Here is a 144,179-nt window from a genome sequence, read left to right as displayed (position 1 = left end):
TTTTCAGTTGGGAGATACTAAGCTTTCATTGAGACCCTAATTTCAGAAAACGGATTTTTCCTGTTTGACACGTGTTTTTCAAGGACAGATTCTAGACAACTGGAGAAGTGTTTTAGAAAACCAAGAGAGGTTTTTGTTCTAGACGGCATGGAATATAAAAAAATCCTTCTGTTTTGTAAAATATGTCATGAGTGAGAAGATAAGGCCTCTGTCCCACATGCTAGTTTCAAGGATCCTAAGCCTAAAAACAGGGAAACATTTTCCCTAATTTCTAGGGTTTGTCATCAGTAGTCAGGTGACAACGTGGGAGGCTTCATCAAATTCGACTTCATGAGGTTGCAGTTGTCAAAGAATGCATTTAATGTTTAGTTGAGGTGGTTTAGTCATAATAAGGAGTTACACTCCTAGTTGTATTAGGTCTCTAGGACTGCTAGTTAGCTGTCAAATGCATTTAAAGGTTTGTTTTATGGTTAGAATAGGTGTCACTGATGGAAAATTCGAATTCCCCTCATGATGGAGGAAGGAATCCAAGCTTTTAATGAACTCTATATATGACAAGAGATGTAATGCACTTCAGGTTGGCAATTTTCAAAGAAACAAGCACATTGTGCTATTGTATATGACTGTATGTTTTCAGGTTAATACAAAGAGCTGCTTTCACTACTTAGGATTCAAAAAGGGTTTCAATGTTTGATTTTCCTCATTGCTTCCTTCATATACTTACTTGCAGTGGTATAGACACATGTTACTTAGAATTCATTGATGATGCTCTAACTTCCTTCATGTGTTTGTAGGCTGTGTTCTCTATATTATATCTCTATTTTTCTTTTATGTTAAAACCCTCTATGCCCTGACTTCCATGTGAAATTGATCTTGCTATTGTAATGAAACACACTTTGACCCCATAGCCTAATGTATGTTTACTGATCATATTCAACCATTCATGTTTTTCTCTTGTTTCATACAGTTAGCCATCTAATCTTTATCAAAATCTTTAACCTAGTGAGAGAGCCCTCTTAGGCTGAGGAGGCTAAGCTTCAGCCAAAATTTGGTTTGAAAGAGTTACACAAGGTCTACCTGATCAGCAGCCTATCAGGGGTGGGTTTTGTGATAACATTTTGGTGTGTCTGCCAAGAGCCTGAAGTCTATTCATTCTCGAAATCAAGAAGCTGAAATTCTGAAGGTAGCAGGAGCTCAGACATCTTTTTGAGGCTGCAAAACTACCTTAGCGACTCCACACATCAAATAAAAAATTGGAAGGTGACTCCACTGCTAGAAAGATCAGTAGCTTGATGAAGTTTCAAGATGAGTTCCATTGCAAGAATGAATACCAGGTATGCTCCTATGAATCGGTCTCATATCCCTGGTTTTCCAAATCCTATGCCAAAGGTTGATTGGTTAGATGATCTTCCAATATTCAAAGATGAAAAGAAAAACAATGCTGCTCTTCATTTGGTTAGGTTCCATATGCATGTACGCAGTCTTAAGGTTCAATTCCCTGAATATTGTCTCATGAGGATGTTTATGACCACTTTAGAAGGAAAAGCATGGTATTGGTATAAAAGCTTGGAAAATGGTTCATTATATTCTCTTGTTGATTTCCTGATGTATTCTATGACATGTATAAAGAGTGTCATCCCTCCTTATTGTTGGTCAAAGATTGTTGTAAACATTCTACGAGTTTTATTTAATATTTGGAGGATTGTTATGATGATGATGAGTTTATGGATGAAGAAATTTTAGAGGCTCTTCATAACAATACATTTCAACACCAAGAAGAAAGTATAACATCCCATGAAATGCAACATGAAAATCAACAGGGGTTTACTTATGGAAGTCTTATTACATCCTCCGAGATTGATGTAGAGATGCAACAAACTTTCCAGTCTTTTGATCATAAAGAGTATGAAAATGATTACAAAGACCAAGAAGAAATGTTGGAAGAAATTTTTTATAACCCTCGGGCATAGGAAAAGGTTGTTCATTTTTGTAATTCCTTGCAGTAGCTTACATCAAAGAATAATCATAATTATGAGGAAAATTACATTGTTTGTGGGAATCATTCAGAAAAGCAGTTGGATAGCATATCAAATAAATGTTGTGTGACTGAGGATCAGTTGTTTGAAGATATAGAATGTTATGATGATCATCAAACTAATCATGTCTTTTTTGACCCTATAGTTGATTACATGGAAAAGATTTACTATTCAGGCTTTCAGTTATATTTTCATCTTGAAGAATAGTTACACCTCATGCTGCCTTGGTTATTTTAGTATCTATTTTATTTTTTCTTCAAACACTGTCAAGAGATTCAAGTGTCAGATCAGATCGATGACTGGCTTCATTGGAAATTTCATGTTCCTTGAGCTACAAGTGGAGATTGCAGCTGATAGGGTAGGTAGGAATGTGCAAATGAGCTCAAGGTAGGTTGATTGAGCATCTGTTTCTGTAGGTGCAGTTTCAATTCTTCTTTCATAAATCATTAAAGGCTTGAGGAGCAAACTGGGCAGAAGTTCAGAGTTTTATTCTAGAGGATGGATAGTGGCACTGGAGCTACAAGTTCTTAGTATACCACAAGGGCACACTATCCCTAGTGGAGCCATTGTTATCACCCTAAAATTTTTGTTTCTAAGCTTTGGAAAGTTTGCCTTGTTTCTAGTCATAGTCTTATAGGTTTTGAGTCATCTCATCTCAATAAGTGTCATTCTCTTTTCCAAAAAAAAAAAAAAAAGTTTCACAGCCTCATTCCATGTCCTAGAAGCCTCACCATGTGTTTTGACATCAGTTTGATTCCAAAGGATTGATGTTAGTCTTGGTCTAATCTTTCCATGGTTGCTTTAGTGTCTAAGATCTAGAAAAGAGTCTTGTTGGTATGGTCAAATAGGGTCAACACTCCGTTCTTGCCCATCATTGGCCCCACATCACACCTAAAATTCCATGTGTCAAACTTGTGTCAAGGTTTTCATGCACTACAAGCTGCCTAGGAGTTTTCGTAGTGCAAAACATAGAATTTTCACTGGCCACACTACGAAATCGTGGATTCTGAACTAGGAGTTTTCGTAGCGTGCTACGAAACCGCTGAAAAAGCCTATTTCAACATAAAAAAACTCTGTTTTCTGCTTTTACTAGTCAACTTCAAGAAGGGTTTCTGAGCAGCTGAGAACTCAATTTTGAAAAATGAAAGAGGCTTTTCTTCCTAACATATTGAACTAGAAAAAATTCTTTCAATTTCTTCAAATTCATTCTGAGGTGGGAGGAATTTATGGTTAAACTTGTGCTACGAAACTGCTGAAAGTCAAGCTTTGTCTTCTAGTTTTAGCAGTCTTTTTTAAGATCAGTTTCTGGTTATAGGAAAAGGTATTTTGGAATTCTGAGGGAGTTTTCTCTTCACAAGGTCTCTAGCTACAATAACCTATCTCACTTTCTTCATAAGTGTTTTCAGTTGGGAGATACTAAACTTTCATTGAGACCCTAATTTCAGAAAACAAATTTTTCTTGTTTGACACGCGTTTTTCAAGGACAAATTCTGGACAGATGGAGAAGTGTTTTAAAAAACCAACAGAATTTTTTGTTCTAGATGGCATGGACTACAAAAACCTCCTTCAGTTTCATAAAATATGTCATGAGTGAGAAGATAAGGGCTCTGTCCCACGTGCCAGTTTCAAGGATCCTAAGCCTAAAAAGAGGGAAACATGTTCCCTAATTTCTAGGGTTTGTCATCAGCAGTCAGGTGACAACGTGGGAGGCTTCATAAAATTCGACTTCATGAGGTTGCAGTTGTCAAAGAATGCATTTAATGTTTAGTTTAGGTGGTTTAGTCATAATAAGGAGTTACACTCCTAGTTGTATTAGGTCTCTAAGATTGCTAGTTAGTTGTCAAATGCATTTAAAGGTTTGTTTTATGGTTAGAATAGGTGTCATTGATGGCAAATTCGAATTCCCCTCATGATGGAGGATGGAATCCAAGCTTGTAATGAACTCTATATATGACAAGAGATGGAATGCACTTCAGGTTGGCAATTTTCAAAGAAACAAGCACATTGTGCTATTGTATATGATTGTATGTTTTCAGGTTAATACAAAGAGCTGCTTTCACTACTCAGGATTCACAAAGGGTTTCAATGTTTGATTTTCCTCATGGCTTGCTTCATATACTTACTTGCAGTGGTATAGACACATGTTACTTAGAATTCATTGATGATGCTCTAACTTCCTTCATGTGTTTGTAGGCTGTGTTCTCTATATTATATCTCTGTTTTGATTTTATGTTAAAACCCTCTATGCCCTGACTTCCATGTGAAATTGATCTTGCTATTGTACTGAAACACACTTTGACCCCATAGCCCAATGGATGTTTACTGATCATGTTCAAGCATTCATGTTTTTCTCTTGTTTCATAGAGTTAGCCATCTAATCTTTATCAAAATCTTTAACCTAGTGAGAGAGCCCTCTCAGGTTGAGGAGGCTAAGCCTCAGCCAAAAGTTGGTTTGAAATAGTTACTCAAAGTCTTCCTGATCAGCAGCCTATCAAGGGTATGATTTTGTGATAACAACTGTGTCCATCCTTTTTGGTATTATCATGCCTTGAATGAGAATGTTTGTTCGAAAATGGGTTCTTTGCTGTTCAGAAAAGGTTTGGGTCACTGATAGCCAGGGTTACCTATTGCTTGTGCCCACTCTGGACCTTACAGTGAATAAGCCTATCTTGAATTTGGTTTGCAGTATTTATATTGTGGCTCTTAATATTTTATGGCTTGGGGAGCCAGATTTGGTCCGTTGGTCACACAGTTGGAAGAAGTTACTATGATCTTCTCTATTTTGTACAACTCTTATGTATGCCATGTTGAACAATAGAATCCGCAAATGTTGGGGGACACCTTGGCTGAATGTTTGTTTCTCTTAAGGGCATTCATCTAACTGTTTATGTTTTTTATATTTTATTAAATTAAATGATTTAGGTTCTGTTAATTTCTCTAGGATTTAGGGACGTGAGCTCGACATCTGGACTTGGTCTCTGGCCTATTCCTTGTGTCTGCTTGTTTTACGTTTCAATTATCAAGCAATTAGCAGTATGGTCAGGCCATCCATAGGTGTGGGCTCTTTTGGTAATGGGGCTCCTCCTCTGCTCAACCACCCAAGAAAGGTGGTCGTCGGACAGACAACCAAGCCATTCAAGAAGTGTTCCAAGCCTATAGCGTGGGCATGCCTGACTAGGTAAAACAATCGATTTCCTCATGGGAAGTAGAATTAAACCAGTGAGTTGTGCATGAATTACCAGTGGAGGACTGGTGACTTCTAGCTTCGGATCCAAGCCACACTCATGCAAAAATGACCCGGTACAAGCAGACAATATATCTTTATTGGCTCAAGAATAATCTTCTAACGAAAGCCATCACAAATCTATCGACCAATGTAGGAAAACACGATCTTGTTCTACAAGACCTTCAGAAGGAAATGCAGCTGAGCCAATTCCAGATACAACAACAGAATATCCGGCTTACCAGAATCAAAAAACATATCCCATGCCTTAATCAGAATCACCTAGTTCTAGTGCATAGGACCCCACCCAGTGGAGTCCTTAGATGATGAATATTGTTTCCTTTTGTGTTATTAATTTTGTTTAAATTTATGATGTATATGTCGGATAGCAAGTATTATGATAGCTATGGAGTTCTGCATAGTTTGTTTTTTTAGACATTAAGGCTTATAAGGCCTGTTATGACAGACTTAAATTCCTAAGATTTTCGATGACTTATAATGCTTTTCAGTGGGCCAACAGACCTGGTTTTCCAATGGGCAGGTTGGGGCCACTGATTGTCTTTTTATGTGTGTATCCCGCTCTTAAAAAGGAATGAAAAAGGAGGACCTATGAAGCCTAGAAAAAATTAAAATATATATATATATATATATAATTTGTATTTATATTTTGATTAATATATTATTTTAAATAATTTCATTAATTTAATATGTAATTTAATTATTTTACTAAATAATTAATTATATTTTTTTTAATCACAAAAAAATCATATATTGGTTATTTCATTGAAATCAAAGTATACAAAATACTATTCAATAACAACTTCTCAAACAAGTGTATTGAGAGGTTTAGCATTCTGAAAATCTATAACCTAAAACAATCATACATAAAAACAAGCAATGTCCCATCAATTTCAACAACTTTAGTTTCATAAAATGTTGATGGCATTCACCCTAAGAACATTAGAATTTTTTTTTGTAATCACTAAATAGCTTGGAGGGTGGAGTAATGTTTCCTTTGATCTTTTGTGTGTCTGCGCATCACCATTTTGTCCCCTATGGATATGTGATACTTCTAGCTCTTCAAAAATGATTATATACAATTTAATTAGCGTCACAATCATAATTATTAATTCAATCTACTAATTCTCATAACAATCATAATCAATTTTTTAATATTTTTTCCAAAGTTAAATTCACCTTTTAATGTTTTGAATTTACATTTTACATGATATTTTAATTTACATTTTTTTTACATTTTATTTGATATTTTAATTTACATTTTTAACCAAAGTTTGGTAGCTTGTGATCCATGTTTCCTTTCCTGCTTTCACATCATCAATTTGTTAAACTAATACTTTAATATCTTATCCAAGCCCAAGTCCCAATAGATTTGGATGGAAACAAAGTTGTAAGGGTTAAAGAGCAATTAAATGAGAACAAGAGAGCAAAGTTGAAAGCTATAAATGAAATGTATTTTTTATAAATGAAATATATTTAGTAGGTAAAGAATTGAGTTATATCATATTTTTATTTTTATTTTTTTAAAAGAAAATATATTGAGGGGATTAATTAAAAAGGAGTTCATGAAGTTTTTACTTTATAGCAAATTTTGACCAAACAAAATGAATAGCAAATTTTGACCAAACAAAAAAATTGGTATTATTCATGTTAGTTTATAAATAAGCCAAAATATTCTAATTAATTCATTACAACATTAAAAAAAATAAATCTAAATATTCTAACTAATTCATTACAACATGAATAGTTGGTGAGTTTTTGCTAAATTGTGAATAATTTGAATTCTAGAATCATAAAATAGAGGAGACATTTAAAATGGAACTTCGTTCCTTTTGTTTCTTTCTAGAAATTTGTAAAAGCATAAGGTATTTGGATGGAGCATTAATGCATTTTTATAAAGTTTATTTATCTTTTTATTTAATTTCATAAATATGTTTCTTATGTTTCTTTCCAGAAATTTGTAAAAGCATAAGGTATTTGGATGGAGCATTAGTGCATCTTTATAAAGTTCATTTATCTTTTTATTTAATTTCATAAATATGTGCGTAATGAAATCCCCTAAACTGAAAGAAGAATGATATTGATTTCTTACAAATGACGATTAAGAATATATTTTTCACCATGATTTTTTTCAAACCTAGTCTATCACAATTTTTTGAATTACCTAAAATTTACATATTCATTTTTTAACTACAAACAAAAGAAAAGACTAGATAGGGAAAATTCTAGTGAACATGGAATAAATTGTTTTGATTTGATTGAAGAATAATACTTCATAACAAATGAATGGATCACTTTGACTTGTACCATCCAAAATGCCCCATGGGATGCCATACTCTACAATAGGAATAATTGCGCACCTAGAAATTTTTTCTTTGGGTTCCATCTTTTATTTTCTAGAAAGTTTTAAACTCAAACCTATTGTCACTTTATACGGAATATATCTGAGTCTTGAAACATGTTGGCATTATAGGACCACCATAAACCATAAACCAAAACAGATGGGAGAAAACCATGAATTTTAACCAACACATCATATAGCCACTCCTGAAAGCACTCTTCTAAACTTGGTTCCCAGCACGCTTCCATGGGATTCAGAGAACAAAGAATCTATAACCAAACCCAAACCTCAGCTACATATGGATAGGAAACAAATAAGTGTGGGATAAATTCAACATCAAGTTTGCTTATAATAAATGTTAGAACCACTTTCAAACCATTATCCCATGTTAAAAGTTTGTTTCTAACCACAAAACAACCTTGCATTTAATAAACACTTGAATTTTCCATAACATGTCCCACCACCACTACTTTTTCCCAATAAACCAAACCTCTACGTGAACAATTTAACTAAACTTGGTTATGTTTTCTCATATATATATATTTAAATAGAAAAAATCCTTTATCTCATCTAAAATATTTTTAAAATTGAAACAAAGCATACCCACAAAATTTTGACAACAAATGTACCTTCTAATCTCAATTTTGTTTTATATTTCCACTCCATACTTCCCAACCTTAGGGATTAGGCACTTTAGCATCGGCCAAATAACATATGCTAGAATCTTCAAGATGTAATGAGAGTCTATTTGGAAAATGAAAATCATGCTCTAATTCCATCCAGGGATCCTCATTTAGCCTAATCTTGTGTCCATGGCACGCTTTTCATACCGTCCAATTTCTTACAAAACATAAGGGCTTTTTAGATGATAGGGCCCTTCTACGATTTGTGGAGTTTCGGTGCTACTCCTCCATCAATTCTCGATCTAGGTAATTAGACCTCATTACTCCCTCGCATAATGAAGATGCGTGAGTCTGCAAAGATTTTTCATTCCCTTTTATTTTATATTTTAATAAAAAGGTTTGTATTAGGAAAAGTAATAATATTTCTTTATTATTAAAATTAGAAATAATCCTTATAATATGTTTTCTTTCGATTTAAATTTTTTCTATGGTAAAAAGGCGTAAGGATATGGATAGTTATCGTAATTAAACATGTATTTTTCTCTTAGGGTTTAATATAATATTAACCTGTAATATTTGAAAAAACATTAACACTAAAAATAAATATTATTTTTCCCTATGGGTAAAATTGTATGTATAGATGGATAGAAACCACACAAATTTATTTTAATTTTGAATTTTATTATATATTGAGAAATAGTAAGTTCTTTAAATAAAAGCAATTTTTAAATTAAAAATATTTATACTTCAAAAAAATTAACTCTTCTAAATATATAATAAATTTTGGTGTTAAAATAAATTTACATTAATATTTAAAAAAACTTTGCTATTTATATAAAATAAAAGTTTTTTTATCAAAACAAAACTTACATATCTAAAATAGTGAAATTCCCACTTATATATATATGAAAATGAAAATTTGAAATTTCAATTTCATCTAATATATGCGAAAAATGGGTGGTTGGAGAGGGATGGGTGCTTTATGATTCCGAGGAAGTCAAAGTTATAGAGTGTTTGTCCATGATTTAGGACAACTGATGAACAACCAAGTTGAAGCCCATGTTCTCTATAACTGTCTTCTATTGATTAAAGAAAATCTTGTCAGTGCACTTACTATCTTGGGAGATTCTCTTTTAACTCTTCAACTTTTGGTTAAGGGCTCCTCCTCAAAAGAAAAATCCCTAGAATCCCTTATCAAAAGAATATGAAAAGTTGTAGAAAGAATCTCCTCACTAGAATACTTCCATGTCATAAGAAACTTCAATAAAGAAGAACGTCATTGTGCTAATGAGGGCTGTAAATTACATATGGTAGAATTGAAAGTTAATGATCAAATCAAGCCTTCTCTAATCCCATAGAAATTGATAGATTCCAAATTAAAATTAAAAATTAAATTGTTAAAAAATATTTTTTAATTAATAAAAGTTGTAGGGACCCATTGAACAATGTGGCAACCCATATGAAAATAATGCATGCAATCAAACCCAACATAACTATGAAGTACCTCACCTCCCAGATCATGATCTTATGGGCTACTTTAAATTTGCATGGTGTTTCCGAGAAAACTAGTGTCTTTTCAATCTGCTAGTCCCACTAGGATTGGTAGCTATCCTAGAAACAAACAGTCAAAGAAATTTGTGATTTCCTTTATGTATGATAGATAAGAGAGAAGCAAAGGAACCAACCTGGATCTTTCGCTTGACTCCTTGCTTGATTTCTCTCTCCCTTGATAGAGCTTGAGCCTCTTCTCCTACTTATCCCGCTCAGTGAATACCTGTAGAGACAAAGTAACAAAACACCATCAAAGCATCTCAATCTATTATATCATAAACAATGCAAAATCAGAAATACATTGAACATACAATAGCATTCAGAAATAACAACATTCACAAATACACGATTGTATGGAGGAAAACTCAAAGAACTTTATTAATAATAGAATGCAGAATTACAACCCAGCTGTTTGATCCAGCATCATCCTCCCAACATCAAAGCCCTCTTCACCTCATGAAAAGCAAGATCACCCAACAATACAATGCCTTTTCTCAAAGACAAACTATCAACACTTCCTTACAAATTACTAAATTCCAGCCTCTAGATCTCTCAGATGAGGGATCCATTTATAGATGTCTGCAAGGGTGTGAGTCATCTCTGGGTTTTTGATTAGTGTCATTCCACTTGTTGTTCTTGGTTCCACTTGGAGATTTTTTGGATCTCTTACTCATCCCTGGGCAAATTCAGAGAGGCAAGTGTCATAGGAGAAGTTTCTGGAAGATTCCATGAGCATCCACTTAGCAAACTGTCTCGGACATTTGTCCATCCTCGCTCATCGCACCCCACAGAAGGCCTCTTCAGTATGCATTGCACCTGGATAGTGTAGAAGTCAGTATGCATCGCACCCTGACAGTGGAGCAGTCAGTATGGTCTAGTTTTGGCCAGTTCTGAGTGGTTTTTCAGGTGGAACTTTTGGGGAATGATGTAATCAGTTGACCATGATGCTTTAGGGTATGAAACAACACTTTTAAGGGTTAAAGATCCCTTTGTTAGATTGGGGTTGCAGTGCCCAAATATGTCTATAACAGTTGCCCCCTAAAGCATGAAGTTGTAAATCTTTTTATGTCAGGTGAAATGCTTTATCATGAGGATTCGAGGTATTCGAACTGGAAGGTGACCTGTATAAGATACAATAAAATACATCATCATCATATTATTTTCATGATCTAGCTAAGGCGAGCATTCCCATGCTCAGCTTTATAAATTCATTTTCATGTACATAGGACAGATAATTGTCTACAGTTGCAGACTGGTTCTTCATATGAAGAGTCATCTTCCCTGGCTTAGATGACTATCTATGCAGCTTTTGTGTACATTTGATGTCTTTATATCCCTGAATATATCATAGCCTGTATGGATGAAAATAGATCTAGGGTCTTCAAACTCGTTCAATCTTCACCCGATGTACAAGTCAATCCATGTGAAAAGATGTCCTGAAGTTGAACATGGAAAGACATCACCTGATTACCAGCCAATAATGTAAGCTGTTAACAGGCGCGAGAGGAATCACCGATAATGATAATGACCCTCAAGGTACTACAGTACAATTCACGTGGTGTGAATATATGATCCGATGTCGAACACCACGCAAAATATTTCGGTCGAAGGCCATTGATGTAAACCTGTTGCCAGAAGTGAGAAACTTGCCATTGAGGCATGCAAGCTTCAAAGTACTGAAAGGGTTGTTTCTAAGTCAACTTCTTGGATAATGAGTTGATGTCGACAAGAAGTGACCCGTCGTAGGAGGGCCTTAATGTATCCCACATCTACAACACGAAATGAAGCAAATGATTTTCTGGAGGTGAAAACAATCTGATGATATAAGGTTCAGGAATGGCGGTCATGAAAAATGGAGGGTGAAGGTATTGCAGTGGATGAGGCATTAACTGGATGGTGAATTCTCTGAATGACTTCTCTTGAACATATCGGCGAAACTGAGATGGATTGGTATCATTAACCCCAAAAGATGGATGGTATGGAGGACCAATGGTGATATGACCGGTGAACGGAATAACCCAACCTGACTCAATCATGGTGATGGAGTGAAAGTGTCATGTTCAAGAGTGACCTGCTACCATAAAATTCTTCAAGTTTTCTTCCCTTTTTCCTGAGTCATTGCTGACCAGTACCTCTTTATTTTTGTCAAGCTTGAGGAGGATAACATATGCTTGTTCTATAATTTTCCCTTCGGGCAAACCTGTTGCTATGTTTTAGCGAGTCTAACGACAGTGAAACTCGTTCTTGTCTGGGTGGACAAGTTTTTCGCTATTGTTTTAACAAGTTTAACGACAAAGATAACTCAGTCCTTTTCATGTTTAGAGAGTTTGAAAAGGGACAAAAAGAAAACTCCAGTAGTTCCTTTTCATAGCATAATCCCTTAAGTCCGAAAAAGATTAAAATAATACAAAAGGGATGACTTTTCCGATCACTTTAGCGAGCCAAAAAAGACAAGCGCTCGAACATTTTCATGATATAATCCCTCAGGTTTGAAAAGTTTAAAATATATGGGAGGGATGGAACTTCCAATCACTTTAGTGAGCTGGAAAGTCCAATAGCCCGACAATCTTTTCATATTTAGCGAGTCTTAAAAGAGTTTAAAGGAGGCTCGTTTTTTTTTTTTTGAGGAACGAGTGGCGTTTAGGGTAGCGACTGGTTCCGGGTAATCTTGGAACTTCTCAAAACATGGTGATGTGAAGAGGGTGGCTAATAGGACCACTCATCGTAGTTGTTCCTCAAAAAGGTAAACAATCAAGTGGAAGCATATGATTGGCCAAAAGAATGGAGGTGATGGTAGGAACACAACCAAGGCTCAAAAGGCTGATATAATGGCAATCACAAAGGTTTTTTACAGAAGGTGGGTTCACTTTTTAATGAGCTTGAACTCTGGGGAAACATATGATCAGTTGGAAGGTTCATTTTTTAACGAGCTTGAACCTTGTAGAAACATTGCTCATTGAAGTGGTCAAAGATTGCTATTGTTTAGCACATGAGATTATTTCGACGGTCATTTAACCTACTCAATCACTCCATAAAATTGATTAGAAATACATATATATGCATGATAAACTGAATTAAAACTAACATTTTACTTGAAGTATGTGAATAGTAACATAAAAAGTAGTTTTACCTTTCATTTCAAATTTGAGATTTTGGAGCTCTGGAGTGGTTTTCCCCCTCAAATTTCACTAGCTAATTTCTAGAGATCCTATGGACTATTCTCCATGTCGTCAGGACTAGGTAGGAGCTAACCCTGATCTCTTCATTTTCATTCCATCCTTTCTCGATTTTGAGCAAGTTTTCCCATTCTTTTGGGCCCCTGGGGTTTGAAGAATTCGTTCTCTCATCATCGTACCTATTCTGCATCGAAAGGAGCGATGCATACTGAGTTGTACACTGGCTAGTCAGTATGCATCTCACCTTGCTCAAAGGTAGGGTGTGATGGGCGCAAAAGGGAAACTTTGCACAATGATTTTTCATGAAATTTTTGCCTGTTTTTGCTCAAATTTGGATCCTAACTTATCTTTTGTCTGTGTTTTAGGTATTTGTTGGATCAAGATGGTCATCACATGGTGTGAACATGAACATGAAGAAGAGGACATGATTGCCTTACACAATTAGGGCATAGTTACTGCATTATGAAACTGTGGTTTGCTCAAATTCTTCTGCATATCCAACATGAGGCAAAAAATCAGTTTGTTGCAATATTTTCTTGATGCTTGGGATCCGATCGACCAGGTATTCCAGATTAGAGGTAAATCCATTCCATTTACAATCGCGGATATTTACTTTCTGATGGGGTTATCGAGACGGGGTGCCCCTGTTTCACTATCAGGATCCGCTCGTGGGCGTGAATCTATGAGAGATTATATCCGTCAGTTCTGTAGAGATAGATCTCAGCTCAGCAGAGACGGCAAGATCAATATCTAGGATGCCACTGATCGGCCCTTGAGGACCATCTTATTTACCTTTGATAGATTGGATGGTAGTGTGGCTTTTCATTTGGCAAACAGATCTTACATGCAGTACGCCTTGGAATTCCTAGAACCAAAGGTGTTCAACTGGTGTGAGGTAGTACTTCCTGTCATAAAAGAACAACTCTCCAAAGTAAATAATGGAAGATCCATGAATTTTGGCTATGGTTCCATATTGACTGCTTTTGCCTTGGAGAGGATTCCACTAATGCAGCCTCAGTATATTTCACTAGGATTGCCAGCACCGAGGGAACCATGGATGCAGAGATGGGTTGATCTTATGGCTAGACACGTTGGTCAGTCACAAATTTCTTTCTCTGATGCCTTCTTTGAGTGGTTCGACCGTCAGGAGATGGTCTTTGCGGAGTATCCATATGTCGGGATGGATTTCCGAGGCGACCTGGATTTGGCGCTCCCAGCTAGCGAGCAGTGGAGTTCGATAGGTAAAATGATTCGACCACATCTTTGTTTATCAGTTTTATAATGATTTTGTGTTTACAAAAGTTATCAAGACTAATCAAACTCATATGTGTGTGCAAATATTGGGCCAGTGCGACTAGCGGCATGCCATGGGTGGCAGCTGACGCTCCAACAGGAGAGGCTGTAGGGAGGGTCGTCCTTCGAGATCTGGACATATCGGAGACCCTGGCAGTGTTGCAGGATCAGGTCGAGGGCCTTACTCTCGGTATTTAGGATGTTAGGACCGATGAGTTACCCTTGAGGTTATAGCGCCACACTACTGGTGTGTCGAGTCGATGGACCCGACTCTTGCACATGATCACACAGGCGGTGACATGTTATCACCAGCATCATTAGTCTAGGATGCTTTTCTGCATTCATTTTGAGTTTCTTGGTCATGTGACTGATTTTGTCTTGGACACAAAACATTTTGTAAAAACTATAAACAGTTATATATTTTTGATTTTTGGAGTTTTATTCTGGTTAAGTTATGCAATCCTGATGCAAATATTAATGTAAAATGCTTTCTTTACAAATGCTGCAAATGTCTATCTAAGACATAGCTTGCTAATGAATCAGTTAATGTGTTTAAGTTTCTGGAAATATGTTGATATTGAACAGAATCAAACTGTCTTTCCAAAATATTGACTCTTAGGAACATGCAATAAATAACCGGGTTCCAAATAGAATAAACTCTGGTAAGCTGTAGAATGACGAATTGTGAATCTAGCATGACAACGAGTCGGCGTATACCACTTGAAATGACATCAGATAGAAGCTCAATCAACGCGCTATATTCAGCGATGTTGTTCATCGACCGACCAATACATATCCCCCTGAAAATCACTAACTCACCACTTGGAGTGAAAATGGCCCAGGCCACAGAAGATAGATTCCACGTACTAAGACTAGCTCCGTCGGCATACCCAAAAAATGGTTCCAAAAAGTCTGACATCTGCAATCAAATGCAAAGTGGACTACCTAACCAAAATGACAACTATAAAAGAAAACAAAAATGTAACAAAAGTATATATACAAAAAGTGTACTACACTTAATCAAGCATAGTAATGCTTAAGATACAACCCGTTTCAAGGCTACGATAGTTGAATCCCATCATAATCGACCAGCTCGTAGGCCCCTTTTGTCAATACTTGTTTAACAATGTATGGGCCCATCCATAATGGTTCGAATTTACCTGCTCCCAATTTGTCAGAGTCCTGATCGTAAAGCAAGACTAGGTCACCTTCTGAGAAGACACAAGGCTTGACATTTTTGTCAAATTATGCCTTGACACATTTCTTATGTGATTCATTAGCCAGCGCGACATCATGACGGGTTTCATCCAAGTGGATTATTTCCAAGAAACGAGCCTCTTCCTTCGAAGTTTCAGGAAGCAGATCAATTGCAAGCTTGAGAGACAAAATTTCACACTGAATTGGTAAGACAGCTTCCAGACCATATACCAACTAAAAAGGTGTAAATCCGGTCACATTTCTCACCAAAGTCCTATATGCCCACAGAGCTGAGTACAAGATTAAATGCTAATTCCATTTGTGGACTTCAATCATTCTCTGCAACATGCACTTAAGGACTTTGTTGATCGCCTCAACCTGTCCATTAGCCTGTGGATAATATGGAGTAGAACTATGGTGGGATAGTCCTAATTTGGTAGTCAATTCAACCATCATGTTATTGCGAAAGTGCGATCCATGATCTGTGACTATAGCCTGTGGAACACCGAATCTAGAGACTACATGATTGAAAAAGAAAAGAGTAGCTGTTTCGCCGCTGTTGTTTAATGTAGGCATCGCCTTGACCCATTTTGTAAAATAGTCGACAATGACTATAATATACCCATGCCCCCCAGCCGAGGTGGGGTTACATGTCATGAAATCAATGCCCCATTTAGCGAATGGCCCAAAAACAACTACCAAATGTACTGGTGCAGGTGGTAATCTGGTTTTGTGATAAAAAACCTGACAAGCATGGCAACTTTTGATTGCAATTGTGCAATCTTTGAATGTAGTGGGCCAAAAGTAACTAGCTCGTAAGAGCTTTTGTGCAGTAGCGTAACTAGATAGATGCCCCCCACACACACCTGAATGACAGTCATTCAGAACTTTTTCGGCCTCCTAATGCATGAGGCACCTTTGCAAAACTGTATCGATACCACGACAGTAAAGTGTATCACCGACGATCATGCAGTCTTTGGCTTGGCATCGAATACGTTGCTATTCTGAGCGAGAGGTGTTTGGCCTAAAAGTTTGGGTTTGGAGATAGATCAGTATATCTCCATACCACGGATCGCTTGATGATATCAGAAATAGAGTCTCATCCACGATTGATGCTTTAGATGTTAAATAATTGGATGACAATGGAAGGTCACAAAGTAACTCCACAAAGATGAGAGACTTCTTTGATTTGGATTTGGTGAATTCCAAATCAAACTCTTGCAAAATGGCTATCCATTTGGAATATTTTCCCCCTAGTAATTGACATGACAGAATGTAGATCATAGGGTTACAATCTGACACAATGGTAGTTTTGTGAAAGAGTATATATTGTCGAAATCTCTGTACTACTTGAACAGCTGCCAAAGCCAACTTTTCAACATAGGAGTATTTCCTTTCTGTATCATTTAAGTTTCAACTTAAATAATATATAGGATGTTCTATTCCATCATTTTCTTGCACTAAAACCATATCGATGGTTGTATCTGTAGTGGCGAGATACAGGTTAAAGTCTTTTTGATAGTTAGGAGCATACATTAATGATGCCTTTATCAAGGAATCTTTTAAAGCATTAAAGGAAGCTTGTGCAACCTGATCCCAGTTGAAGGGTACTTCTTTTTTCAAAAGACGTGTATAACCTTTAACAAGTTCGGCATAATGTGGAATGAACCTCCTCAGAAAGTTTTCTTTTCCTTGGAGTTTCTGAATCTGAAGCAAATTTGAAGGTGGAGGCAAGTCAAGGATTGCCTGAACCTTACATGGGTCAAGTCGAATTTCGTCCTTAGAAACTACAAAACCAAGTAATCGATCGGAACCAACACAAAACACACACTTGTGTGGATTGAGTCATATCTTGTAGTGTCGGTAACGTAGAAATATGGCTTTCAAATGCTGTGGATGATCAGTCCGCTTTCGCGAATGAGCCGATAAATCGTCGAGATACGGTTGAACGATGTGCTTGATGTCATGGAAGGCTTAGTTCATTGCCCTCTGAAAAGTTTCCCCTACATTCTTCAAACCGAAAGGTAATTTGCGATACGTGAATGTGCCCCACGGAAATATAAATGCACTCTTTAACTGGTCCTGTGGGCGGATATTGATTTGATTGTATCCAGAAAATCCATCGATAAATGAAAAGATTTCGCATCCGATACATTCATCAATTATCTGGTCGATGAAGGCTGTAAGATAGTTTTCCTTTGGAAAAGCTTGATTTACATCCCTATAATCGATGCACACTCTAATTGTTCCTTGTCTTTTCATTAGAGGAACAATGTTCGATACCTAATCAGTGAGTGGAACAGGGTAAATGAAACCAACATGCAAAAGTTTTTCAACTTCTACCCTAATGGTAGCGGCTTTCTTCAGATGAACAGATTGAAGTCGTTGTCTTAAGAGTTTGACATTTGGATACATCTTTATTTCATGTTCAACAATTCTCGAGTCAATGCCTGGCATTTCTTCATATGACCATGCAAAGACATCTCTGAATTCGTGAAAGAGAGCGTAGTAAATTTCCAGTTCTGATGAAGAACATGATTTTCCAACATGAATATTCTCTACAACATTAGGTTTGGTCGAGATATTAATGGCTATAGTTTCTTCAATATTGGACAGATTTCGCTCAGAATCCACTGTATTTACAGTATTTGATAGAAAATCAAAGACTAAAGGATGATTAAAGTTGCTTGAATAATCTTCATTGTTATCTTCAAGGTGGGAACGATGGTAGTAATCTTCCCACGACGTCTCTCCTATCATCATAGACTAAATGATTCCTTCGTCTGTAGAATGTATATGAGACCAAGGATCGAAAGAGGTACCATACTCTAGAGACCTATCTATCCAAACACTCGCAGAGTGTTGATTTGGGTTCGCCGCCCAGGCCCAGAAAATTGATTGCTACAAAGATTCTATGGAGCTTGGGGGCAACACCTCACGATGATCCACACTATCAAAATGGTCAGAGTTCTTCTTAATCTTTGATGATGTAGAAGATATCATATGGCAGGTTTCCACTGTGGCCACTTACGCCAGATTACTTGGAGGTGGGAGGGTAAAAGTACCCATTAAGGAAGGGTCTTTTAGGAGACCTACTCCGACATGTTGAAGTAATTGAGAACTTCCATGGATCAATTGAATGCTTCCAGTAGCTTGTGAATTGTTGGGGAAAAAGGTTAGTTGGTCAACGATTGTAATTCCACCTTGGAAGGGAAATGCAATTTTTCTAAAATATGTTGACACAACGGTGGCCATAGCATAAATCTAGGGCCTTCCTAGCAAGATATTGTAGTCAAGGCTTCCATCAATGACCTCGACTTCAATTTCTACTGTCGTTCCCCCTAGTTCAACTTGAAAGTTACTTAATATCCCATACGGCATGTATGTTCTTCCATCAAACGCTTTTAATGTCATTGATGATCGTGACAAGGGTGGTGAGCCTAAAGTTTTCCAGCAACCCATTGACATAATACAAGTAGATGCCCCCCTCATCAATGATTGTTCAATGAATAGTTTTATTGAGGGGTTTTACCTGTATAAGGAAAGCGAGTTGGGCAGGTAACTGAGTGTAGGTTTTAACCTTGTACAGAAATTACCTGCATATGAATTCTAAAACACAGAAAATAAATAATGCGAGCAGAACACATAAAGAAAATATACACAGATATTTTCCCCTGGATCCCAAAACTGGGACTACTAGCTTGATTTTTCATTATGTTCCTTTCAATGTTATAATACATATTTATACATTCCAAAGCATCAAATACCATGGACCGAAAACCATCGCGTCCAATACCATGGCCCGAAAACCATCGCGTCCAAAAAACATGTGCGAAAATCATGCACAAGACCATAGGTGGGTCCGCCCAACCTGACATAGGGTCCAAAACCAAAATTTTCCGAGGTGCTGCCCCGGACCCCATAAAGTGGGGTTACGGGTGCCCCTCATACCCCCTGTTAACTATGTAGAAAGAATATAACACAACCCAACATTCTCCCACTTGTTGTTTTCTTTCCACAAGGGACCACAAGAAAGCTTAGTCATTTTTCCAGCCCTGAAATGCCCATTGTCTCTCTACACCAAGAGAACTTCTCAGAGATCACAGATTTTGTCAATGCATCTGCAGTATTCTTCAATGTGTCCACCTTTACTAGCAACACCTTTTTGTTTTCTATCATATCCCTCACAAAGTGATACTGAACATCAATGTGTTTTTATTTGAATGATATGCGGGGTTCTTTGCCAAGAAAATTGCACTTTGGCTGTCACAGTCTATCCTTATAGCTTCTTGTACTAACCCCATACTTGAACACAATATCTGCAACCAAACTGCTTCCTTTCTTGCATGAGTGGCTGCCATGTATTCTGCCTCTGTAGTTGACAGTGCCACTACAGATTGTTTCTTACTCATCCAACTGACTGCACCTCTAAATAGGTTAAACACATACCCACTTGTAGATCTTCTCTGATCTAGATCTTCAGCCCAGTCTGCATCAACAAAGCCATGAATATCCAACACTCTATCCAATCTTGGTCTTCCTTGGTAGCACAAACCATAATCACTAGTGCCACGCAAACACCTGAAAACCCGCTTCACCGCTGTCTAGTGCTCCTTCCCTAGTTTTGACATAATCCTGCTCACTCCCACTGCATGTGCATTGTCTGGTCTAGTACAGACCATTGCATATATCAGGTTACTGACTGCAGTTGCATATGGAACACGGGACATATCCTCTTCCTCTTCTTATGTCTTGGGACACTGTTCAGCAGATAACCTCACACCTACAGGAATAGGAACCTTCACCGGTTTACTATCCAACATATTAAACCTCTGCAATATTGTCTCGACATACTTCCTCTGGTTTAACCATAGCTTCCTCTTTGCCCGATCTCTTTTAATTTCCATGCCCAAAATATATTTTGCAGCACCAAGATCTTTCATGTCGAATTTGGAGGACAATTGGGTCTTCAAATCCTAGATAACTTCTTTGTCATTTCCAACCAACAACATATCATCCACATACAAGACCAGATAAATTACACGGTCACCAATTAATTTAAAATACACACAGTGATCTTCTTTGCTTCTGGTGAAGCCAAGTCCCCATATAAATGTATCAAATTTCTGATACCACATCCTTGGTGACTATTTTAACCCATATAGAGACTTCTTTAACTTACATACCAGTTCTTTCTTACCCTTCACCACAAAGCCTTCAAGTTGCTTCATGTAGATCTCCTCTTCCAGATCCCCGTAAAGAAATGTTGTCTTCACATTCATCTATTCTACCTCAAAATAAAAAGCAGCAGCAACAGATAAAAGTAATCTAATAGAAGTTACCTTGGCAAAAGGAGAAAAAATATCACCAAAATCAATTCCTGGCACCTGGGAATAACCTTTTGCTACCAACCGAGCTTTGTATTTCTCCACTTTTCCTTTTGCATTTGTCTTCTTTTTGAACACCCATTTGCTACCAATGGGTTTCCTTCCAGCTGGCAACTCCACCAGATCCCAAGCCTCATTTTTGTGCAAAGATGCCATTTCATCAACCATGGCCTCTTTCCAAAGTTTTCCATCCTCTGAATCCACTGCTTCCTTCACAATTCTAGGATCATCATTAGTAACAGACAAAGCAAAATTTGAAAAAAAAGTAGATGGACTATACCTTTCTGGTTGCCTTGTTTCTCGAACTGATCTTCTCACAGCCGGATTTTGTGGCTCTTCATCTTCTAATTCCTCCTCTGCTGTAGAGTCTGATTCTTCCTCTAGCTCAAACTCTATCTTCTCAGGTTCCTTTGGTTAGACTTCATTTTTAATAACATCTCTCACCTCTATAAACACCACATCTCGGCTATACATAACCTTCCTTGTTACTGGGTTCCAAAGCTTATAACCCTTTAAACCATCCTTATACCCAATAAAGATGCACTTTTCAGATTTACTATCCAACTTTGTTCTTTTTTCCTTTGGAACATGTACATATGCATCACATCCAAATACCCTCAGATGTGAAAGAGAGGGTTTCTTACTAGTCCATACCTCTTGTGGAGTCTTATCCTCCAATGCTGATGAAGGTGACTTGTTGACCAGGTAACATGCAGTATCCACCGCCTCTGCCTAGAATTCCTATCCTAACCCAGCACCATTGAGCATGCTTCTTGCCCTTTCCATCAACGTTTTGTTCATTCTTTCTACAATTCCATTTTGCTGAGGTGTATATGGAGTAGTCTTCTGTCGTGCTATACCACACTTCTTGCAGAATTCTTCAAATTCCTTACTGCAAAACTCTCCACCATTATCTGTCTTCAACACCTTTATCTTCTTCTCTGTCTAGTTTTCCACTAGAGCCTTAAATTCTTTAAACCTATCAAAGACTTCAGATTTCTTCTTAAGGAAATATATCCATGTATTCCTTGAGAAGTCATCTATAAATGATACATAGTACACAGACTTACCCAGTGATGGAACCTTCACAGGTCCAAACACATCACTGTGCACAAGCTCTAATATATGTTTCGCCCTCTTACAACCAGAGGGGAAACTCACCCGATTTTGCTTCCCATATACACAATTGTCACAGAAATCAAAATCCAGAGAGCTATTACTCATACCTTATACCATACCTTTACCATGAAGTATTCGAAGGCCCTTCTATCCAGAGACCACTAGATTTTCTGTTCCTCTTTTAGGAACCACGAAACTGTTGCACCCATCAACAACAGTGCTACCTTGCAGCTTGTACAGAGTTCCAATCCGAACTCCCCGCATCAATACCAGTGCTCCCTAAACCATCTTGTAGGTATCCTTCTTGAACACTGTTTTTACACCTGCATCATCCAACTTACTAACAGAAATCAGATTTTTGGTTAATGCAGGAATATGCAGAACACCCGGAAGTGTTATAACCCTTCCACCTTGCAGCTTCAACTTTACTTTTCCACGACCAATGATTCTATCCTTCCTATCATCCCCCAAGAAGACATCACCACCATCATATTTTTCATACTCATAGAACCACTCTCTATGGGGAGTGAAGTGAAAGGATGCACCTGAGTCAATCAACCATGCCTCATGATCTACATGTGTACTTGAAGAAGCCAAGTACACATCCCCACCTTCATCTGAGGTTGTTTCTGCCTCTACAGAAGGAGCCTCATCAGACCTCTTTCCTTTTTCAGGAGCTTTAGATTGACAGTCCCTTTTGAAGTGGCCTTCCTTTCCGCATTTCCAGCACAACACCTTTACAGGTTTTCCTGGAGATTTAGATATCCCTCTAGATTTAGATCTCCCACTCGATGACTTATTTTTGTTTCTGTTCTAGGACCGTCCTCATACAGACAAGGCATCACCATTTTGGCTCTCCATATTTTTCCGTCTCATCTCCTCCGTCAGTAAGGCTGAGACTATTTCATCAAACTACAAGGCAGTTGCATTGCTACCTATTGCAATAACCAGACTATCCCACAAATCTGGTAGAGAACACAACAAACTGATGCACTTATCTTCATATGAAATTTTAATATCAACAGATGCTAACTAACTTACCACAGTATTAAATGCGTTCAGATGCTCTGTCACCGAGTCTCCATCTTTCATCCTCAGGTTATACAGCTTTTTCCGCAGGAACAGTTTATTCACCTGAGACTTAGATTGGTACAAAGTCCCTAACTTGTCCCACAAATCCTTTGTTGTAGCTTCCCCTGATACATTCAGCAATACTGAATCTGAGACACACAATCGTATTGTGATTTTTTCCTTCTGATCCAACTTCTTCCATTCTTCATCGGACACTCTCGTTAGTTTAGTACTTGGATCTATCACGATCCACTGATCTTTATCCACCAACAGATCCTCCATCTTGAGTTTCCACAACTCAAAACTCTGACCATTAAATTTATCGATCTCTATATTTCCACTGCTCGCCATCTTCTTTCACCACCAGAATCAATCTTGCAGATCTCCCACTGAACAGGGTCTACCACAGGCCTGAGCGAAACCCCTCAGCAACAAAGGTGTCCCCTTGAAGCCAAATCTGCTCTGATACCAAATGTAGGTTTTAACCCCGTACAGAAATTACCCACATACGAATTCTAAAACACAAAAAATAAATAATGCGAGAGCAGAACACATAAAACACATATACACAGATATTTTCCCTTGGATCCCAAAATCGGGACTACCAGCTTGATTTTTCATTATGTTCCTTTCAATGTTATAATACATATTTATACATGTCGAAGCATCCAATACCATGGACTGAAAACCATCGCATCCAATACCATGGACTAAAAACCATTGCGTCCAAAAAACATGTGCGAAAATCATGCACAAAACCATAGATGGAGCCTTTGCAGTTTTCATGCTTGTGGTACCAATCACACCATCACCAGCGTGAGAGTCCCTGTTTGATTTAGGAGGGGGAGGAACAGAAAATTATGGTCTAGGAGCATCAGGAATTTTGTTGTAGAGTGTGCCAGACTGAGTATAGATCAAGTCTAAATATTGGGCACGAGCAATGACTTGCTCTTCAGTGACAACTGCTCCTATAGCCACATCCTCAGTAATAGAAGGCAATAAGGACTTAATAAACCATTAAGCTAAAAGCTGATCAGGAACGTACATATTTACCATTCGACAACGACGTCGCCACTCATGAATATGATCGGATATGTGAGTGGCCGTGGTCTGTTTGAAATTGGTAAGGAGTTCCGTTCCTGTTTTGTACCTTAAGGGTAATTGAAAATGGGTTAAAAAGATAGTGGCAAGGGTGCTGAAGTTATTGAATGAAGCTCTAGGCAATTCAATATACCATTTTGCTGCCGAACCAGTGAGCGTTCTTTGAAAAAGGCGAAGCCTAATTGAATCATCATTTAGGGTGTTATATGAGCACCATAAATGAAAGGTCATTACGTGATTCGATGGATCTTCACCTGGCTTTCCATTGAATTTAGGAATATCAGAGGGAAGTTTATGAGGAATCACTGGCCACCAAGGGGCGTAAGCAATTGGATCATTCGTCAGCCGGCTCAAATCTGGTAATTCTAGAGTTTCTACAAAAGGCGACTACTGATTCAGGTTAGACGAAGCATACCAAGGATAAGATGGAATCGCCTGAGCAGTAGGTCTTTGCATACCAGCATAATGTATCTGATGTTGGTAACTTTGATAAGGTTGTTGGACATAACCATTATAGTATGGTTGTTGATAACCGTTTTGAAAATGCAGTTGTCCATTACATACAAAGCCTTGTTGCTCAGGTCCATGGTAGGTTTGTTGGAATTGCGGTTGTTGGTATTTTACCAGCCATGGTTGTTGGACCATTTGCTATTTCCCAATATTGGAAGATTGACTAAGATGTGGAGTGATCATACCCATTTGGGCCTGAGTCATTCCAGGTAAGGAAACACTAACCTGAGGTTGTGATTGAGCCATAGAGACAAGAGGCTGTTGTATTGCAACCTGAGAGACTTGAGGTTGACACACAACAGGTAGTGCTTGTACTTGTGACACAGTTACAATAGCAGGTGTAGTGGGAATATTCGACACAGGTTGGGTCGGTTGCATTGAATATACAACCCTTGGTTATTGAGGTAGTATTGGTACCCAATCGCTGGATGTGATTCCAGTTTGACCTGAATTTTGTTGTAAACTCTCGTATGGTTGTTCTCCAGGAGGGAACAATGAAAAAGCATACTGCCCTCCATATGGCAGCAGTCCAGTGTTCAAAGGATATATCGGTCTTTGAAGACTGGACTGCCCAAATTGATATTGGCATGTAGGATCAATTTGCTGAGTTTCAACATAAGAAATACCAGATGGGATTCCAGATGAACAAATAGGAACAGACCATGTCGTCAAAACAGTCCCTGAATGGACTCTAGCTAGTGATTGGTAACTAGTCGGGACAGATGGTGTTATCACTGACAAAATTTCAATGCCAAATGTCTTACATTTGTTTGATGGTAAAGCACATAAATCCTTTTTAGCAGTTTCACAGCGCAACATGTTTAGGTGGTTTCGTAGCACATAATTCATATTTTGCACTGGCTGCGCTACGAAATTGGGGATTTTTTCGAATCCATAGTCATTCTCACCCAGCTGTAATACTTATCAAACTCTGATGTGTTTTAGATCGTTAGGTGTTGTGGTACTGACACATGTTGCAGTTGTTGCTGAGAAGGAGACAAAGGGTTCTGTTTACTAACGAGTTTGAAACCCTTCAGAAGGAATTGGCGGTGGCGTTCCTGATGCGGCGAAGCTGGTGATAAAAGCTCTGGACAACTGTGATTTCGCAGAGTGTGGCTTGACTCACATAGAGGAGAAGAGGCCCCAAATTTCTATAAACAGAAAATCTGCTCTTAGATGAGAATGGGAACCTCAAAGTCTCGGATTTTGGTCTGAGCGCAGTGACACAGCAACTCAGGCAAGACGGTCTGCTGCACACCACTTGTGTTACGCCCGCGTATGTTGCTCCGGAGGTTATAACCAGAAAAGGCTATGACGGTTTGAAGGCAGATATATGGTCCTGTGGGGTGATTTTGTTTGTTCTGATGGCTGGTTATTTGCCGTTTCATGATGCCAATCTGATGTCTATGTATAAAAAATATGCAAGGGAGAATTCAAGTGCCCGCCTTGGTTTTCTTCTGATGTTAAGAGGCTGCTGCTTAAGCTTTTGGATCCCAATCCCAAGACACGGATCAATATTCCCCGACTCATGGAAGTTCCATGGTTCAAAAAGGATTTCAAACCCGTGAACTTTGATGCAGAAAAGGATGATAATGGTAACAGCCTTGAGGATGTGGGTTCGGTGTTGAATGTCTCCACCGAGAGCACAGAAAAGAAGCCCGCAAGCCTAAATGCATTTGATATCATTTCTCTTTCACGAGGCTTTGATCTATCAGGCCTGTTTGAAGAGAAACAGCTGAAACACGATAAACGCTTCACATCTACTCAACCGTTTGCCAATATAATCTCCAAGTTCGAGGAAATAGCTAAGCTTGAAAATTTCACCGTGAAGAAGGCACTCGTAAAACTACTCTGGCTATTGGTGATGGGGCTAATAATGTGGGCATGATTCAAGAAGCAGATATCGGTGTTGGTATTAGTGGTGTGGAAGGCATGCAGGCAGTCATGGCTAGTGATTTCTCCATTGCACAATTTCGATTATTGGAGCGCTTGCTCGTGGTTCATGCACATTGGTGCTATAAAAGGATTGCATAGATGATCTGCTATTTCTTTTACAAAAATATATCTTTTGGGCTTACACTCTTCTATTTTGAAGCATATACAAGTTTCTCTAGACAACCCATATATGATGATTGGTATATGCTGCTTTTCAATGTTATTTTGACATCACTGCCAGTCATATCTTTGGGGGTTTTTGAGCAGGATGTTTCATCTGAAGTATGTTTGCAGTTCCCTGCTCTCTATCAGCAGGGCCCAAGGAATATATTTTTTAACTGGTACCGAGTACTTGGATGGTTGGAAAACCATGAGATTATTTATGATATTTGTTAGCAACCACTTCAGTTGCCTCTGCCAAATGTTTCAAGTACAGTTCAGGAATTTCAGAAAGTGGAGGACCATTTATCTATGGTAGAACAGTAACCTTCTGAGATAATGCAGGATGCAGTGATTCCATCCATGAGTGCGTTGGTAAAGCCAGAGCTTCTAAGGCACCAAGACAAAGATGTCAGGCTCATTGTTGTTACTTGCATTAGTGAGAATCACACTGAAAACGTATCTGCTTCAATGCAAACAATTATCAGTTTGGTTGAATGAAAGGAAGACAGTGTTTTTGAAATTACACAGCAGTTTCGTAGCGCGCTACGAAACTGCTGTAGCTGCATGTTACAATTCAGTTGATCAATTATGATTGACAAAGTGGCAAATCTTTTTGGAGGAGGTTTTTATCTTCACACATGGCAAAAGTGGACAGCGGATCAAGGACGTGGCATTCTGATATGTTTTGTATAATCAAAGATGAAGGGCATATTTCATTGGATTCGAACATCTTTGAGAAAAACCAAAGGCCGATAAACAGGGACAGTTTTCTATTTTTCAGGGGCAATGGAGAAAGTGCGACATCAAAGTCCAGCAAGCAGCTACAGACACCTAGCACAGCCAAACTAAAAGAGACCACTTGTCAGGGAATAAATCTTGATTGTAATAAATGCTATGTTCAGCATGATGTAGAATTAGAATCCTAATTGTTTTAGGATTCTAGAGCTGTCAATTAACAGTCTGTTGTATTTATTAGTCAGTTAAAAGGTTAATAGGTGTCATTAGAAGTAGGTTTTGGAATTCCCCTCAGGCTGGAGGAGGAATATCGATTAGTTAGAATAAAAACTCTATATATAACTGAAACAACAATGTAATTGGGGTTGGAAAATTTTATAACAGAGGACTATTTTGGCTTATGTAAAGACAGAATTCAGTAATATAAGTTGGCTGTTTTTCTTCTCAGGATTCATGAGGGATTTCCATGTTTAGAATGTGTGATTTTATTCTTTCCTTAATGTCTTTTACAGTTGCATATATGTATAATCACTCAGAATTCACTGATTGTGCTCTGACTTCCTGTATGCATGTATGAACTGTGGTTTTATATGAGTTATGTTCTGAACATCTAAATGCTAAATGCCCTGACTTCTATGTAAAGGCAGCATCATTATTTACTGAAGTATGATTGACTCCATAGGCCCAATGGAAGTTAGTTTAATATTTGTCCAACCTTCATATTTGCCAATGTTATTCCACAAGAGTTAGCCATCTTATTATTAGTCAAAATCAATAACCCTTTGAGAGAGCCCTCTCAGGCTAGGGAGGCTAAGCCTTAGTCTAAAGATTGGTTTGAAATAGTTACTTGAAGTCTTCCTGGTTTGCAGCCTTCCAAGGCTTGATTTTAAGATAACATTTTGGTGCGTCTGCCGGGAGTCTGAAGATTATTCATTCCCGAAATCAAGAGACTAAACTTCTGAAGGTAGCAGGAGCTCAGAAGGTTTTCGAGGCTGCAAATCTACCTTGGCGACTCCATTGTTGAAGAATTCAAAATTCATAAATTCATGGTGATTCCACTGGAGTTATGAAGGACCCAGATGCTACCATTCTTATTTCAAGGTATGCATGCATAAATTTTTCAGGAATTCATGGTTTCCCAAATCATCTTCCAAAGGATGCATATTTTCTAAGGAATGGTCCAAAATTCAATGGAGAAGATCTGAGTTTAACTTTGAAGCACATATCAGATTTTTGTGATTTTACAGAGCTTCTTAGAGTTAAACATGAGGATGTTTGCATTATGTTGTTCTATGATTCATTTCAAGGGAAATGTAAACGGTGGATTGAAAGCTTTCCTGCCAAATCCATCAAGTCATTTGAAGACTTTTGGTTTATGTTTTTGGAGGAATGGATAGATAGATCAGAGGTGGTGGCAAATTCTCCTTCAGTTCAAGGTTTCAAACAATGGAATAATGATCATAGTAATGGAGATACAAATGAAAGTTTTTCTTTGTCCTTGTCCTCGTATCTAAAATCATTTGAGTGTAAGGCAGAGGATAAGATGAAATTTTTGGATGAAGTTGCTGAAGACATTGAGAAAGACATTGAAGGTTTAGAAGGTCAAATTCAGGCATATAGTTTTCATAATCATGATCATTATTTTCAGAAGCTTTCTATGGCAGAACACAAGGAGAGAGTGTTGCTTCCTTTCTCTTTCATGATTGAGGAACTGTACACTGTTGTTGAAGATCAGTTTGCACAACCTGAAAGTTACAAGAATCATCAAGCTAATCATGTGTTCTGGGATCCTATAGCTGACTACATGGAAGAGTTTTACTCTCCAATGTTTTAGTTTTTTTATGAAGATCAGAGGCAATTTCAGTGGCAGTGGTCATCACAACATCATAGTGGCTCTGAACTCCGATGCAGTCAAAGAACTCAAATATCAGATAAGACAAATGATTGGCTACATTGGAAATTTCACATTGATTGAGCAGAAAGAAGTTGAAATTGATAGGGTAGGTAGGTAGGAAAATGCAAATAAGCTCAAGGTCAAATGAGCATTTTTTAGTAGATATAGACTTCTCTCTCCTACGGTGATCATCAAGCTCAAGCCTGCCAGGGGGGGCATTAAAAGCATTAGAATTTTTGTTGTCCATGCTGCAGCTTGCTAACAAAGATGGCTGTGTTGAAGAAGCAATGCTAACTGGCAAAAGCATTCTCTCACTAACAAAAGGAAGCAAAGCAATATAAGTATATGTACAATCTTTATTGAAAAACACAAATCGTATGATAATGTATTGCTTTTCACCTTCATTCTTAAGTTCCATTGGCGAGGATGACATACTTTTACATATGAGCTTACATCTTGAGCTTAAAAGAAATGCAGCTGGTGTTCCAACTACAGATTCTTCTGGAGTCAATACATGCACAGTTCTACAGTTATTGATTGCTCACAAAAGGCTAATATTCTGCCCAAACAATTCTGATACTGATCTTATTTGCTGTCTTTGTGTGAACTTGATTTCATTGCTTTGGGATCAAAGACAAAATGCAAAAAACATGGCCACTGATATTATCAAGTATCTATTGTTAAATCGCTGTGCTGCTTTGGAGGAACTACTGGTATCGAAACCAAACCAGGGAAAACCATTCATAAATTTGTTCATCAGTTTCCAAAATTGGATCTTTCTGCTCATGTCCAACCAATAACACGAACTGTATTGAAGGTGGAACTAACTATCACTCCAGATTTTCAGTGGGATGAAAAGATTCATGGATATGTGGAACCTTTTTGGATAATAGTAGAGGACAATGATGGTGAATATATACTCCATCATGAATATTTTATGTTGAAAATGCAGTATGTTGAAGATGACCATCATTTGAGCTTCACTGTCCCCATCCATGAACCTCTTCTTCCCCAGTACTTCATTCGTGTTGTATCGGATAAGTGGTTGGGGTCGCAGACAATACTGCCAGTTTCATTTAGACATCTTATTTTGCCAGAGAAATACTCACCTCCTACTGAGTTGCTAGACTTGCAGCCACTTCCTGTGTCCGCATTAAGAAATCCTTCATATGAAGCACTACATCAACAGTTTAGACACTTCAATACTATTCAAACTCAGGTATTTACAGTGCTTTATAACTCAGATGATAATGTTTTAGTTGCAGCACCTACTGGTAGTGGTAAGACTATTTGTGCTGAGTTTGCTTTACTGTGATTACATCAAAAAGGCCCAGACAATGTATTTCGATGTGTCTATATTGCTCCTATAGAAGCTCTTGCCAAAGAGAGATATCAGGATTGGGAGCAGAAATTTGGAAAAGGATTGGATCTGAAAGTAGTTGAACTCACAGGTGAATCTGCAACTGATTTGAAGCTCCTTGAAAACGGTCAAATAATACTAAACACACCAGAGAAATGGGATGCTTTGTCTCGGAGATGGAAGCAACGGAAACTGGTTCAACAAGTCAGCCTTTTCATTGTGGATGAACTTCATTTAATTGGTGGAGAGGGTGGTCCAATCCTGGAGGTAATCGTATCCAGAATGAGATATATTTCAAGCCAAATTGAAAATCGTATCCGCATTATTGCTCTTTCTACTTCACTTGCAAATGCTAAAGATCTTGGAGAGTGGATTGGTGCTACAGCACATGGACTTTTCAATTTTCCACCTGGTGTGCGTCCTGTACCAGTTGAGATTCACATTCAGGGGATTGATATAGCCAATTTTGAGGCTCGAATGCAAGCAATGACTAAGCCAACATACACATCAATAGTTCAACATGCAAAGGAAGGCAAACCAGCTCTAGTGTCTGTGCCAACATGGAAACATGCACGACTTACTGCTCTTGATATAGTCACATATTCAAATGCAGATGGTGGAGAGAGATCCCAATTTCTTCAATGTACTAAAGAAGATCTGGCACCTTTCATTGCGAAAGTTAAAGAATCTACCTTGAGTCATATTTTGACTCACGGTGTTGGGTATCTACATGAAGGTCTCAGTTTAATGGAAAAAGAATTGGTCACCCAGCTGTTTAGTGCAGGGGCAATTCAGGTGTGTGTAGCAAGCAGTTCGATGTGTTGGAGGTTGTCCTTGTCTGCACATTTGGTTGTTGTCATGGGGATACAGTATTATGATGGGCGTGAGAATGCTCATACTGACTATCCTATTACTGATCTTTTGCAAATGATGGGCCGTGCCAGTAGACCTCTGCTTGATAATGCTGGAAAATGTGTGATATCTGCTGGTGGTGCCAATCAAAAACAGTTAAGTTATACTGGTAGAGAGGAAGAGGAATGCTTTTATGATGAAGCAGAGGAGTTCAAATATGGGGATTTAATTTCTGCTCCAGTTGGGTGGAGTGATGATCAGCACAGCAGTGCTAATGATGCAAGCTTACATTCTGCTCTTGAAACTGGTGGCAAATCAAGTACAATGTCACTACATATAACAGATGGAGTACATGAAATGTCTGAGCCTGGTTCAACTAGACAGTCTTCGTCACAGAAAATTGACAATGTGAGGTATGCAGATGATGAAGTGAAGCCCCCAGAATCTTGAAGGGGATGCTTGTCAAGCAAATTTCTGTTTGTCATAAATGGATAAGGCACTGGACCTGCGAGTTCTTAGTGTACTACAGGAGCACACTATCCCAAGTGGAGCCACTGTTATCACTGACAAAATTTCAATGCCAAATGTCTTACATTTGTTTGATGGTAAAGCACATAAATCCTTTTTAGCAGTTTCGCAGCGCAACATGTTTAGGTGGTTTCGTAGCGCATAATTCATATTTTGCACTGGCTGCGCTACGAAATTGGGGATTTTTTCGAATCCATAGTCATTCTCACCCAGCTGTCATACTTATCAGAATCTGCTGTGTTTTAGATCGTTAGGTGTTGTGGTACTGACACATGTTGCAGTTGTTGCTGAGAAGGAGACAAAGGGTTCTGTTTACTAACGAGTTTGAAACCCTTCAGAAGGAATTGGCGGTGGCGTTCCTGATGCGGCGAAGCTGGTGATAAAAGCTCTGGACAACGGTGATTTCACAGAGTGTGGCTTGACTCACATAGAGGAGAAGAGGCCCCAAATTTCTATAAACAGAAAATCAGCTCTTAGATGAGAATGGGAACCTCAAAGTCTTGGATTTTGGTCTGAGCGCAGTGACACAACAACTCAGGCAAGACGGTCTGCTGCACACCACTTGTGTTACGCCCGCGTATGTTGCTCCGGAGGTTATAACCAGAAAAGGCTATGATGGTTTGAAGGCAGATATATGGTCCTGTGGAGTGATTTTGTTTGTTCTGATGGCTGGTTATTTGCCGTTTCATGATGCCAATCTGATGTCTATGTATAAAAAATATGCAAGGGAGAATTCAAGTGCCCGCCTTGGTTTTCTTCTGATGTTAAGAGGCTGCTGCTTAAGCTTTTGGATCCCAATCCCAAGACACGGATCAATATTCCCCGACTCATGGAAGTTCCATGGTTCAAAAAGGATTTCAAACCCGTGAACTTTGATACAGAAGAGGATGATAATGGTAACAGCCTTGAGGATGTGGGTTCGGTGTTGAATGTCTCCACCGAGAGCACAGAAAAGAAGCCCGCAAGCCTAAATGCATTTGATATCATTTCTCTTTCACGAGGCTTTGATCTATCAGGCCTGTTTGAAGAGAAACAGCTGAAACATGATAAACGCTTCACATCTACTCAGCCGGTTGCCAATATAATCTCCAAGTTCGAGGAAATAGCTAAGCTTGAAAATTTCACCGTGAAGAAGGCACTCGTAAAACTACTCTGGCTATTGGTGATGGGGCTAATAATGTGGGCATGATTCAAGAAGCAGATATCGGTGTTGGTATTAGTGGTGTGGAAGGCATGCAGGCAGTCATGGCTAGTGATTTCTCCATTGCACAATTTCGATTTTTGGAGCGCTTGCTCGTGGTTCATGGACATTGGTGCTATAAGAGGATTGCACAGATGATCTGCTATTTCTTTTACAAAAATATATCTTTTGGGCTTACACTCTTCTATTTTGAAGCATATACAAGTTTCTCTAGACAGCCCATATATGATGATTGGTATATGCTGCTTTTCAATGTTATTTTGACATCACTGCCAGTCATATCTTTGGGGGTTTTTGAGCAGGATGTTTCATCTGAAGTATGTTTGCAGTTCCCTGCTCTCTATCAGCAGGGCCCAAGGAATATATTTTTTAACTGGTACCGAGTACTTGGATGGTTGGCAAACCATGAGATTATTTATGATATTTGTCAACAACCACTTCAGTTGCCTCTGCCAAATGTTTCAAGTACAGTTCAGGAATTTCAGAAAGTGGAGGACTATTTATCTATGGTAGAACAGTAACCTTCTGAGATAATGCAGGATGCAGTGATTCATCCATGAGTGCGTTGGTAAAGCCAGAGCTTCTAAGGCACCAAGACAAGATGTCAGGCTCATTGTTGTTACTTGCATTAGTGAGAATCACACTGAAAACGTATCTGCTTCAATGCAAACAATTATGAGTTTGGTTGAATGAAAGGAAGACTGTGTTTTTGAAATTACACAGCAGTTTCGTAGCACGCTACGAAACTGCTGTAGCTGCATGTTACAATTCAGTTGATCAATTATGATTGACAAAGCGGCAAATCTTTTTGGAGGAGGTTTTTATCTTCACACATGGCAAAAGTGGACAGCGGATCAAGGACGTGGCATTCTGATATGTTTTGTATAATCAAAGATGAAGGGCATATTTCATTGGATTCGAACATCTTTGAGAAAAACCAAAGGCCGATAAACAGGGACAGTTTTCTATTTTTCAGGGGCAATGGAGAAAGTGCGACATCAAAGTCTAGCAAGCAGCTACAGACACCTAGCACAGCCAAACTAAAAGAGACCACTTGTCAAGGAATAAATCTTGATTGTAATAAATGCTATGTTCAGCATGATGTAGAATTAGAATCCTAATTGTCTTAGGATTCTAGAGCTGTCAATTAACAGTCTGTTGTATTTATTAGTCAGTTAAAAGGTTAATAGGTGTCATTAGAAGTAGGTTTTGGAATTCCCCTCAGGCTGGAGGAGGAATATCGATTAGTTAGAATAAAAACTCTATATATAGCTGAAACAACAATGTAATTGGGGTTGGAAAATTTTATAACAGAGGACTGTTTCGGCTTATGTAAAGACAGATTCAGTAATATAAGTTGGCTGTTTTTCTTCTCAGGATTCATGAGGGATTTCCATGTTTAGAATGTGTGATTTTATTCTTTCCTTAATGTCTTTTACAGTTGCATATATGTATAATCACTCAGAATTCACTGATTGTGCTCTGACTTCCTGTATGCATGTATGAACTGTGGTTTTATATGAGTTATGTTCTGAACATCTAAATGCTAAATTCCCTGACTTCTATGTAAAGGCAGCATCATTATTTACTGAAGTATGATTGACTCCATAGGCCCAATGGAAGTTAGTTTAATATTTGTCCAACCTTCATATTTGTCAATGTTATTCCACAAGAGTTAGCCATCTTATTATTAGTCAAAATCAATAACCCTTTGAGAGATCCCTCTCAGGCTAGGGAGGCTAAGCCTTAGTCTAAAGATTGGTTTGAAATAGTTACTTGAAGTATTCCTGGTTTGCAGCCTTCCAGGGCTTGATTTTGAGATAACAGATGGTATACCAGAAAACGTTGTAGGAATGGCAGCAGGAGGCTCTATTGTAGTTGTATCAGATGATACAGTCCTAGATGTTGATGGTTGTTCAGACATATTTATTCTATCCAAAAGATTTTATAGCGATTCAACAGGAACTTGCAATGAAGGATGATTAAAAGAACTAACTTCAGGAGTAGAAGGATATAAATGAATCCCAGTTCCAAAATGCAATGGGGTACTGGTTGGAAGATCGTCAATTATATCTTCTATTACAATCAGTCCAGGTGGAAGAGGTAGACCGTCAGGTCCGTAAAATACTTCTGGAGCCGAAGAAGGTATTGCTTCTGCAGTGATAGATACCGGAGTGGTGACACCTTCTGAATTCTGGAACTCAACTTCCAGATGTTTAGGTAAGTGAACTTCAGTCTCTATATCAGCTCTATCTGGAGTTTTTTCAGGTATAGAAGTGTCTACCATCACACTAGGATCAGTTCTAATGTCCTCTTGCAACTGCGGAATTCTTTCTCTAAAGGCAGATGTACCAGAAATGATCGGAGTAATTGTAGTATCTGATGATGTTGAAACACAAGTTTCAAATAAATCAGGTGAATTGGACCCAGTTAAATGAGACCGTTTTTCCTGGAATGGTTTTGTTTCCAGAGTCAAAGACGGTTGACTCACTAGTCTCCGCGAACGATGGGGTTTTGATTGACTTTCTTCCATGATTGCGGATTACTAGATCAACTCAAAATTAAGGGGAAAATAATGTTATTCCGAATTTAAATAAATTTTAATAATGCTTTCACACAACTTTTCTTTTTCAATATTTAAGAGTCGAGAAAAAGCTAAAGATAACTCTAGTCCCCTTCGATTTTTAATGAGCCTGAATTGACAAGTGCTCAGGTGGACCTTTTCTTTTAAGGAGTAAAAAAGGAACGAAAATGACTACTCTGGAGATATAGACAGAGGTATTACCAAACCGATCAAAAAACTTCGAAATACACCTTGGTGATAAATTAAAGAGAAATTACCAAGGACTTATGTATAACAGTCAATCTTCCCGAATGCTATGTTCATTGCATTGCGATCGATAGGGTGGCAGATACGGCTTCATATGGATAAAGGATATCAGCCTATTGTGGTCTCCCAATATATACTTGACGGTACGGGGGCACAAGTCTGTGCTAGCACTTGTCATATCAAAGAGGAGGAATCACCCAACCTTCAATGAAAATGATAGTTACTAGATTTTATTACTCCGGAACACATTGCTAGCCTAGACCTTTAGATGTGTTGCGTTAGGCTCCAAAGCGTTGTTAAGTTCATTGAAATTTATTTTAGAGTTGATCTTGTTTATAAGTTTTCCTTTCAAGGTTCACCACGTGATGTAGATGTAAAATTCCTAAATATGCAATCTAAAATAATAAACAATCGTTGTTTATTTTTAGCAATGAAAATCCTAGCTACTAAGGAAAGAAGATTACGGTTCTTTCAAACAAAGAGCAAAGAGCACACACTAAATGCACTTTTCCTAAATCATTTTTTGCACACAGTATAAATGCAAATGCAAATGCATGTATTTGTTTTTCTTTCTCTTTAATGTGAAAATGCCAAAAAAGAAAACTAAGTATAGATCTGAAATATTTTCTTCAAAGTGACATTTCGACAATTTCTTTTCAAAATAGAAAGGAAGACTAAACGACACTTTTTGATTTCGAATGGAGAATGCTTTTGAAACTTAAAGATATCAAAAAATCAAATCAAATACATGACAAAAAGTTCAATCGACTATCCAAGGAAGCAAGACTCAATGAAACTTCACTTTTTGAGACAAAATGATAGTTACGACACTTTTTTGCACCAAAACGACAGTTCGATTTAAGAAACTTTTCGACAAAGGATTGCAAATGATGGACAAATACATAAAAACATTTGCTAATCCTAATCAATAGAGGCTGAACTATGTAAAGCAAGGAGGCTTCAGCAATGAGATATTGTTCATAAGCAGCAAAACAATTGAACAGAGTTGAAAACAAGGACAAAAAACCCAAATTTCAAGGAGAGAAATAGGACTACTCAGTCATCACACCTGTGCTTCACAGAAACAGGGATGCATCTCACCTGCTACACTCAGGAAGTGCGATGCATACTGGCTTCCAGTGACAGACAGTGCGATGGGCTAGGGAGCGCAACTGAGGTGGGTTTTGGCTCAAATTTGCAGCTGAATTCAGTGAGTTAAGCTGAGCTATTATGGACAGTAAAGAAAAAAGTACAGGGGTATGATCTTGGAAGGTTATTGAGCTACCAACAGGGCATCTAGAATGCTTGTAAGTCAGATGTTCAAATCATAAACTAAACCGGAGATTGACTGAAGCAGCATTCATCTACTTTGCAATTGCAGAGCAAGAGTAGTTCGAAGGCTATCTGGCTAACTTCAGGCTCTGTCTATAGTTTATAAAACAAACAATCAACAAAAAACAAAGAAACTATTCGGTCCCCAGTGGAGTCGCCATTTTGTTTCCGGGAAAACTAGTGTCTTTTTGATATGCTAGTCCCACTAGGATTGGTAGCTATCCTAGAAACAAACAATCAAAGCAATTTACGATTTCCTTTATGTATAATAGATAAGAGAGAAGCAAAGGAACCAACCTGGATCTTCTGCTTGACTCCTTGCTTGATTTCTCTCTCCCTTGATAGAGCTTGCGCCTCTTCTCCTACTTATCCTGCTCAGTGAATACCTGTAGAGACAAAGTAACAAAACACCATCAAAGCATCTTGATCTATTATATCATAAACAATGCATAATCAGAAATACATTGAACATACAATAGCATTCACAAATAACAACATTCACAAATACATGATTGTATGGAGGAAAACTCAAAGAACTTTATTAATAATAGAAGGGAGAATTACAACCCAGCTATCTAATCCAGCATCATCCTCCCAACATCAAAGCCCTCTTCACCTCATGAAAATCAAGATCACCCAACAATACAATGCCTTTTCTCAAAGACAAACTATCAACACTTCCTTACAAATTACCAAATTCCAGCCTCTAGATCTCTCAGATGAGGGATCCATTTATAGATGTCTGCAAGGGTGTGAGTCATCTCTAGGTTTTTGATTAGTGTCATTCCACTTGTTTTTCTTGGTTCCACTTGGAGATTTTTTGGATCTCTTACTCATCCCTGGGCGAATTCAGAGAGGCAAGTATCATAGGAGAAGTTTCTCGAAGATTCCATGAGCATACACTTAGCAAACTGTCTTGGACATTTGTTCATCATCTCTCATCGCACCCCATAGAAGGCCTCTTCAGTATGCATTGCACCTGGCTAGTGTAGAAGTTAGTATGCATCTCACCCTGACAGTGGAGCAGTCAGTATGGTCTAGTTTTAGCCAGCTCTGAGTGGTTTTTCAGGTGGAACTTTTGGGGAATGATGTAATCAGTTGACCATGATCCTTTAGGGTATGAAAAAAAACTTTTAGGGGTTAAAGAGCCCTTGGTTTATCGACATAAGAGATTGGGGTTGCAGTGCTCAAATATGTTTATAACACATGGGGAGCCAATGATGAAGAGTTATGACAATTGATGTGTTAGCAAATGTGGGAATATGGTGAAAGAATGGCTTATGTCAATGTTGTTGCCAACCTTCCTAGTGCATGATGTCATGTGTAAATTAATTCGGCAAAGTGGAGTGCCCAAAGCGATTATTCCCTATTTGGGAAATTTTCCTCTGTAAGTAGTTTTTTTTTTAGGGAGGGGGGATATTTTCCCTTCAACTTGAGTACAGGCTCTCCTGGTTGTTGGCATCTGAGTGTGAATACCTGAAACTGAGATTGGAGAATGTCATCCACTTGGTCTATACTGGTCCCATCTGCTACCTCTAATTCTTTTTCTTCCTCACCTTCATTCCTCAATTGGGCTGAGCCTTCTTCATGTGGTGTCTCTTGTTTTGCGGTCAATGCCAGTTCTTGTGGAACAACATCGACCTCAGGGTTTGTCTCTTCCACATTTTCCTGCCCTGACTGAGTTGGTGGTGGTTCTTGTGTGGCACCCCTACTCATTTCAACATCCACATCTATTTGGGCAAGTGATGTTGGTCCTGGTGTAACATCATCACTCACCAGCTCCTTGACCGGAATTTCTTCTCCTTGTGCTTCATTAATGAAAGTTGATTCCTGTAGAATAGCATCAAATCCATCCATTACCTTCATTTCTTCATTGATAGGTTCCACAGGCGAGGATGGTTCTTGTGTGATAGCCTCGATTACATCGCCAATCGTTTCCTCCACTTCCATTTCTTCATTAACAGGTTCACAAACGAGGTTGGTTCTTGTGTTTCCAACCTCGACTATGTTGCGAATTGTTTCTTCCACTTCCACTTCCATCTCTGCATTAATAGGTTTCACAGATGGGAATGGTTCTCGTGTGGCAGTCTTGATTGTGTACCAACCGTTTACTCTTCTTCCACTTCCATCTCTACATTAACAGGTTCCACAAACGGGGTTGGTTCTTGTGTGGTAGCCTCGACTATGTCACCAACTGTTTCCTCTACTTCCACTTCCATCTCTTGCGGTTCCTCTTCTTCTTTCTCCATTTCCTCGGGCTCTTCTTCTTCTCCTGTTGTACTAGTAGGGGATGTTGGTCCTTCCTCTGATCCTTCCGGTTCTTCCTCTCCTCCTACTATACTAGCAGGAGATGCTGGTTCTTCCTCTCCCAATTCCTCGGGCTCTTCTTCCTCTCTTGCTGTACTAGCAGGTGATGCTGGTTCTTGCTCCTCCAATTCCTCAGGATCTTCCTCTCTAGGAGTTATAACAACTGCTACTTCCTCCTCCGTCATCTCAAGGAATTGTGCCCAAGGTACTTGTAATTAGGTCAATGCATGCATGACCAATAGTTGAACCAGTCCATGGTTTGTGAGGACCGCCAACACTTGGCATGAGTGCCAAGTGGACTGTGCCATAAGTTGAAGACTCTTCATCAAGAAGAAAGGAATGTTTAGAGAATGAACTTGTGCCTATGGAAATCAAAGATGGGCTAGAATTTTGAAGTGATATTTGAACATGGTGGTAAATCGCCCTTCGCAGGTTATATATCTCATGACAAAGCCTACTACCTCACCCCATGGATGCGGCAAGGACTTACGATCATACCCCCTTCCCTTCAGAACAACACTTTCTCCACCCTGTACAAATAATTCTAGGAATTCACGCAACAGAACCTTCCTTAAGAACCACTTTTGTCCCTGCTATGTTAACCCACTGACTTATGCAATGGCCTCTTCTTTGACGGGAATTTCTAATCCTCTAACTCCCGAGAAATTCTCATCTAGATTCATCGTGAATGTCGCCTCGTCGAACCCCTACAATCTGTTGAAATAAATATCCCATCCTGCATCTACAAAGACCCGCCATACATCTACATTACTGTGGACCAGGGTTGTATCCTTAGGTTCATGACGCACAACCAGTCCACCCATCCAGTAGAAACTGTAACAACACTTTGTACGTAGCAGAGTATTGGGAGGAGTGATAGCGACTAACTTCTCGCAGTAAAAACATGGTAAAAAATGAATGAGGTGGAACGATGGTAAAATGGTAGGTGATTTCTCAGGAAACGAAGAGAATCATGGTGAATTATGGTGAGTATGGTGAATGGTGTGGTAATTATTCTGCATTAAATGAGAAGGTTCATGTTTCAAATCCCAACGCATGCAAATGATTATGCAAAATAATGATGATTGATCATGGAGCATACCATCACACAAGATTTAATGATGGTGATGGATTAATCATTAGTGTGGTTTAATTACACCGTCATTTAATTATGATGACACCCCCGCTAACTTATAAATAGCCGTCCACTGAATGCTAATGTCCTTTCCAAAGAATATTTAATTAAATCCATAAAAGTCAATGGAGACATACCTAGCGACCTACCTAAGAGAAGTGACGGTTGGCATAGTAACAACATCGGTGGAGTAACAACAACTGAGGAGTAATAGCATCATCGGAGTAACAACAATCAAGGAGTAACAACAATCGAGGAGTAACAAAATCAGTGGAGTAAAAGTAACCGAGGAATAACAATATCGATGAAGTAACATCACCCCAGGAGTAACAACATCCGAGGAGTAACGACATCCGAGGAGTAACGATGTCCAAGGAGTAACAACATCCAAGGAATAACAACATCCAAGGAGTAACAACATCTGAGGAGTAACAACACCCTAGGAGTAACAACATTCAAGGAGTAACATCATCCAGGGAGTAACAACATCCGAGGAGTAACAACAACCCAGGAGTAATAGCATCTGATACTAGAAAATTTCCAGGAGTAACAATAGCAACATAGTAACAACACCCCAAAAGTAACAACATCCGATACTTCGAAAATTTCTGGGAGTAACAACAAGAATTACTTAGGAAGTTTTCCAAGAAGATCAGTTTTAGTGGGGTGACTATCCCAATTACTCAAGAAATTTTCAGCTCCTCCATTATTGCGCCTCAATAGTAGCTCCTACAAAAAGACAAACAAGTGAGTAGTAACAACATTATATATATATATATATATATATATATATATATATATATATATATATATATATAGATATAGATATATAAGGAGGTATCTTCTGCACCAACAACCTTCAATCTAGATTTTTCAGAGAGATGTTTGATGAAGGCTTCTCTGGAGGCTAGGCAATGGTAGAGTCTAAGTTGATGTTCATTTACAATAAAAGAAACATGGCAATCATCGATTGTAACCAATCTGACAGTCCCATTATCAAATACCGCATCAACCTCATATGGTCCCAGCCATCGTGAGAGAATGTTTCCCTTAAAATCATTAAAATGGGAATCATAAAGTAATTCCCAATCCCCTCTATGAAACACCTTATTTTTAATAAATTTATTGTGTCATTTTTCTCTCTGCTACTGTATGGCAGCAGTCCTCTGGATAGCCATTAAACAAATTTCATCTAGCTCATTTAGTTGTTCCAGCCGGTGTTTCTGGGCTTCTAAGAGGTCCAATCCTACTTCCAGAGTTGTTCTGAGTGTACTGATTTCAAATTCCACTAGGAACAATGGGGATTTGCCATAGAGAAATTCAAATGGTGAGAATCCTGTCGTGTTTCGCCATGTTGTTCTATACGCCCAAAGAGCTTTAAGGAGTTTTTCAGCCCAATCCCAGCAATGGTTTTCCACGGTCTTGGTGAGAATGTTTTCCAATACTTTGTTTGTGCTCTCCACTTGACCGTTCACCTGAGGATGATATGGGGTTGTTATCCTATGCTTGATCCCATATTTTTCCATAAGATTTGGTATCATGTGTGACATGAACTATGCTCCTCCATCTGAAATTGTCTCTCTCAGAGTACCATATCTAGAAAAGATTTCTTCAAATAAAAAGTTCGAGATAGCCTACTCTATTGCTTTTGTTACTGCCTTGTCTTCTACCCACTTTGTCACATAATCTGTGCAGACTAAAATGTGGACTTACTGATGTGAAGTCGTGTTAAATGGACCCACAAGATCAATAGCCCATCTTTCGAAGTGCTTAAGAATTACATGTGGCTGTAATGGCATTTCATCTGAGTGACCAGGCTGACCCATCCATTGGCAGCTATCACATCTTTGAATATATTTCCGTGTATCACTGAAGATAGAGGGCCAATAATATCCAATCTATAACACCTTGTGGCCAGTTTTCTTGTCGCAAAATGCCCCCCACAAGGGCCATCATGAGCAGCTTTCAAAACCTCATAGATGTCACTTTTTGATACACAATGATGGATTTGCTGATCACTCCCTGTATAAAAGAGATATCTTGCTATCCATGAGTAACGAGCACTGTGATGAATAATCCTCCGATGTTCCTTGGATGACAAATGCTGAGGTATTTTTCCTGTATCCAAATAGTTAGCAATGTCTACATACCAAGGGGTATTAGTAGAAATTGCAAATAAATGTTCATCCCAAAAGCTACCTTCTACAGGATCTCCTTCATTATCAACATTTAATCTAGACAAAAAATTAGTAACTACATTATCCTTCCTTGGTTTATCTATAATGGTGATATCAAATTCTTGAAGTAATAACAACCACCTTGTTATACGCCCAGGAGTTATAGGTTTGTTCATCAAATACCTGATTGCTACATGATCAGTGTGTAAAAGTAGGATACCCAATAATATAGTGTCGAAATTTATTAATAGCATAGATGACAACCAAGAATTCCTTCTCTGTTACTATATAGTTTAGCTCAACAGACGTTAAATTCTTGCTAACATAATAGACCACATACGGCTTCTTCTCTTCTTATTGTCCGAACACTACCCTACAACCATTTGAGAGGCATCTGCATGGATATGAAATGGAAGTTCCCAGTTGGGACAACGTAAGATTGGAGTTTGGCAGATTAGTTCCTTGATCTTTTCAAAAGCTACTTCACAATCATCTGTCCATAAAAATTTTGCATCTTTAGTTAACAGCTAAAAAAGCGGAAATGCGATCTTGGAAAAGTTTTCTATAAAACGCCTATAGTAACCAGTGCAACTAATAAAACTACGTACCTGAGTCAGTTTCTTGGGAACAAGAAAATGCAAAATTACCTTTACCTTGGTAGGACCAACTTGTATTCTAGCAGTCGAAAGAAAATGTCCCATCACTACTCCCTCTTCTCTCATCATATGACATTTCGTTGTACTCAAAGAGACATGCATATGTTTACATCTTTTAAGGACTTTCTCCAAATTTTCCAACTATTGGGAACGAGATCCCCCCAAGGACAGTTTTGGGGCTAAATGCCCATGTTTTGGGTCAAATTTTGTAATGAAGTTGTAAAGTCTCTGCATTTTGTGGTCGCGGAGCGTGAAGGTGTCATGAGTCATAAAGGGTTGTCTACCCTTATTTTGTAAAGTAAAGTCGGCTATAAAGATCCACCCATGGTCTGCGGACCATGGGATTGTATAAAAAGAGCTAAGTAAGTAAGCTCTAAGTAGTGATAGGAGTCATGAGTTGTAGAAGAAGTCTTGAGCGATAAAGAGAGAAGTCTAAGTTTCAGGTTGTAGTGTAGGTAGAGGCTCTACAGCTGAGTGCGCAGAGGCCTAGGGTAGAAGTTCGTAGCTGAGTGTGCGGACCCCTACAACTGCGTGCATAGGGTGGATAGAGTCTGTAATCATCTGAAGATATCAATAAAGAGAAGCATTCTACAAATTTTGCGTCTTTGTTTCCTGTTAATGCATCGTGTCAATTGTGTATGAATTTCATTTATAATGCTTATGTGATGCATGAATGTATGTAATTCCGTTGGTTAATTGAACAAATGTAAGAATATATGTTTACGTGGCGCTAATTATGATTTTTTAATAAGATAAGTAAGATACTTAAGCTAGTTTTGAAATCTGCACGATACGCTGCCTTAGTAGTGCGAAAGTGCCTGAATCGCAGGTTAGAGTTGCGCGAACGCAGATCATACCCCTTCACAAAGGTATCAAAGGGCAGATTAAGGGGGTTAAATAGACAGAGCCCTAGAACTCAACAACCTGCATGAAAGCAGGAATAGAAGGAATAAACCGACATCATGACTATCTCAGGGTGCGAAAACTTGGTTCCAACATCCCACCATACTACTTCAAGTGAGACTTTGATCCGTGCTCTACGGGATGATGCCGAAAGGGCCAGTAGTGTAGGGATTTTTTTGGCTAACTAACGCTAAACCTAGGTTAGGCCCCACCAAGCCAACAAATGGTTTCGTTGCTAGGACCAGAAACTGCATAAGAGATGTGTGATGTCGTATCACTGGAATCCAACTAAGAAAGAAATTGGAGACTGGTTGGATAGGAAGATCCACGAATTCGTGGTGCAAGAGAACAAAAGTTCACAACTGACAAAGGAACCGTGGCTGGACAGGTACCTATATACAGAAATACACGAGATCTTTTTCTATTCCTTTCCGATTGAGCTATACGAGCAGATCACGAAGCTATCAGATAGCCAAGGAAGGTGGAGATTTGATGGTCCTATTATTTGGACTTCGGAGTTAGTACAAATATTGGAAGCCTATGAGGATAAGATCACTCACGTTGTCAATCATTGGCTTGATCACATCATAGGAGGATTTTTTACTGAATTCGTAGTTGATACCTCAGTCAGCTAGAACGAGGCAAAGCACCACTTTTTCAAAGGTTCGTGAGGTAAGTACTTAAAATCTTTGAATACCTGGATTAAAATGTTATTATACGAAAAATGGGTTATGCAACTACCTTGATGTTCGGAGCTACACGAAGCGGAAAGACTTATAGGAACGAAGGAAGAAGGGGTCCTGAATATAGTCCAGTGATTTCACCTCCATTGGGCGACAAAGAGGGAATAGCATAGGCTTTTCCGCGAAGTGCCATCCAGTTAATAAAGCAAGGATTCCTGCGACTACCACCTCCACCCACACCACCTCCAACTTCACCACCATCACCTGTGACTTCACCCATACCACTTCCACCTCCACCATAGTTTATCATGGCAAATTCAGTGAAGCTACATTTGTTTAAAGGCTTGGGAAATGAGGACCTAGATGAGTTCTGGTTCATTGTGAAAGTTGTATGGGAAGCTCAGGGCATTACAAATGATCACATGAAGAAGGAAACACTGGTTAGTGCTCTACAGGATTGCGCGCTAACCTGGTACATCTAGACCGCGTTGAAAAAATAATTCAGTAGGCCTAAATTTTAGGCACAATCGATTGTGGGGTTCAAGGAAATCGCAATGAAACCAGGCGAGACACCTTGGGAATTAGATTAGAGATTGAAGTTTAAAATCCACAAAGCTAATATGAACTTAACAGATGGACAGCACCGCGAATGGTTCATGGCTTCGCTCCTGCCACAACTAAGGTTTGCGTTATCACAACAGAAGATAACAACTTAGGCAGAGACCTTGGAGATTGCAATGACACTGCATGAAACACCGATGCAAGATACAAATCTGGGGGTTCAGCAGATCCATGCACAATTGCAAAATATTTTCCTTGAGATGCAAAGTTTGAAGCAGGACAGAATAGCTCGACCAGAGGTGCGCGAAGAGGTATGGTGCTTGAAATGCAAGGGTCAGGGGCATGACAAAGACCATTGCCCGGTCTTCACAAACTACATTGCAAGAGGGGGACCGATGCCTTTGAGGCCCAAAGCTCAAGCAAGACTAAGAGCAGGGCCTGCATTGTGGTGTGCTATATGTCAGGTAGCAGGAAAACATACGACGGATAACTGTCATTTGCTGCAAAAGTTTGTACAAACACCACAACAACTGTTCTGCAACTTTTGTAGGTCGGTAGGGCATGATGAGTGCAACTAAAGAAGTTATGAATTGATGATGGATAAAACACCCACCTATAGGGCTCAGGTAGAGACACGACCCGCTGACCAGAGCGCGGGGATGGTGTGAATAGGCTTTCAGGGGTGCGGATGAGGTCGAGGCAGAGGAGGCCATGGCAGAGGTCGAGGACAGCTAATCTGCTACAATTGCAGAGGACCATGACACTATGCCCATGATTGCACTAACCCAATGCATCCGTCGTCCACATACTGCACCCTATTTGATCATGAAACGGAGGACTGTCCTACGCTGATAGCGAGGATACATGACAAAGGGGAACTACCACCTCAACTGACTCAGAACCTATAGATGATGAGGTCTGAGCCTCACAAAGAGGATCTGAATGTGAATATAGTGCTCCAAAGTGGAATTGCAACAAGGGATGATAAGGGGAAACAAATCCAAGATAGTGCATGGGTTCGCAAAGCTCTGGTGAAGGAGGCTAAATTTGATTTGGAGTGCGCACGCGAAACATTCATGGAAGCAAAGAAGAGCTTCGTTGAGGCCTCCACCTCAGGAAGCAAGGATAAGCCTGATCAGGAGATGGACCCTTCTATGCTTACAACCTTCCTAGAGACCTGCATGAAGTTGCTACGCGATAGCAAGGTTGTGAAGGGATTACAGGAGCTTATAAATAGATGCGCTAGAAACACTCTAGGTGAACCGCGCATGGTACGAAAAATTGGTAAGCATAAAACAAGGACATGATGAGACATGAGGCTGACCGCGTAGATAGGAGAGTATGAAATGGATCAGGTTATTTTGGATCTGGGGTCCGACGCGAATGTCCTACCGAAGCAGACTTGTGAATGGATGGGAAGGCCCATGCTATAGTGGTCTCAAATTCAGTTAAGGATGGAAAATCAGCAGAAGATCATCCCCATGGGGTGCCTACAAGGGGTGACTGTAGATATTGAAGGCGTGAGCGTGTTGGCTAACTTTGAAGTAATAGAAATTGTGGATGATAGAAACCCTACCCTGTGCTCCTTGGGATTGAATGGGCTACTGATATGAATGGGGTAATCAACCTAAAGAAGCAAAAGATGATATTTGAGAAGAAATCGCTCCATGTAATAGTACCCCTAGATCCTGCTGAAGGATCACGTTATACTGAACCAGTCCGTGGTTATGAGAGTGATGATGATCTAGACTGTATCTATAAGATAAAAATGCGAGACCATTATTGGGTGAAACCAACAGTGGATGGACGAATTACATGGGATCATGAGAGTTCCTGCACCTCAAAATCTGATGAAGAATTAGAGTGCTGGCAGAACTAGTTACAAGAATTAACCACATTGAGCTATAACATGATGACCCAGTTACTGCGCTGTGTGTCGTTAGAGGTAATAAATATGCCCACTTATGATGGCCTGAATGATGTATATATATTTTTGGATGCATTTGAGAGGGAGGTACTAGAGAAGCAACACATCCAAGCTTTGGACTGGGCACTATGCGCTACGCCCGAAAGATGGTGGGGTACGCACAAGGGTAGCTTTGATGATTGGTGCGAGTGTAGAAGGATGATGAGAACATTATTTGGGAAGACGAAGGTATGAATCAAGGAAAAATATGATGGGTAGGATGATCTGCGTGAGAACTTAGCCAAATGGGCTCATGATTATGGGGAGAAGCCCCAACCTCAATTGGTGCACTTGTTCTGTCACACCCTGGATGTTATCCTGATCAACTGGTACTTAGAAACAGAGCTTGCCTTGGTACAGGTGAGTGGGATATTCTGCACGAGGGATTCATAATGAAATTTAGCTTTGAAGATGGGTTTGACTGTATCAACGAGGCGCTACAAGAAGTAAAGCAACAATCTTTAGGATACCGCATGATCCTTTGGACCTGATTCAACCTGATTGGACTACTCAGCTGAGTCACGTGCTGGAATGCTATAAAGTAATTGCTGAAGAAGAAGATGAGGATCCGAAAAAGGTTAACATCCCTTAAACAAAAGGTCATAGTGAGGTTGAAGGACCGCAGATTGCAAATCCTGATATAACCGTGCCACTGAAAACGAAACAGGTAAATATTGGTATGGAGGCAGAGCCCAAATTCACGAAGATTGGAGATTACTAGGATGACGTGACGGTGGATAAGGTAGCTGAATTGCTCCGCGAATATAAGGATTTGTTCCCTACCAAGTTTATGGATCTAAAAGCGATAATCGGAGACTTGGGTGTTATGAAGATCACATTGAAGCCCGACGCGAAACTGGTTAAGCAAAGACCTTACCGTCTCAATCCAAGGTAAAAGGAGAAGGTCCACTTAGAGCTAGACAAGATGCCCATGGTAGGCATCATTGAGCTCGTAGAATAATCTAATTGGGTAAGCCCAATGGTGGTACGTGAAAAGAAGTAGAAGGATGAAATAAGGATATGTGTAGATCTCAAGAGTTGAATGACACTTTTGTACATGATCCTTTCTCGACTCCGTTCACTGATGAGGTGTTGGACAATGTAGGTGGCCAGGAAGCATATTTTTTCAATGATGAGTTCTCTGGGTACCATTAGATCAAAATTGTGTCGGAGGATAGGAGCAAGAAAACCTTCGTGACTAAGTGGGGTTGTTTTTGGTACACTGCAATGCCTTTTGGATTGAAGAATGCGCCTGCGATTTTTTTGCACGTAGTCATTGCATCATTCAAGGAATTTATTCATAAGTTCCTGGAAGTGTACTTTGATGACTAGACTATGTTTGAGCTGGTGAAACGCCATGTCGTCAGTTTACGCCTCATGGTAGATACCTGTCGAAGATACTAGATTGTGCTCAATCTGAAGAAATGCTTGTTTCGTGTTCCTTTTGGGACCCTACTGGGTCATGTGGTTTGTAGATAGGGACTGATGGTAGATCCTATGAAGATCACGGTGATACTTAACTTGGAAGCACCGAGGAGTGTGAAACTGTTGTGCGCTACCCAATGACATACAGGATATTACAGAAATTTTATCAAAGGTTATGCCCAGGTCACTGTGCCTATGGAAAACTTGTTGAAAAAGGATGTCACATTCTATAGGAACGAGGACTTTAAGAAAAGCTTGGATGTATTGATATAAAATACGGTGATCGCGCCAATTTTAGTCTTCCTGGATTGGAAGAAGGAGTTTCATGTACATGTCAATGCTTCATGTATAGCGATGGGAGCAGTACTGACACAATCTGATGGAGGAGACTTAGACCATCCTATAGCGTTCGCAAGCAGAAGGTTATCCAAAGCGAAGAAGAACTATTCTACCACCAAGCGTGAAGGGTTAGCCATGGTATACGCGCTCCAGAAGTTTAGACACTACTTTCTGGGTGGCCATTTTAAGATGTATACAGAACACTCCACGTTGAAATACCTGGTCAATAAGCCTATGTTGGGAGGGAGAATCTGCAGATGGTTGTTATTGTTCAAGGAGTATGATTTTGAAGTTATTGTGAAGCTTGGAAGACTGAACGTGGGACCAGACCATATGTCGCACATCGAAATAGGGGAAGAGCCCACTAATTTGGAAGAAGGATTGCCTGACGCGCAACTATTTACGGTGCGCATCGTAGATGGTCATTTTGAAGATATCATACACTTCCTAACGACAGGAGCTGCCTCGGAGGGATACACCGTCCAACAGAAGAAGGAGTTAGTGGTGCACACGACAGACTTCTCTGTCATCGCTGGACATCTGTACAAAATGGGGTTTGATGAAATATTGCTATGATATGTACTAAAGTTTGAAAGGAGCAGTATCCTCATGGACACTCATGGCAGTGTTGCAGGAGGACATTATGCAGGGAGAGCGGCCATGCAAAAGATTCTAAGTGCAGGGTTGTGGTGGCCAACCCTCTATCAAGACTCAAAAGCATATTGCAAAGTTTGTGATGTGTGTTAAAGGACTAGCAGACCATCACAGAGGGATGAGTTGCCTTTGAATCCATAGATGATGTTGCAACCCTTTGAGAAATGGGCGATAGATTTTGTGGGACCTATTCAGCCCCAAGGGAAGAAGATGGAAGCGCGGTACATTATCACCGCAACCAAGTATTTCACTCAATGGGAAGAGGCACAGCTTGTAATGGATTGTATAGGCACGACTGCTGTAAAGTTCCTCTTTGAGTATGTAATTACATGATTTGGCTGTCCAAAGATTTTGATGAGTGATCGTGGTATGCACTTTCTAAATGAAACAATCAACACGTTGACGGAGGAATTTCAGGTATATCACTAGAAGAGCATGCCTTATCACCTACAGGCTACCAGGACGATGGAAGCATTCAATAAAGTGCTGGAGAATGCGTTGACCAATGTTTGCAATGCTCAGTGAAATGATTGGGACCTGCGCATACCCGCAGTACTATGGGCCTATCAGATGACATGCAAGAAGTTGACTGGACAAACACCTTTTAGGCTTGTATATGGTGTTGAAGTAGTAATTCCCATGGAATACATTGTGCCTACTCTATGGATAGTGGCATTAATGAGCATGACGGCTCACGAAGCATTGGAAGAGAGGCTCGCACAACTGGCTGAACTTGAGGAAGAAATATTTCTAGCTGGATTTCACCAGCAGGTCCAAAAGCAACGCAAAAAAGCTTGGCATGATTGTCACATTAAGTTGCACACCTTTAAGGTAAATGACCTGGTTTTTTTATATGAAAACAAGTTTGATAGATTTCCAGGGAAATTCAGGTTGCGCTGGTTAGGGCCCTATGTCATTAAGGAGATTACCTTCGGAGGAGCGGTACAGCTGGTCAAATTGAATGGAGATCCCTTCCCAGGAAAGGTGAATGGTAGTCGATTGAAGCCATACACCGGTGGTCTGGCCATGTGAATATATGAAGGTAGCACATTCTTAGTGCTCCAAGCAACTGAAAGGAGGCATGGGACTATAAACTACATTGCCTAGGCTAGGGAGCTACGCGATTGGAGGATTGTGCGAAGCAAGGAAGTGTCACAGGGTTCGCAACAGCACGAGGGGGACTGTGTTACCAAGGGAGAAATCGCGCAGGTCAGCCAGAAAGTGGCCGCTAAAGTCACTGTTCATGATTTGACGATAGAAATGCAGCCAAATGGAGTGGACGACTAGCATTTAAGATGAAATTTATGGGTTAGATCCTTGAAAATATGTCGCCAATCCGACATTAATGAACCAAATTTGGGGGGAACAGTCAGATTTGAATTCAAAATGTCCTATAAATTATAGGTGGTTGTCCAGTGAAAAACAGTTGGAATTTCGAGAATTGAGTTGTTGAGCTCTTAGGCACACATGAATATTGAGCACTTCGAAGTTCTGATAGCTAGTTCATTATTTGAGACATTGCTAAAGGAGACACATGAGTTCTTGTAGAACATCATGTCAGTGCCCACAGAAGCTATAGATACCGAAGCAAAGGAGTCGATGTCGAAAATTGAGATGGAGGCTGAAGAAGTTGCTCCCGAGGTTGCCGAAGTATTAGCCGAAGTCCCCAAATCACCAAGGATGCCGAGACCAAAGCCGACCCCAACCAAGGAGAGCATGAAGGATAAAAAGGGCAAGTAGCCTGCAATACTGGTGTGCACATCACTGAGAATAAAGCCATCGAAGCCTACCACACAGGAGAAGGGAAAAGCCATCAATCTAGAGCCAGAGGAGGAAGAAATCGAAGACATCCCAATGGATGATGAGGATGTGGGAGTAGATGTGGAGGAAGTTGAAGCCTAGGGTGCTGACTCTATCACTCGGTTTCCTAAGTATGTCCCTCCGTGCAAAGGCAAGACCAAGGTGCCGAAAGCCATCGATGAGAGTAAGGTCCCTTTGCAAACCCCTCTGCTACCGGATGAAATTGTCTTCGAAGGACCGTGCTTGGGGCGGGTTCCTCTGCTAAAAATTTAAGACTGGGACTTGGATGATCATGAGAAGCTCCCATACCTAGCGACCGAGTAGCTGATGTGTTACATCATCAACACAACCACCAGAATGACCACATTGGATCCACGGAGGTGGCTCAAAGGAGTAGACAAGGTGGGTTTGCTCAATCTACTATGGGTTTCGCACTACAACTGCACCCTGGTTACAGTATTGGTAATCAAGCAGCTGCTATTCTTGGTGCATGATGGGTGTCTGTGGTTGGAGGAGATAGTACCCATCACTAATAAGTTGATCCACAGTATCACGTAGTTTCCTTACATAGGAGAAAATTTGGCCATGATATTTGGAGAAAAAGTTTGTGAGCAGGCCCTCACAGAGGGCATGAAAGAGAAGTTTAAGCTGGTAAAGAAGCTGCATGGATATGCCATATCTAGCATCTGTGACCCTGCTGTAAAGGTGGCTATGCAGATTTTAGCAGGGAAGGTTATCAGGAAGTGTCACGCCAATGAGGTGTCGGCGCCTATCGTCACTCTAGCAGCCTAGTGCGCCGAAGGAGTTTAGTTCAATTGGGCAGACTATCTCCGCAGTGAGTTCCTTGCGAACTACTGTAGGCATAGGAGCTCAAAAATATGTTCCACTACGCGTGGATCTTGCTGTCTATTGTGTTGGTAGCATGGGAGTTGCCAGAGGATAGCCAATTCTCTTTAGTCGCACCAAACCTACCAGAAGCAGTGAAGTACGCTTCGCTGTGGGAAACGAAGGATGCGTAGTGCATCAAGGACAACAAGGTATTATGGATCTTGATGGAGATGAACACCCGGATGGCCGTTAATCACAAACCATAGTTGTCACCTACAGTGTTTTCCAACCTGCAGGCCTACACAGAGTTTAAAGCAGATTTTCACCATGTGGTCATCAGGGTGCGGAAGGACCCTTTGTATAAATGGTATGACTTGCCTTACCTGGCAATAGATGACACCATTGATGCAGTACTTGATCGATGGCTGATAGAGTGGCGCACTACAGCAGACTTGGTGGTGGGAGGGAGCAAGTCTACCGCGCAAAGAAAGAAGGAGGAGGCCAAGCTAAAGATGACACAGTTGGCTGAAAAGAGAAAGAAGGAGGTTGCTGACAAGGCCCAGGCGGAGGGAGATGCCACTCAACAGATAGAGAAGCAAATAGGTGGAATAGAGTGAGGCTCTGACAAAGGTGTGAGGTTGCCTTCACCTTAGACAAAGGAGGAGACGGAAAAGCAAACAAAACAACATGACGCGAACTGACAACGACATCCACCCACATAAAGCATCCAAGGGAGAAAGAGAAAGGAGGGTCCAGGAAGAAATCAAAGGCTACTAAGACATCACTGGACCCAATCACCCTCACAGAGGATGATTTGCATGACATTGGTGACACGGTGCAGGATGTCACCACGGAGGCCCTATAACAGTTTGAGCACCAACAAAAAATAATATTGGGGGCTATCTAGACAAGTTTGCAGGAGCTACAGACTGGCGCATCATATGCTAGCACGGTGTCTACCAACCTTTCTATTGACACTTCAGAAGCTACTGAGATGTTGCGCGCAAAGGCCTCCAATGAAATAGTGTTGCCTGAGGGAGTACTGACCATGGAGAATGAAGCTGACAGGCCCACTGTTAGCACCCTAAAGGGAGTAGGGTTGAATTTGGCAGCATTCCCTGGTGAAGTGCTCCACCTCTTGCAGGATGGAGTGATTGCAGAGCTTAGGACCCGTGAGCATCACACCCTCCAAGTGATCAACGAGCAGAGGATTAACAATCAACATATGGCACTATAACGAGACTCTGCCATTGCTGCTATGACCAAGGTGACCAACCAGAAAAAATGTATCATGAAGGTTCTTGATGAGGCATGTCGAATGGTCCCAGAGCTGGCCATTCCTGAGGAAGAACTAGTCGAGGTGCACATTTGCAAGCTAGCTATATGGGTGCGCGATGATCATACGCAAATGGCGAGGGTTGAGTTGGAGTTGAACCTACAAATAACTGAGTTACAGTTAAAGGCCTAGCCTTCAACCCTGCCAGAAGTAAAGGAGAATCGAGAAACCGATCTCATAGAAGCAATAGTGGCGGTCGACAGTGCAGTAGCAGACTGCACGCTGTTGGGTTGTGTTATATTCTTTCCATGACTAGCCCACGTAGTTAATCAGGGGTTAGAGGGGGGGGTCACATGGGGTTTGAGGTGTACCCGTAACCCCACTTTATGGGGTCTGGGGCAACGCCCCAGAAAATTTTGGTTTTGGACCCTATGTTAGGTTGGGCAGACCCACCTATGGTTTTGTGCATGATTTTCGCACATGTTTTTTGGACGTGATGGTTTTTTGGTCCATGGTTTTGGACGCGATGGTTTTCGGTCCATGGTATTGGATGCTTTGGCATGTATAAATATGTATTGTAACCTTGAAAGGAATATAATGAAAAATCAAGCTAGTAGTCCCGGTTTTGGGATCTAGGGGAAAATCTTTGTGTATATGTTTTTTATGTGTTATTCTCTCGAATTGTTTATTTTCTATGTTTTAGAATTCGTATGCAGGTAATTTCTGTACGGGGTTAAAACCTACATTTGCTATCAGAGTTATTTTGGCTTCAAGGGGATGCCTTTATTGCTGAGGGGTTTCGCTTGGGCCTGTGGTAGACCCTATTTAGTAGGAGATTTGTGAGATCGATTCTGTTGGTGAAAGAAGATGGCGAGCAGTGGAAAGATAGAGATCGAAAAATTTAATGGTCAAAGTTTTGAGTTGTGGAAACTCAAGATGGAGGATTTGTTGGTGAATAAAGATCAATGGATCACGGTAGATCCGGGTACTAAACCAACGAGAGTGTCCGATGAAGAATGGAAGAAGTTGGATCGGAATGCAAAGAGCACAATAAGATTGTGTGTCTCAGATTCACTATTGCTAAATGTATCAGGGGAAGCTACGGTGAAGGCTTTGTGGGACAAGTTAGGGACTTTGTACCAATCTAAGTCTCTGGTGAATAAAGTGTTCCTGCGAAAAAACTTGTATAACTTGAGGATGAAAGATGGAGACTCAGTAACAAAGCATCTAAACGCATTTAATATTTTAGTAAGTTACTTAGCATCTGTTGATATTAAAATTTTAGATGAAGATAAGTGCATTAGTTTCTTGTGTTCTCTACCAAATTCGTGGGATAGTCTGGTTATTGCAATAGGTAGCAATGCAACTGCCTTGCAGTTTGATGAAATAGTCTCATCCTTACTGACGAAGGAGATGAGACGGAAAAATATGGAGAGCCAGAATGGTGATTCCTTGTCTGTACGAGGATGGTCCCAGAACAGAAACAAAAATAAGTCATCGAGTGGGAGATCTAATTCTAGAGGGAGATCTAAATCTCCAGGAAAACATGTAAAGATGGTGTGCTGGAAATGTGGAAAGGAAGGGCACTACAAAAGGGACTGAAAATCTAAAGCTCCTGATAAAGGAAAGGGATCTAATGATGCTCCTTCTACGGAGGTGAAAACCACCTCAGATGAAGGCGGGGATGTGTACTTGCCTTCTTCAAGTACACATGTAGATCATGAGGCATGGTTGATTGACTCAGGTGCATCCTTTCACTTCACTCCACATAGAAAGTGGTTCTGTGAGTATGAGAAATATGATGGTGGTGATGTATTCTTAGGGGATGATAGGAAGGCTAGAATCATTGGTCGCAGAAAAGTAAAGTTGAAGCTGCAAGGTGGAAGGGTTAGAACACTTCCGTGTGTTTTGCATATTCCTGCATTAGCCAGAAATCTGATTTCTGTAAGCAAGTTGGATGATGCAAGTGTAAAAACAATGTTTGAGATGGATACCTGTAAGATGGTTTGGGAGCATTGGTATTGATGTGGGGAGTTCAGATTGGAACTCTGTACAAGCTGCAAAGTAGCACTGTTGTTGATGGGTGCAACCTCTGTGGTTCCTGAAAGTGGAGCTGAGAATCTAGTGGCCTCTGGAGAGAAGACCATGTTGTGGCATCAAAGGCTTGGACGTAGTGGAGAGAAGGGCCTTCGAATACTTCATGGTAAAGGTATGAGTAATAGCTCTCTAGATTTTGATTTCTGTGAAAATTGTGTATATGGGAAGTAGAATCGGGTGAGTTTCCCCTCTGGTGGTAAGAAGGTGAAACATATATTAGAGCTTGTGCACAGTGATGTGTTTGGACCTATGAAGGTTCCATCATTGGGTAAGTCTGTGTACTATGTATCATTTATAGATGACTTCTCAAGGAATACATGGATATATTTCCTTAAGAAGAAATCTGAAGTCTTTGACAGGTTTAAAGAATTTAAGGCTCTCATGGAAAATCAGACAGATATAAAGATAAAGGTGTTGAGGATAGATAATGGTGGAGAGTTTTGCAGCAAGGAATTTGAAGAATTCTGTAAGAAGTGTGGTATAGCACGACAGAAGACTACTCCATATACACCTTAGCAAAATGGAGTTGCAGAAATAATGAATAAGACGTTGATGGAAAGGGCAAGAAGCATGCTTAGTGGTGCTGGGTTAGGACAGGAATTCTGGGCAGAGGTAGTGGATATTGCATGTTACCTAGTCAACAAGTCACCTTCATCAGCGTTGGAGGATAAGACTCCAGAAGAGGTGTGGGCTGGTAAGAAACCCTCTCTTTCACATCTGAAGGTATTTGGATGTGATGCATATGTACATGTTCCAAAGGAGAAACGAACCAAGTTGGATAGTAAATCTGAAAAGTGCATCTTTATTGGGTATAAGAATGGTTTAAAGGGTTATAAGCTTTGGAACCCAGTAACAAGGAAGGTCGTGTACAGCCGAGATGTGGTGTTCAGAGAGGTGAAAGATGTTATTAAACATGAAGTCCAACCAAAGGAACCTGAGAAGATAGAGTTTGAGCTAAAGGAGGAAGAATCAGACTCTACAGTGGAGGAGGAATCAGAAGATGAAGAGCCACAAACTCCAGGTGTGAGAAGATCAGTTCGAGAAAGAAGGAAGCCAGAAAGGTATAGTCCATCTGCTTTCTATTCAAATTTTGCTTTATCTATTACTGATGATGATCCCAAAAATATGAAGGAAGTAGTAGATTCAGAGGATGGAAAACTTTGGAAAGAGGCCATGGTTGATGAAATGGCATCTTTGTAGAAAAATGAGGCTTAGGATCTGGTGGAGTTTCTGGCTGGAAGGAAACCCATTGGAAGAAAATGGGTGTTCAAGAAGAAGACAAATGCAAAAGGAAAAGTGGAGAAATACAAAGCTCGGTTAGTAGCAAAAGGTTATTCCCAGGTGCGGGAAATTGATTTTGGTGATATTTTTTTCTCCTGTTGCCAAGGTAACTTCTATTAGATTACTTTTATCTATTGCTGTTGCTTTTTATTTTGAGGTAGAACAGATGGATGTGAAGACAACATTTCTTCATGGGGATCTAGAAGAGGAAATCTACATGAAGCAACCTAAAGGCTTTGCGGTGAAGGGTGAGAAAGAACTGGTATGCAAGTTAAAGAAGTCTCTATATGGGTTAAAACAGTCACCAAGGATGTGGTATCAGAAATTTGATACATTTATACGGGGACATGGCTTCACCAGAAGCAAAGCAGATCACTGTGTGTATTTTAAACTAATTGGTGATTGTGTTATTTATTTGGTCTTGTATGTGGATGATATGTTGTTGGCTGGAAATGACAAAGAAATTATCCATGCTTTGAAGACCCAATTGTCCTCCAAATTCGACACGAAAGATCTTGGTGCTGCAAACTATATTTTGGGCATGGAAATTAAAAGAGATTGGGCAAAGAGGAAGCTCTAGTTAAACCAGAGGAAGTACGTCGAGATAATACTGTAGAGGTTTAATTTGCAGGATAGTAAACTGGTGAAGGTTCCTATTCTTGTAGGTGTGAGGTTATCTGCTGAACAGTGTCCCAAGACATAAGAAGAGGAAGAGGACATGTCCCGTGTTCCATATACAAGTGCACTTGGTAGCTTGATGTATGTAATGGTCTGTACTAGACCATACATTGCACATGCAGTGGGAGTATTGAGTAGGTTTATGTCAAAACCAAGGAAGGAGCATTGGACAACAGTGAAGCGAGTTTTCAGATTTTTGCGTGGCACTAGTGATTATGGTTTGTGTTACCAAGGAAGACCAAGATTAGATAGAGTGTTGGATATTCATGGCTTTGTTGATGCAGATTGGGCTAGAGATCTAGATCAGAGAAGATTTATAAGTGGGTATGTGCTTAACCTATTTGGAGGTGCAGTCAGTTGGATAAGTAAGAAACAATCTGTAGTGCCATTATCAACTACAGAGGCAGAATACATGGTGGCCACTCATGCAAGCAAGGAAGAAGTTTGGTTGCAGAGATTGTGTTCAAGTATGGGGTTAGTACAAACAGCTATAAGGATAGACTGTGACAGCCAAAGTGCAATTTTCTTGGGAATGAACCCTGCATATCATTCAAAGACAAAGCACATTGATGTTCAGTATCACTTTGTGAGGGATATGATAAAAGACAAAAAGGTGTTGCTGGTAAAGGTGGACACTTTGAAGAATACTGCAGATGCATTGACAAAATCTGGGAGCTCTGAGAAGTTCTCTTGGTGTAGAGAGACAATGGGCATTTCAGAGCTGGGTAAATGACTAAGCTCTCTTGTGGCCCCCTGTGGAAAGAAAACAACAAGTGGGAGAATGTTGGGTTGTGTTATATTCTTTCCATGACTAGCCCACGTAGTTAACTGGGGATTAGAGGGGGGGAGGTCACAAGGGGTTTGAGGTGTACCCATTACCCCACTTTATGAGGACCGGGGCAGCACCCCAGAAAATTTTGGTTTTGGACCCTATGTTAGGTTGGGCAGACCCACCTATGGTTTTGTGCATGATTTTCGCACATGTTTTTTGCACGCGATGGTTTTTTGGTCCATGGTTTTGGACGCGATGGTTTTCGGTCCATGGTATTGGATGCTCGTCATGTATAAATATGTATTGTAACATTGAAAGGAATATAATGAAAAATCAAGCTGGTAGTCCCGGTTTTTGGATCCAGGGGAAATCTTTGTGTATATGTGTTTTATGTGTTATTCTCTCACATTGTTTATTTTCTATGTTTTAGAATTCGTATGCAGGTAATTTTTGTACGGGGTTAAAGCCTACACACACAAATTTTTAAGCAATCATTCAAGGTCCTGATGAGCTTGCAGGAGGACCCTAATGTACATCGACTGGAGACAGAATCGCGCAAGCTACAGTAGCATTATGATGAAGTTAAAGGCACAACACGAACCATCGCACCCACACAGAGACTAGAAAATATGCAGGAGGCCATGCAGCTGAAGGAATAGGTGGATGCAACAATGCACAAGGAAGCAATGTTGAAGGCACAACTGAAGCCTTGGATAGATGAAGCTTACATGGTGACAACCTCTATTGAAGGAAAGCTTTCGACTCTGCAAGCAACTCAGAAAAAGCTTCAGGTTGACAATTCAAGAGCCGTGACTGAGAAAATGGTTGAAGACGCGAAGTAGATGACCACACAGTGCACTGATGAGGTTGTGGTCATATGGGTCAAGCTGGGAGGTCTCCGCGCTAAGATCTTTGTGCCTACCGAGTGACTTGAGGGCGAGTCATGATGTTTGTGTTGGGGGCCTATTGGGAACGGGATCCCCCTAAGGATAGTTTTGGGGCTAAAAGCCCATGTTTTGGGTCGAATTTTCTAATAAAGTTGTAAAGTCTTTGCATTTTGTGGTCGTAGAGCGCGAAGGTGTCATGAGTCATAAAGGGTTGTTCGCCCTTATTTTGTAAAGTAAAGTTGGCTATAAAGATCTATCCATGGTCCGCAGACCATGGGAGAGCTAAGTATGAAAGCTCTAAGTAGCGATAGGAGTCATGAGTTGTAAAAGAAGTCTCGAGAGATACAAAGAGAAGTCTAAGTTTCAGGTCGTAGTGTAGGTAGAGCCTCTGTAGCTAAGTGCACAGAGGCCTAGGGTAGAAGTCTGTAGCTGAGTGCGCGTACCCCTACAGTTGTGTGTGCAGGGCGGATAGAGTCTATAATCATCTGAAGATATCAATAAAGAGAAGCATTCTACAAATTCTGCGTCTTTGTTTCCTGTTAATGCATCGTGTCAATTGTGTATGAATTTAATTTATAATGCTTATGTGATGCATGAATGTATGCAATTCCATTAGTTAATTGAACGCAAGTAAGAATATCTATTTATGCGGCACTAACTATGATTGTTTAATAAGATAAGTAAGATACTTAAGCTAGTTTGGAAATCTGCATGATACGCTGCCTTAGCAGCGCAAAATTACCTAAACCACAGGTTAGGGCTGTGCAAAGGCCAATCGTACCCCTTCGTGGAGGTACCGAAGGGCGGAGTAAGGGGGTTAAATAGACAGAGCCTTAGAAATCAACAACTTGCCTGAAAGTAGGAATAAAAGGAATAAACCGACATCACGACCATCTCAGGCTACAGAAACTTGGTTTCAGCATCCCCCCATACTGCTTCGGGTGAGACTTCGGTTCGTGCTCTGTGGGCTGATGCGAAAGGGCCAGTAGTGTAGGGATTTGTTTGGCTAACTAACACTAAACCTGGGTCAGGCCCCACAAAGCCAACACCAACCCTTCTTCAAATGACTCCCCATATGGTGAGAAGTCATCCATATAAATTTCAACACTGTCATCAAGTAAATCAGAGAAAATCCCCAGTATTTCCCTCTGAAAGGTAGCAGGTGCATTACAAAGACCAAACAGAAGGACTCAGTAAGTGAATGTTCCCCAAGGGCATGTAAAAGTAGTCTTGTCCCAATCCTCAAGAGCTATTTGATTTTTTTATACCCGTTAAACCCATCTAGGAAAGAGAAAATCTTCTTCCTGGCCAGGGTATCAAGGACTTGGTCAATAAATGGAAGAGGAAAATAATCTTTCAAGGTTTCTTTATTCAACTCCCTATAGTCTACACAAATCCACCATTTATCATTATTTTTAAGTGCGATGACCAGCGGGGATACCCACTAGCTGTCCGAGATTGGGTAAATAAATCCTACATCCAATAACTTCTGGAGCTCCTCTTTGACAATGTTCTTCAAGGCAGGGTTCATCCTTCTTTGGGGCTATCTCACGGGTCAACAATATTCTTTAATGTAGATATGATGAGTACAAAAATCAGTAGGGATACCTTTCATATCAGTAAAATCCCAGGCGAAAGCTTCTTTCTGTTTAGTCTATGCCGGTGAAATATTTGGGTTGATATTCAATGTCTTCCTTGGCTCAATCTCCAATGGTATGCTGTCAGAAAGTGTTGTTATAGGAATGTCTTCACCTTCAGTTTCCGATCCAATAGTTTCTTGTGTTTCATAGCTCATGATTGATTCCAAAAACTGTCGAGTTAGATCTGCAACAACATGAGAGCCACTAATAAAAGTGCTGATAGTATCATCCTCTGTCTCATTCTTAAAATAGAGGGCTCGCCCCATGGTAAGCACTGGTTGGAGTTCCTGCTATTCAGTTTCAATCCCATCCAAAGACAAAGAGTTCTTCTTTAGCTTTTTCTGTGAGCTTGGTTCAGCAGGGGGATAGAGAATAAGATTTTTCGTATTTTCCCCATTAGAAATTATCATGTTTCCTAACCGACATCCAATATAGGCATCAGTGGTTGCAAGCCACGATTGTCCTAAAATAAGGGGATGACCACTAGCTAGGGACTATGTATGTAAGACTAGGAGATCACCAGGATAAAGGCAAGAATCCACTGAAATTGTTATGTCTTCCAATTTCCCTATCGATTTGATTTTAGATCTGTCAACTAGTTCTAAGACTGTAGGGGTTGGCTTAAGATCACACAATCCCAGTGTAAGCATGGTTTTAGAAGTAATTACATTAATTTCAGTGCCCAAATCTACCAATACGTTTGGAATATCTACCCCATTAATCTGAACTGTTAGAATTGGGTTCCCAAGATCCCCATATTTTACAGGCATAGCCATTCCCAGCATAATGTCAGATAATCTCCCCATAACATGAATTGTGATCGAATATTTTGTTTCCTTCCCAGGTCTCTTAGAACAATATTCTCTAATAATTTTAGCGTAAATAGGTACATCTTTCATGGCCTGAATCAGGGGGATTTTTATAAACAAATTATGCAATTCTCCTAAAAGATCAAATTCCGGTTGAGGGACGCGTTTACTCAAGGCTAATCGTTCTGGATAAGGAGTATTGGTTTGACAGGCCTGAGTAACAATCAAATGAGAAGGAGAATGTTCCACAAATGGTTGGGTTGTCTCATCCTTGAATGCTTGAGATTTTGGATTCTCATCTTCAAGATGTTCAACAATAATGGGCAATGTAGAAGCATTTACTACCAGTCCAGATTGCAGATCTATCTCATTAAACCCTGCGGTATAAATGTTGTATGAAGGAAGCTTGAGGGTGTATGCTTGTTGAGTGCCCTTATTGTTTAGATTTGGGTTTGGCTGAATAGGAAGTTGAGGCTGAAGAGGAGGATTATTGGAGGGAATGTTAGAGGGAAACTGTAACTGCTGCTGCTGTGTAGGTTGAGGAAATTGAGCAGCAGGGGGAACAGGATTATGCCAACCTTGAGACCATGAAGAACTTGAGTTAGGTTGAGGACACCATGGTTTCCAAGGTGGGTATTGATAATATTGAGGCCAAAAAGGAACTGACTGAGGATTCATATTATAATATTGAAAAGGATCCTGAGACGTACCTAGATTTAAGCCTGATGACCGTGGCTGCCATGGTTTCTTAGACCCCATAAATCATAGCTGATCTGGTTCTTCATTTGCCTCGTGAAATACTACCTTTATTGCTGGAAGAGACGAACATGCACTGGTGGAGTGACTCTGTTCACAAATAACACATGTCTCTATAGTGTCTAGTGGGCACTCCTTCAGTGGGTGTTTCTTTCTACACCGTGGGCAGAAAATAGCCATAGTTCTTTCCAACTCCATCTATTTTTGTTTTTCCTGTAATGTGTCCATTTGGGAGGATAATGTACTTAGGATATCAATTTTCAAATTATCTAGCAGGTTCCCAATTTCTGCTTTTGTGATTCCCCCGCTTGATGCTTTGAAAGTTCAAATTCCTTGTTTATTCCTTGCAGCTCCCCTTGAACATTGAATACAAAGTTCACAGATGGTGTCAAAGTCTTCCTTAGATATATCCCCTTTACCTACTATGTTCAACAACTCCAAAGATTCTTCCCTCAGGGCCCAAAGAAAAATAATTTTCAAAATATCCTTATCCAGGTCACTGTGGCTAGATCTCTAGAGAGTATACTTAAAATGCTCCACATAGTCCTCCATATTTTCATCCTCCTTCTGCATGAATTTGAAAATTTCTTCCTTAATGTCCCAAGATTTATAGTAATCTTGATATTTTTCCAAGAAATCCTTCTTCATGTCATCCCAGGTAGAAATGGTCTTTCCTCCTAGACCCATAAACCATCGCAATGTTGTCCCTTTTAATGTAGTAGGAAAAATTTTTAGCTTCAGAGCATCATTGACATAGTCATACCCTCTACAAATGATATCAAACTCAAATAGGAAAGTGTCTGGGTCCTCCATGGAAAGCCCATGGAAGTTTGGAAGTGCGGTCAGTGGAATAGGTTTCATTGGTGCATCACCCGTAATTTCCCCAATTAGGAATTTAATTGAAGATGTTGTGGGTGCCATAAATATCCTCTAATACTCACTTGGAACTTCAATAGGTTCTTGCTGTGTAAAAACTACTGGTTGTGAAAGTTTAACATCACTCCCCTGATTGTGAGGTGAAGAAAATCCTCTGAGGTTTCCTTCTTCAGTCCTTGAGTGGGTCTCTTCTTCTGACCCTCAACTGGCCACCTCCTCCCCATCTAATACTAGAAGAAGTGTTTCTGCTTTCTATGATGCCTTGATTCCTGCTTCCCCTGCAATTGTTGAAATGAATACTTCCACCTCCGAAGCCTATATAGGTTGTTCCACAGAATGTCCCTCAGATCTTGTGTGAACTTTCACCCTAACAATAGCTCAGGAAGAGGCTTCTAATACATCTTTTGTGATAATTTCCTGGATATAGGTATTCCTCCCCAAATCCTTCCTTCCTTGCCTTTTGGGTCCTCCTCTACCCCTTTTATTTGAACCCTTGTTCATACATTTATTGGAAATAAAACATTAAAAATTTCACGGCTCAAGACCTAGAGCAGGGCGAAAAACTCTTTTCCCTCCCCAGGACGAGAGGATGATTTGAAAACAATAAATCGACAGAAATAAAACTAAAGCTAAGGAACTGGAGAAGGGTGATAAAAATATTTCCCTCCACAGGACGAGAGAGTGGCTCCTATGTAAAAAAAAATAAAAAATAAAACAAAATAAAAACCAAAGAAAACAGCTAAGGCTCAAGATCTGGAGCAGGGTAATAATTCCCTCCCCAGAATGAGAGATTGATTTCTAGGAAATCAAAAAAACATAAAGCAATTGAAAAGAAAAGAAAATAGAACACTACACTTAGGACTTAGAGCAGGGTAACAAATTCCCTCCCTAAGACGAGAGATTGATCCGTAGATCAGTGTAGATCGTGTTCTTGCACCTTGTTAGCCTCCCCGGCAACGACGCCAAAATGTTGGTGTCCGAGTGTGAATACCTATTCAACCCTTTTCCACATTTAATTTATCAATCTAGGTGTGTACATTATTTCAAGGTAACATGCAAAATATATGCAGGTAGCAATGACACAATCCAATCACCAATCTTAGATTTAATAACTGAGTTAACTAAAGAACCACTGTGACAACAAACAAGAATAAATGGTAGAATTGTAAAAAGCATTCATATCAATTAATTAAAGTACTGTAACAACAATCAAAATAAACCAACACAATTAAAATAACAACACACAAAAATAATGCAACACCTGATTAGAAGAGTGGGCCCAACTCTCTGACCAGGGCTACGGTGGATTCACAACTTATAGAGAGAACAACAAAATAACTTGCATTCAATTAATTAAACAATATTCTATTACAATCTCAATATCTTGCATGGCTAACCCTGATTCATAGCATTGAAACCCTTCTTATACAATACGCAGAGAAAATTGTCTCTCAATATGGCAACTAATGTCTATCAATATACAATCATTGAAATGACCAACTAGTTGCCGAGAGAAAGACAAGAAAGGTTTAGAATAGGCCTGAAATCCGTTATGTTGTTACAACGGTTTCTAATATGGTGCTAGAATCTCGGAATCGCTTCTATGATTTGCATCTGTGACCTTTGACCACCGGATCTGCAGAAATGTCAAAATTAGTAACTCGCATAGGTAAAATCTCCATGACTATTACTTCATTAATTAAATATTCCAGGAAGACAATGGAAGAGGGTTTACCTTGTGCATTTAGAGTAATTAGTGAATATAAATTATATAAAGGAGTGAGAGAGAGAGTGAAAATGGAGGGAAAAGGTATGCAGATTTGGCACCCAACAATGGCGACTAGTGGAGGCCATGCAATTTTCCTCAACAATGTTTGTTGGACGTTTTGAAGCTAGGTGCACACATCTTCAAAGTCAGTATTCAATCTATATTTGTGTTTTCACATTAGTATGTAAGGTATTTTATAATGGGGAAATTTATTTATAGTAGTTTTAAAAATTTATGGTGTAGCATCACCTAAATTCTATTTGATGAATGGTGAACATCTTAGTTTGATTCAGGAAGTGTCCTTTTGGTTATAGTGGAGAATTACTAGAGCAAATGGCTTCTCTGCTCTGCTATGAATCCTTTTATAGCAAGGTTCCTTTGGGTGTATGAAAACTAAATAATTATGTGGGTCTTTGTGGAGTATCATGGTCCCATTCCTTTTTCTCGAGTCATTGTTCTAAGGGGCCTTCTTGACCTTGGTACGATTCAGAGTTTAATTCTTAACGAAGAACTTCATGTCCACATTGCAATCAATCAAGGAATTAATAAAAAATTACCCTCACATAGTTGGTTTCTCAAGGACCTAGGTATCATCTGAAGTTCCCGTAATAGTTTCAGTGTCGTTGGTATTAACAGTAAGGCATCCGTGGGATGTAATCACAAGGAAACCATTACCAAACTTGCAAAGAGTCTTTACACACTACAACTAGATATTGTCAAGCTTAAATTGTAGCATAAGAAACATATATATTCTACTTTCCGTGTCATGGAAAATATCCAACAGGTGAAAGAAAAATCAAAGAAAAAAGAAGATCAAGTGGATGTGTCTAGTCAATTTAACGTCTTAAATTACTCTACGTAAATTATCAATCCGGGTATCATAAAACGATGAAGTGTGGTGCACCATATGTGCTTAGTTAACATTTTTCTTACTTCGTTGTTTTATAGTTTATGTTGTTTTTGGGGTTTTGTTCTTGTTGGTTTCCTAAAGTGTTTAATGCAAATGGAAATCCTATTCTAAGGTCTTAAGAATACTTTTAAAGGTCAAGTATGGATGTAGATTTCAAAACAAGGTTTATGTCCCTTATGGTAACTTCCAAAACTTAGCACTTCAAAAGATCTGAAAACATGTTAGTGATAAAATTAGTACTTGAACAGGAATGTAAATGTGTAGCTACTTAAATCAAACAAAAGATGAAATACTGATCATGAAATCACTGTCTCTGCTACCCATGTAATTACAGAAATAAAATCTAAACTATTGCACTCAAACAAACCAAAAATTGCAGACTAACGAAAGCAAGATCAATTTACTTCACTTATAATCCGATAGCTCGCCAAGTAGCTTTTCCGGGTTAAGCCATGGCTCCGGAGATAACGTCAATAACATGAAAAATTGATATCTAAATTACCTACTTGCAAATGGGAGTAAAATCAAGTCACTTCACTTATAATCCGATAGCTCGCCAAGTAGCTTTTCGGGTTTAAGCCATGGCTCTGGAGATAACGTCAATAACATGAAGAACCTGATATCTAATTGCAGAGATAAAAGTAAAATCAAACCACTTCACTCATAATCTGATAGCTCACCAAGTAGCTTTTCGGGGTTAAGCCATGGCTCTGGAGATAACGTCAAATGACATGAAGAATTTGATATCTAAATTACCTACTTGCAAATGAAATTAAAATCAAGTCACTTCACTTCTAATCTGATAGCTCGCCAAGTAGCTTTTCGGGGTTAAGCCATGGCTATGGAGATAACATCAATAACATGAAGAACCTGATATCTAATTGCAAATATGAAAGTAAAATCAAATCACTTCACTCATAATTTGATAGCTCGCCAAGTAGCTTTTCGGGGTTAAGGCATGGCTTTGGAGATAACGTCAAATGACATGAAGAATTTGATATCTAAACTAATTAACAACATCAAATAAATAAGACTGAAATCAAAGCATAACTGAAATTGAAAAGCTTAAGACAAAGTTCAACAGAGAGGCAAATCTCATGTCACTATTTGATGCAAAAACATATAAAGAAAAACTAATCTACAATCAACCAGTTGAACACACTTGTATGAATTAAAATTGCATCAATGGAAACTCTAATCTATCAAACTTGAAAGTAATCAAATGACATAATGAAATCAAAGAAAAATTACAAAATAAAATCTACTCTACCTTACATTCTAATGTGCTCCACGACACCTACTTCTCATCTCCTTCCATGTTGAGAAAATCAAAGCTTAATTCAAATTCTTCAAAATTACAAAGTACAACAAAGCTTTCTAAAGCTTTTAAGAGCCATCAAGGAAGAACTATAAACTCCAAGATAAGCTAAGACTAACAAACTAACAAGCTAACAAGCTCTAAAAAAACTAACTAATGAAGGAGAGAGATCTCTTATTTATACAAAAAGATGAGAAGCCATCTCATTAATGAGAGTCCATGAATCTCTCCATATACCTCTAGAGTCCTAATCAGAAAAGGAACTGATAAGACACATGTCTTCTTAGAGTTTCAATACAATTATGAGATGTGACACATATCCTCATGATCCCATGATTCTTTCCACTCAAATTCGAATTTGACCTTAGAGTGCCACATAAGGGTCTTCTAGAAGCCTCCTTTTGACCTACATATGTCAACAATCTCAACCCACTTGTTAGGTATAAGCATATGGACATTATTTTCTAATTTTTAACCACAAATTCACTTAAAAAGGCTAAGAATTAATAAAGTTTGGAAAAAACATAAATGTGGCCCAATGATAATGAAAGTGGGATGAATGTGGTGACATAGTAGTGAAATGGAGGTGATATAATGGACATAATAGTGAAAGTGTAATGGAAATGAATGACATTTTCAAGACCCAACAGGATGTACTTTGAAGGAAAATAGAAGATCTCCAAGCACAAGTGAACATCTTATCTCTTAGCATGATGAATACAACCAGTTCAAGAAATTCAAACAATGTTTATTGTCCTACATTAAATGAACATTCCCAAGATTCGAGTAATACAACTAGTCAAAGAATTGCTAATATCGTCAATAGTTCTCATGTAAATTAAAGGTTCATTATTATGAAATATTATATCATAAATTAGTAGTTGAATGAAATGTAAATTATGCTTTTGATAAGATGATTTTGCAAAGTATACACCTACAAAGCCCCCTTTTATGACGTTCAAAGTCATGCCCCTTAAGATAAAATTGTAATTCTATTGGATAAGAAAGAACATTACAAACTTTTTTTAATGTTGATATGTGATCCCTGAAGTAGTAGCTATGATGCAGATGCAAACTTTGATCTTAATAAAAAAATTCTCATTCTAATTTATATATATAAATCTTTTAATATAATGCGCATAAACATTTGAAGTATGGTAAGGTCAATCGAAACCAATTCCACTATCCAAAAACATTAAAAAAAACTAGCACAATAAGGGTATGTATATTATAGAGATAGTCGTTTCAAATTATAAATTATATCATAGCTAATTTATAAAAAGTTTCCAATAAATATGTAATAATTAAATAAAATGTTTACTAAAATATTAAAATATAAAATTTTAGTTATTTATATTAGAAATAATTAATATAATAAATATATTAGTTATAAAAATAGGATAATATTATTAAAGAGAATACTTAATAGAGTAAGTATTATGTTAGTTATAAAAATGAAATAAGATTATTAAATAAATAATAAAATGAGTTATAACTTAAAAGTTATATTGTTAAATTATTTTGTTAATGAGGGTGTATTATTTAAACGAAAGGTGTAATATTTAGTTGGAATTTTAAAATTATTTACGATTTAAATAATATAATATTGGAGTATTTTATTTTATTTATTTTATATGGATGTAGGTATATAGGTTTTAGAAGGTAGATGGAGAAGTAATTTTTAATAGGTTTTTTTATTATTATGAGAGTATTATTTAGATAGTATTTTTTTGATTTGTCTATGTTAAATATTCTAAACGATGAGGTTGGCTTTTGTATTGGATAGAAGAATGAATAACTTATGTGGGAAGAATCAACAATTTACAGTGGGACTAGGATCCCGCACTTGGGATGTTATGATTCTATAGTGGATGCTATCACCAAAATATGACGAGGATCTCATAGTGGAACTAGGCTCTCACACTAGGATGTTATCATTAAGATATCGCTAAGATCCTATAATGGGATGCTATCACCAAGATATCACAAGGATCAAATATTAGGATGATATCACTAGGATTGTGTGAAGATGAGGTTGGACATCCCTTATGATAGTTTAATTCCTCCAAATATGGGTTCCATCCTTAACCCCTCCCTATTAGGTTTGAACCTGAGACCTGGTAGGGCTAAAACTGCACTCAAACCAACTTGTCTACACCTCATGAGTAATTTAAATATTATATTAGTTGATAATGAAGAAGTGATAGTTATTTTAATATTCCTGTAAATATAATTATTGGGGGTATTTTGATTCATATATGGATTTTAGAAAAGGCATAGTCTAATTAATAGACAAAATGACTTTCTTGGCCAAAATTCGACACTACAATTTTGAGTAAGATCATGGTTTTTTTTTAATGTACTTTTGAATGGATGAATGGATTCAACATCCTAAAAAACCCTAAGGCGCTCGAATTTTGTAGACTAAACAACTTGAACTTATGATTCTTAAAAATCATACTTGATTTTGGACAAATTTGACAAGAAAAAATGTTTGGAAAATGGTCATTTCGTCTATTAGTTGTTTTTTTAATTCCCGAACTAGTTGAGCCTAGATGAGACCTATCCCCAATGTTGCATGGAAGAACAATTTTCCCACCAATCGGATGGTATCACCAGGATTGTATGAAGCTTGGTAGAGCTTGGATGCCCCTTAGGATAGTTTAATTCCCCCAAAAGTGGTTGCCATCCTCAACCCCTTCCCATGAGATGTGAACATATGATTTGGTGGGGACTAAGCTCCACACAAACCAATTGCTCTACACATAATAGGTATTTAATCTATTAGTTAAACTACACATTTAAAAAATAAGAAGAAATTTGATTTAGTCTATTTGAAATAACTTTAGTCCATTAAATTTTATCAAGTATCATGCCATATATTATTCTCTTTATATTTAAAAAAAAAATCTAACAAATTTAGTTCTTTTAACTCTTCCTAATATAATATAATATAATATATATATATATATATATATATAATTTAATTTTTTTATTATCTAAAATAAAATCTATTTGTATTTTTCAATATTTTTCTTCGATAACTACTTTTTCATGCAAAAAATTAATGAATAAAAACTAAATGATATTATAGCCTTCCTAAAAATGCTATACATTTTTCATAAATTTTATAACCGTTATTTAATATTATTAACGATTTTATATTTTAAAAGTAATAAATATATATAGTAAATAATATATATATATATATTAAATCAAAGTCTCATTTTTTTTTTCCTTTCTATGTCATAAGGCAAAGCTACTTTTTCTTGTTATTCATCATTGGCGCATATGTCTAATTATAAGATTTCAAGAATTTTAATTCCTTTTCCGCAAACACATGTTCAATGAACTTCACCATAACTTTTTCTTTAAAGGTTCATTTCAGCATCGTACCCGTACTAGGGCAAAGGATAACATATTCCACTATTTTAATCCTCTTAGTGGATCTTACGTTTTTTAATTTGCACACTGAAGTTGTGAAAAGAATTAAAATGAAGGTAAAAACTCTTTTTATTCTTCATATCGTTGATGAAGAGTCTTTCAAAATTGTTGAAATAGAGGCCAGGAATGAAGGGTGGGGACAAATTTAGAAGCAAAAGAAGGAAGGAAAAGAACAAATAGTTCAGTTTGTCTTAGGGACTTGGAGCACACATGAGAAAAAATATTCTACTATAGAAAAAGAGGTCAAAGCAACATGGAACTGCATTGATAAATTTGATATCCACCTGATACACAAAAATTTTCTCTTAAGAACAGATGCCTCCACACTAAAGAAAGTCCTTAGTAAAGCTATAAAGAAAGCAAGAGAAGCTAAGTTCGCAAGGTGGCAGGCTTTATTTGCAAATTTCGACTTTGAAGTCGAACACATCAAAGGTGAAAATAATTGTCTGCGTGACTTCCTAAGCAGAGAATATTTAAATCAGAAAGACACTGCCATGGTGATAGTAATAGAATGGGACCCTTTCGAACATACAAAGACTCTGAGAAGTATTTCTGAAACACAGAACTAGGAAGAATATTGCGCTCGATGCAAATTTGCAACCTCATTCAGATATTCAACACTTAGTACCTGAAAGGAAAGTCTACCCCAAAGGTAGCAAATGGATACATGACATGGTGTATCAGAGAAGTATGATGGCTGCACATTTGGCTGAAGAATATCTAAGCCAAAATTTTAGAGATATCAATGTGATCTAGACAGAAGGAAGAAACCAGAGGAGAATCTTCGACAAATATCTTGCCATAAATCGGAACAGATGGTCGAAATGGTACGACATGCCAGAAATGTGGCCATAAGGTAATCCAAGCATTATCTTCTTGGATACCATTTACAACTTTTCAGACTACAAAAGGTTGTGGTCAGACATCACGAATGTAGATGGAAAAAATGAGAGTCACTACAGAAGAGTGAAATTTGGGGCCACAGGGACCACACAAAGACAACAACGAGGTGAATGGCTTCAACAATGGTGGAACGATTTCGGCCTCAACAAGACTGCTATGGATCCTCTTTTCTTCCAGCGTGACTTTCAATATGAATGTGACACTTGTGGATTTTTAACTAAATGCGGGGATTCTCCATGTAAAATTGTTGGAGATGTCAATAATTATCAAGACAGTCAAATTCTTGGTTATTTTATGAAAAGACACCATGAATGGCTAGTCATGACTAAGATTAAACACCAAATCATCTTAAGAAAGCCTATAGTTTTACGAAGAATTTATACAAAGGCTTCAGATTCTTGTAGATATTCTCAGTTAAGATTTCCAGGGGCCACACCCCTGGGGGACTAATGGTTCTCGTGGGCTTGTCCTTAAAGCTTCCACAGTGTAATAATGATGTCTAGTCGCAAGACTGAATGTGACCAGTTTTCTCATGGGCTTTTCTGTTTAAAAGTATCCACTATGTAATAGTTATTTACAATACAATGTTTTCCATGGGATTTGTTCAAATCTTCCATAGTGTAACTTAGTATGAAGATTCTTCAGTCACAAGACTCATAAAACTTCTTCGACTTTTGGTGAGCTTTGAGCCACATCTCTTTGATCGACAAAAGATAGTACTGAATCTATCTGCCTGACTGTTAAATATTTGTCCCCTCATTTTCCTATATAAGGAAGGAGTAAGGCTCATTCTAGGGATTTGGAGGGTTAGTGTGATTTTGGTTATGTTTTTGAGTTTTTGAGTCCGAGGGGGAAGTTCTTGTTTCCATCTCTTTAGAGTCAGATCTGAGAAGCATGCACATCAGAGTGAGAGCTCTAGTGAGAACCTAAAGTGGCCAGATTCTTAAGTTTTTGAAGTCTGTATGTTCTCAGAAGAATTCAAGTTCTAAGACAGAGTCTGTGAAAGGCCAGGAAGCCTTTAGATAGGTTCTTTCTTGACAAGTCACAACATCTGATAAATGCCTAAATATTCTTGTTAGGATTCCAAGAAACTCTTCTAGGTTGTAGCTCGGAGATGCCTGGTAACATATAAATTCAACTATTGTTGCAAGGTTTAATGGAAGGAATGATGGTTTGGTTCAAGCCAGATAACCACATCTACTTTGTTTCACTCCAGACATGCATGAACACCCTCAGACTACAAGGCTTTAGACCACCAATGCTCACAGTTTTAGATATTAGGTGAATATGGGGAATACTAACCACACCAACATATACACAATACCATGTGATGGCCGACTGCAACTAGTAAAGAAACCTGCAAATCTAATCTATTAATGCAAAGACAGGATGGCAACTCTCTTGCATTAGATAGAAAGAAACCTGGGCAACCTATTCAGTGATGCATTCAAGATTCTAACACAGAGATAAGATGACAGTTATCTAGTGCTAAAAATCAAGAGATCAAGAACACAGCATATCAGGTACAAGCTTAGAACAAAGGAAAATGGACAGTGAGTAGTTAATAGCAAAAGAAGCTTGTATTTGCTGAAAATGACGATGAGACGCCGCAAATGAAAAAATGTCTACAGTCTTTAGAAGTTGAACCTTACATCAAATGCCAACCTTGATTACATATTGCTCCTGGAAACAATGGAACTTGGCCGTTTAGGTATGGGGGGGTCATAATTGACCACCAACTACATTTAACCACTTGATGGAGTCTCTGAATGAGGTTTCTTGTTTCAGTGGGTGAATCTGATCTGTTCAGGTGTTGTGCTGTCCTTTAGGCGGTTGGAGTGCTCGTACCAGTGGAGTCCATGACTGATAAATTTAGTTACAAAGTCATGTTGTGTCCTTTTCTCCTTTGGCCATGCTTTATGTTAAATATGGTTGTTGGGGATATTACTGTAACTGATGCTGACAGAGCTAGTCATCTCCTTATTTGGGCAACAGAATGGTCAAGGACGTGGGATGCATGGGTACACGGATAGTTGGGATGAGAGAGAAGGATGACCGTTGGATCGGGAAAATGGATAGTGGAAATGGCTCGGTGGAGGCTATCAGTAAAGATGGGAGCGGGATGTATTAGGGTCATTAGATCTTCAGCGGATAGATCGGACGGTCATCGGGCGACGGAGTTGCATGGGTGTTTAACAGGCGAGGGCTGTTTGGTTGGGCGGTAACGATTTTCATTGCACCGCTTTCGGGCGCTAAGTGGGCATAGAAAAGCCACTCTCGTCGCACTTTATTGCTTGATCAAGTTGATGGTGCGATGTATGTGAAGACTGTCGGATCAGACAGGGATGCATCTGACGGTGAAAATTGGTTGAGCGAGTCACCTTTATCGGGTGCGATGTGGGCCGTTAGATTAGTGGGGAATGATCAAAGGTGGGAAAGTGATGAGGGGTTTATGAGCGCGTGAGGGCTACGGGTAGGGTTTTATGGTTGGTTTGGCTTTACGCTTAGAGCTGGGGCCAAAAGGGGCTTTGTTGAGTTTTAGAAGGCTTATTCAGGGAATGGGAAGGGTTTAGAGGTGAGCGGGGTGAAGGAGGAAAGGGAAAAGTGACCAATGTGACCTCCCCTTTGGACATAACCAAACAAACCATGCTCCTTTCTGACCTTAGAAAGTCAGCGGTGCATGCAGAGCTAACACTAGCTCCTTCTGGGGATGAAAACCTCCCTGTGAGGTTTCAAGAACTGCAGACCACTGCCTTCCATACAAAAACAAAATCAACAATATTTGCTAGGGTTCCATTGGGCATGGAGTCTAATTAAGCCTATAGTAAAACTTTGTGAAAGGACAAATTTACAATGCTGAGGCCTAAAGGCCTTAATTAACATAAACTTTTAAAAATTGCCCATTGACTAGGCCATCAAAAACTATTTTTCCTTCCATACTTTGTAGCATGAAAGTGTTGTTCCCATGGACCTGAGCAATAACAAAAGGTCTAGTCCACAGAGCATCGAACTTCCCATGATTGCCTTTCTTTTCCTTCAGATCTTCCCATGTAAGAACAAAGTTTCCAATTTGAAAATTTTCCATCTTTACCTTTCTGTCAAAGGCTTCCTTGATTCTCTTTTGATGTGCTGCAGATTTTTCAATTAATTGATCTCTGATTTGATGCACTTCAGCTAAGTCACTAATCCTCTTTTCCATGTAATTTTCCTCATTCTTCTCTTCCTGCAAGAACTTGGCCAGAGGGAGGGTCAACTGGATCGGGAATACAGCCTCAGTGCAATATACCAGCTAGAACAAAGAATTCCCTGTGGATTTCTTGGTGGTCACCCTGTCAGCCCACAATGCAAACTTCAGTTTCGAATCCCAGTTCCTTTTGTTGTCTTCCAGCAGCTTTTTGATTATCCTTATCAGGCTCTTATTGGATAATTTTGCTAGACCATTACCTTGAGGGTAATATGAGCTTTGGAGTTTGTTGTCTTTAATTCAGTAGTTGGTTAATGTTGCAATGAAAATTACATTGTCATCTTTTTCCATATCCATTTCTACAATAATATCTCATTCATGCTTTCATTTCCTTCGTCAACTTTCTTCATGCATAATATAGGCAATTGATTCATGCTTTTCTAGTTTATGAAAATGTATCTTGTTTCATAGTTCTTTTGGAATACACACATGTCTTATGCAGAGCAAGTACTTCAGGAGGAGACCAAGACTTCATAACCAGCGGCCACCTTCCACTTCATCCACCTTAGCCATCCCTTGTTTCACCATCACCCTCACTCGTTTTTCATCAATTTTCATTGAAATTCTCCTAAACACATTGAGGGAATCTAGCCATCTCTTATCTTGGATATTGACTCCTAAGTGCTCCTAGACCTTCTAACACTCCATCACATCCATAACACAAAGCTTCCCAACACCTCACAATTAGCTCTCGACTGTATCATGTAGGTTTCCTATAATTCCTATAGGATCATCCTATAGGTTTCTAGTACATCTTGTAGGTTTTCCTGAAACGGTCTGTTTTGAGGCCGGATTGCTAGGAAACCTCTAGGAAGTTACAAAAATCCTCCTAGGACCCCCCCACACCATCCAACCACTTCATAAATCTTCCAGCCATCCTCAAACACCTTCCATCCACTTGTCACATCCACAAGAACAATTAGTTTGCATACTTGATTTTGCCTTAAAAAACAAAAATGTGAAAGTAGATTTAGTTTAGTTTCTTTGCTTGCACATTAGTATGGTTTGATGTCTTTTACTTCCGCAACTTAGATAATTATCATTTTCTTATTATTGATTTATCAATTCTTCTTAACATAGCTTCTTAAATGGTTAATTAGGGTATGGTGTGGTTTAGCATTACATGTTGGCTTTTTCCATTACTGCAGTAGAGTAACTCTCTTAGAGTAGATTTTCCCTTCTTCCATGAAAGAATAAAGCTTCTTCTAACTCTATAGAAGTCTGGCTTGGAACCCCAGTGGTCTCTCACCTGCTCAATAGTGACAATAGGCAGAACCATCACTTTTACTTGTGCATACAACACTGTCACCTCCAAGTTTGTACGAACCTCGGGTTGATAAGTAAAGCTGGTAGCCCAGGAGTTGCAGCATCCTTGCTACAATACTTGTGCTCATCACTTTTTGGCGCCGTTTTCGGGGAGGTGTCTGAGTAGAATGTGATTAGTGCTTTCTTTTCTTCTACTTCTTGTCTTCAATATTCTGCCATTAGTTTATTTATGAAAAAGTAATCTAGTTGTTTCCTTTCTTTTATTTTGCATTATCTTCTTTCCTTTCCATTCTACAGATATGATTTCAATTTAGCAAGTAGCTTTTTCATTCTGTCAGTAATTTTCATTCAATCAACAATTTCAATTCTGCAAGTAGTTTCCTAGTTTTAAAAAGGATACAAAACAAACCCAAAATACTCCCTTTCATGCCTCATAGGAATAGGGATGACCTAGGGAAATTTTTGCCAAATAACCCCATTGCACCCAACAACCAACCTTCTCTCTTCTTCAGTGGGTGTGAACTGGAGGATCCCTTACGTGAGCAACCTAACATCGTTGAAGAACCTACAAGGGAAGAAGAAGAAGAGGAACCCATTCCTACTGAACCAATCGCTAAAAACTGAAAATGACAGAGGGAATAGAGAGAGAGTTGAGGGTGCCTTCCCATCAAGGAAACCAATGGGGACACTAAGATGAAAAATAAAAGCCCCTCTACCCTACCTCCTTTCCATGGCCTGACCACAGAGGACCTCGACAATTTCCTGTTTGAGTTTGTTGTTATATGTTGAACCTATGACTATACAAATGATGCGAAAAAGTTAAAACTATTTCCATCTACCCTTAAGGATGTAGCATTGCGCTGGTTCATGGGTTTACCTGGAGATAGAATCACAACTTGGGCTTAGATGCAATAGGCTATAACAACAAATGTTGGGACTACTGTCAGTCAGAGGATACTAAAGAAGAAATTTTCAAGATGATCATAGGCCATGATGAATACTTAGAAGACAATGAAGAAAGATTCTAGCTCAGTTACAAAAGGGCCAGGTGCATACTTGACCCTGAGTCACTAACACTGGTCTTGCTTAGGGGAGTAAGAGAAGATCTTTTGGATACCTTACATTTTTTTAGTAGGAGGAGATATCTACCAATTACCCTATGATTCTATCAAGATTGCCTTTAGAAACCATTCTAGCACAACCAGGAAAAATGGTAGGGGTAGTCAACCTATAGCCAGTACATCATCTTCCAAATCATCCATCAAGGGTGAAATTCGAAACATGTTGGAAGACTTCAAAAGTGAGATGATGCAAAACCTTGCCATGCAAATGGACACCATGAATATTAAAAGGAAGTAGGAGGAATCAGAGAGAGACTTGGCCATATTTTGTCCTAGATGCACCAGTAGGCATCCTAGGAATTAATGTCCATTGAACTCTATTGAAATTTTCTTGGTCTATGAAGAAAACAACTCCACAGACAAGTGCCTTTCTTTACCTAGACTCGAAGCTATATATCTAGGAGTTGAACTGGTCACTAAGAAGCTTTGCTACATTAACCAAAGGAGACCTCATGGGCCTAGACCATACCATTAGGGCATGCGAGGGTCATCCCATGCATATTACTACCCCAACCAAACCACAACTCCTACACTATGCTCCACCCAAGCAACCCCAGATACCTGCCCAGCTAAATCCGAACCTAAACAATAGGCAGGCTCAGTAAGTATACAATGGAGAGACATCATATCCAACTTATGCTGTGGAAATCCAGGAGATTAACCTAAGATCTAGGAGAGTTATCCCAGATAACCAACCTCCCCATCCACCTAGGGAGGTTGAGGAAGAAAGAGAGGAAAGCAACCTTAAAGTAAATCCACCCTTTCCTGAGAGATTAGCATAACCACTCCAATCTACCCCAGAAGAGATTGAACTTCTGGGAGAATTGAAAAATCTATGTGTAAAGATACCCCTTCTCTAGGCAATAAAATATGTTCCCATTTAAAATAATTTGATTAAGAAGAAATGGTTCAAGCATCCAGGGAGGCGAAAAAGGGATGCCCCTACCATTAATGTCATTGGGCAGCTGTCTAACTTAATGTTGGGGCAAGTAATCTATCCAAAATATTTGGACCCTAGAAGCCCTGTAGTAGATGTGCACACCAATGACACCATTGTCCCACACACTCTGATCGATCTTGGGGCTACCATTAATGTGATGACCAAGGACACCATGCTCAAGCTCAACCTCCAACTGTCATTGAGGAAGACCACAACAATTCTTCAACTTGCAGACCATTCCACAGTAACCCCTGAGGAAATTGTGGAGGATATGATGGTCTCCATTGACTCCTAGGAGTACCCTACAAATTTCCTAGTTCTCCAGCCTAATGCTAAGCTTACTGGTTATCCTCTCATCATTGGGAGGCCATGGTTGGCCACTACCGATGCTTACATTAGCTATAGAGCTAGAAATATGACCATCAAGAATGGGCATATGTCCAAGTAGTTAGTCCTATATTCTCCTGCTTAACCTTCTCTAGAGCATCATTTACCTTTATGGTTGGAGGAGGAGGAAGAAGATGAAGTTTATTCCACCCAACTTTATGCTTTGGAAGCAACCATGGGAGGAGGACATAAGATGAGGATGACTTGATTGAACACTTGCTCCAAAGTCCAACTCTCGGTTCATTACCTTTAGAAGAAGCAGTAAAGGAAACCCATAACAATCATCCAATTGACTTATGCTTGGCCGATTCCAACCCACTCCGTGTCAAAACCATAAAATTCGGCCCAGAGAGAACCTTGAAAATCAATCCATCTCTTTCTGCTCTCGAAGAGGAGAAGCTATGCAACATGTTAAGGGAAAATATAGAAGCCTTCACTTGGAGTTACAAGGAAATGAAGGGAGTACACCCCTCAGTGTGTACTCACCACATATACAGCAAAGAAGGTTGCAAGCCAGTCCAACAACCACAAAGGAGGATGAATCCAACTCTTAAATATATAGAGAAAGAAGAACTGCAAAAACTGCTAGATCCAGGATTCATTTACCCTATCTCCGACAGTGAATCAGTCTCTCCTTTGGTGTTAGTTCCCAAGAAAAATGGTAAGTGGAGGATTTGTGTCGATTACAGGGAGTTGAACAAAGGCACAAAGAAGGATCATTTTCCTCTACCCTTCATTGACCAAGTGCTAAATGGCCTGGCACGAAAAATATTGTTCTCTTTCCTAGATGGATTCAGTGGGTACAACCAAATCCATATCTACCCAAAAGACTAAGATAAGACCACATCCACCTGTCCTTGGGGTACTTTTGCCTATAGGGTCCTTCCTTTTGGCTTATGCAATGCTCCTGCCACTTTTCAAAGAGCAGCCTTGAGTATTTTCGCCGAATTAGTCCATGATGCGGTGGAGATTTATATGGATGATTTTACACCTTATGGCTATGATTTTCAGGAAGCCTTGTCTAAACTAGGCAAAGTACTGAACAAATGCATTGAAATGAATCTGTCTCTCAGTCCTGAAAAATGTGAATTCTTAATGACTATAGGGACCATGCTTGGTCATTCAATATCTTAGAAAGGACTTCAGGTGGACCCAAACAAAATAGATATCATCCAAAGGGTCCCACCTCCTCAAAAGCAGAGAGATGTCAGAAGTTTCTTGGGGTTAGCTGGATACTACCAAAGGTTTATAAAGGACTTAAGCAATTTGGCCTCTCCTTTATTTGGTTTTTTGGCCAAATATTCTGAGTTTATATGGTCAAAAAGTTGTCAAGAGGCCTTAGACATCCTAAAGGATAAGTTAACCACTGCACCAATTCTTCGAGGCCCAAACTGGGCCCTCCCCTTTCATATTCATGCTGATGTCTCACACAAAGCCATAGGAGTAGCCCTAGGTCAGATAGATGAAAAAATGCCTTATGCTATCTATTTTATCAGTAACAAATTATCAAAGGTTGAACTAAATTATACAATGACTGAAAAGGAACTCCTGGCTGTTGTGCATTCATTAAACAAATTCAAACATTACATTACAGGCTATCAAACATTTGTGCATACTGACCATGTTGCAATCAAATATTTAATGAACAAACTAGATGTGAATGCTCGAATTATAAGATGGTTACTTTTATTATGGCAGTTTTATCTAACCATTGTTGATAACCCTGGTGAGGAAAATGTTGTTGCAAAATTTTTCTCTAGGGTAAATTTTCCTACAGGTGAATAAGGAATGGTGGATGACCAGTTACCGGACGAGCACTTATTTTCTATTTCAATTCTCTCTCCATGGTTTCTGATATAGAAAACTATTTGGTATCAACACAGTTCCCACCAAACTTCTCCTCCAAATAAAAGATCAAGATAGTCAGGAAAAGCCCCCCCCCTCACTTGGATTGGGGGCAATCTTTTCAAACTTGACCCAAATCAAATCTTGAGAAGGTGTGTTAGGGAAGAGGAAGTCTTTGACATCCTTCTGACTTGTCATGATGGGCCTTGTGGAGGTCACTTTGCAGCAAAGAAGACAATATTCAAAGTGTTACAAGCAGGCTATTATTGGACCACTCTTCATCAAGATGTGAAAAAATACACTAGTCAATATGATCGATGCCAGAGGATGGGAAGGCCTACTCCAAGAGATGAAATGCCTCTGCAGCCTCAAGTGAATTTCGAGCCATTTGACAAGTGGGGCATCGACTTCATTGGGCCTATTGAACCTCCTTCAAAGAAAAACAATACATTATTGTGTGTACTGATTATTTGACTAAGTGGGCTGAAACCAAGGAAATTAAGGCAACAACAAAAGAGAAGGTGGCTCAGTTCCTAAGGGAGAATGTATTCTACAAATTCAGGTACCCTAGAGAGTTGGTCACAGACCAAGGCAGGAAATTTACCTGCAACATGATTGGAGACTTGCTCAGCCATCACAAGATCAAGCATAGGACCTCCACTCCCTATCATCCACAAGCTAATGGGCACGTGGAGGTGACCAACAAAGCACTGGAGAGCATCTTAATCGAGGTGGTGAGCAGCAGCAGGAAGGATTTGGCAGAAAGGCTAGTTGAGGCTAGCTGGGCCTATAATACCACATGGAAGACCATTACTTGATTCACACCCTATGAGCTAGTCTATGGGAAAAATGCCTTGCTATCCATTGAATTTGAATATAACACATTAAGGATGGTAGCCCAACTAGATTTGGCTCTGAGTAGTGCACAGAAAGAGAGATTGTTCCAATTGAATGGTTTGGATGAATTCAGAATGCCGACCCTCCTACATACATAGGTAGTTCAACTTCAGAGGAAGATCTGCCATGATAAGAATATTGAGGAGAAGCAATTTCAAGAAGGTGATTGGGCATTATTACATGGTTCTAGTTATAAAGACTTCAAGGGAAAGTTAAGGACAAGATGGCTTGAACCTTATGTTGTGGAAAGATGCCATGATAATGGTTCAGTGCAAATCAGAACCATAGATGAAGAAGCCATTCCTTTTCTTGTTAATGGACATCGATTGAAAATGTACATGAGACCTTTATCAAAATAAGAGTTCGTTAATGATATCAATAAAACAGTGATGATAGTGGAGAAAGTTCCATCTCCTCCCTCATCAAATCACTGAGAAAAAAGAAAAAACGATAAGGACTTAGGTGAAAACCTCCATGAGGCCCCTGAGTCCCATCCTTGGGTTGAAATCCTTTCTTGAGGTGCCCAGGGAAAACAACGAGGGTGAAAACCTCTCTGAGGTACCCCAGTTGTTTTTAATATATATATATATATATATATATATATATATATATATATATATATATATATATATATATATATATATATATATATATCATGAAATTTCCATTTGCAGGTGGGCGAGAAGCACAATTAAGGAGCAAAAGATGATCCCATGGAGACCCTTGCCACTCACATACTCATGTTTTCACTCCTTACCATGCATCCCTCCATCATTTTTGTCATTTTTCCACTCCATTGCTTCGATTTATATAAAGACCGTGTTTTCTATAGGATCCCATGTATTCCTACAGGATCCCCTGAAAACCTACAGGATGATCCTATAGGAATTACAGTGACCAGAAATCCTACAGGAAGAAATCTGAAGGAAAATGATGGAATTGTCAGGTCCCTAAAATTCACCGTCTTCATGATCTAGCACCTCACCTCGTCCACCAACATCATCCCTGCACTCACCATTCAAAAAAAGACTAGTTTCAACAGTTTTTTCCAGTCTTAAAAAAAAAGAAACAGAGATGAGTAAAGAGCATCACCTGAGTATACTTTTCTCTCCACACTCCCATCCATGTCACCATCCTCACAACCCCAGCAAGCAAAATGATTAAAGAATTCTGAGGGTGAAGTAGCTACAGGACATCCTGTAGCAGCCTATCCCACAAAATAGCAATCACACCAACAACAAGTCTTCACCATGATGATCCAGGAGTTCCAAAGCAGCAACATCATATCTTCAACCATAGATACCTGCAAAAATAGAGAAGCCATTAGCAGACAAGAAGAAGAGGAAGAAGAATGACATGCAGCAAATATACACAACAACACCTCTCGTCTTCGACAAGTGCAACATAGCATTGAAACCACACGTAAGTATCCCGCTCGTTCTCTCATAAGCATCATGTAGTCAAAAATTGTAAGGGTTACGAGATAGTTGGTTTATAAGTGAAAAGGTGGCCAGTTAACTTGGCCACCTTCATTCAGTCAGTACATTCACAACCGGTGTCCTCTCGCATGTGGTTGCAGTCAACTCAAAGACAGAGAAGCAGTAGGACAAAAAGTGGTTAAACTATAGATCTACGAGGTGGAGGCTAATTACGAGGAGTGGGAAATGATGAGGTGGTAGTGGGGATCGACAGTCCAAAAATGGCAATGTACCTTTTCTACCAGCACACCACCTCGCCCTGAATCACCATAAGAGGAAATAAAACATCGTTCCCATGCATTTTGCCTCCTTGAAACTCCCTCACTGAAGTTGCTCTCATAAACCAGGCAACCCACTGGAAGTAAATATCCATAGTTCACTACACATGACTTCCTATAGGAGCATGCACAAGAATTCCTACAAGATACAGAGACTATCTATAGGATACACAAAGACTGTCTACAGGATTGTCAGAGAAGGGTTCAGAAGGGATATCACGGGAGTTGGCCACTACAACCAGTCTAAAGAGGTAGGCTCTAAAATTACATTCCCCTTTACAAGTAAATGAACCAAGGATACTCTAAATTTGAGTGAATTTAGCAACTGTGTGAAGGGAATTAAATACACAATCATCTTTGTTTTGCTCCTGCATTTGAAAAATTGTTTCAACCTTCTCACTTTCTCCTCAAGCTTCACCAGCAAGATGACAGGAGGGTTTAATAGGAGAGAGCCCACAAACAATGTGAGAATCCAACAACACCCCAAAGTGCGTGAAATCTTCACACGACATAATTGGATGGGGTTTTTCGAAAAATTCAGAGGGTATGATGATGAGGTGGCTCAAGAATTTTCTCTCTCCCTCACTCCACACACCAGAATCCATGCCACTGTTGTAATAATGGGCCTCACTACATATCTCACCCCTGAGCTCATCAGTAGGGTCACCACACTTCTCCTAGGAATCCCATGGAGAAAAGAAGACAAAGGAGATAGCCAGGTTGCCAAAAGAAAAATATTCTTAGAAGGTGAGGAACCCATCGAGGACAAAAATGGAGTAAGGAGGGAAAATTTGCCATATCCATGGAGTGAGGTAGGCTACCAACTAATCAAATACATATCATGTGAGGGTAGATATAGTGTTGTATATGGATATCATTTCAAGATCCTTGAAGAATTAATATTTGGAGTAGAAACACCCCCTCACCAAAGGCTCAACATACAATATTTCTTGCTTCAATCACTCATAGACTCAAGCATCAAAGTGAAGGAGGGGAGTTCCCAAAAATTAGCTCCCCATGGGTTGATTAGGATCCTCATTGAATATGCCCTCCAAAACCTTAGAATCCCTATAACATGGTCAGTTTTAAGAGACATGCCAGCATAGGATGACATCAAAGCTCTCACTTATGATGTTAGTCCTACTATCAGTGAAGAGGAAGTAAAACAGGAAGAGGAAGACACAAAAGGAGATGAGTATGAGATGAATGAAGAAGGAATTGACACAGAGGAACATGATGAAGATGGAGAAGAAGAGGGAGAAGAGAAGGAGGATGATGAAGAAACAGAGGAGGAAACTAATAGAGATGATGAAGATCTACAAGAAGAAGAAGACATAAAAGATAGAGAGGAAGAAGGCAATAGAACAGAGGGGACAGAATATAAGGAGGAGTCACCTAGGGTGTCTCAAGAGGCCACTGAGAGAGAGGCAGCAACTACCCTCACTACTCTCCACACCCTAATCAAGCAAAAAGGGAAAAGGTAGAGGCAGACCCCACTACATTTCAGGACAAGAAAGAGCACAAGAATAAGACAAGGGAAACCACAAACATCAACCAAAACTCCTATTGAGATTGAAGATTCCCCTACATAAAAAGAAAAAATGCCTTCCCCTAAGTCCCCTGTCTCCTATGTAAGAAGGCCTACTACTAGATCAACTTCCTCAAAGGGTAAGGCAATCCTACAAGATGCACATCAATATCAACAGGAAGCCAAAAAAGTCCTACATGATACTCTGTTGAATCTACAGGAGGCACAAAAATTAGAAAGAAAGGTAGGGGAGTAGCAAGAAGCTAAAGAGGAGGGCCCAAAGATAAAATAACCTAGCCCCCAACCTAACCTGGACTCCTATTACCGGTTTATTGAAGGAGGCATGGTCATACATAAAAAAATTTCCATCCCACTGTTCTTCAAGCTTGAGAAGGAGAGGGCTAGAACTCACCGATGGATGCAGATCACCAAATCAAAGGGGGTGGAAGACATTGGACACATGGAGGAGAAACTCAAAGAAATGGGTAGAGAGCTAAGTGGCTTAAGGGATAGAGAAGCTATAATTAGAAATCAACTAGAGACAGAAAATGCATGGCTGAGGGGACAATTGCATGAAAAAGAGAACCAATTAGAATGTATGTCAAGCCTCTACTTGGAGGAAATCCAATGTAGGATGCCAGCTAAATCCTATGCTCTCTACCTCAAAGAAAAATGGCTGTAGTTTCAGATTAAGACACTAGCACAGAGGGGAACCATGCCATTTCAGGACTATAGGCAGTTTATTGATCTTTGTGATCAAATTACACTAGAAGATATGACCAAAATGGCAGAGTTTTATTTTCACAACATGGCCCTCGCAAACATGAATGTATGGGACCCTAATGCTAAGCTAGGAGATCTACAATTAATGTCTTTGGCATCATGGATGAACCATGAGGAGTCAAGAGATGCAGAGATGAAAAGGATATTGGCAAGAGAGCAAACTGAACCTCTTTTGACCAAAGCTAAACAATAAAATCCCATGGCCCTCATTAGTACCCATAATTTGATTGCAAATGATCCTCAGTTGGCACCTAGATATATTGTTTCCCAAGAGCAAGCAATTTCACATTTTGAGGACATGTTTAGGCTGCTAGGAAATGATAGTATACATGCTTGCCTGAGGAGATGGAACACCCTGCCATACAACTTAAAGATAAGATAATATCAATCCCTTCAAAGGTTAATAGAGACAATCAATAGGACACCTATGTATAAGAAATCTATGCAAAGGTTGAAGGTCAATTGGATAGGCCTAAAACTTAGTCCACCACTACTCTTAGGGATGCTAGAAAGGAGAAAAGAAGAAGAAGAAAAGAGGCAGTGGGAAGAGGTAGAAACGAAAGCATGCTTCTATGAACAAGAAGAGGAGACCACAATAGAGGCATGGGATGTCAAAGAGGCTACTAGAGCCATGAAGGATATGGATATTGACTAAGTTGCTTAGAGGATGAACAACACTTTTAGTAGGGGGGTGATGATGATCCTCATCATTGGGTAATTATAGGGGCCTTAATTCACCTCCTAGCTTAGTCAAACCAACTATTCTCATAACTTATTGCATACTTTTCATTATATTTTGTTTATGAGATGAGTTAGAGTTGGACATTTTGCTTTGTGGTCTCATGTGCATTTAATGCAGGATTAAAGGAGAAAAGCAAGGAATTTTGGCAAAGACAAAGGAGAAAACTTGAATGGGACAAGGAAGAGGGATTATAAGAGGTAAATCCTCCTCATTTACTACCCCTCCATTTGAATATTCCTCTATCAGCTCGGAGTGCAAACAGCCAAATCATGAGGACTAGAAGGCGGCCGAGCAAGTGAAAGACAAAGCACCAGTTTATATTGAGTTTGGGAGTTGAGCCTCCCTAATTTTAATGAATTTGTTGGAGACTTCAGATGTATAAGTAGAGAGGCCTAGGGCCTCAGTAGGATTCAGATTTTCATTGTAAAAATATACTCTATTTTTGAGCTGCAAAACTTGTGGCAGTTCTTTTGATGTAATATGTTGTTTTGGTAATAAGAATGAGTTTTGTTTTTTGCCAACACTGAGTTAGATCAGATAGCTAAAGCTCTTCGGTTAGGGCCCAACCCTAGTAGCCAAGGCTCCTCTTTATTGTACATGTATGCTTAGTGTAGATTCATAGCTTAATTGTTAATTTACTTAGTAGATGCATTTCCATTACAAGTAGTGTATATTAGATTGGTTGTGTCATAGTTTGCTTCCATTTGTGCCTTCTTTCAAGTAGCAGGTTAGCAAGGAGAAAAAGATCACCACAAGCTTGTTAGCATGTGTCTCGGCCTCACTTCTTCCCTCTGGGACCATGACTTGAGGAAGGCACCCTTTAACAGCCCCAAAAACACAGATTTCTAGTTCTTTTATGAGCTTTGGAGTTTATTATCTTTAATTCAGTAGTTGGTTAATGTTGCAAGGTAGAATTAATTGTCATATTTTTCCATCTCCATCTATGCAATAAGATCTCACTCATGCTTTCATTCCCTTTGGCAAATTTCTTCATGCATAATATAGGCAGTTGATTCATTTTTTTCTAGTTTATGAAAATGTATCTTGTTGCATTGTTCTTTTTGGAAGACACACATTTTTTATGCAGAGAAGGTACTTTTGGAGGAGACCAAGACTTCATAACCAGCAACCATCTTCCACTTCATCCACCTTAGCCATCCCTTGTTTCACCATCACCCTCACTAGTTTTTCATCATTTTTCATTGAAATGCTCCTAAACACATTGAGCGAATCTAGCCATCTGTTATCTTGGATATTGACTCCTGAGTGCTCATAGACCTTCTAAGACTCCATCCCACGCATCACACACCTTTCCTAAGCTTCACAACACCTCCAAAACCTCATAATTAGCTCTCAGCTGTGTCTTGTAGGTTTCCTATAATTCCTACAAGATCATCTTTTAGGTTTCGAGTACATCCTGTAGGTTTTCCTGAAACGGCCTGTTTTGAGGCTGAATTGATGGGAAACCTCTAGGAAATCATAAAAAGACTCCTGGGACCCCTCCACACCATCCAACCACTTCATAAGCCTTCTAGCCATCCTAAAACACATTTCATCCACTTGTCACAACCACAAGAACGATTAGTTTGCATACTTGATTTTGCCTAGAAAAAACCAAAAAAGTGAAAACAGATTTAGTTTAGCTTCTTTGCTTGCACATTAGTATGGTTTGATTCTTTTTACTTCTGCAACTTAGATAGTATCATTTTCTTATCGTTGATTTAGAAATTCTTCTTAGCATAGCTTCTTAAATGGTTAATTAGGGTATGGTGTGGTTTAGCATTACATGTTGGATTTTTCCATTACTACAGTAGAGTAACTCTCTTAGAGTAGATTTTCCCTTCTTCCATCAAAGAATCAAGCTTCTTTTGACTCTATAGAAGTCTGGCTTGGAACCCCAGTGGTCTCTCACCAGCTGAACAGTGACAACAAGCAAAACCATCACTATTACTTGTGCATACAACACTGTCAACTCCAAGTTTGTACAAACCCCGGGTTGTTAAGTAAAGTTGGTAGCCCAGGAGTTGCAACATCCTTGCTGCAATACTGGTGCTCATCACATATACTTCAAAGCGTGTAGGTGATTTCACAAGTAAATAACCATAAGAATCATGAATCATTCACAAACCATAGATGTAACAATGATAAGAAAATGATTGAAGTACTTGATAATCAAAATATATGAACAATGAGACTAGTTCCAAGAGAGTACTTGCAAAAGTAGATGCTTGAAATAAAGTACTTGAAAATGTAAAACACTAGGAAGTAAATTACTTTGAAAATAACGTTATTGAATATTTAATTGTAATTGAACTTGAAATGAAATGGCCAAATGTAAATAGTCTTAAAATGTAAGGAGGAAATAAGATATTGATAAAGTACAATATGTTGAAAATGAAATGTGATGGAGTGTGCTTAGTTGATTTTAGATTAAGGTTAGACTTTCACTTAGGATTAAGATAATTTGGTGTGTGTGTGCACAACATGAAAATATGTGATGTAAAAATTAAAATCTAATCTAATATTAGCTCTCTCTTTAGGCCTTATCCTCACTATGTTAAGGAAAGCCACAAGGGGATCCCACAAGAGGAAGCTTTGGCTTAAATGAATACCCATGAATCCCACAAGTCAACCCACTTTTAAGGAGGTCCAACACTAAGGGAATAAGCCCAATGCCTTACTTCTCAAGTTAAGCGTTTACCAGTTTCCCCCAATCTCATAATATGAAGACATAGAAGAAGGAGGGTCCCTAACTAATCTCTTTCAACCAACAAGTTGTTGGAACTTATTGGATATATGTTACTCTTTGCAAGAAAAGGAAATATAACTAATGGTATGAGATCAAATCTAATCTAAAACAATATTTCATAATTATTCTAATCTAAGAGCATAAAAAGAAAACTATATAGATTTGCAATTCAATTTTTCAAATGAAATTAAAGCAAAACTAAGCTAGATTCCATGTGTGATTATTCTAGTCTAGGTTAGTTTTAGATCAAACCACAAAAATCACAACCAAAAGAATATCTCCAAATGGTGATGAGGGATTCTTAGGGGAAATCCCCCTGACTCCCAAGAAATGCTACAATGCTTGATGAGATCCCTCGTAAATAAGGGATCAAGATCAAAAGGAGAAGATATACCTTATGAGTAAAGGGATGAAGTATGATTAAAGGAGTTACAAATGGATTCCCTTGAAAGATCGAAGGGAAAAATAAGCTCTTGAAGTGGTTATAATGGTGAATTTTTCTTGTTTTACAAGGCATGACCTTATAGCTCTTCTTTGGGTGCCCAATTCTTCATTGTTGATGAAAATCTGCTAGAATCTTCCCTTGCAAAAGAAAGGCCTTGCTAAAAACAATCAATTAAATGAGATTAGAATATGGTAAAAAAGAGATTAAAACACTCAAAAAATACTAGCATATGTTAGCAAAAAATACTAAATAAAAATTCTACAATTAGAGCTACATTCCTACCCTATTTAACCAAGGAAAGACGAAGGAAACTTGATCTTTTCTTAGCTAAATCTACCGTTGTTAGGAAAATAGTCGAATCTAAAGTGTTATATGATAGATGTAATAATGTAAAGCATAAAAAGTAACCAAGAAGCTTTGATATTCAAATGAGGAAGGAAAAAAGAGATTTGGGGATCCTTGAAGCCCTCTTGAGATATTTTTTTAATCCCTTTAAAGGTGACTTGGTTTGGCAGGACTAGTTCTTTCAAAAATCACTTAAAGATGGTTGGATCAACTGAGAATGTCCCCAACTCAAGGTTAGAGAATAACTTGTATCACACTAAAAGAAATATTGCAAAACAAAATTAATAGCTTAGGTGGTGACTTACATAATGACAAGAGTAAACATGCAATTGAACTAAGAATTGCACATAATAATCAAACCTAGAATGTAATAAAATGAAGAAGGTAGTAAGCACTTATAGACTTCTCCTTGAACATCACTGCCTCTACTAGGTCCTAGGCTACAAAATTTAAATAAAATTAAAATGAACATAAACATATACAAGCTACCTCAATAGGTCATGCACAACAAAAAATATTTGGTACCATTAGGCCTCCAAAGTCTTTGTTTATTGAATGATATGAAAAAGTACAAAAACCAATAGAAATTCCTCAAGCTCAGGCCTCCAACGTTAGCTTGAAATGAGAGATGGGGGTTACGTTTATAAGAATTTAGGAGAAAATCCCAAGAAGAAAAGATATACCAAGAGTAAGAGTGATAATCCCAATGCCAAATGAAGTCATCCATGTGGCCAAGACTATTGTGTGTATCCTCTCCAAATTGTTGTGTGAGTTTTTCAAGGTGATAATGTATCATATCAAGTAGGAGAGCTCACACAAGTAGCTAATATCAGTCTCAAAAGATGGACGCGTGTTAACAAGTGGAAAGGGAATGATTATCCAAACAGAAATGAGTTGTCCCATGTGTCAATTAATTGTTATGTATAAGGATTTTGTAGGCTCTCAAGTGGGACAATGTATATCTCAAATCGAGGCAACATACAGAAGTGGGGGTGTTGACTTGGAGTGTTGTCTCCAATTTATTTGTTAACTGATTTCCTTGTCTTTTTCGTCACATTTATGGTAAAATTGGATTTTTGTGAGGAAAACTCAATTATTTTCACCCCAAAGTGGGTACTAGGATAATGTTGGTACCTTGAATATGATTTTTGAGTACTCATATTCCATACAACATCCCCTAGTACCACTTTGTACTTATTAAGTACAAAATTAATTTGAAATTGTCGTTCCGCTAAAAATTATTAATTATTAAAATATCCTAAAAATACCCATTACAATTTTGTAAGACTTTGGATACGATCTAGCATGCAAATATACATTGACCCTAGACTTAGAAAACCACTCAAGGCCTAGCTAGTAATCACACTCTAGATTTGAAGGATATGAGTGAAAAAATTTGATTAATTATCCATTGGTAAAATAATGAGAATAGTTAATTAAGTGAAAAAATCACTCTAGAGTGACGTTTTTACTAACCAGGTCCCAAGAGTTTAAGCCTGTTACATAAAATTCATCATACTAGTGTCATTTTAAACAAATCCCTCATGGGAGTACAAAACTTGGAAATAAAGAAGAGAGAGAAGATAGAGGGATAAAGGGGGAAAAATGCCACGCTGGACTTCTGATCTTCAAAATTTTTACAGGTGCCTTGTCCATTGGGAAACAAGGTATTCGTCTCTGGCTAGGTACAACCTAGTAGGTAACATGGAGCAACAACAATTAACAACAAACAAGAGGAACATTATATGACTTCACAAATGAAGATACATAACAATATGAAGTATGCAAACACCCCTTCAAATGATTCCATGACCATCCATCAATCCATCCACAATCAAGCCAAGTAGTAAACATTGGTCCATGGTTCAACTTTTTATATTGTTTCTCCAATGATTTGAATGCATAGTTACCAAGCTTTTGATTCTTGTGTAAAATCGTCACTTTTGTATGAGGATGTTGATGTGGCTCAGATTTAAGTTTTGCAAACTCAAATATTGATGCAAAAACACTATCATTTGCAGTGACTATATCATTTGCAGTGACTCTATCAATCATTCCATTAGTTTACACAACATAATTAGCAAGAGACTGGTTGCCTAGTAGCTTAGTCTAAACTTCACTTGAAACAAATGGAACCTTCCTAGATTTAACATGATTGGGTGTAGATAGTTATTTAGTCTCAATAAAATATCCAAGGCATTCTTTATATGTTTGCACTTCAGGCACAATAGGAACGTAAATGCCTTGTCCATTTTTCCCAAGTCCTCCTCTGCTATATCGCATTTTTTGTAGCAGTCAGGACCCAATACTAATAGTTTTTTTTCATACATGGGTGAAATAAAAGAATGTGATGAAATATCAATGTTAGCATAAGGGATACATATTATATTATTAAATTCAGAAGAAGGAATAAATGATCTTAGTAGTGCAACAATAACAATGTCAACATTCCTGAACATGATTAACTTCTAGCTCAAGGCTTTGTTTGCACTCTTGCAAGCCATAAATAATCCAATTCTTTATAGTCACTTGACGAAAAAATACATCATAATCTTCTTTCAAGGCCTGATGTTGATCAAATAATTGATTGTGAATTTATTGAAGAGGGGTAACTTCCTCACATAACATTTCCGTTGGGGCTTTTAAATAGGAAACCTCTTTAATCTACTAGGCATTTTTCTCCTCTAAAGTGAAAATTTCCTTCTTTAAGAAAAAATTCTAAATGAGAGAAAACCTCAACTTCCTCCTCCAAATCATCAAGAAGTTTTTATTTAGTTTCAAAATATTATGTGAGATTTTGAAAAAAGGATTCCCATTTGTGTCCCCAAACTATCATCTTTGTTGATTTTCTTATCCATAGTATTCTAAACTAATTCTTGAGTTTTGCATTTTATGTTTGTAATACAACAATGACTGATTCCGAGTGAAGGATATCACAATGAATTTGATCAACAATATTCTTCACATGAAGTTCCTACAATATTCTACACATCTTGATAACACCAAGTTAGAAAATGGACTAAAAGAAGGTAACCACCTGTTGACGGTGTTGGGCCTGCCAACATTCAGGGGATCTCCTCGGTATGAAGTCCCAACTAGACCTCACACCATTTGGTGTGGGAGTACTATTGGGTATGATGGCCCGATTGCCATTGTCTTAAGGATTTGCCTCAACTCTTGCTTGTCAGCACAGGAGAGTGGTCTGCTTTGTCTTTGGGAAGTGAGTTTCACATGCCTGGTGAGTGTAAGCATACTCGTGTCAATGGTTCTTTCACTGTAAAATGAGAAGATGGTGAAAGTGAGTTCCAGGCTGCATGGGATGCAGTCCCAACTCGGCTAAGAACACACAATACAACAGGACATGCAAAGTTTCAGGAGGAGCAGTCCACATAGATGCAACAATCACAGCATACAAGGAAAGATAACACGTACAACACTCAAGGGATTAGTTTGAATGAGTGTAACGGTTGTTACAACAAGATTCATGTGAAAGGTATGTCTGATGTCCAAGAGAGTAGTCTACATTGGCGAGACAGCGTTAACATCATATATAATACATTTCCATTAATAGGTTATGCATTACAACAAATGAAACAATTCAGATGTAGAACACAGGTTAAAGCAACATGCATTACAAGTGTTAAAGATTAGTCTTAAAATAGATACAATACATGTGTGAAAATATGTTGGCCTCTAGCAGGCTTATGAATTAAGTGAAAGTTCCAAGGCACATCGTTACACCATACATCACTAACCCCAAGTGCAGGGCATTGTAGCCACTTCTTACTCCTCAAATAAAATACACAGACTCTCTTGGCTATGTGGGAGGAGCTGAGGTGGAAAGTCCATTCATGTACAAATGAGCGGGTATTTATAGCCAAGGGTGAAATTGACCCTTATGGCTGTTTGACTACCCTCATGACCGTTTGACTTCCATGAATTTTCAACTTACATGACTCTTTTTTCAACAAGTGGGTCTCTTGGACTTCCACGTTACTCACATTGATTGACAACAAGCCCATAGTGGAGATGTGGGCAACATGACTCATGACATGACTCGACATGACTTGACATGACAGTGCTAGTACATTCGTGCTGCGACTAGAGTGCATGTCGAGCTATAGTGTTGTTGGGTCATGGATGTCTTCATGGTGTATCATAGCTTCACCTCCACATGGGGAAGTGCGTGGAGTCTTTGATGGTCCTTGGTTAACTTGATGAAGCTTTAACATGTTGTTCCTTGCTTGCATGTTAGAAGGCTTGAAAGGCTCATCTATTTGCGAAGGTGCATGTTTTTCATGTCCGTCTGTTTCGCATGCATCATTTGTTCATCTGTTAGTGAACCTGTCCTTCTGCATGTGCTCCCTTCATTCATCATGTTCATCGTCTTTCCATGTTTGTTGGTGTACCTGTACCTACAGTGACTCATGACGAGACGACATCAAATCCAAAACCTACTAGTCTACCATGACACATGATCATTTCAGATGCAGGTGATCGGGAGAGGCAGCAAGGTTGTGAAGTGCGATGATGGCTTCAGGCACTGCTGATGAAAGCTGCGCAAGAGTCATTGAGTAATGAAGACAAGCAATCTGAGTCGATAGTGACTGTCTGTGAGGTTTGGCTCAGCTGGGAGGAAAAATTGCACAAATTTTTGGAGGGACAGTCCTGGCTGCAGGAAAGCAAGGAAGGCATGCTCTCCGCATTTTTCGGAACGAACGGGCAGAGGGGCCTGGACAACTAGATTTGTGCAATTTTCTAGAGGAGCGGGTCGGGATGCATGAATGGTCAGCAAGTAGGGATTTCGCAGTTTTTGGGGGGAAAGACCCAGGAGACTGGTAGCCAAAAATGCATAATTCCCAGAGGGAACTGGCAGCTGCTTGCTGGGGTCACTGGCAGCAAAAACTGCACAATTCCCAGAGGGAACTAGCAGTCTACTGTTAGGGGCTACTGACAAGTGAAACTGTAATGAGGCCGGGAGGCCAGCCTGCTGATCATCTCTGCGCAATTTTTCAGTTGAGTTGACTGATGGGTAGCGGAAGGCCTGCCCATGAACACTGCAAAATTTCTAAGATAAACAGTCGGTTGATTTTTGGGATGAATGGCTGGAAAAACTGCGCAACTTTCTGAGGGAGACAGGGACGAGGACTTGGTGTCTTTCTGACTTGTCTATGCAATTTCCTCAGTCAACTGAGCAAGTAAGGTCAGTGGCCTCTACGCAATTTTTTAAGGGAGTCAGTCCCGGGGTGACTACCGAGTCTGACTATTTGGGTGGCTAGCATGAGGGTTAATTGAAATGCTTACAGACAACGCAAATTGAAAATAGTAGCTTGGTGCTTCTACGCTATTCTGGTTGATAGTCAATCGAGTTGAAAGCGGGATGATTGTCCAGCTATCAGAGAGGAGTCTAGTCATCAGAACTTCAGCAAAAATAACTAAGTGTGTGAATGATCGAAAGACATATATGTGATCATACGAACACACACTCACATGACTCGACGACGAAATGACCCAAACCATCCAGACACACATGTTCAACATGACTGATCGATGGTGCAAGTGACCAGCACAACACTCGTGATTGACCGTTCATTGATCGAGACGATGCTTGCATGATAGTGAATATGACTCTACGTGTGAGTGCGATATATGTTTTCATAGCGAATACAACAAGCACATACGAAGAGAAGACTTTGAGCATAACCAAAACATGTTTGCAAACATGAATTAGATGCCAACATGCAGAAACTTGAATGAAATGAAGAATCAAGGTAGATGTAATGACTCACATGAGCTCACGGAGTGAAACCAAGTGTGTGCAGTCATCAAGTGAAACTCTCAAGGGAGGCTCCGAAATTGGTGCAGGAAAAATTTTTGGAGGGTGGTTGTAGCCACTACAACACTTGGCGACACATTGGCAGAACTCCAACTTCTTTGTTTCAGTTCATTGCTAGCACAGGGCCTTGGTCTTTTGGGGAGTATTGAATCGTTGTACAGGTTACTTTGGTTACCCCACTTACCCTCGACATACATGGTTCACCCTTTTCCAACTCAATCAAACACAATAAAAATTCAACTTAGATCTCAGTGTTTCAAATCCGAGAAGGGTAGTTTAGCTCGCGAGTTGAAGATTTTCAAAGTATAAGTTTTCATCTCTAGTGTTGCTTCACTGCTAGTAGGCCTTGACAGTAGTCTCGCAGAGTCACACAGGAACACACACATTTCTCCACTACCAATGAGCCTGGTTACTATCTCGGTGGAGTTGCATGCTTCACCTCTCTGTTCAAGAAGCCTTTCTCTTCTTTCGCCTTTGTACTTTTCAAGAGGACTGTGATGTGCCTCTAAATTAGACATAAATTAAGGCCCATGCCTCTAAATTAAAACATAAATTAAGGCCTATGACCATTCTTTAGCACATTAAACCTCTCTTTCTACATTAGGTAATTTATTTTTAACTTTAATATATTCATTAGGAAGGTTTATGAATAATTGGATATTTGTGCCTAATATTATTTATTTTTGTGGAATATTATGAGAATATTGGGCATATTATGAAGATTTGGAGGAGGATATAATTTAGGGACTTGTTCCCTACTATAGGAGGATCAATAATAAATAATAAATCAACAAGATATTATGGAATTATGGCACAAATTGTGGAACTCCGATGTTGAGAAAATCTAGGAATTTGTTCCACTAATCAAGGGACCAGATCCACTAATCAAGGGATTTTGGTGGGAAAATATTCCTCCGTTCATGGAGAATGATTCCTAATCATTTTTTATAAGTACCAACTCGAATTTGCCTCTAGATGGAGATTTTCATTAGTGTTATTGTGGAGAGAGCTTGTATTTTTGCAGCTCCATTGTATTTTCTTGTAGGGATGTAATTCTATTGATGAAAATAATGAATATTGGTTTCATGCTCAGCTTCTAAATATTATTATGCTCCATAGGTCTTTGAGTTTCCTTGGGCTTAGCCACCGCATGAAGCTCATAGCCCTTTTGTATCATTTGCATTCCTTCTTTTCACTTCTTATTCACATGCATCTCTAGTTTTTATTTATTTCTATTTCTTCATTTAGTATTAAATTTTTTCTTGTTGTAGGATTGAGTTAAATAGTTGATGTAAGTTATTTTTCAGGATTACAAGCATTATTTCATCCTTGGAAAATCTTTGTAACTTGTAATCATTGAGCTGGTTGGATTAGTCTTCTTATTCCCAAATGTAGATTGTTGGACCTCCTTTTTAGCAAAGAACAATAAATTTCTGCTATTATTTAGAGCATGATAACAAGCTTCAATCGAGTTGGTTCCAATTGCATTAGATCACAAAAGAATTATAGTTCATTACAAAAATTTCCCCATTTCATTTTCACTTGATTTGGTTAGGCATTTTTTAGATCTACTAGCTCACTAGTTCTCAAATTTCTAGATTTTCGACTAGTAATGTTTTTTATTTTTTTTGCATGGGTTAACAGAGGTATTTTTGAGTGATTACATTTGGAATAGGCACCTGAGACATCCTAGTTAATAAAAAAATTGTCCCATCCAATTTGGATTTGATTTTCTTGGTCATTAAACCCTCACCAATTTCATCATTTCACAAGGAAACTTCTCCAAGTTTTTTGAGCAAATCCATCCATCTCCCAACTTTGGTTTTGAGTTCTGAAGTGGTCCTAGGCACTCCCTTGCCTCATTCCATCCACCAACCACCTTCCCTAATATTTCCATCACCTTCAACATCCATCCTTTTTCTCTCGGCTGTATCCTGTAGGTTTTCAGGGGATCCTGTAGGTTTTTAGTACATCCTGTAGGTTTTCCTGTAGTGGCCTGTTTTGAGGTTGAATTGAGGGAAAACCTCCAGGAAGCCACACAAGGTCACCTAAGGGTATCCAAAGCCTTCCAACCATCCACCATCATCTCCAAGCCACCTTCCACATCACCAAAAGAGATTAGCTTTCACACTCTCACATGAAAAAAGACAAAAAGAAAAACAAATTTATTTTATTCATTTACATGCATAGCAGTAAAGGGTTTGATGGTTTGAATTTGCATGCTTAGGACAATAGGATTTCACATGTTAACTTATAATTCTTTTGAAGCAAAGCCTATTAGCAGCTAGTTAGAAAATGGTGTGTTTTAGAATTTGATATCAATCTCTTTCCTTGTACTTTCTTTCTTGCAATAGGTTAAGGTTCTATTTCAAACATTTCATTTTCTGTAGTTAGTTTAGGATTTTACTTCAATACATGCACTCCATTACATCATGACAGCAAAGGAAGGACATATTTTATTCCACACATATAGTGCCAATACCTCTTAAGTTTGTACGAACCCCGGGTTGATAATTAAAGTTGGTGGCCTTGGGATTTGCAACATTCTTGTTGCAATACTAAGGCTCATCACTTTTTGGCATCGTTGTTGGGGAGGTGTCAAAGTATGCATTGTTTTCTTCCCTAGTTGATTCATTTATTTTTAATTTTCGCAAAGAAACAAAAAATATTTGCATTAGGTATATTTAATTTCAAAAGTAGAAAATTGCATTGCATTATAGTCTTCATTCAAGCATAAAAACAAAAAAATCCAACACCAACCCACCCCTCCATTTAATCACGTGGTGCAGTAAGAGCCACATCACCATTCACGTTTGCAGGTAAAAGAAGGAGATGGCAAAGAATGTAGAAGAAATGGATGGAGATGATGAAAATGAGGAAGATCCTCTTGGATTTCCCGTTCAAGATACCGATATCAATGTGCACATGAAGAACATCCTTCCATCTTTTCTTCCAAAATTTCATGGTCTAAGGTCAGAGGATCCAGAAACCTTTCTCTTCGAATTTTAGATTGTTTGTAGATATTACGGTTACTTAATAAAAACTCAAAAACTGAGATTGTTTCTGGCAAATTTGAAGGATATAGCTCTTAAATGGTTCATGAATTTAAGGACTAATTCAATAAGATCATGGAATGATATGCAAAATATATTTATAGAAAAATATAAAGATCATGATATTAAGGAAGAAATCTTTAGAATGAATCAAAGAGAAGATGAAAGTCTTGAGGATCTAATAGAGAGGTTCATGTATAATGTTAAGAGGGGAAAACTACATCATTTAGGATCCGAAACACTAAAAACCCTCTTACTTAGAACAATTAAGGAATGGATTAATCTCCTTGATCTCGTGAGTAGAGGTGATGTATACCAATTATCATTTGAAGAAATTTTTGAAACATGCAAAAACATATCAAGAGGAAGGGAAAGAGTAAGTCAATCAACATCAAGATTGGTAAGTCAAGCTAAACTTGGAAATTTGTTTGATGACTTTAAAATAGAAATTCTTAGCAATCTAATCGAACAAGTAGAAATGTTAAGAATACAAAATGAGAAAAAATAAGATGTTTATGTTGTCCATGCAGAATCACATGATGTTAAAAGTTGCTCCTCATTACCAAGGTTGAAGGAAGTTCACCAAGAGGACAATGGAGCAAGTCAATTTCCAATGCAACAATGTTATGTAGCTCCAAGAGGACCATGGTAGCCTGTTCAGCCTGATATGATGCAAGAGCCTAATTCACAATTTCAAGCTTATGCATATCCACCTCAAAGTAATTGGAACACACCCTCTCGGAAAAATTGGCAATCTCAACCCCAAAACCAATCTTGGCAACAAGGTTGGCAAGGAACTTCTGGGAGCCATCCACAATATCCTCACTATATTCCTCAATATCCTCCATACCAAACTCCATGTTATCCTTACCTTTCACCTCCACCACAACCACAACCCCATCCACATCCATCTCAAATATACACTCCCACTCAACTACCTGTACCACCATTTCCAAACCCACACATTGAAGTAGCTCAACCCACTTACAATGCTAAGTTACAACACATCCAAACATCTCCTCTTGAGCTCAATGGTATTCACCATAGCTTAGGAAGAGCATTGCAAAAAAGAGATTATCTTGATATCATTGAAAGACCACATTCAGAAGAAGAAGAATCAAATGAGAAGATCACAGAATCATGGGCTACACTTGATGAAGAGTAGACATCAAAATCAGAGATCGAGAGAGCTCCCTCATGGTTATCATCAAGTCCTCCACGTGTTCAAGAGAAAAATCAGCAAAAAGAGGAAGATTTGAAGTTCATGAAAGAAGAAGACATCCAAGATGATCCAAATCAGCAAGTGGACCAGGGGCATCACAACTATATTGAAATATGGTTTCATACAATCATTAAGTTGCAACAATACCCTCTTCTTCAAATGTGCTTGATATCATCAAAGTCAAATCATTTGATCTTTGAAATCCAGGTACATGTCAAAGCATACATTTCAAGTCTCCACATCATTTTATCTCTCATCTTTATGTGGAAATGGATCCATTGGAAGTATTATTATACTTGAAAGTGATTTATTTTTTCATGTAAAGTAGGGTCGAAAAAAATAATAATAATAAAAACAAAAGACAAAAAAGAAAAAAAGAAAAAAAATGAAAAATAAGAGAAAAAATAAAAATATCAGGTGAAAACCTCCTTTGAGGCGCCTCAGATTGGCTCATTGATTGAAAACCTCCATGAGGCAGTCAATGGGTTGGAAAAAAAGAAAAAAGAGGAAAAAAGAAAAATCCTAGGTGAAAACCTCCTTTGAGGCGCCTAGGCAGACCTACTAGTTGAAAACATACTTGAGGCGGCTAGTAGACCTAAAAGAAAAAAAGAGAAAAAATAAAAGAAATCCTTGCTCCATGCATCTCTTTGATGAATGCATGTACTCTCCAACATCTGAAAGCAACATGAACAAGTTGATACCAAAGGGAAAATTGGTCAATCCTAGTCAAAAGAAGTCAAATTTTGACTTTCTCCTCCTTTGCTCAAATGCTCCAACAAGGGCAAGGCCATGCCAATCCATCACCCTCATCCATTTCCACCATCCACCCATCATTCTCAAGCGTCTACCATTCAATTTGTGTGCTATCCTAAAAAACTGCAGGATGCTCTGTTTTACTACATGATATAAATATACACTTCTTCGAATAACTCAAGATTATTAATCAAGGTTACAATGGTGAGGCTCACATTATGATTTATATCTATGACTTGTGCTTCCAACAATGAAAACCTCTCCTCTAGGGGATCTTGAGGGTTATTGACAAATTCATTAACCATTGCTAGGTTTTTATGACTTTTGGCTTAGCCAATCTGGATCCCCAAGAAATCCCCACAATATATCCAAAGGTACATGCTTTGATACCAATATAATATGTACATGGATATTCCACTAGATAGTTAATCACAACAAATCTAAAGAAATTGTACTTAAAATTTGAAATATACACTATGAGGGTTAATTTCTCTTCAAACTTTTGGATCTATTAAATTATTGTGTTATGATTATGCATGCAATAGATAAATTATGTAGAAAACATAGAATAGTGAAATAAAACTCAGAAACCACAATTGACACAAGATATAACCTCAGAAACCCTTTCAGAAGAAATACTAATTGGAAGGTGAGGCTTCTTTGCCCTCTTTATTTAAATGGAAAATGGATGCAAGTACAAAGAAGTGAGGCTTGTAGCCTATGGGACAACACAATGCATAAAACCTTCCTATTTTCACTCTCCCTATCCACTCTTGTTTGCTATGTTCATTTATAAAACAATATGCACTCAAATAGAATAGAAGTCCTTTTCCTCCTTGTGGCCCATTTATAACACAAATTGATAGGCTACTAGTGGTTACCTTTAATTCCTTCAAATCTTAACTAGAGTTGCAATATGGACTCTTCTATTTTCGTCTTCATCGTGATCATGTGGCTAGCCCCTTTCCCATGAAATAATGGGGTTTGATGTGGCATCCTTTTGTACATATAAACTATGGTTGAGGCTATTTTTGCACTATTTGAAAGATATATTTGTAAAGGAGATGTTCTTAACTGATAAATTTTTACTCCCAAAAAGCATTATTTGATGCCTCAAACTACTTCATGAAGGTTTGATTAAACCCAATTTTTTAAAACTAGGCCACATAGGTTAAAATGGTCATGTGAGCTAATTCATTTACTTTTTCTACTCTAAAAGCATCGAGATAGATGAAAATAAATATAATGATTTATTTTGGATCAATTATTCACCAGTCCATCACTAGTATGAATGATTATTTCATGACACTTATTATCTCTACTCCTCACCAACCATCTACATATATATATGGAATTAATCAAATTATCAACATTTATCAATACAACAAATATGTTTACATCCCAACATCCTAACCTTGAACTCATTTTTATGCTAAAATAACTCCTCGAAAAATGGTAAGTTGTCATTCACTCTAACATCAACCCTCCATGTTTCACCTCGCATTGGTGAAAAATAATATTTTCCTCCCCATTATCTTGTTAGCCATCAAAGTGTAGGGTCACTAAATTTTTCATTTTTAAACTTTTGTTGTTCGACTAAATGCCATCGCCGCTATGTTGTCCAATACTTCAATCCTCAATTTCCCACTAGTCATTCACATGTATGGTAAATGCTTCCCCTTGTGATTGGAACATATTTATCATAATGTTGGCTTCTATTTTTCCCTCACTATCTTATGTCTTGATCCTCCAAGGTTTGTCCCTATAATGTTGTAGTGTAACCTCATCTCTCATGCCGTTTAACTTATCAATGTTGTGATACCTCCCTTTGTATCTCAGATATCACGTGGTCTAGCTAGATCATGTATCCTAGGCTCAAATTTTTTTACATTCCTTTCCATACAAACTAGCATTATGGGGATCACATAACTTAGGTAACCTTGAGACTAAAAAATGCACCTACAGCAAGACATCACCTCATTTGCATTCATTCAAGCTATCTCCCATTACTGAGTCATTTCTTTAAAGCATTAGAAAATTAAGAAACACTTAAAGTGATGAGATAACCATAGTGAGAACATTTATTTAGGTGGAAAATCACAAAATCAAATCATTTTTCTAGGCTAGAGGTAAGATTCAAATATGTTAAGAGATTTAGGGAGTAGATGCCCCTAGGTGAAGAACATACATTGAAATATATGAGGACTAGGAGTTTCAAACAATGACATACTCATAAATCAATATCTCTATCCAATAAATTATCCTCTAGTCCCCACAATATTTCATTCTTTGTCCTCTGAGAGTCCCCAAATAGCTACAAGTTTACCCATTAGTATGGTCACCTTCACTAAATCCACAAAGTTTTTCCAAATTTGTCAAGCCACCATAGATAGGCTACACCAAGCTTAGAGCATCTTTTGGGTAAGCTAGGGACAATTTGAAATGGTGGCCATGGTGCTTTGGAAAGATAAGAAGAAATGGGAAGATGTAGAATATGAATTATGCTCTTTTATATTAGGAACACAGATGTGGGAGAGTATTACCTCACCTTAGGTTAGAAGCTCCACCCTCATATCCACAAATGACGGTTATGAGGGACCCCATGCCTTAGCTTTAAGAGCCTCAACCCCTTTTTTAGATAGAGAGTTGAATGATTTGGGTTTAGTGTGCTTGTATTAGGGAAATAGTCATGCACCCTATCATGAATCACTCCATCAAAGATTGTAGTTACAATGAAAAAATCTACTGATACAACCATAAAGGGAGGGAAAATCATGTTTTCCAAGTCTGTGGGAATTTTGAGAAAGCATCAGTTTAAGTGACATATCTTCGTGTGGTGGATTGATTTAGTTTCTCAACTTTCTCTTGTATGCCATTCATCATAGTGTCTTTACTAGTATCCAATGTCTTATACATATCAATGTGACCTAGGGATGTGCCATCATTGATCCCATTTTTAGTTTCACGCATCAATTGGTTCCCATAGTTTTATCACTTGAAAATTTGAAACTATACCATCAATGTTTGATGACGAGTGATCACCAAAAGCATATTGTTGTTGGCATAAGCTACACATATGCACTTCATTATCATACACTTTGAAATAAAGAATGGAATGTTTCCTAATTATTGATCTCAGCCCCTATTCCAATTGTAGGATGCCATTCAAAACTTAAATTATAATTTTTGTTTTTCAACAAGTGTTTAAAAACAAAAACACTCAAGAGTCGCACTACACAAGTAGAAATAACAGAACAAAAGAAAAATGAAAAGGAAGCCCAAACAAGAGTGAAACACTCAAGACAAGAATGAGATATAGGAGACAAAGGAGACCATCAAATGGTGGACATGTAGTAAAGAACAACCAAAAGTTGTAGGAAGAGTAATAACACAATGAGCTTTATTCTAAGAGGCCACCAACTGGAGATTATAATTGATTGCATATGAAATGGGAAGATGTGAAATTAGTAATAAGTAATATGTGTCCTCACCATGTCAATGAAATAAACTTTTTTTCAGGAGAAAAGAAACCCAAAATTTTATTCATCCAAAAGAAGAACAAAGTTACATTTTGCATATGTTGCATGTGTTCGAGCAATAATGCCTCATGGATAATCAGAAAAGAAAGCATAGGGAAAGATACCTACGCCACAAAAAATGGCTAACAAAGGAAGTCACAAAACCCTAGCAAACATTACATGAAATCTTAGAAAAACTATAACTTGGCCTAGACCACACTGATAGACCATGAGAAAACCCCCAAAACCAAGCCTCAAACAAAATAAAATAGGCATAAAAGCCCAACAAAAAATCCACAGTGACAACTAAGCAAGCAATAGTACAAACATCCCCTGAAAAACACAAAAATGATGACGATTGGAGATAGAGTGATGAAACACCCAAATGAGACCATAAGCGGAAACTTGGCCCGAAGTAGAGCAATGGCAGCAAAGACACTGAAAAGCACCAAAGGCCAATACAACACACGCAGAAGGCCACAACAAAGCATCCAAACCTACTGCAAAGAGAGCCCCGACAAAAAGATAGCAACATCACCAGCAAAGGATGTATACCCTGGAAACACGAAAGCAAAGAGGCATGAACCAGAGGGCCAAGTGGCTAGGATTCAGCCGCCCAATACTCTACTCCCTCAACTCTTCCCTTTTTATGCCAATGAAATTAACTTAATCCAAGGGAGATTGAAATTTCCCGTGGCCAACACATGCACCATAACCACCATTTCTCCTTTAGTTAATTGGGTTTCTTACTAATAGTTACATTTCAAAACTAGAACCAAATTAAGGCTCTTGATTAATCCCCCTTCTTCTCATAGATGGAAGAGAGAATGTTGTTACACTATACATATGAGTATTGCTCTAGGGATTATGGGTTTCGACATTATATATGCAAGAGGGATAAAGATTTTGTACAACATATTTTTTTCTCCATTCTTCATATCAAAAATCCATTTTCCAAGCCAAGATTTTGTCTAAGGATTTCATTTGTTTCGTGAACTACTTTGCAAATAGTGATTTTCTTTTTGAAAAATATATTGACTATGTTTTTTCTTATTTTGAGCTAGATTAGCCCAGTCACTTTTCTTAGGAGACTTGTATACTTCTTGGATTATTCTTACCAAGGAGGGGGGTGGGGTATGGATTCCATTTGTAGAGCATAATATGCGAGATTTGGTTTTTTTCAATTTCAAGTTAATTAATAACAGTGATTAATGATTTCCATATAAAGATTACTTTGAACTATGAACCTAATAGACCCATATGATAAGAATTTGTGTGTTGATGGACTATTTTGTACATAAACATACTCCTTTATTAGCTCAATATAGTTTCATTTTTCTTTATTTCTTTCAACGTTAAATAATCTTTTATTTTCTATAATTATGATGGATTTCTAATGTTGTCATTTAGTAGATTTTGGCTAATCCTATTTGTTGAATTGTTGTTTTATTTTTCTTTATTACTTTATAGATTAGTGTTTGAATTGTTCTTTAGTAGATATGGACTAATCTTGTTTGCTAAATTATAGTTCTTTACATCATAGTTTGTACAATAATGTTTTGAATGGTTTCCATTGCATTCTTTATCCATCCTTAACATTAATTTAATCCCATCAATATTGGTTGTTGGGCCATATAATTCAAAGGATTCAACTATCTTAGATAAGGGACAGCTTAATTGGGCTTCTCTATTAGGTTATATCCCTTGACCATTTGGTGGGACATTCTCACCATAAACACATTGTAGGAACTATCTAATGGAAACACATTTAGTATTTAGAGCATTGAAATAAACATTCTAACCATTATTATGTTTACACTATATTTATTACCTAAGCTTTATTTAATAAAAATGAATTCAATATAAAATAACCTATATATTTAATATTAATTTAAAAAACTTTAAATAAAATTATAATAAGAAAATATAAATAAACTATTAAAATTCAAAGACAAATAATAAAATAAGACACCAAATTGGAACATGAGATCCCTTGTTTGTGGAACAAGGGACTCACCTATACTAAAGCATACATACTCTACTCCTCCAATTTTGAACTTGTGACTTCTTAGGAGGAAACACATGCTCTAAACTATTAGACCCACTCAAACCATATGGTGATCACGATTAACCAAGTCATTATAATAAATATGAATATCATAAAAATTTAACCACATTTTAATCGTACGAAAGTTTGGTAATGATAAACAAATTTTGGTAATGATAATAGAGAATTTGGTAATTACAATAATGTTTAAAGAGTCCATGACTGACAACGGTGAGCACTAAAATCTGATATTTCCAAAGTTGAGCACTAAAATCTCATATTTCAAATCTAATATTTCCAACCTATTGGTAATGTAAGTTTATAAGCTTTGTTGGCAGTCTGTACAATTCCGTAATGCAAATAATAAATGAGCGATTTTTTTCAAAGCCTGGTCGATTATGAAGACCGGATACTATTAAATTAAACATATTTATTTTTTATTAAAATGAAAGAAAAATTAAAGGAAAAAACAATAATTCCAATTAATTATTTAAAAATAAAAAACTATTTTCCTTTCCTAACTGTCAACGTTATCCATGTGATATGTATAATATTGACGGTCAAATTGTTGGAATTGCTACCTCTCCGAATCTGACCAACCTCTGTGCTTATCCTCATCATCATTATCTCAGCTTCCCTGTTTCTTCATGCCCCCCCTGAGCCACCGCTGGAACCTGAAAATCTAACCAATATTAAATTTTATAACATCATCGTTGGTCTATAATTAGTGGTTGACAAGTTTAATTTTTGTTGTATGAGATTGAATTTTATCTTAATTTATTATTTTTTAAAGTTGGAGAAAATGAACTCTTCTCGAAATAAGTTAAATTAGTTAACTTTATCATTCCCATATTTCCCACGTTTCCCAGTCTGTCCCAAGCGTTACATGTCATTTATCACTGGAATCGGATATGCTTGCTGACTCATTCCCCTGATTGTCCTGAGGTGGCATTGCATTGCATTGGCCCTCTCCACTATATATACTCATTCTCCTGAGGTGGCATTGCATTGCATTGGCTATCTAACAAGCCCTCTGCACTATATTTACAACATCCCAAAATTATACCCTTGGGCCTTGGCCTTCTTCCAATTTTTGTACTCTCTCAGTCCTCTGTTGCTCGAACCAGAGTTGCTCGAACCAGAGTTGTGGTATGGTTGAAAATCTGTCTCCATTTGCTTGTCTTTATATTGGTTGCAGTTTTTATTTGTGTTATTTAACAGTGATGAAGGAAATCACTTTTATTAATGTTGTCTGTATTCTCAAAGTGATATATTCAATACTCAACGATATGTTCAGACCAAACAGATATATTGATTTCATTGCATGTCCTTTCAGTGACTCAATCAGATTTCAAGCAAAGCAGAGCAGCCTGCAGACTTAATTCAATTGAAGATGACAATCATCGTTCAAGGTCATCACCTTCTATTGAAATGCAATGAATTTTTATTCTTTTATTTCATTCTTAGTTTTGTAATACAATTAGCGAAAAATTCCAATTAATTTTTTACATTCTTAAAATCAAATACGAATAAATCAAATTAGATACTTAAAATTGGATAAAACAAAGTTGAATCTTAGTGAAGGTTAATATCATTATCATAATCAATACGTTTACTGAAACACAATTATTAATTTCATGAATACCAATCTGATAAGATGATTTTCTTTTCTATTTTAAATAAACACTTTTGCAGATCCCCTCCTAGAAGGAATGAGATCAACAAAACTCAAGCAGGCCAGGACGAACTCGACCATTCACAATCCCACGTTCTTCAGTTGGATGGTGGTTTTGTCACACCAGACAGCAATGCCTTCGGCCATGATTTCAGGTTTTGAAACCTTACACACTCTTGCTAATTTTCTTCTCTGGGTTTTACACATCCGAGCATTTTACCAGCTAGATCGTCGAATGACAAACTAATGGTTGAGCCCTAACAGAAACTATGAAAGCCAAAGCGAGAGGCAGGCTGGTGTGCAAGAGTTTTACAGACTTAATCACATCAACCAGACATATGATTACGTAAGTCCTGCACTCTCATTGCTAGTCTCCCTTAATTATATGTGTTCTCGTAACATTTTCTACAAAGGATAAAATGCTAGTGTCTCCCTTGATAAAAACTAAGTTGCTATAGACTTCGCTGGTTGAAAATATGCCCATGAAAAAAAGTTGCTATAGACTTCCCTGAGCAGCTTATGTCTATTGCGGATTCTCTGAATATTTTGGGATCCCACAGATATGGATGGATGATTCCGAGATATTCTGGGAGTCCACAATGGATAGAAAGATGAGTTTCATGACTTTCATTTTTTGAGTAGGGATGGTTTTTTAGATTTTCATGTAGGGACGTTTTTTTAGATTTTCGTTTTCTGAGTATGAATGTTTTCTTTGATTTTTAATTTTCATTTTGTATGGATATTTTTTGGCCTTTTAATTGTCAAATTGTTGGATGGATATGGTCTTTTGTCTTATAAAAAAAAAGTTTCATGAGGTAATTTGATATCTAGTTTAATAATAATTTTAAAATTAAATTATTATTACTACACTACAAAACTCCTTAGAAATTCTTATATCTGATTTATCTAGTTTAATAATAATCTTAAAATTAAATTATTATTACTACACTACAAAATTCCTTCTTCGTAATTCTGCAGGGTATAACTATATTATATAGTGAAATCAATCTGACAGGCAAAGAACTAAAAAATTCTCTGCTGCATATGACAGCTTGAGGCACAATATCTGGACTACATCAAAACTGTGCGACCACATTGGTGTACACATGACTTTGGTTGTCCACAATGACGCTTTCTTTTTTGTGTGGTTGCAGGCATTAAGTAAGCGCGAACATTATGGTAAGCTTGACAAAACTGTTATGAGCATCTGGGAATGTTGTGAACTCTTAAACGAGTTCGTAGATGAGAGTGACCCTGACCTCGATGAACCTCAGATAGAACACCTGCTCCAAACAGCAGAGGCTATTCGTAAAGATTACCCCAATGAAGAGTGGCTTCATTTGACTGGCCTCATCCATGGTATGAGTTACACCCCATCTAACTCTTTGCATTCATACTAACTTGTGCAGCAAACCAACAGAGATTCTCTGCCAGAAATAGCATGATTCGTTGAACAACAATCTATTTCAGTATATGTCATAGAGATTATACTTCTAGTTCAGTTGTGATTGGGTTATAGATGAAATTGTGATTGAGAAAAATGCATGCAGATCTGGGCAAGGTACTACTGCATCCTAACTTTGGAAGGGAACCTCAATGGGAAGTTGTAGGTGAGAGCTCATTCAACATTACCCACTGTAAAATGAAATGGAATGTATCCATCATTTACATCTCTCATGCATTTAGCTTCCTAAGGACTCCTGGATGATATTTTAGTTATAATTGGCGGATACTGGATTCTTCTGGCAATGGATTGGGTTGGTTGTTAATGATGTCTAATAAAAAAAAGCTTGCATATCTGAACTTATACAGGTGACACTTTTCCTTTGGGATGCGCTTTCAGTGAAACCATTGTTCACCACGAGGTAATGTATATCAACCTTCTCTCTTCATTTTGCAACTTGGTATTTTTCTGAAACATTGTTCTTGGTCCATTGCCGAGTTCTTCTAATATATCAATAATTAAAATATTTTTCATATCGTTGTGTGTAGTTTTTCAAGGACAATCCGGATTTTCACAACCCAAAATACAACACAAAATACGGGGTGTACTCTGAAAATTGTGGACTGGACAACGTTCTTATGTCATGGGGTCACGATGAGTACATGTACCTGGTAATATACTTTCAGAAAATAAGCCAACATATCATTTCATTTCATGTCTACATCGAATGGTTGATTGTTTTATTCATCGATGGATGGAACAGGTGGCTAAAATGAATAGCACAACATTACCTCCTGCAGCTCTCTTCATCATAAGATTTCACTCTTTCTACCGTAAGCAAAACAATATCTCATTTTCTTTGTAATCCTGAAAATTCTGATTTGACTGGACTAATAACACATCTGATGGATGGTGTATTGCTTGCAGCTCTGCATCGTGAAGGTGCGTACATGCACTTGCTGAATGATGAAGATAAGGAGATGCTTGAGTGGGTTAAAATATTCAAGTAAGAAGAAACTGAGCATTGGGTCATTTTCATTCTTTACCTATCATAACTGTTATAATCTGTAAGTGTATTTGTGATAACTATTTGTTTCATTTGAACAGTAAATATGACTTATACAGCAAGAGTAAGGTGAGAATTGATGTGGAGAAAGTGAAGCCATATTATCAATCACTCATTGATAAGGTTGGTATTGGTATTGATTCATTCCCCTGCTTTCCTGTGATATGAATTCATTTGAAGCTGCACCTGTCTGCACAAATTTAGCTGATTTGTCTAGAAAGCTTGACTCTGAATTGACTCTCTTGTTGTTGTTGTTTTGTGCAGTACTTCCCTCCCAAATTAAGATGGTGATTACCTCATGAATAGATTTGATTGGAATGGAATGGCCCTGTTTTTTATTAGTTTATTGTGTACTGAGTGGACTAGGGACTAGTTTGGTCTGCTACATGGCTATGTGTGCAGAGCCAAGTTGATATAGAACATCTAGAGTTCTGGCTGATGCAAAAGGAACTAATTTGATCTGCCACATGTGATGTAATGGTATTTAATTGTGGTGGTGTCAGGCTGCAAATAAGTTCAATTGTGTGTGCCAAGCTGGCAAATAGGTTTCAATTCTTTAGTCGATCTAGATTATATCTAAGGATTTCTTGGAGTACTTTCTGTTCATGAAAAAAATTGTTCCTTCAAATCTGTTTATCTAGTATCATTTCTGGGAGTACTTTCTGTTCATGAAAAATTTGTTCTTTCAAATCTGTTTATCTGGTATTTTGTGCTATTATTTTCATTTGCTTGCCGAATTTGCTTCTGCAATTTTGTTTAAATGACAATGGTAGAAAAATTCAAATGGTTATGAAAAAAACAATTTTATTTATGAAATCTTACTTTTCCCATATGACAAAGTTCAGCATGTTATGGTGTATCATCGTACCATTTTATGGCTTTCATAAAGGCATTAAGAAATCCCAAAAGAGCAAAGAATAAAAAAGTTTCATTTAGATAAAATCTGATTTTTATTCGCAATAAAATCTCGTTTGGTTATATGTATCAAGTTTAACATAGCATGGATCAAGTTAACAAAGACTGAATTGACTCTAATTATTATGAACAAAATAGATTATTGACAAATATCACGGAGAGTGATAGATATTCTGAGACCAACATATATTTTTGTATGTCTAACTTGTGACCACGCCTTTACAGAATTGCATAACAGAACTTTCTTTCCTTCGAAGCTACACAAAATCTCTCACCTCCCGCCACCCTTTTGAACCATGTAATTTTTAATCAAAAAAGATTGTACCATTTTAGTTAAAGCAACCATCTTTGCATTTCAATAATTTTCTAAACCTTTTTCATAGGGCACAATATTGTTGATGCTCGAAATGTTACAATTTTGCTGCACACAGAGATATAGAGCACATATCTACACTCACTTTTGGATGGAAAGTAATGACTTTCTAGAAATATATTAATAATAATTTTACAAATAAAACAAATTTTAATATTAATAATGAACTTACAAACAAAACACATTTTATCACATGTTCTTAGATATGGTCACTTGACACATTTTATCAGGTTTTGGGATGTTGTCGCTTAACACATTTTATCATGTTTTGGGATACCATCACTTCATTAGGTTAGTTAATTTGTATCTTAGTAATTATTTTAATAGTTATGTTATTTTTATAATAAAATAAAAGTTTAATATATTTAATTTTTTGAAATGGTACATATTAAAAAAAATATATCATAATTTCGAGATGTGTGTAAAATGTTTAATTTTAAATGGCAAATGAATTATTTTAGGGCTAGAATTCACGTTTAAGTTTATAAAAATTATCTATTGTTTAGTAATATGTACATATAAATATATTGTTTATAAATTTATATTAAATTTTATAGTGTAGAAGGTTGCTTTACAATTTAGTAGGGGATATGGTGTCCATAAATGAGTGTAAACATTTAAATAGCAGCACAATATGACAGATATGTTTTAGTGTGTGTAAGTGAGCGCAAACATTTAAGTTTTAACTTACAGAGGGAAAGATGTTGTGTCTCTATAAAATGAAGTATTTGATTCAAAATAATAATAATAAATCATAATGTGGCCTCAATTATAAAAACTATAAAAAATTAGAAATAATAAAAATAATGTAATTTTGCTTCTATTAATAAAATTACAAACATTTTTTTTGGGAAAAAAACATAATATGTATATCACACTAAAATAAGTTTAAATAATATTGATTTATATTTGCAATCATGATGGTTCAAAACGTACAATTAATTAGCATATAAAAACTTATTAAATTTGACCAATAAAAATACTATTAAAAATAAATGTGGCATAAATTAAAATAATAATCCAAATCTATGACTATAATGTTTTACAATTTTATATTTGAATTGAATTAATAAATATATAAAAATTCAATATTTAAAATTATATGATGATGATGATGGTTAATGTCCGTTGAGACCAAACATTGGTCTATCGGACCTAAAGAAACAAATTATTTATTTTGATTTAAGATTTAATTCCCATGCTCAAAAAGCTTAGGGAGAAGCCTCCCGAGCTCACTATAATTTTGACATTGTAAAAGGCTAGGAAGGTCAGTATTGTAACGAAGATTGTGAAACTGAGATCTAATGTTGTTGTACGCGGGGCACTCTAAGAGGAAGTGGTTTTCATCCTCGATGTTCCTATTCTCACATATATGGCGGATCCTTTCCATCCATGGTGTTTTAGGAACTGCCCAACGCCCTGTTTCACTATGGAGCTCATGAAAAATCGTTCTAATCTTTGCTATATTAATTTTCTTCTTTGAGCTAGTTAAAATAGAGAGATACTTTTGATCTTCTAGGGTGGGGTTGATGACCTTCTTATAATAACTTAATTTTCTTTTAGCCGCTAAATCTTTCTCACACCACATTTTTTTTTGAACTTAGAAGTAACAATATCTTTAATGGTATTAATGTTTTGCAAAGCATCATTCTCGTTGATCTCCCAATAGTTTAACCAGGCCCTTGTGCCGTTATGCCACCCCCGATTGAACCTTAGGTGGTTTTGGCTAGAATTTAAAGCTAGCTTAGAAAGTCTATGATCGTTTATGTTATTGAGCTTGTGCTTGTACAGCAAAAACCTAATCATAGCTAAGCTCTCAACAGGGGATAGACCTGCTTCTATAAGGAGAATAGGATAGGGTGTGTTACTTTTAATTTTCAGGTTATAAGTTATAAAACGCTTCTGGATTTGCTCAATCTTTCTCCATGATTCTCTAGAGATGCTGCAACCCCAAACCTCATAGCCATATAAGATAAAAAGAGTGACTAAAGTTTCAAAGAGGAACTTCTTTTTATTCCACATTACGAGGTTTGTTGTTTTACAATTATTTTCAAGATCAAAATAAGCTTTCCACCCCCCATTAATCCTTTTCTCAATGCTATGGTTCCAGTTGAGCTTGTGATGAATATCAATTCCTAGGTACTTGTAAGAATACACTTCCTCCAAGTTATTATTGTCATACATAAAATTAGCATAAGTGTCCTTCTTGGATTTGATAATCATAACTTTTGTTTTGTCAGTGTTAACAGTCATACCCATTGTAGAGAAAAAATCCTTAAGAAGTCTGAGTTGCTTATCAAGATCAGATGGGCACCTTGTGAGAAGAACAATATCGTCAGCATAGAGAAGAAGGATGATGACTATCCCAGCTAATATCGTGCCATCACATCTTGCTTCCTCTAAATAGCCTTCGAGCTTATCGATGTAAATGCCAAATAGGGTAGGGGAGAGGGGGAAACCTTGTTTAACTTCGATGTTACACTTAATATCTTTCGACCACCCCTCATTGCTCTTTAGCTTGGCAATTACATTCTCGTATAACCTTATAGTGGCAGCTCTCAACTCGAGAGGAACCTTTAGCTCTTCTAATCTATTCCAAAGATTGTATCTAGGAACCATATCGAAAGCCTTTCTAAAGTCCACACAACAACAAAATAAATTGGATTTATCATTACGACATTCCTCCATAATGATCCTAAGCGTAATGAGGTGGTTTGTTGTTGAGCGATGCCTTCTGAAATCTGCTTGGCCTTTAGCCTGCTTACCTTCACTTTCAAGCCATATGCTTAACTTCTTTTCCGAAATACTACCATATAACTTGGCTAAGAGAGGGCTGATCATAATTGTCTGATAATTAGAGGGGTTATTTGTATCCCCACTTTTAAACATAGGGGTAATGAGGCTCTCAGTCCAAGGTTTAGGGAACCCTTGCATGACTGCTTGATTGAAAAGCTTATGGATGTGGGGGACGAGGACAGGACCTCCAATTTTTAAGATTTCTACCTGGTAACCTTCAATGTCCTTAGCTTTCCCATTAGCCAGGCGATTAACCCCAAACTTAATGTCTTCTAAAGAGAAAACTTCATTTGTTATGAGTAGGGTTTCCAAATTATCCATGACATTTGGAGATTCATAAAGATTTTTAAGATAGGAATTCCAATCGTGAAGAGCAATTTTATTATTATCTTTAGTCTTCCTAGTCAGAATCTGCCTCCAAAATTTCTTAGGAGCTACCTTAGAGAGGTGTAAGAGATTCTCCTGTCTTTGACGAATGTACTGCCTCTTTTTCCTTTTAGTTATATATATATATATATATATATATATATATATATATATATATATATATATATATATATATATATATATATATATATATATATATATATATATATATATATATATATATATATATATCATGTCAAAAAAATGTATGCATTTTAGGAGGGATTTAATAAAATTAAAAATAAGAATGTTTTTATCAAGAGATTTAGTAAAATTAAAAACAAGAATGTTTTTATATAGAGATATGTGAAAGTTATATAAATATAAGTAATATTATAAAGAATCACTATAAATTCACTTTTAACTTTGGAATTACTAAACTTTAGAGGAATCAAATCTCTCTATATATAATTTTTTTTGGAGTTTTACACTCAAAGGAGGTTTGGATGTTGAGAGATTTGATCCCTCTAGTGTTTGATATATTTTGAATTAAGATGAATCTATATTGGTAGATACTATTTTTCTATCAAAATAATGTTTATTATTAATGGGAATATAGTGAAATATTTTAGAAATAAGATAAAAAGTTTATAACACTTTCAAGTTTTATATATTTAAATCAATAGTTATAATTAAGATAAATATTGTAATATATTAGAAAAAAGAATTTCTAAACGTATTTTTATTTAATTGAGGGAAGCTATCATGCTTTTTTGTAGTTTGTGTACATGATTTGTATGCCATAAAGATGTCTAAACATACCCGTTAAGTATGTTAAATCCTCAAAACATAGAGTTTTTCTAGGGGGAAATGCCACTTGCAATCTAGCATGAAATGAGAGGATATTGTCGTCTTTCCTTTTTTCTATGGTGATTGAGTTTCTGATCTTGTTGTATAGAGTTGGTTTTGAAGGGGAAATGCCACTTGCAATCTAGCATGGAATGAGAGGATATTGTCATCTTTCTTTTTTTCTATGGTGATTGAGTTTGTGATCTTCTTGAAAAGGTAAGGTAATCGAACTATATGTGTAACATACTTATTATAATTCTCTTTTATGGGTGCTCACAGAAATAGGACGGTAAAAAATAGGGCAATGAGATCCCCATGAACATGCACACACATGAATGCACTCACACTCTTAGGTTTGTTCATGAGCGTACAACCTCGACATTCTTTGAACTACCAGGCAAGCTGACAACTCAATGTCAATTCAGATTTTACAAGAGAGAGTGCACATTCCCAAAAATGAATTTGCATTTTTGTAATATAAATTGAACAAAGTGTTGTGGTAGTTCCATCATTACCAATAGACTACACCCCATGTTTTGCGATTTTTTGAGCAAATTAAGTGCGAATTAAGGGGGGCTTGGGGAGGTATTATAGGACTCCGCTAATGTGGTGTTTGGTTTGTTCCTAGTAAGTTTCTAAACCATGTTATTTTTGTATTTCATATTTGTTTTAGTTATAAAAAGAAATAATATTTTAATTTTTCCCTCTTAAAATGCAATATACTTAAATAACATGGAGCCTTGACCTAGAGAAAATCTAGACCCACTATGACCACAAAAAAAAACCAAACGCCAACCCAAAGCTAGGAAACATAAAATTTGAAATTAACACAACTTTGAAGTCATTACAATCCCTTATACAAGGCTAACGAAATACTAAAGATCTCTCACAACTTTCAATAGCCACATCACTAGATACCATTATTACTTCAATTACAAATGCCCAAGGCTAATTAACACACGTTTCTGCTTATATGGATAGAGTGTTTGACAATTATATGATGTCAATAGATAGAAATTGGGTGAAGGACCTCAACATTTCAAAACAAAATTTAATAACATTCTTTGTTGACCCTAGAACTAGAGCAGAACCTTTAGCCGCAAAGAAATGAATTGGCACTCTTGTTGTTTTGATAAATCTTTACTGAATGGCCTAATTTGATCTCATTGGTCATGAAGAGCATGATAACCTTGATATGAGAGGTATAAGTGTAAGATTGATAAGTAGATATATTACTAACGATGTTCATGTCTTGACGACATATAGTTAAACTGAATATCCTAACTTGATAGAGTGACTTGATAGAAAGTGTTATTGTGTTCATAATCTTTGAGATATGATGTTTCATCTTTCTATTACATTGAGTCTAACCTTTGATGAAAGATTGATGTCATGACACTGATAGCCATGATAGATATATGCTTATGATCTAATAGATCTATTGTTTCTTGACTTTAGTAGAGATAGGTTGATGACATAGATGAAGATGAATGACATAGACTGCCAGTCAGAGGGAGAATCTCTTCTCAAGATTCTTACCCTTATTACTATTTGAATTTTGTGCTGATGAAGTATGTCTTATGAGCATTTGACATTGTTGAACTGTAGTAGGTCTCAAATCTAAAGCCCATACAAAAATGAGGGTTTCTGCTCTAGACGTACACATACAACTGGGAAATATCATCCTTGGACGCATGCATGCTAATGCCTAAACAGTGTCTGGGCATATAAAGATGCTCCCATGCTAGCCTGAAGGGAGCATCCAGGAGTTTGAATACACTTGACCTTCATCTGAATCTTTTTGAAGCTGTCTGAACTCTGAATCAAGGTGTCTTTGACATATTCTTCCACTGTAATATGATTTCTGAAGCTATTGGGTTCAATTTCTGATCACATAATGAAGTAGTGTGCATGCAATCGGATGGTCACTTGGAAGATGTCAGCTCCACAAATGTGTTGCAGATCACTAGATTTGTAAGAAAGAAAAACTTGAATGTTTTCCATAACATGAACATGCAGATTGAACTTGTGTTTGCAGGTGACCGAGACATACATATAGATATGGCACTATGTTTGTGCTACAAGTGGTTGGCATGATTTAACTGATTGATACAGATGAACAATGTTTTGTCATGATGCTTGAAATTAACTTTAAATTGATGATTGAGATATGTTTTGACTATAGATCTCTTTACGATAGAAAATTTGGACTTGACCTGATGTCTAGTGATCTGATTTGAAAATTGTTGATTTTCCTTGATATCAATGCTATGTGGGCATGATGACTTATGTGGGTATTCAGAAATTGGCCTCCTTATTCTTAGCACAATGGTTGAAATAATGATAGTTGTGATTCAACATGAAAGTGGAACTTGCATGACTAATCCTTGGTGTATGCATTTGCACCTAGCGACAAAAATGACTTATGTTATGATTATGAGAATGACTTGATGAAGCCTCAAACTTATATTGCATGTCTCATTACAACTTGTTGACATGATAATAATTGAATTCATACTTGACATGAGATCTACCTGTCTCTTGATTCAAAGTATTGATATTGTGATAAAAAAGATGACTTTGATAATGGTCATGATCTAACTTGTAAACTCTGATGAGATGACTTTTGTTGATCTGGTCATACAAAATTGATTTATGTAAGGTTGATTATGATGGCTTAGCAAGACATTATGATTGCAATCCAGATATGTCTATATTTGATAGTTATTTGATGAAGTCAAGATGATGAGTTCTTGATATTGATTATGCTTTTGGTTTTATATCATGGTGATCTACTCGTGATAGGTGATGAGCCTCTGATGATCTAAATCAGAGGCAGATGGATTTTGAAGCTTGAAATGATGTATCCTGGCATGATTTCTAGAGTCTGGGAAAGAAATTCCATATTGCAAAGCTATTGGAAAATGTTTTTGAATAGTGAAAATGAAAATCCTTGGATACTTTGATTTGAAGTTCAAAAATGTTTTTGAACTTGACATGGCATTCGACAATTGTTTGAAGCATTGATCTTCTATTTTGAAAATACATTTGTATATATGATGTGCATAGAACTTGAATAAATCCATGATTGAGCTTCTTCATTCACATAGAGTTTCCACTGAGCATGCTTTGAAATATTTGTATGAGGTGTTCTATTTTCAGAATGAGATGTTTTGCCTATGATATGTGTTTGCATAGATGTATTTATGATATTTCAGATTATTGTTGATAAGCAGATTTGGATGCTGATTTAGTATGAGATATACTATGATATATTGGATGAGAGGTCCATAGCATGAAAGAGGTTGATCATGAAGCTACTAGCATGGCTAGCTGTGAGGCATGATACAAAATCTCTTTAGAGAGTTGTTTGAGTGTGATCTGGATATGACATGGTTACATTACGATGACTGAAAATCCCATATATATATAGTTGGAACCGAGATACTCTCATATATTGAGACAACACAGTTGTTCAAAACAAGCTCAAGCTTGTGGTTGGTACCTCCTTGAGAGGGAGGATGATTATGGTATCCTTTTGTGATTTATATGTTTATTGATGATCTGACATGATATCTAATTTTATGTTCTATATGAACATGAAACAACTACTATTAAGACTAGATGATACCAAATATGAGTATGATGAGAGCAACACTGATTGAGGGCACTGAGCCAACTCTTCCCCCCTGTTTCAGCTCCCAGGGTGAGGAATTTATGGAGAAGGCCTCCTGGGGCTGCGGGAACTCTGGAAAATGGCGTATGACCCCTATGCAGAGTATACTCTAGTGGGCATCATCCCCACAAGAAGGCCAGCTTGTCAAGAATACCACTCCTCATTTAGCCAACATGTTGAGAGTGTATTTGAGGTGTACAACCCAAGTCAATTATGATGCAGGTGTTCTACGACATGACTATTTTGGGTCATTGATGGGAATATTAGTAGGCAATAGGATGGGTTGAGGGTAAGCTCCCCAATGAAATTCCAGCGTCGATAGTGTACTCCTATGTTTGATGAGTAATGATATTTCTTGATATGGGTGGAAGCTATTTCTCCCTTGTGTGATTCCAGGTTGAGATGTGCTCCATGATGATATTCTCTCTGATGATGATTGATGATGATATGGATAGTAGCCTGATGGCAAAGATTCCAGATAGTAGCCTCATGGATAGAGGGTAGTAGCTTGAGCTCCCCTCCAGTAACAAATTCTTCTTCTTCTAGATCTGAGAATGTTCAACATGTAAGCAAGAACAATAAAGAGATAAGCAGGAATAAGCAAAGGATAGATCAAGATGTAAAATGATTTTTTGTGATTATGAGACACTTGAGATGGACATGGCACAAGTTATACTTCACAAAGATGATCAGTGATGATACATGATGACACTTGAAGATTCCATAATGGTATATTGATTGATGGACAAATATTGGCAGGTGGAATTCTCCTAGTTGAGAGGGAGTGTTAATTTTTGCAATTGTGGTCCAATTCCACCTTTGACAACTCAAATGAATGAGATAATAATTTCATTAGATTCCCCTTTTCAAGAGGACCAAAATTGACCTAATGATCACCAAATTTGGTCAAGAGGAAGTTGATTTATGGATTATTTTATTCATACATGTATTATGCAATGCGTCGGCCATAACCACAAGGGTAACTACTTGGGTAAGCCTTAACCCCAAGTGGACCCTTGGGGAAGCCTATAAATAGAAGAGACCTCAAGCTCATTTGGACACATTTGATCAGTTTATCTTCTCTTCTCTTTTGTCTTGGTTCGCATAGGTTCAATAGAAGGAGTTCGTGCAAGGGTCCGAAATCACAAGTGTGAGGTTCACTCTGAGTTAGGCTTTTCCAGTTTCTGGACGCTGGAATAGAACAAGACATTTTATTCCCTGGAAATTGGCACACAGTCGTCATGATAGCATCCAAATAGCCTTGGATGCTAGCACAAAGGTTTATGGGTGTGTCCAGGGCTTCAGAGGCATATCTAGAGGTGTCGATTCCTAGACGCTCGCATAGAGTGGTCTTGAGAGCATCTACGCTGTCTTGAATACACACACAATAACTTCAAGGGAGCGACCAATTATTTTTTAGTATATTTGATGATTTGGTCCTTGGATGCATGCACAAAATGGTATGGGAGCATTCGGGATACCACAGTCGCTTGCACAGAGTTCTCAGAGGGCATCCAGGGCTACTACATATGCTCGCACAACTCCTCCTCCCTGCATCCAAAACTCAAATATGAGATTTCAGTATTCCGAAGTCTCCACTCAATAAAAAAAATGATCAACAGTGTTCGGCACAATGACAACAATATGCAACAGTTGACATCAGTTTGTGACAACACATTAAAACCATCAATGGGAGGGTTTTTTTATTTCTAGCATGATTAGATCTGTTTCATGGATATCATTATTGTTTTTATACTTAGATAAAGTTATATATCAGTGTACTCTGTTTTGTTGCATCATTTGATGATGATCTAAGAAGAAGAAAAATATTTATAAGGGTTTTCCCCATAGTGGGTTTTGTCCTAGTCTAGGACTAATCTTGGTTTCTCTATGTGTGTGCATGCTTTTCTTCTACTGTTCCTTTTATGTTCCATTGCATTGATAGTGATTCTTCTACTGCTCCTTTTATGTTCCATTGCATTGATAATGTTTCTTCTATTGTTCCTTTTATGTTCCATTGCATTGTTATTTCTATATAATTTCATATGTTGATGATTAATGGTGTAGATATGAATAATGTAATGATGATATGGGTTGAACTTAATGTATTATGATGAAATGCAATTATCAATGCAAAGAACAATGTCGCCCTATGAAAAATTAACAGTTGTTTGTGAGAACCCACTCAGAGGAGGCCCCAACCCCATTCCAATAGCAAGCCACTACTTTCCAAGAGGAGCCAAGCTCTTATGAATGCAGACTACAAATAATCTAGCCACTGTTATGCTTTTCATACAATTTTCAGACTGAAAACATAGGCCAATATAAATTCTCAGAAATATAAAATTGATTTACTATTGCACCAACTCCTTCCCTTCATCTCTGCAGTTCCACATCCTACTACCTTCTCCACTTGTCAACAAGATCTAGTCTCAACCCTCTGCTCTATTGTAAACAAAGTTAAATCTCAACACTTACCTCTTTGCCCCTCACACACTTAGACTCAACACAATTGTTGCATCCCCACTTTCTCAATGGAAATTACTGGTTTTTTTCCTTTGCAACATAAAGGTCGATGTTGTCTCTACTATCCTCTTGTTTTCTTTGCTATCTCTAATGTATTTGCAACATAGTTCATGAAAGTGTGCTTATGCAAGACTCTCCCTATTGTTGTTCCATCAAACTGTGAGGCCACTACAACTGCATTAAATATAAGAATGGGAACCTAAGGATTCTCCATATTGAGGATTAAATCCAAGTCAACCCTATACATTCAACAAATACCTCCATTAAATTCAACCTACACATATAACTTGGTCCTCCATTCCTTTTAAATTCCCACAAAGCTCACAATGTACTTCAGGTATGTCTCTTTTTCTTACTCTAGTTGTAGCACACCATTAGAGCTCATAAATTCACTAGTATGGTGTCCCTGGTACATCTTCCTCTTTAATTTCTCATGGCATGAAAGTGAGACCAAAATAGGATTGTTTCAGCAGTTGCCATGATATAGTGGCACCAACCTCTTTTTTTGTATTTACTTCAGCTGCCGACACATACATCCTCTGTATATTGTGCCCGAGAGCTATTGACTCATTCATAACTGTGATGCATTTCCAAATATGGCACATAGGCTAAAGAGCTTCTAACTCATTCATATCACAATATAAAACACTACTGAGATGGATCCTAGATGCCTCGGAGCTCATAAATTTCTTGTATATGCCATTTCACAAGACTTACAGGCCTCTAGTGTCCCAAGCACTGGCCCACCTATTGGTGCTCAAATTGTCCCAGTAACTAAGGAAATATTGAGAGCACATCATTGAGGATCCTAAATCCTCCCGCTCTAGGTGAAAAGGGATGGCCTCCCTTTCACCACAGGGGGTAATCCCCGGTGATAATCAAAATTGAATAGTCGTTTTAGAATAATGTAAATTAATTGATTTTATAATATAACAAATAAATATGTCAAATTATTTAATAAAGAGTATTTTAAATAAATGATGCTTTTTAGGAAATAGGTGGTAGGCATATAACATGTGAAAAATTATTAAAACTAAAATGTCATTATGACGGAGTGAGGTTTAAATTAATATATCATACTTCTCACAAAACATAAAGGTTGGTGAAAGTAAAAATAAAAATAAAATGAAAAGATAAAAGTTAGGAAACACTGGTTTAAATGAATTTAATAGAAATGTTGTAGTTGAAATAATATGACATCAAGTGCTATTATTATTCATCTTGCAACAAAATAATTAAATTATTTGTTTTAATTTTTCTAAATAGTAAATATTGGAAAAAGTAAACCAATTTTATTGCGTGGGAGATTAACCAATCTGATCATGTCAAAGCATTGCTAATCACCACATATTTCCAGTAAAATAAAAAAATGAAAAATGAAAAATAAATTAACAATAAAAAATCAAATAGGAGGACTCGTTTTATGGTATTTAAATTTATGTGCAAACAAAACCCTAAAGAACATGTACTGTTAGATTTTGTTCTGCAACAAATAAATTCAAATATAGTTTAAAAAACTTTAAATAACAAGCACCCAAGTATTTAAATCATTATTGCATGCAATATTGGTGAATAATCATGTTATATCAATAACTTGGACAATGAACCAGTAAATAAAACTTACATAAAAATAACGCAGAGAAAGAAAATAAAAAAAATATATATTATTAAATAAAAGCCTCACAATCACAATAAATAGCACCACTGTAGCAAGTATATGATGGCCTTGAAAAGAATAAGTCTTCATCTCCGATGCACCACCATCCTTCAATTCTCTCCAGAAAATCCCCTAGAATAATCTTCTACCTCTTCTTTTGAATGTCTCGAAGCTTGTTTTATTTTTAGTTTTCGTAACTTCCAATTGATGGGCCTCGGTATTGCAACAAGAATGTTGTAACTCACAAGGCTACTGACTTTAATTATCAACTCGGGGTTTGTACAAACTTAAGAGGTATCGACACTATATGTGCCACGTACAATGTGTCCTTCCTTTGCTATCATGATGTAATGAAATGCGTGTACTGAAACCAAATCCTAAACTAATTGCAGAAAATGAAATGCTCGAAATGGAAACCTTAACCTATTGCAAGAAATAAAGTACAAGGAAAGAAACCTATACTAATTTCATAAAGATCATGAAATAAATGTAAAAGAAACCTAACTTAACCCTATTTATCACATGCAATGATTTAAAATAACTGAGCATGGAGTCTGATCTAGGGAGTATTAACTGCTATGTGCATGTGTAAATATAAAAGAACTCTTTTTTAATATTTTTGTTTTATAAATGCAAATACTAATCCTCACTTGTTCTTTGGTAGGGGAGACAGGTATGGAGGAAGAGGGTTAAAATGGTCTTGATGGCATGGATGTCAAGTAGAGGCCTAATCCAAACTTCAATGATGAACTTTCTCAATTCAGGCTCAAAACAGGCTGCTACAGGATTTCCTACAGGATGTACTAGTTCTCCTATAGGATCCCCTAGTTCTTCTATAGGATCCCCTGTTTTACTACAAGATGTTACAAATTTACTATACGAGATTATATTTCATCAAATGACCAAGAAAATCAAATCCAAATTGAATCAGGAATTTTTTTATTGATTAGGATGTCTTAGGTTCCCATTTCAAGTCGAATCACTCAAAAATACCTCTGTTAACCCATATTAAAGAACAACAGAAAATTACTAGTCGAAAATCTAGAAATTCGAGAACTAGTGAGCTACTAAATCTATAAAATGCCTAACCTAATCAAGTGCAAATGCAGTGGGGTAATTTTTTTATGAACTAGAATGTTTTGATGATCTAATGCATGTGGAACCAACTCAATTGAAGCTTGTTAGCATGCTCTAAAAAATAGCATAAATTTATTGTTCTTTGCCCCAAAGGAGATCCAAAAATCTAGATTTGGGAATAAGAAAGTTAATCCAAGTATCTCAATGATTACTATGACCTTACAAATATTTTCCAAGGATGAAATGATGCTTGTAATCCTAAAAAAGAACTTACATCAACCATTTAACCTAATCCTAGAACAAGAAATCATTAATACTAAATGCAAAAGTAGAAAGAAATAAAAACAAGAGATGCATGTGAGTAAGAAGTGAAAAGAAGGAAATAAAATGATACAAAAGAGCTCTGAGGCTCCTGGGATGGCCAAGCTCAAGGAAACTTAGAGACCTATGTAGGAGAACAAGATTTGAAGCTGAACATGACACTAATTCCCTGCAAGAAAATACAATGGCACTGCAAAAATACGAGTTCTCTCCACAAGAACACTAATGAAAATATCCCTCTATAGGAAACTTTGACTTGGTACTTATACAAAATGATTAGGAATCATTCCCCATGAATGGAGGAAGCTTTCCCCAGTAAAATCCATTGATTATTGGATCTGGTTCCCAATACTGGGAATCTGCATTAAATGGCCGGGAACACATTCTTAGATTTTCTCAATTATTGCATTTCCACAATATGTGCCATAATTCCATAATATCTTGTTCATTTATTATTTAATAATGATCCTCTTGTAGTAGGAAGAAAGTCCCTAAATTATCTCCTCCTCCAAATCTTCATATCTACTCAATATTCTCATAATATTCCACAAAAATAAATAATATTAGGCACAAATATGCAACTATTCATAAACCTTCCTAATGAATATATTAAAGTTGTTGTAGAGTCTAAGCTCTTAAAAAATTGTTAAAATTCTATGTAACATGAAATTTGATATGATTCCCGAATGAATGAAAGTAGGAGTGGTACTCTTTGGAGGAGCCTCTATAACTTGATCCAGGGTTGGCACTAGGGTTTGATGTTGGGGACCATGGTGGGAGGCGCAGGGGGTATTGTTTCTCCCTCCTACGGTCAAGCAGTCATGGATAGAAGTAAGGACACTGGAAATAAGCATTTCAAGAAACCTCTAGAGAAGACAATAGAGGCAAGTAACACAGAAATATTGGGAAGAAATAGACCTCATGAACAGGAAGGGGATAAGCAGGAAGCTAGCAAGGAGAAGGAGAAAGGGGGCAACAGTCAAAAAACCACTTTTGTAAGGAAAAATGGGGTATGAAAACCCAAGGCAAACATCATTCCCTAGGTCATCTTAAGCGACCCAGCGCTACAAGCGCATACGGATCATATGGAAGAATATGCGGTGATATGCAAATTCATGGGGTTATGGCCGACAGAGAGGGCATTGCATGTATGGATAAGGAGCCACTGGAAACCAAAGGGAGAAATAAATATTCATCTGGGATCTAAGGGCTTCTCCACAGTAGTGTTCACAATCCTAGAGGATAAAGATAGAGTGTTCGAAGGAGGACCATACTTCTACACGGCTGCAGGCCTCTACATGTAGCCATGGATGATGAAATTTTTCCTAGAACGTGAAACATTCACATTGGTATCGGTATGGATTAGACTATACTCCCTTCCTCTAGATTATTGGCTACTAGAATCTCTAAAAACAATTGGCAACAAACTAGGGCATTTCCTAAAGATCTCAGATGTGGCTGTAAAAGGAAAATACACCTCCTTTGCTCGGATATGTGTGGAAATGGACTTATCTAGAGCACTTCCAGATGCGATAATTTTAGAAGTATATGATGAAGAATGGGTGCAGGAAATGGACTATGAGCACATCCCATTTAGGTGTCACAAATGCCATGAACATGGGCATCTATATAGAGAGTTCCCAACAAACAATATGGAGAGAAATGTGAAAACAATGTGGATAAAATCCCGAGGGTTTCACTAGGGTTGGGGGCAAAGGGAAAGGCAGGAAGTGACCACAAAAAAATATCAATGAGGAAAGACAGTCGAGCCACAATAACTTTAAGATCCTAGAAGAATAAGATGGAAATAAAGAAAAAAGCTAGGAAACAGAGAACATTATCACTGAGAAGGAAAGGGATGAAAGCATGGGAGATATCATAGAAAACAGCTAGCAAAAGAAGGATCTGCCAAGAACTATGGAGATAAGTAGGGACCATGGGATGACTCCAAGTGAGGCCGGAACGAAGGACCATGAACTGCAGGAAATTCTAGAAAGGGAAAATCTAGATCTAGAGAAATTCTGGAACAAGGGACGACCAAAGGAGTGGACTCCCTGCCAAAAGAGGAATATGACAGGGTTCAATAGCTCTTCCTATGGAGATCACAATCGAAGGGCTTTGGATTCAAAAGAAATCATGGAAGCCATGAGCATAGAGGGGTCAAAACGATGGAGGAGATACAGGCACAATCTCCAAAGAACCCAGGCAGGAAAAGAGGAAGGAAAAGACAGAAGGAGTTGCTGAACGAATGTGGGAAACTCTTGATTAACTCAAGTAAGATGAAAGATCTCACCAGTTATTCCTTTACAAACCTTTCTTAATGAAGCTCATAACCTGAAATATTAGAGGCATAGGAAATAGAAGGAAACAAAGAAATCTCAGTAATAGAATAAAAGAAGAAAAACCAGATATGGTTTTTATTCAGGAGACAAAATGTTCGATGGATAAGATTAGAGAAATTCATAATAAATGGCTAATCAAGTATGAGTATTTAGAGGTTAAAGAAAATAACTCGGCGAGGGGGATTCTTACACTCTGGGATCCCCAGAAATTTGGAATCCTGGATGCTGAAGCATCCAGGAACTATCTTTCTTTGGTATGTCAACCTTTAGGTGATCAGAAGATATACATGATCACAAATGTCTATGGACCTCAAAAGCTAGAAGATAAAATCAGGCTTCTCACCTCCCTTGAGGAACTAAGAGCAAGACACCCTAGTATGCCCTGGATCATTGTAGGAGATTTCAATATGATAAGATCTCTTACAGAGAAAAAAGGCGGTATCAGACAACTAGGCAGAGACTCCATGGCCTTCCAGAACTTCATAAGGAACATGGGGTTAGTGGACACTGAAACAATCAATGGGACCTTCACCTAGAACAACAAGAGGGGAGGGGCTTCACAAGTCGCCTCTAAACTCAATAGATTTATTATTTCAGAGGACCTCTTTCTTTCAGGCCCTGCCATGTCAACGTCTATTCTTCCCTTTGGAGGTTTGGACCATTGGCCTATACAGCTAGAAGCCACTTTTATGCGTACATTAAGAAATAGACCCTCAGATTTGAAAATCCCTAGATCTCTCACCCTGAATTCACAAGCAATATTGACAAATGGTGGAGAGAGGATTTGAACATTTAAGGCACTAGAATGTTCCTACTCCAATAGAAACTTAAACATATCAAATCCAGGCTTAAATATTGGAACAAAAAGGAATTTGGCAATATATTCAAAGTCAAAAGAGAAGTTGAGCAGAAACTCCAGGAGATCAATCAGATTAGCATCACAGATGGCTTTACTGAGGAGCGGAAAAAGCTAGCTGACTCCCTGCAGGAAGAATGGGAAGATCGGTGCAGGCAAGAGTAAATTTTCTAGAGACAGAAATCGAGGGTATAGTGGATTAGAGAGGGAGAAAGAAACATGAAGTTCTTTCATAAATCTACCTTGGATCACAGGGCACACAACAGAATCACAAAGCTCAAAGATTCTCAAGGGATAGAACTCGTCTCTCACAAAGATATGGAATCTGTCCTTGTTCAATGCTTCCTCAATATAGCAGAGGAGCCTCTAGTGGAGAGATCTAGGTTCATCAACAATTTCACTCAGTACATCCCTCAACTGGTTACCAAAGACAACAACCACAATCTTAACAGGCCAGTGTCAGAAGAGGAGGTCACTGAAGTGATTAATGAAATGCAAAATGGAAAAGCTCCAGGCCTGGATGTATTCAATGTAGACTTCTTCAAAGCCTGCTAGAAAATAGTCAAACAGGACATCCTTGAGGTGGTGGAAGACTCAAGAAGGTACAAAAAGGTTTTGAAGGCTCTTAATGCTTCCTTCATAACTTTAATCCCAAAACATGAAAAAGCAACGACTCTGGATGGCTTTAGACCCATAGCTTTATGTAATGTGGTGTACAAAATTATTTCCAAGGTGATCGCCCATAGACTCAAGCCTCTCTTACCAGCTCTCATCTCAGAGGAGCAAACGAGCTATGTGGAAGGAAGACAAATCCTCAATAACATCGTCCAAGCTCACGAGGTGGTACACTCTCTCAAAAGCAATAAACAAGATGGTATGATCATTTAGCAGGACCTAGCGAAAGCTTACGACAAGCTAAGTTGGTCTTATATAACGGCAGTTCTTAGAGCATATGGCTTCAACCAAAACTAGATAAGATGGGTTATGGCGCTAGTCACCACGACCAGTTTCTCCATCCTGCTCAATGGTGCTCCTTCAAGAACTTTCACACCCTTCAGAGGTCTCAGACAAGGGGATCCACTCTCAACCTTCCTCTATGTTCTCATGATGGAAGGGCTAGGTAGAGTGATTATAATGGCAAATGTTGACGGAAGAATCCAGGGTATCAAACTCACCTTGGATGGAGAGGCAAATAATCATCAACAATTTTTGGATGACACAATGTTGTAGGGCATACCCACAATCAGGGAAGCCAGAGCAATCAAACAAATATTAAATGACTTTGCGATGGTAGCTAGCACAGAGGTAAGTCTCAAAAAATCAAAAGTTTCTTTGTTTAACACTGACATTGCTATTCAGAGAAACATCACTAGGATTCTTGGGTTTCAAAGGGACCAGTTACCTTCCAAGTATCTAGGCATACCTCTTACAGATAAGCCTCTAAGCAAGGGAGTATGGGAGCCAATAATAAATAAACTTCAGGACAAAATCAGAAAATGGACATGCATGTCTTTAAATTTGGCAGGGCGCCTTGTGCTCACACAGGCTGTCTTGCAGGCAATTCCCATTTTCATGTTCTCAGCTCTTCCTGCTCCTAAAGGAGTTCTGCAACAGATCAGGAGCATACAAAGGGATTTTCTATGGGGAAAAGGAGAAGATAAAATGAAATGGTCTCTAGTGGCCTGGTACAAGATCTGCAAACCCAAGAGCCATGGTGGTTTGGGGCTTCATGACCCTAAAACGCTTAGCAGAGTCTCAGGAGCTAAACTTTGGTGGAGGTGGATCAAGGAATCGACAACCCCCTGGGCCAAGCTTTGGACACAAGAATATGCCAAGAATTGGTAGGAGAAGGATCACATTCTAATGTCAAGGCATATTAAGGGCTCCCACATTTGGAACCTTGCCTGGGAAAATAAAAGTATTGTTCAGCAACATAGTTTCTGGGAGATCCGAGATGGGAACCTGGCTCGGTTTTGGGAGGATAACTGGCAACATGAATCCAACATACACAAGGATGAATTAGAATTTCTCAAGCATGATACTGATAACAAAGGTCTACTCATGGTAAATGACTTCTGGGACCTAGTAAGGAACAATGGAAAATGGATAATTTGGAAGGATCTAGGCCACAGTGAAGAGAGACCTCTGAAGGCCCAAGCAGACTCTCTTGCTCAGGAGCTAGAACATAGGAGGATTTGTGTATCCTCCTTGCCTACCCAACTAAGATGGGGAAGGAACTCCAAAGGAAAATTCAACCTCAAAGAAGCTAAACAAGTAATAACAGGGTTTAACTACCAAAAACGTGACTAAGTATGGAAGAATCTTTGGCAGAGCCCCCACTAGATGAAAATAAAGTTATTCATTTGGCTAGTTCATTAAAGGAAAATTTTAACTTGGGAGAATCTCTTGAAAAAAGTCTTCATTGGCCCATCCAAATGTTACCTATGTGGCTTACAATGGGAGATGATGGATCACCTTCTCAACCTCTGCCCTTTTACCTCTACTGTGTGGGAATGGGTGGCTTCAATCTTCAGGCACACTGATAGGGATAGACTCAGTATCTCCAACACTTTGAATAATTGGAGGAAAAACTTCTCAGGGAATGAAATCATCAATAAAGCCTAGACTTTAGTTCCAGGCTTTGTTATATGGGATGTTTTGAAAGAAAATAATAGTAGGATCTTCGAGAACAAATCAAGCAAGCCCCAACACATAATTGATCAAATTGTAAGGAAACACAAAGACACAGTTAGAAGCTTGTTGTGGAAACTTTCCAAGGACCCTCCTCTATCCCATGATGCATGTATACTACTACATTTGGGTCTCCAGTCTATAGGCCCACAGGGCACAATTAAGGGTGTGAGCCAAATAAATACAGATATAAATATCTGGAAGCCTCCTCCACATGGTTTCCTAAAAGTCAATATAGATGGAGCATCTATGTTAGAAAATTATATATTACAGAGCAATGGAACACATAAAATATTGCAGAAATATAAACGCATAAAACAAGAGAGACACAGATATACGTGGTTCACCCAGTTTGGGCTACGTCCACAGAGAAATAACCAGTCCTTCTTTTTATATTATCCAGCAAACTGAAGAGATACAACCTACAACAGATCTGTTGTAACTCCCTCTTCGCTCTCAATCTCCTCTCTCTTCCTCACTCAGAATATAGATATACATAGACGCAATACAATTCCCTCATATATAGCAAGGGGTTGCCTTTTAGGGCAAAAAACCCTAAATTAAACATAACTTCTACCATCAGATCTCCACCTAATGAATGACCCAAATTGACTAGAAATTACTATACTTTTACAAGGAAATTTTACTTCTATTCTTAGCTTCGGGGGCACTGCCCCCCCTGGACCCCCCTTGCAGCGAATATTTTACAGGCAGCTTTGCCGCCCCATTTCTAACTAGGGTCCAATGTGGCGGTACATTTGAATGCAGAAGATAATTAGGCTCCACACCCAACAATCTAAGGGCAACCCAGGGTTAGCTGGTTTTGGGGGTGTCATAAGAGATGAACATGGATGAATAAAGGAGATCTTTCATGGCCACTTGGGGAAGGACACTAATAACATGGCAGAACTCATGGCCTTAGAGCAATGCCTAGAAATCTTGGTGGACTCAAATCTACACAATGTCATCATTGAAGCAGAGTTAGAATTGATTATTAGAGTAGCCAACAAAATATGCAATGGTACGGCACTGGATAAAGTGTCAAAAAATTGGAGGCTATCATAGGTATTTCTCCATATTTATACCCACCTGCAAACCTTAAAAACTGTACACTTTGTCCATGTGAAAATAAAAGCTAATATGTTAGCTCATTGTTTGGCAAATGAAGGAGTGATTAGTAAGGAAAGGGATACTCGGCAGGTTTGGGAGCTGATACCCCCAGGAAAACTATTAGAGGATTGCCTCTGTCAGGCTGCTAAAGATAGGGATTGTTGGTTCAACAGGTTGGATCGATGAGGCTCAGGAGATAGGCAGGAGTACATGGATGCTCAAACTGTTTGCCTATTGATTGGCAACAGTCTGCATATTGTATTGGCATCAAAATTCCAATGAATTTGAGCCGATGGTCGAGATCAGTGGAGGAAGACCAAGGATGCAGTGGCGTGGAGATTGATCTTGGACCGATAGATCTCGGTGGAATCAGATCTATGGTGTTAGGGCAAGGGAGTTACCTGACAGTTAATGAGAAGGAGTGGGTTGTTGAAACCCACAAGTGGATTTCGGGCCGAGGAAAGGCCGTAAGCGGTAATTCCCCATTGGCTCCGATTCCATACACATAGTGACACGTAACAGCGTGATGAGAGAGGGAAACCGCTTTTCAGGTGGATTTGGAGTGCGCAAGTTAACTGGCCAAAATAGGTGTGAGCCATTAGATCTGATGGAGCAAGATCAACGGTTGACAGAAGAGGAGCTTGTTTCGAAGTCGGGAAGGGTTGTGACCATTGGATCGTGATTAGATCAATGGTGTAGAAGTGCCGACGATTCTTTTGAAGGGTGGATTTCAAACTTTTATAAAATTTGGTTTGAGTTACCGTCGGGTCCAGAGCAGTAGAACCGGGTTGGGAAACCCACTAGTGGATTTCGGGTAGAGAAAAAGCCATAAGTGGTATTCCCCATTTGGCTCCGATTCCACTCACTCAGTGACACGTTTCAGCGAGGCAAGAGAAGGAAACTGCTTTTCCGGCGGATTTGAAGTGTGAAAGTTAACCGGCCAAAATACATGTGAGCCATTAGATCTAGTGGAGTGAGATCGACGGTTAACCGATGAGGAGCATGTTTCGAAGTTTGGAAGTGTTGTGACCATTGGATCTTGGATAGATCAACAGTGAAGAAGTGTTGTTGTTTCCTTTGAGGGGTGGATTTCAAATTTTTTAATCTGTGGTTTGTGTTACCATCAGATATGGATTAGTGGAAGATTAGCGGAACTCTGTGACTTTTGGAGGGGTTTGTTTGCTTAGAGGAAGCTCTAAAAGTTGTAAGTAGATGACAGAGAGTCCTTGGGAGTTTAGCACTCCTTCCTATTTACATGCTTTTGGAAATCCATGAGGATTGGTTTGATCCTGGCTTTGTTTTTCCTGTTGATGGCATCACCACAATAGGCTGGTTCTTGTTTGGGTCTTTGGACTTGCAAAGACGTGTAAAATATGTAATGTACTTGTATGGTTAATAGAAAGCTCCATTCTTAGTTGACCAAAATAAAAGAATATATTAAAATTAAAAATAAATTATCTAATGCAAAAAGAGAGGTTTAGTGTGTTGAAGGATGGTCATAGGCCTTAATTTATGTTTAATTTAGAGGCATGGGCCTATGTCTAATTTAGAGGCTGATCATACCCCCTTGCTGAAAGTGTTGCTCATCCTCTGAGAAACTTAGTGACCTCATTGTGCCTCATTGATGGCCCTAGTGGCCTCTCTCTTGTGCATTAAGAATCTTGGTTGTAAGTTCTGCAAGGACAAGCCCAAACACATATTTGTGCAAAGAAAAATCCTTGTTTATTGAGACCATTAGCTTGCCTTCTTATCCTTATGAAAAATGGGTTGAATATTTTTCAGTTTGACAAGGTATTCCACATCCTTATCAAGCTTTTGCTACCTTGTTCCACCATTTGGACACCTTTGAAAACTTCAAAATGCTTTTAGATAAGAACTAGAACATCCTGTAGTAATTCCTTTGAAAACTACAAGAAACCTACATGAAACCCTATTAAAACTACATGAAACCCTTTTTGAGCATAAATGATAGTCTGAGTCGAGGAGAAGGCCTCAACTTGACTCCCATGCCTTTCTCTCATTTCTATAACATCTTTTAGGCCTTGGACAAAAGCTAGAAAGAGATTAGAGACCTCTTGGAAAGTCTATTTTCATCACTGCAGTTTGAATTCTGTTTGATGGTGGATGCCTCATTTCCTTTTGTTGCCTTCTTCTTCTCTCTTGTGGCCTAGATGGTTTCCTAATGGCCTTGGAGTTCTCTGTTTTGATTAGGTCTCTCTTAGGCACTGTCATTTTGGGTTTTAGCACAATTTTTTCTTTCTTCCTTCTTGTAGCAGCATTTTGCCTTCCTGTAGTAGTCATTCCTTCTTCCTTCAGAGTCTTCTAACTGTATGGGAGTGATGAGAAATGATGTAGGTTTGTGAAAATGGAGAGGATGCTATGTTTGTTTTTTCAAGAAATTTTCAGGGTGAGATAGGGTTTGTTCTTGAAATTATGAAATGGGATGGATGAATGATGGATAGATAGTGAATATGAAGTGGATGGAGGGCTTGGAGTGCTGTGGTGATTTGGAGTTTGCAAAAATTTCTTCTTTTAAATGCTGTCCCCATTTCTTGAAATCATCACCCTTCATAATTTGACTTTTCAACATTGCATGAGTGAAGGAGTGAGCTGCAATTAACTAGCTGAAGGCCGCTGAGACTGTTGACCCATCGTTAGCTTATAAAACCTCATCTCTCATGCATTGACAACAAATTTCTAACTATAATATGCTCAAGAGAAGATGTCAAGAATATTGCATACCTGTACCTACCTGATGGTTGTTGGAGAGACATGCATGTTGTTGCTGAGTTGATGTTGTTGTACATCTTCTTGACTACCTTTTTCTTTTCTTGTTGATCTTATTTTGATGATGGGTTCATTGTCTTCTTACTAATGTGTAGGTGATGGCTTCCTCTGTTGTTGCTGAGCTCTGGAGGAGTTTCTTCATCCTTGGAGTCCTTGTTCTAAAGATGGATTCAAACTGTGTGGTTTCCTATATGATACATGATTTCCTATATGATACATACACGATGTCCTGTAGCTACCTCTCCCCTAAATTTTCATATTTTTTCCCAACTCTGAAGCATAAGAGAGGTCAAAATAAGTGGAGAAGGGTGATAGGGAATGGTAGGTGAGAGATTTTGTCTTTGGGTATTGTTCATCTTTTCCTCTTCTCTCTCACTTCTGTTTGTTTTCTGTTTTTTCTTTTTCTTTTCGTAATCTATATTTTTTGAATTGATTTCTTTGATGGATGCAAGGGTGACATGGTGATGAAAGAAATGGCTATGATGTGGTAGAGTAAATGTTTTTTCATCCAAACATAGGCTTGTCTCATCCCCTTGCTCTCGGACTACCTTTCTTGGGATTTTCAAGGTCACTGTAATTCCTATAGGAAACATTTGTAAGTTTACAGGGAATCCTGTAGAAAACACACAGTTTGTGTAAGATGGGCTGGAGGGTTTCATAAGTGGAAGAATAGGTGAATAGTGGAAGATATGAGATGAGTGGATTGAAACATGGATCTTGTAGGTTGTTTTGTCCCTCTCATCCTGTGCTTATCCTCGTCGTGCTGACCTGTAAAACAAAATTTCTATTTTTTTGTATCCTTTTTTCTCTTCTCTCGTTTTTTATTAAACAACTAGTCTACCTCCAAGGAGGTTTTCATCCTAGCTGCCTGCCCTGGCCACCTCAAAAGAGGTTTTCACATAGAGGTTTTATTTTTATTTATTTATTTATTTATTTTTATGTAAGGTAGAGTGGAATTTGAGGAATTTGAAGATTGATTTTGGTTAGATGGAGTCGATGATTGATGAAAGTGGTGTTGGGGGACCTATATCAACCTTCCCTAAATAATACCTGACCTTTTGACCGACTTCTCCAATCATATTTCCTCTTGTAGCTTCTTCTCGGCCTTCCTGTAGCTTTTCTGAGTTTCCTGTAGTACTAGAGGAAACGCCTGCAGTAGTTCAGGACAACCTCTTGTAGCAGACTTGTTTTGTCCATATCTCCAAAACAGTTAAATGGATTGACCTAAAAATTTCTGAGCATGTTTCCATCATCATTACACAGCTCCCCATAAAACAATTTAGTTAATGGATGCATGGATATCAAGAAAAACTAAAAGTCGCTGAAGGAGATGAAAGGTGATTTCTTAGAAACCGTGCAATGGAATTTTCTGCAATTGCTTGGGCATGTTATGATCATCCATATTCATCTCTCCATGAAACAATCTTTTAAATGGATGCACATATATCGAGAAATTCAAAAATGGTTGTAGTTTATGGGGGCCGATTTCTTAGAAACCGTGTACTAGAATTTGCTAAAATTGCTTGAGCATGTTACCATCATCCATATGCATCTCCCCATGAAACATCTTGGATATTAATGCATTGTTTTCAAGTTATGGAAAAAATAAATTTCTTCTCTATGTATTGTTGTTTCTTGTAGTAAAGCAAAGCCTTCCTGTAGTTTTTTAGGACAACAAACAAAATGATTGGGAAAAGCTTGAGAATGATGGGTGGATGGTGGAAATATATGAGGGTGATGGATTAGTATGGCCTTGGCCTTGTTGGAGCATTTGAGCGAAGGAGGAGAAAGTCAAAATTTAACTTCTTTTCACTAGGTTTGACCTATTTCTTTCTTTCTTTGGTGGCAACTTGTTTTTGTTCATTGTAGATGTTGGAGAGAACCTACATTCATCAAAGAGATACATGGAGCAAGGATTTTTTTTTTATTTTTTTCCCCTTTTTTTTCTTCTAGGCCTACTAGCTGGCTCAAGGAGGTTTTCAACTTGTAGGTCTACCTAGGTGCCTCAAAGGAGGTTTTCACTTAAGATCTTTTCTTTTTTCTCGTTTTTATTTTTTCCAACCAATTGAAAGCCTCATGGAGGTTTTCAATCAATGAGCCAATCTGAGGCACCTCCAAAGAGGTTTTCACCTAATTTTTTTTTTTTCTCTTATTTTTCATTTTTTTTTCTCTGCCCTACCCTAATTGAAAAACAAAATCAATTTCAAGTATAAGAATACTTCCAATGGAGCCATGTGCACATCAAGATGACAGACAAAATGATGTGGAGGCTTGAAATGTATGCTTTGACATATACCTGGATTTCAGAGACCAAATGATTTGACTTTGAAAGGATCAAGCATAGTTGAAGAAGAGAGTGATGCTCCATCTTATTGATTTTCTCAAACCAAACCTCAATATAACTTTGATGTCCTTGGTTTTCTTGCTTATCTGAATCATTCTTCATGTCTTCTTCTACCATGACCTTCAAATCTTCCTCTTTTTGCTGATTGTTCTCTTGAATACATGGAGGATTTGATGGTAACCATGAGGGAACTTTCTCAATATCTGATTTTGATGTCTGCTCTTCGTCAAGTGCAACCCATGATTCTGTGGTCTTCTCATTTGAATATTCTTCTTCTTGATGTGATCCTTCAATGATATCAAGATAATATCTTTTTTGCAATACTATTCTTGAGCTATGGTGAATACCATTTATCTCAAGAGGAGATGTTTGGAAGTGTTGCACCTCAGCATTGTAACTGATTGAACTACTTCAATGTGTGGGTTTGGAAATGGTGGTACAGGTAGTTGAGTGGGAGTGGATATATGAGATGGATGTGGTTGGGGTTGTGGTTGTGGTGGAGATGAATGGTAGGGATAACATGGAGTTGAGTATGGAGGATATTGAGGAAAATACTGAGGATATTGTGGATGGCTCCCATATGTTCCTTGCCAATCTTGTTGCCAAGATTGGTTTTGGGGTTGAGATGGACAATGTTGCCAAGGAAAGGGTGTGTTCCAATTACATGGAGATGGATGTGCATAAGCTTGAAAGTGTGAATTAGGTTCTTGCATCATACTAGGTTGAATAGGCTTCCATGGTCCTCTTGGATCTACACATATCCTTATTTCTTCCTTTTGTTTCTTTTTCTAAACCACTATTGGGCTTACCCAATCAGATTCTTCTAACGGTTCAATAATACCCACCATGAGCATCTTATCTAACTCAACGCGGACCCTTTCCTTATACTTCAGGTTGAGGTGGTACAATATTTTTTTCACAGGTTTCGTGTCTAACTTTAGGGTGATCTTCATGACACCCAGGTCTCCTATTATCCCTTTCATATCGGAAAACTTTGTGGGGAATAAGTCCTGATATTTGTGGAGTAGTTCAGCGACCTTATCTACTGTCGTGTCGTCCCAATAGTCCCAAATATTTGCAAACTTCGATTCTACCTCCGTGCCAATGTTCACTTACCTAGTCTTGAGCGGCTCAGTTATGTCTGGGTTCTCTAGCTATGGTCCTTCAACTCCGTGGTGACCTTCAGTCTTCGGGATATTAACTTTCCTCGGGTTTTCTTCTTCTTCTCCCACTATTACATTGTAACATTCCAGTGCGTGGCTCAGCTGGGTAGTCCAATTAGGTTGAATTAGGTCTAGACGATCTTACGGTATCCTAAAGATGGCTCTCTTAATCTCCTGCAACACTTCATCGATGGACTCAAATCCACCCTCAAAACTGAACATCATCAGAAATCCTTTGCGTAAAACATCCCATTCTTCAGTGCCATGGTGGAGTTTTGTCTCCAAGTACCAATTCATTGGTATAACCTCCAAGGTATGACAAAACATATGGATGCACTCTGGCTGAGACTTCACTCCATATGCTTCAGTCCATTTGGTCAAAGGATCGCGCGGGTCATTCCTCCTGTCATACTTTTCATTTAGTCATACCTTTGGGTGGCCAAAGTGTATCCTCATCATCCTCCTATATTCGCACCAATCATCAAAAATACCCTCGTGCGTACCCAACCATCTTGCAGTTGTAGCGCGCAGTCCCCAATCTAATGCCTAGAAGTGATGCCTCTTGGGTGCTTCCCTTTCGAATGCATCCAAAACGCGATCAAAATCAGTTAAACTATCATAGTGAGGCAAATTCCTTACCTCTAATGATACACAACGTAATGACTTGGTCATCATATTACAGCGAAGCATAGATACTTCATGCAGCCGGCTCTACTAGTGCTCTAGTTCTTCGTCCAAATTTGATGTGCAGGAGCTCTTGCAGTCCCATCCAATACGTCCGTCTACTATTGGATTGATCCAATCCAGGTCTCGCGTCATTATCTTGTAAATATTGTCCAAATCATCATCACTTTCATAATCGCGGACCGGTTCTGTATAGCGCGGTCCTTTTGCAGGATCCAGTGGCACCACTATGCGAAGCGATTTCTTTTCAAATATCATCTTTCGCTTCTTCAAGTTGATTACGCAATTCATGTTAGTGGCCCAATCAATCCCAATGAGTGAGGGGTAGGGATTGCTATCATCCACAATCTCTATTACTTCAAAATCTGCCAGTGCACTCGCGTCTTCGATGTCAATTGTTACCCCCTATAGCCTCCCCATTGGGATGATTTTTTGTTGGTTCGACATCCTTAATTGGATCAAAGACCACTGGAGCATAGGTCTCCCCATTCTTTCCCATGTTTGTTTTGGCAAAAAATTCATGTCTGACCTCAGATCCAAGATAACTTGGTCCAATTCGTATTCCCTTATCTGTGGGGTGAGTCTCAGCTCACGTCCAGTCATTGCCTTATGCTTACCAAGATTTCTGAATATGCGTGGTTTGCCAGTAGCATTGTCCTTTCCATCGCACCAATTGATCAGTTCTTGCGATCCCTTCATAGCCTTACTATTGCAGAGCAGTTTCATGCAGGTCTCTAAGAAAGTGGTAATCATGGATGGGTCCATTTCTTCAACTAGCAAGACTTCTTGAGGTAGAGGCCTCGGTGAAGATTTTATTTGCTTCAATAAATGTTTCTTTTGCGTGCTCTAGATCAAACCCACTCTCCTTTTCTGGTGCTTTGCAGACGCACTCACCTTCTGCAGGTTGATTCCCTTTATCCTCGCTAGTCGTCATTCCACTCTGCAGCATAATGTTTACCTTAGGGTCTTCCTCACGAGGCTCAACCCTCATCATCTGGAGGTTCTGCCTCGGTTGTGGAGGTTGCACCCACTTTTCACGAATCTTAGCCAACAATATAGGGCTATCCTCAGTCACATGGTCAAACCGAGTACAGTAGTAGCATGACAGTTGCATCGGATTCAGGCAGTCTCTCGCATAGTTTCCTGGTTCTCCATAATTGTAACAAATAAGCTTCCCTCAGCCTCATCGAGGCCCCCCTCCACCTTGACCTCGGTTGCGCCCCTGATACTCACCACGCACTCCCCTAGCGCCCTGGTCCAAAGGATGTGTTTCTGCCTGCATGCTGTATGCAGGTGTCCTATCCATCATTAATTCATAACTACAGAAATTGCACTCGCCATGACCTACTGATTAACAAAAATTGTAGAAGAGTTGTTGTGGTGTCTATACGAATTTCCGCAGCAAATGGAAATTGTTAGTCACATGCTTCCCAGCTACCTGGCATATAGCACACCATAACGTGGGCCCTGTACTTGGCCCTACCACAGCCTCCAGCCTTAGAGGCATTGGTCCCCCCTGCTGCAACATAGTTCGCAAATATGGGATAGTGATCCTTGTCATACCCATGACCTTTGCATTTCAGGCACCAGACTTCTTTGCGCGCCTCCGGCTGAGCTATTCTGTCTTTCTTCAGACTTTTCATTTCGAGGCAAAGGTTCTGCCCCATATTAGCATCCTCAATTGGTGTCTCATGCAGTCTCATCGTGATTTCCATATATTCTGCCTGGGTCCTGATATTATGTTGTGATAGTGCAACCCTTAGGTGGGGCAGGAGCGAGGCCATGAACCATTCGTGGTGCTGCCCATCAATTAGGTTCATGTTGGCTTCACAGATCATACACTTCAATCTTTGATCCAAATCCCAGGGGATCTCCCTAGGCTTCATCATGATCTCATTAAATCCGACAATTGATTACGCTTGAGACTTAGGTCTACTGAATTCCCTATTCAGCGCAGTCTGGATATGTGCCAACACGGATGTTGAGTTATCAGTACTGTACTTAATGTACCACATTAGTGCGCAATCCTGCAAAGCTCTAACCAGTGCTTCTTTCTTCATTTGATCATACGAGATACCCTGAGCTTCCCATACAGCCTTCGTGACGAACCAAAATTGGTCTAGATCTTCATTTCCTATGCCCTTGAATGCAGTTACTTTACGAAGTTTGCCATATTGAATAGTGGTGGAGGTGGCAGTGGTGTGGGTGATGGGGTAAGTGGTGGAGGTGAGGATGGAGGCGGTGTAGGTATTCATGGGAATACTTCTCTTATCAATTGAATAGAACTTAGCGGGGAATCCTGTGTTGCTCCTTCGTTATCACTCAAAGGAGGCTCAATCAATGGGCTATACTAAGGACATTTTCTTCCTCCGTCCCTGAAAGACCTTCCACTTTGCGTAGCTACAAACATCAAGGTAGCTGCATGACCTTCTTTTCATACAAGATAATCTTAATCCAAGTATTTAGTGATTTCAAATACTTACCTCGTGGCCCTTTGAATAAGCGGCACTCTGCTTCGCTATAGCTGATTGAAGTATCAACCACGAACTCTGTGACAAACCCTCCTATGATATGGTTAAGCCAGTGATCAACAACACACTTGATCTTATCTTCAGAGGCTTCCAATCTCCGAACTAACTCCAGGGCCCAAACAATCGGATTGTCAAGCCTCCACCTTCCCTAACCGTCTGTCAACTTCGAGATCCACTCGTATAACTCGACTGGGAAAGAACAGAAGAAGATTTCATGAATTTCTATGTACAGATATCTGTCCAACCTCTGTTCCTTTGTCAATCGCAGATTCCTGTTTTCTTGCACCACAAATTCATGGATATTCCTGTCCAACCAGTCTTCAATCTCCTTCTTAGTTGGATTCCAATGATGCGATATCACGCATCTCGTTATGCATATCTCAGTCCCAGCAATGGAACCATTTGTTGGCCTGATGGGCTCTAACCCAGGTTTAGCTTTAGTCAGCCAAGTAAATCCCTATTCTACTTGCCCTTTCGACATTATTCTGTGGAGCGTAGACCGTAGTGTCACACGAAGCAGTATGGGGGGATGCAGGAACCAAGTTTCCGCACCCTGAGATGGTTGTGATGTCATTTTATACCTTAAACCCTTCCTTTGCACAGATCGATAAGCCTTTAGGGCTTATCAATGTAATTTCTCTTTTGTCTCTTAGAACCTCCATGAAGGTATATGATCGTCCTTCACACAATCCTAACCAGTGGCTCAGGTCCTTACATGCCTTTGTTACTGTGTTACTGTATGATTTCCTAAATTATCTTAAGTGTTCGCCATTTTTACCATGTAATTAAGATTGTCTTAACATAAACATATCTAGCCTTATTTGCGTTCATATAACAGATAGAAACATATACATTCGCACATCAAATTAGCATTATAACATAAAACCAAACTTAACGTAACATAATCACATGCGATCCACAAAGGAAAAATTCACAGCAATTTCATAATACTTTATTGATGATTCAGATTTTCAATACAGACTCTATCTTCCCTGTGCACATAGCTACAGGGGTCCATGCACTTAGCTGCAGACTTCTACCCTAGGCCTCTGCGCACTCAGCTGCAGACTACTACCCTAGGCCTCTGCGCACTCAGCTGCAGAGCCTCTTCCTATGCCATGACTCTCGCTCTTAGCTCTTCATAGACTCACCAAGAACTTACATGTTTTTCCTCACTCTACTTCTAAGACTCCCTTTTTATACAATCCCATGGTCTGCGGACCAAGGGAAAATCTCTAAACCTGACAAAAGCTATCTAAACTAAGGGTGAAAACCCTTTTTGAATCTTGCTATCTCCACACTCCTCGGCCACAAAATGTGGAGACTTTACATTCCTTTGTACAAAATTTCATATTTCTACCCCAAACATAGGCTTTTAGTCCCAAAAATGACCCCATGGGACCTGTTCCCAACACCCGCAATGATCCCAAAAAGGCAATTTTCCCAAAGAGGGTGACAAGTTTCGTGATCTAGAAGCTTCCATAGTGGCAAGATGGAGGTTTTTTGGCATAGATGAGTTCGAATTCTCCCAACTTGGCCTCTTGGTCTTATCCCTATGAGCTACCTCCTTGAGATGAGGGTCTAATTCTCTCTTTGGAGAGGTCCTAACTCCCTTTCCCAGCCTATATGTTCATCCTCTCCCATTCCCAAATGGCTGGTCAAGTTAGAGGCTGATTGGTCTATGTCTATTTGCACCCTTATACTAAGCTTTTGCTTAGAGGCTATTCATTAGACTTGGAGAAGGAGTTCTTGGAGAATTCTTGGCTTCAACTTAGATGACCACTCAAGGAGAGCCTTTCAATTTCAAGGCTTTGGTTGTAAGCTTCCCTTTATTTCTTAATAATATACAACTGCTGGTTCTTCTTCCCAAAATATATATGTTCATGTATTATTTAGCTTGAAATTCCTTGATTAGTTAAGTAGGTTGTTATTGGATTCGCTATTGGTTTTGGCATGCTTTGTTGTCTCTTCATCACTTGTGGAGGTACATAAACACTGAGAGAAGCAGGAACAAGTCTGTGACACAAGTGGTTTGAGGCCCCCAACAAAGGAAACCAGAATACCATCAAAATTAGGTAGGCCATCTTTTTCATTCTACTTTTCAATTATAACCTCGGAAGATGTCTAGT

The 144,179-nt window shown here is 38.4% G+C and overlaps 1 protein-coding gene across 1 annotated transcript; it reads left to right on the top strand.

Annotated features, from left to right (window-relative positions):
* Positions 1-74,320: 74,320 nt before the first annotated feature.
* On the top strand, positions 74,321-111,560 carry LOC149258114 (putative inositol oxygenase). Its single transcript, XM_089401504.1, has 11 exons — positions 74,321-74,448; positions 108,497-108,631; positions 108,741-108,822; positions 109,631-109,835; positions 110,027-110,086; positions 110,289-110,341; positions 110,469-110,591; positions 110,684-110,753; positions 110,848-110,926; positions 111,028-111,109; positions 111,251-111,560. Exons 1-11 carry the CDS (start codon positions 74,321-74,323, stop codon positions 111,275-111,277), a joined length of 1,044 nt encoding a protein of 347 aa, XP_089257630.1. The 3' UTR covers positions 111,278-111,560.
* Positions 111,561-144,179: the final 32,619 nt, after the last annotated feature.

This window comes from Pinus tabuliformis, chromosome 6, assembly GCF_031772625.1.
Source record: "Pinus tabuliformis cultivar Carrire ecotype Pingquan chromosome 6, CPIR1, whole genome shotgun sequence".
Taxonomy (NCBI): domain Eukaryota; kingdom Viridiplantae; phylum Streptophyta; class Pinopsida; order Pinales; family Pinaceae; genus Pinus; species Pinus tabuliformis.
The sequence above is the reverse complement of the archived record's forward strand: the minus strand, read 5'-3'. Positions and strand labels throughout refer to the sequence as shown.

Excerpts from the sequence above, each read along its gene's own strand:
- LOC149258114 (XM_089401504.1), top strand. The coding sequence starts at position 74,321 with ATGGTCAAGGACGTGGGATGCATGGGTACACGGATAGTTGGGATGAGA. Across the intron at positions 109,836-110,026 it reads TTTGACTGGCCTCATCCATG|ATCTGGGCAAGGTACTACTG; the intron begins GTATGAGTTACA and ends AAATGCATGCAG. Across the intron at positions 110,342-110,468 it reads AAACCATTGTTCACCACGAG|TTTTTCAAGGACAATCCGGA; the intron begins GTAATGTATATC and ends CGTTGTGTGTAG.